The sequence below is a fragment of the Sorex fumeus genome, unplaced genomic scaffold, assembly GCF_029834395.1.
Source record: "Sorex fumeus unplaced genomic scaffold, SorFum_2.1 ptg000007l, whole genome shotgun sequence".
NCBI classification, from domain to species: domain Eukaryota; kingdom Metazoa; phylum Chordata; class Mammalia; order Eulipotyphla; family Soricidae; genus Sorex; species Sorex fumeus.
In genome coordinates this window covers 19,932,303-20,054,198 of record NW_026606064.1, presented here as the reverse complement: position 1 = coordinate 20,054,198, position 121,896 = coordinate 19,932,303, and the positions used below count along the sequence as shown (strand labels likewise).

The 121,896-nt window shown below is 43.9% G+C and overlaps 1 protein-coding gene across 2 annotated transcripts; it reads right to left on the bottom strand.

Moving 5' to 3' along the window:
- Positions 1–434: 434 nt before the first annotated feature.
- PAMR1 (peptidase domain containing associated with muscle regeneration 1) lies at positions 435–98,234 on the bottom strand. Of its 2 annotated transcripts, none has more exons than XM_056132706.1 (11): positions 98,000–98,234; positions 67,051–67,227; positions 59,105–59,233; positions 39,472–39,586; positions 32,376–32,593; positions 30,924–31,031; positions 12,158–12,370; positions 9,052–9,118; positions 4,826–5,058; positions 3,556–3,848; positions 435–1,459 (listed from the first exon to the last, which is right to left on the bottom strand). In XM_056132706.1, exons 2-11 carry the CDS (start codon positions 67,178–67,180, stop codon positions 923–925), a joined length of 2,043 nt encoding a protein of 680 aa, XP_055988681.1. In that variant the 5' UTR covers positions 67,181–67,227; positions 98,000–98,234; the 3' UTR covers positions 435–922. The 2 variants fall into 2 exon arrangements, with proteins under 2 accessions (XP_055988681.1, XP_055988675.1); XM_056132700.1 differs by having other exon boundaries at positions 98,005–98,234.
- Positions 98,235–121,896: the final 23,662 nt, after the last annotated feature.

The following is a 121,896-nucleotide window of genomic DNA, read 5'->3' as shown; positions in this document are numbered from 1 at the left end:
TATGACTGAAACTCAAACAAGAAAGCTTTGTAACTGTATCGCATGGTGACTCAATAAAAGATTTTTTTAGAAAATTGAAAAAAAGAAAGACTTCCAGAGACTGTAATTAGGGTTTTGGGGTGTGAGGTCTAGAACACAGAACCAGAGGGGATCCTACACAATATCTAGCCCCCAGGATTTTTGTCCTTTGGTGTCTTTTCTGGAATCCCCTATGTCTCTACTGCTCCAGCCCATGACCCAATAAACTCCAAAATGCTGGTACTGAAAAGATGTCATCATCCTTGTCATAGGAATTTTTGGGGAATTACACTTTGGGGATCTATGTTCACAGACTATCAGCAAACTCTCAGTCCAACGCAAGTAGCTTGGAGAAACAACAAGTAGGAATCCACACAGACACTCATTCTGGGGGTCAGAAACCAACCCTCGTTTTATTCAAATGTGTACAGGGTATGAGGAAGGCAAAGGACCACATTGTGGTGTAGCAGTGGACACGAAAGTCAAGGCCACAACCATGCCCCCTGTGGTGAGAGTGTGACTGAATCTCAGTCTGGCTGGTATCTTAGAAGAGCCCTCGTAAAGCCCAGTCTTCACGGTCAGTCTTTGTTCCATCGTATCTGACCGTGATGTTTGCACAGCCGCAAGGCCAGCGGGGAAGCACCAGGTGGCTTGAATAACCATTTTCCTTGGTTATTCACCCAGAGTTCTGTTTGGAAAGAAATTCAGTTCTTACATGCTCTCATGTCTTATACATGCTCTGAGGAGCCAGGGAAGCAGTGGATGACCAAAACAGATGAACTCTACTCCCCTCTGCTGAGTTTCCCCTGAGATCAGGCAGATTCATGGGTAAAATCACACCTCACCTCTGCCCTGCCACAGGAATCTCTGGATTTCCAAAGAAGCTTCTTAAAGGGCCCGAGGCTCATTTCATGTTTCTCTCTATCCAGTCTTTAAAGGGCAGCACTTTGGTGAAGGCTGTGGAGAGGCTGTGGCTGCACATTTTGTCATAGCTCCAGTTAACCAGCCCCACCAGATGCCAGCGAGGCTCAGGAGATGCCCTGCCTGGGAAAGACATAGCTGCAATGCCCCCTGTGTCTGCTGTGCAGATATTGGAAGGGGCACTGGGGTCTCGGCTGGCACAGAACATGTTGTCTGTGACACTCACTGGAATTCCACGGTCTTCATGCTGTTCCTCACACAGCAGCGAGTCCACCACCCTCACCATCCCCGAGCGCAGCGTGTCATTCTTGAAGGTGGGGCTGTTCACATCTGCCAGAACATTCCACCCAGCCACAGTGATGTGAGCCTCCTGGAAGGAAATGCTGAGGTCCCGAGGGGCAGCCAGGCAGATGGGCTGGACACGGGTGCTGATGCGAGCCTTGTCCAGAAGCTTCAGGATGGCAATGTTGGCATCCAGCAGAATGGGGTCATAGTTGGGGTGCAGAATGATCGCAGAAATCTACAAAAATCAGAAATGGTCATAGTGGGTGAGCAATCAAGTTCAAGGTGAACAAGAGCAGATAAACCCTGGGATTAAATTGTCAGGAGAAACTAAAGAGATGGCTACAATGAGGTAGAGATAGATTATCTGTTCATTGGATCCTAGAAAGCAATGCCTCTATGTTCAGAGACACAAACTGAAATGCCTACTGGAGCCTGCAGGTGGTGGTAAATGAGGGAAGAGGTCAGGTGAGGTTTTAGAGACTAAGACACTATTCTCATGAAAGTAGCAGTTGCCACTTCACTCCAGCCAAACCCTGCCATGCAGAAATCACTGTTGTAACTATCTCAGGGAACAGACTCTGGGTCTTATTTATGACCACCTGAGTCTTAAAGTTGGCAAATAATCAACTTATATCACTTTAAAAATCACTATCAAGGCTGGAGAGATAGTATGGGAGGTGAGCCTCTTGCCTTGCATGCTACCAATTCTGTTCGATCCCCAGCACTGCATATAGTCCCCCAAGAACAGCTAGGGGTCACTCTTGAGCACAAAGCCAGGAGAAGCCCCTGAGCATCACCAGGTATGGCTCTACCTAAATTAAATTTAAAAATTAAAGTCACTATCAAATAACATATCAAACTTAAATCTCTACAGGTGACTAGTCTATACCTTCTCATCAATTATACACTTTTCATTTACTTTTTTTGTTTATAAAGATAAACAAAAAATATTTATATTTTGATACTGGGGTCATACCTGGTGATGCTAAGATTTACTCCTGGCTCTGTGCTCAGGGATCACTCCTGGAAGTGCCCAGGAGACCACATGTGGTCTCAGAGATCAAACTCATATGCAAGGAAGCACTTTACCTGTTGCACGATTTATCCAACTCCTCATTTATTTTTATTTCCAATAATAACTATATCTAAAACGTTCCACAAAACTTTTTCACAGTATTTCCCAGCTGTCATAATTCTTACTGATCATTATTTGAGGATGATTTTAGGAGTATATATTTGAAGCATAGTGTAACATTTTATGAACATGTTTAGTACTTTTACAACTCTGGCATATTTCCTTAGGGCTTCTCTTACATTAGACTACTCACTATAAACTGGTCTGTCTTTCTCACTAAACTATGAAACCTTAAAGGGAAAAATCCAGCCCTTTTCTAGTATTATGTCTGTTCCCAGTGAATGTGATGCTATGTAATCTCAACAACTCATGTGGATAGCTATATGGTTGGCTAGTTGACTGGCTGGACAAATAATGGACGGATAGATGGATAGATGGATTGATGGATAAATGGATGAAAAGATTACAGATGGAGAAATGGGTAGATAGATAGGTAGATGGAGAGGTGCATGGAGAGATGGATGGTTGGATGGATGGATGGATGGACGTATGAATGAACAGATTATTGAATAGACAGATACATGAATAGATGAACAGATAGCTGAGTACATGAATCAAGGATAGAACGAAGGCAGCAGAGAAAGAAATAAAATTATATATTGATAGGAATAACTTGGAAAAGGGCTGAAGCGATAGCACAGAGGTAGGGCATTTGCCTTGTACGTGGCCAACCTGACCGACCCGGGTTCAATTCTCCCCTCTTGGAGAGCCTGGAAAGCTACCGAGAGTATCTCGCCCTCAAGGCAAAGCCTGGCAAGCTATCCGTGATGTATTTGATACGACAAACATAGTAACAGCAAGTCTCACAATGGAGACATTACTGGGCCTGTTAGAGCAAAATGATGAACAATGGGAGGATAGTGACAGTGACAATTTGGACAAAAACTCCCTATTATATCTCACAGCCTATTAAGGATAAAGCTCAAATTTTAAAAGATGAGTTATTAAATAATCATAATGACAGATGACATTTATTTCTATCTTTTTCCTAAAGCAACCAAAGGAAAGAAGGCTCAGAAATCATTCTAGATGCTTTCTTTCTGGTCTCTACTAATATAAATATTGGGTCTCTCGTACATGCCAGTCTGAGACACTTGCTTTAGTGCTAAGGTAACAGAAATGGCAACCACAACTCTCCTCATGCTTGGAGCTTCCTGAGACAAAGACCCACTTGGCAAGTTGCAGTTCTCTCTCACCCGTAAGCTCTGGATGGTCTTCTCATCCCGGTCATCGTCCCGGTAGAATTTTCCCAGGACGACTTTCAGGTCTGCTGTTTTGATCATGGTTACCTTCCCCAGCTCTGTTACACAGTGGGCAGCTACCACCACAGTGCGCTCATTCACCAGGGCACCACTACAAACCAGGAACCACGAGTCTTTGTGTAGACTGCCACCATGGATCCCACTGGCCCTCCTGTAGATGGCAGCCTGCCATGGCCAGTGCATTCCTGGAGTCTTGGTAGCGGTGATGTTCTCAGTTTTCCCACAGACTATGGAGAAAGCATCAGAAAAATTAACTCAGACTTTCTCATGGAGAGGGGAGTATCACCCAATTTTCATATACATGGAAAGTTGTGACCATAGTAACAACCATAGGCACCAAAACCTACTTTGCTTTTCCCTTCATTAGCTAGCTGATTATATAACTGAATGTTTGGCAATAAAGTCTAGTGTTAATACTGGAAGCTTCCAATTCTATGTACAAACTAACAACAGGACACTGGGCAAGTTACCTAATCTTTAAAAACCTCAGACATTTTGCCTGCAAAATGGAGATGGTAATAACAATTTTCTCACTGAGTCTTTGGTGAGATTGGATGAGATAATATATGTAAAAATATATAAGATTAAGATAATATAGCATATGTTATCATATATAATTATCATTAAAAGTATGACCACAATTCACCAAAATACTGTTCTCTTCTGACAGAGGGTGGAAAAGGTAGCTAATGTGCCAAGCCCTACTTCAAATGCTTCCATGAATTATCTCAGAAATCATCATTATGACCTGACAGGACAGGTAATTAAATACTTAATGACTGATTAATAACCATCAATAATTAATAACCATTAATAATCCAAGTGATGCATGAAATGAACATGCAATCTGGACTAAACAGCAACAAAGATGTCATCATTAGAAGTCCACTGGTGCCTTTTAGTCCTTCGCTACTTGGTGTCTCTTTTCCCCAAGAAAATACGACAGAATTCTTCACAAGGAAATATGCTCCTCCCCGCCAACCCCAAATACAGCTCCGATGCAATGACTTCATTTATCCTGGGTGGAAGCCAGAGGAAGGAAGTTCTAACTGGAATTTCAGATATCTCCAACGTAAGGAAAGCATTGGAGGACCATTTGGACAAGAAACTTTCCCCCCAAAAGACTTCCACAGGATGAGTGACTTTTCCTCAGTGGCCCTGGGAGATATTATTTCCTCCAGCCCAAGGACAAACTTTGACTCACTAGGGGTGCAGGATGGGGCACGCCCACTCCATTTCCCAGTCTTCAGACACGTCCTCCGGCTGCTGCCCAGGCGGCGATAGAAGGGCGAGAAGCACTCATACTGGAGCTGGGTGTGCAGATGTTGGTACCCAGGGGGCAGGTCTCCAAAGGGAAGGGCAGCCATCTTGGTAGGGTTGTCTTGCAGCTTCTGCTTGCTGAAGGCTGAGGAGTATAGCTGGTGTAATGGTGTCTCCCTGCAGGGGAGGGCCACAAGCCCACAGAGAGAGAGAGAAAGAGAGAGAGAGAAAGAGAGAGATAGAAAGAGAGAGGAGGAGAGATCGAGGAAGAGAGAGATAGAGAGGAAGAGAGAGATAGAGAGATTAGGGTTAATGAAACTCACCATAGCCCCCTTTAGTGTGTATGTCAACCTCCATGTAAATATTTGATTACAGAGTAAGAAGAAAAAATCTTTATCTCTCTCTGTCTCTCTCTGTCTCTGTCTCTATTTCTTTCTCCATCTCTCTCTCTTCTCTGCCTCTCTGTCTCTCTGTCTCTCTCTCTCTCACACACACACACACACACATAGACACAGACACAGACACAGACACACACACACACACACACACACACACACTGTCCCTGTACACAGAGCAAATTTCCTTGCACCCCCTCACTTTCCTCTCTTCCTCTCCTTTTCCAACTCTGGCATGACTCCATGCGCCACAGAAGCTTATCTGCAGGTATGTTTTACATGCACAGCACAAAGAATTAATTGTAAGATTAAACAGGAAAGGGAGCTAATTTGAATGAAAGAAATCCAAGCATCTTTTTTTCTCTTTAGCCATTATCATAATGGGGCAATATTAGAAATTGTCTCGAACTAAACTGTGTTGATACAGTAGCTTGATTTAGCAATTAGTAGATGTAATTAGTACACCTTGGAGAATATGACTTCTCTCAGGGCACACTGATCGAAGGAAATAAAAAGCATTGTATGTAAATGCAAGAAGCCTTTAAAATGAAGCCACAGCCCCCAGAGACCATTCAGGGATGGGGTGGGAAGAGGTGTGCACATTATATGGTCCGGGCTCAATTTATACTAGCACAGAACAATGGTTAACTGAAAAGTTACAATTCCCTTAAGAATCGTTGTTTTCATCTCTGTTTAATGAATGGGGGAAGGAAGTTTGCGGTGGTAAAGTGAGTGCTTAAGGGGCACACAGGAGCCTAAGATGGTACCAGTATAGCACTTAGCAGTCTTGGCTTTCCACAGAGCCTATTTGATACCATCTCATGAAATCTATTTCAGGGATCTAAAAAGTGCCTTGATCAGAATAAATATCACACCCACACTGATGGCATTCAGTACACCTTCAGCTCATGTTTTGAACCAGGTCTATAATTCCAAGAAAGTCTGTGTTTTTGTTGTTGTTGTTTCTTTCTTTCTTTCTTTCTTTCTTTCTTTCTTTCTTTCTTTCTTTCTTTCTTTTTTTGCTTTTTGGATCACACCCAACGATGTCCAAGGGTTACTCCTGGCTCTGCACTCAGGAATTACTCTTGGTGGTCCTCTGGGAACCATATGGGATGTTGAAAATTGAACCCAGGTGTGCCGTGTGCAAAGCGAACGCCCTATTCGCTGTGTTATTGCTCTGGTACTCTCTGACAAAGTTTAAATTTTCACATAAGCCCATCTGGTGGGCCTTGAAGGTCCATGCTTCCTTTTGAGGTTCCTGGGGGAGCCTGGCTGCTGGACATAGGCATAGCCCCACGCTAGCCACTTATCTTTCAGAAAGACACCTAATACCAAGTTCCAGGCTTGCCCTTGTTCTCTGCCCTCCTATTATTACTGCTTCAAAGATGGCACCAGGTGTTCAAGGTTAGTTCAAGGTCTCCTCGACAAGATGCCTCCTTGGGAAGAATAGGTCTGTCCCACTTCATAGAGAATTCAGTCTCCAGCAAGTGAGAAAGATTAGAAAAGGAAGCCAGCATTGGCCTCCATGGCCACAGGAAGTGTGTTTCCTGTAAAGGGAAGAACAGAAATGGAAGAAGAGAACCAGAGGAGGCCAAAAGACACAGGGGTGTACTGATTTAGGAACATTTCAGGCACTTGGTTAGGGACCCAGGGTTATTATGCCTAAACACAAAAGCCACTGTTAACAGGTACTGGTATGTGCAAAGTTTTGGGTGAAGATCTTGACACAGACTTCAAGGCCACAGCTAAGGATGAAGACCCAGAACATGAGGAAGACATAGAAACATCAGGCTTTGCTACTTCTACAATAGGACCTTGGGCAACACTTACCTTTTTTGTTTATCTATCTGTCATAAAATAGTAAAACAAAAACAAAAACAAAAACAAAGTGTTGATAATAAATTGATACCTATGTCAATTTATGTAGTGAAGACTAACCCATGTAAAACATTCAAAAGATCTACTGACACTCAGTCAACATCAACGCTGTGTTGAATCCTGACCAACAAGCTGAGACAGATGTGGGAGGTTTATTCCCATAGAGGAAATCAGGGGCCAGGGAGATATCTCAAAGGGATGGAGAGCAAACCTTGCACATGCAAGACCCCAAATCTGATTTCCCAAAATCATATGATGCCCCAAGTACAGCCAAGTGTGACCTTAGTATGCCTCTAAACACCACTGGGGTGCCCTCTTTAAAAAATAAGACAGTGGGGACTGGAGCAATAGTACAGAGGGTAGGCTGTTTGCCTTAAATGTGACCAACTTGGGTTCGATTCCCAGAATCTCATATGGTCCCCCAAGCACTGGCAGGAGTAATTCCTGAGTGCAAAGCCAGGAGTAACCCCTGTGCATCACCAGGTGTGACCCCCCCAAAAAAAGAAAGAGGTAAAGAAAGAAAGAAAGAAAGAAAAGAAAGAAAGAAAGAAAGAAGGAAAGAAAGAAAGAAAGAAAGAAAGAAAAAGATAGGAAACAGAAATCTCAGCAAACTTAGGAGCCTGTCCAAGTATCCTAACTACAACCCAATGAGAGCACCAAAGACAGCACTAAAGAGAGACTGAGCCAGGTCTGGAAACCCGATTTGCCAATCCAATTAATTCTTTAGTAAATATTTATTAGGTGCCTTTTACATGGCAGATTCTTTCTAAACACCGGACTGCAGCAACTGCAGCATGGACAGAACAGAAAACGTTCTTGCACTTGTAACTTTTACATTTGTCCACTGTGGGAGGAAGAGAGAGCAATGGAAGAAATCAATGACAAGAAAGCTCTGTGGGCAGCCAGGTGGAGAGGAATGCAGGATGGATAGGGAAGACCTCTGTGACAGAGAACGCAGAGGCATTCATGTGTCTGTCCACGTGGCTGGTCAGGACAGGTGGGGTGTTTCCTTCATTCATTCACTCATTGTCCTTTTTAGTTCATAGGAGCACTTGGTGAATTTGTTATCCAAGCATGGGGCTTCAGTTAATCTCTGAATAGCTGCAATTCTAGTTATGAAGCATGGGTTAGGTTATTTGGAAAGGGCCATTAGGGAAGGTCTCTCTGCAGGACAAAGATGAGTGGAGAATTGAAGGAATCCAGGCAGCGATGCCTCATTGGAAGGAGGGAGCTCTGAGTATCAAGGTTCTGGAGCAGAGATGCCTTTGAATGGGGTAGAGAGAAAGCAAGAAAGTCAGGTCATCAGGGACAAAGGGGGAGGGAGAAGGAGAGAAATGAAAAGAAAATGCCTATGAAATAAAGTGAGGAGAAGCCTGCTTGGAAATCAACCTGCATCTCCCCAGCAATTCCCCTGCATCATTGTCAGGAGAACTCTGGCTGCCTCAGATGTGAAGGGCTCATGTCCCTCCCGGGACTTTAACTCTAGTCCCTGAGCCTCTCCAGTCTGCCTCACTAGGTTACTTACCTCCAAGAGCATCTTTTGAGTCAGAACTAGCTGCATTGGTGAGGCCATCTCCTCAGCCAGCTCCCGAATAAGCCACATTGTACTCATTCCACTATTAAAATCAAGTTCCTGAAAGATCATCTTGCTTCCTACCATGCACCTACTTTCCCACGAGCCTGTGAAACCTGGACATGGTCCAACCATTGCTACCTCTTGGCGACAGCAGCTGGCTAATAAGGCTCCATCTACAGGCCCTGTTCTTTCATAGCCGGTCAGCCCCAAGTGTCCTGAAGCAACCCTAGCCTGCCTTTGGCCAAAGAAAAGGGAGAAAAGGGGCAGAGGCAGGGACCATTTTTCGTCATGGGGAACAGAATTCAAGTGTTTTGGCCTCACCTTGACTGAAGCTGCATTGGGAGAACTCTCCGTCGTACCAAATCGGAGATCTTCGGTTCTCTGCAGGCTGAAGAAGAAAAGGAACGCTGTACAGTCTGCCGGGCTCAGACACTCACACCCTTCCCTTTAGATTCATCACCAACAGCCCTGCCCAGATGCCATATCCCCTTTCCTAGGCTCTGGGAGATTGTCAGGTGAGCCACCTTTAAACAGTTCCTTTAGCAAAAGAGCATGCTGCCTTTCATGGTCACAGAAAGCCCACCAAAGAACACCTCAAAAGCTGCTCCACCTGGATGACTGGAACAATTACGGTAATGAATAGATGAGAATAATCTCTCCACAGAAATGGTATCAGCAGACATGGTCAACACAGAATAAAAGTCCAAGTGGAAGCTCTAGAACAAACCCCAGCCAGGGAGATTTTCACTGAAAACCTGTCAACCATCAGGACTTCTGAGGTAACAGAATCTTCCATGTCCTTTCTCTGCCCCAGGCTCTGGACGGTTATTGGCTGGTGACTCAAAGCCTACTTTCACTTTGCTGCAGTCTTTCTTCCCCAGTGAAAAGGACCCCTTCCCGTCTCACTTCCCAATTAAGCAGCCAAGATTCAGCTAATTAGCAACCTCAGGAACTTTGGTGGTATTAATTTGTAAGAGAAGAGTTGACAAAAATCTCTACGGATATATGTAACACCATTTCCATACTTAATAAATCCAGAAACAGAGTCTGTGCCCGGGCGGGACGTGTCGATGAAGGTCGCTTCTGGCTGAAGTCTAAAGTGATTTATTCCTTTCAGAAACCATTCTCTTTCATTCCTTTCCCCAGGATTCGGGTTGTTGACAAACACCCAGAAGGGAAAGTGAAGGGTTGAGGCAATTATCTGAATAATCTAGGCCAAGGGCACACTTTCTTCTCAGGAAATAGCCAGATAATTGTGACCTGCCTCCCCCCACTCCCCCACCAAATAGAGGGGCTGTGACCTAGAATAAGGATGTATAAATTCACTAAGAAACCAAATACCCCCACTACTGAAACATAGGTTTCAAGTTTTTCCTGTACTTAATTCCATTTTTCTGGTCCCATGTTACCTCTGTTTATTAATTTTTTTCTTTGGGGGCCACACCAGGCAGTGCTCTGTGCTTACTCCGGCTCTGTACTCAGGGATCACTCCTGGTAAAGCTCGGGGGACCATATGGGGAACTTGGGAAACAATCTGGGTCAAACATGTGCAAGGCAAGTGTCCTATCCACTGCATTATCTCTCCAGTCTCCAGATCACCTTTAAAATTTATTCCTCTACCCCTTATTTCTTAGGGCTGGAGTGATAGTCCAGCGGGTAAGGCGTTTGCCTTGTAAGCGGCCAATATGCCTGACCCGAGTTCAATTCCCCTGCCCCTCTCGGAGAGCCTGGCAAGCTACCGAGGGTATCTTGCCCGCATGGCAAAGCCTGACAATCTACCCGTGACATATTCAATATGCCAAACACAGTAACAACAAGTCTCACAATGGAGATGTTACTGGGCCCGCTCGAGCAAATTGATGAATAACGGGAGGACCCCCTATTTCTTACCCTGTCTCGTGTAGACTTTACTGATTGTTTTCTCCACCATACTTCCTGTCATCTCCTTTGTCTTCTTACTGGAACAGAGTCCCAACTCCTCTTCCTTCTACAAATTCCTCCCAACTCCTCAGACTGGCTGAGATTCTACCTACTTTTTTTATTTTTTGCTTTTTTGGGCCACACCTGGAGATGCACAGGGGTTACTCCTGGCTCTGCACTCAGGAATCACCCCTGGCAGTGCTCGGGGAACCATATGGGATGCTGGGAATCGAACCCGGGTTGGCTGCATACAAGGCAAACACCCTACCCACTGTGCTATTGCTCCAGCCCCCAGATTCTACCTACTTTTGCAGGGGTCCTTACTCAAGACAATAGTGGGACTCCTTGTTCTGAACTATTTCTCTCTTCTTCATTCAAAGAAAAGGCTCTTTGAATTTTTATCATCTTTCCTTTTTCTCTTTTTAATGTTTTATTGGAGTAGTGTTGCAGGCTTCAGGGGTACCACATTCTAATCGAATCTTCACATATACTGCATTGTGAATATATTGCATTTGATGCCACCAAAAGTCTAGCATCCATCCTCCACCATACTATTGATCCCCTTTATCCAATTTAGTCATACCTATATTTCAAACATTTTAAACCTCCTCATATGTAGGCTGGCAGAGATGATGTGTTTATTTTGCTCTTTTATTGCTTTCTGACACTACTTAATATTGCATATAGGGTTGATAAATGTAGCTATGTAAGTCATATAAATTGCTTCCATTGTTACTTGGGTTTGCATACATAAAACTTGGCCCTGTCTTCTTTCCAAAACTGTCCTGATACCAAAATTATGCTCCTTGTCAAAACAAGACATGACTAGGATCAGTGAGGTCCAGAAGAGAAGCAAATGCTTTTAATAATGTTTTTCAACTTAAGAGTCATATGTGGTTCCATGGGCGCTGGAGCAATAGTCCAGAGGGAAGGGCATTTGCCTTGCATGTGACTGACCAGTGTTCGATCCCTGGCATCCCATATGGTCCCCCAGCACTGCCAGGAGTTATTCCTGAGTGCAGAGCCAGGAGTAATCCCTGAACATTGCTGGGTATGACCCAAAAAGAAAAAAAAAGTCATATATGGTTCCAGTGAGAAGCCAACAGAGAAAGCTATTTTTTTTTTTTTATGTAGGAGTACTGCTATTTATTCAGCCACTGATTAGGCTGACTGAATTTGGCATGAACTCCACCTTACTTTTTTTCCCCCATTTTTTATAATTTTATTTATTGAATCACCATGAGAGCAGTTACAAAGCTTCCAGGTTTAAGTCTCAGTCATACAGTGAAACACCCGTACCTTCACCAGTGCCCATTCTCCACCACCAAAAACCCCAGTATACCCCCATCCCACACCCTCCCCCTACCTGTGGGGCAGATGATTTCCACATTACTCTCTCTCTACTTTGATCACATTATTTTTACAAGGGGTTCATGTAAGCATGGATGGAAGTGATCCCAAAATTCAGCACTTCTATTCCTCTAGACTTTTGAGATTAACAATTTACCTTTTATGCAAATAGGCTGTTTCCCTGACCATTCTCCATTCTGCTGGCAGATTCTCTTCTCATTGCCGCTAAGAACATACGAGTTGTTACAAAAGAAAGATAGTATGGTGCCAATTTTGGAGAAGCGCCCCTTGATAAGCCCAGGCCCTCCTGTTATTTTCTTGTACCCGTTGACTGGGCCCCCAGGGTCTGAGCAGTTTTTTTCTTCAAGGACTAAAAGAGAAAATAAAAGTGATTAAAAGACTGAAGCATTTCATTTCAGAATAAAATCTTTCCATGTTTCATGAATTTAAAATACAGTGATATGAAGTTTGCAAACAGTGAACTCAAAGGAATTGCCAAGAGAAAAATCATAATAGAAAATGCATGTCTTAGACATGTCTTCCCTTTGCTTTATGGATTTATTTTAAATATGAGTATATTATTATATCTCTGGGTATATTGGATGTTGCACTAACTCACATAACATTGTATTAATTTTTTTCTCAAACTTTAGGAATTGGGAGGTCTGGGTAAGTAAATATTTCACCTAGATGTTTTGATCAGTATACAAGACTTATTGTATTTTGGTATTGTATTATCTCTTTTTTCATTAAAGCTTGAAAAATTAAATTACACTATTCGGTATCCTATGGTATTATACCCAGAAAGCAGAACTGGTTAAAAACAAGAGTCTCTATAGAAAACAAATTTAGATTATGTTTCATTTTTGAGGTACAGAAGTGTTGAAAATTACAGTTGAAAAACACTAGAGGACAATATAAATTCTGAAGCACAACAAATTTCCCTTGGTGTCCAAATAGAACTTTCCATTTGAATCCTTAACAATATCTATTGCTTAAGTATTTCTACTTAAAGATTACTACTTAAAGTTAAAGATTAACTCATATTGTAAATTACTTCAGGTAGAAATGGCATTGCCAACTATCTGGGTACTGAGCACAATAGTCAACCTAGAAATATTCTATGATGCAAATAGCACATTTTCTCAAATACTATGGCATGATACTAAATATTACTTGCCTAAAGAAATGAAATAAGTTCCCTAAATAATTTAATCCTTAATTATTAAGTCTGAGAACCAATCACTCAATCAGTCTCCTGAGTGTTTTTTTCATCTCATTTCTTCTGAGGCTTATCCTTATGAAACAGTCCCTCTGCCACGCAATTGTGCATTTGACATGGCTTTTCTTCTCATAACTGTTTCCAGTACCTTAGGGACTTACTAGCTTGCCTCTAGGTAAGGTAGGAATCTCCATTCAGATTAAATTTCTAAAATATTTAAGGAGGAAAGGACCACGGTTAATAACACTGGTAGAATACCACTGCCCAGAACTGCCCACATGCTGAGTGCAAATATATTAGCATTGTCATTTAGGATCCCCATTCACAACAAAGTGTGTGATCTCTGGTGGACACATAACTAAAGCATGTACCAGCACTACCATAAAGTGTGTAACCCCCCACCCCTATCCCACAAGCACCATAATGAACATGTGTGACTTCCGCTTGATAATGAAAACAAAAACAAAGGGAAGGGATACAATTTTTTAAAAAAACATGTAAGAACTACAAAGCAATGAATTATTTCCCATGTGTCATTTGGCACGGCTGCCAATATTGGCTGAACGCCTGGTTTGTCCCCTCTCACTGCCCATAGGCCATGCGGCTAATGCTCTCAACAATGGTCTCTGTGTTTTGGGACCATGTACTCTGAGAAGTTCTCCCTGTGAGTGACTCTAAAACTCCATTTTAAGTGTTAAAAGGGGACTCTCACTAAATGAGCTTATGATACTGAGAGAGTGTAAGGAGAACAATGCACTTTCTGAAGCTTTAAGTGGACAGAGAAAGCCCTGGTCCTTATACTTCCAGGAACATGTGTATGATGTGGGTGGAGGAGACAGAGAAAGTCTACAGTAAGCCTGAGTTGAGATTTTCCTCCTTGGAGGTAAGTACTTCCGAGGTGCAGTAAGTGCCTCATGATATGCTATGGGTAGAACTCAAACATCCAAACATCTCATACTATTACAGTTGAGGGGTGTTCTCAAGTTTGGGTGAGTCAATGGTAACAAAGCCTTGGGATAATTCAGGTCCTAGTTTTCCTCAAGAAGGAGACTCACAGGGCTGGAGTGATAGCACAGCGGGTAGGGCGTTTGCCTTGCACGCAGCCAACATGGCCGAACACAGGTTCGATTCCCAGCACCCCATATGGTCCCCTGAGCACCGCCAGGAGCAATTCCTGAGTGCATGAGCTAGGAGTAACCCCTGAGCATCGCAGGGTGTGACCCAAAAAGAAAAAAAAAAAAGGAGACTCACAAAAGGAGAGAGAGAGGGAGAGGGAGAGAGAGAGTGAGAGAGAGAGAGGAGAGAGGCTGGGAAGGAGAAAGATAGAGGGAGGAAGAGAGGGAGGGAGGAAGAGAGAGAGGAAGAGAGGGAGGGAGGGAGAGAAGAAAAGTGTTTGCCATAGAGGCAGGCTGGAGGGAGGGAGTGGCAGGAGGGAAAATGGGTACATTGGTGGTGGGAAATGTACACTGGTGAAGGGACAGATGTTGGAACATTGTATGAACTGAAACCCAATCATGAACAACTTTGTAACTATCAGATGGTGTTTCAATTTTTAAAAAATTAAATTTACAAAATAAGTAAATAAATAAATAAAAGAAGACTCTAAAAGAAAACTTCAAGAGAAATCAGCTCAGGATACAGAAATAAATCTCCCTAAGGCTAAGGAACTCCTCCATATTTCTATTGTTCTTAAGCACACAGTCTTAAAAAATGTGAATATATACTACCAGGTTACACAGGTACCTCTCATGCATTTTTTTTATTCCCAAATGCCCGAAGATCTCTATTAAATCCATAAGGCACCTTCAATCTAATATCTTCAAGTGGTGAGCTCATTGTTTTAAAGTTATTGCTTAGGGAATTTCATCAGAATGATGCTTCCAAGATAGAGTTTAAGGATTTAAAACAACAATATAGACTAAAATTTAAGTGAAATATAGACAATGTCAACAGATTTATAAATGATCCAGAGAGTGTTGTTACCTGACAATGTTTAAAAATAATTCTACTGGGCAAGGAGAGAGCTCAAGTGGTAGAGCACATGCCTCGTATGTTCAAAGCTCTATGTTCAACTCTGGTGCCATAGCACCCTTGAACATTGCTGGATGTGGTCCTGGTGTTCCTCAAACAACTCTGGGCCCAAGCACTGACCCTTTTTTTTTTACTTTTTGGGTCACACCCGTTGATGCACAGGGGTCACTCCTGGCTTTGCACTCAGGAATTACTCATGGCAATGCTCAGGGGACCACATGGGATGCTGGGAATCGAACCCGGGTTGGCTGCGTGCAGGGCAAATGCCCTACCCGCTGTGATAAAACTCCAGCCCCAGCACTGACCTTTCAGGCCTGTACTGCCAGGTCAAGTAATACCATGGGACGGCCCTCTATATGCCCTAAGCACTACTGAAAGTGGCTCTTACATATTCTAAAAACACATCCCCCAAAAAAGTAAAATAAAAACACATCCCAATATATTCAAAGAAATAAAAGATTGTGAATTTCAGCTGAAAATAGAAAAATTTTAAAAATAACCAACAGGAAGCCACAGAGATACTTCTGGGATTAAGGTACTAGCCTTGCTTGTGATCAACCTTGGTTCAATACAAGCACTATGGGTAATCCCTGGCTGTGCGGAGCTCAAGAAGTACTATGTTCTCTGTCCCTGGCACTGACCTGCCAACCCTATTGACAAAGAATCAGTGGGAGAGGTCCCCAAGCTTCCTAGGTACCACCTGGAAGGCCCTCAAATATATAAAATAACCAACTGAGAATTCTTGAATTTACAAGTTGCAGTAAGAGAAGTTAAAAACTCATTGGATAAGTTCAATAGCAAGCAGATGAATTTTAGCAATGTTAATAAATTTAAAGGTAACTTAGAATAAAGCCCAGGACACAAAGAAGAGAAAATGTCCCAACCACAGGGACACTGGATTAAAGTTAACAAGTACATGTAAGTGGCATTTCAAAAGAAGAGAGAAGGGAATAAAAACAACATATAAAGAGAGAATAGCTGAAATGTTCCCAAACTGATAAAAGACATGAACCTCCAAATCCATGATATCCGAAGTCAGATAAAGATGATCAAAATCACAAATAAACAATGAAAACTGTTAAAAGCAACATGCATAGACATGACTTTGGTCTTGTCACAGTTTTACTTCTTCACAATGTGTTCAAGTTTTATAGCAATAGAATATAATACAAGCCTGCTTATTGTTATTTTTATTGCTGTGTCTGTTCTGATTATTTTTTAAAGTATTAGGCAAGACAGTTTCGTACTAAGCCTTCACATGTAACCTGGTATTAAGTCTTCCTTACATGTTTACATGTTCCCAGCTTATCTCTACCTTGTGCAAATCTCTTTATCATCTTTCATAATAATAGAGAAATTCGTGAAAAACTCAGATTTGAATTATTTGTCAGTAGACTCTGTTGGAAAACTAATGGCCTGTAGGATCAGACCAATATAAGTTCACAGAATCATTTCATGCCCCCATGTCCAGAATTTGCATAAAGCAGGGGCTCATTAATGAGAGGAAGAGATGATAAAGAAATACATTTTTTCAGGGCTGGAGCAATAGCACAGCAGGTAGGGTGTTTGCCTTGCACGTGGCCGACCTGAGTTCGATTCCCAGCATCCCATATGGTCCCCTGAGCACCACCAGGAGGAGTAATTTCTGAGTGCAGAGCCAGGAATAACCCCTGTGCATTGCCAGGTGTGACCCAAAAAGCAAAAAAAAAAAAACCAAAACAAAACATTTTTTTCTTAGTGAATGGGAGCCTGGGAAATTACTTAATTTCACCAAGCCTTAATATATATATATATGTGTGTGTGTATGTGTGTGTGTATAATATTATAATATAGGTTAATAATACTTTTCTGGATGGACTGATTTTGAGAAATAATTTAATCAATACAGTCTCATTTCTTGTTTGAATTTATAAGCACTGAACAGTCTTGAAAAATCAAATCCCCAAATGCATGCATCTTAAAGAAAAGCTCATAAGCTGATAAAAATATAACAAAAGCCCCCTTTTGGGGTTCCATTCTACTGTAAAGAAAGAGCTTACATTCTTTTCTGTTCTCTTGATAATTACCTGCCAGTATGTTGATTCAGTCTGGGGCGCCATGGTTTCTATACATTTGTCTCTCTTACTCCTGCACAATGGATTTTTAACAGTGCATTTTTATATCAAACAGCCACTAGGCATGGTTCTGTGTTCTCTCACATTTGCATTTACTTCCTGACTGTTCCAAAGCTGGACACTTTCCTATGAGGCTTTTGAAGAGAATTCTAAGACTTCCTCCAGCCATCCTTTTCTCTCCTGGTTTAGATATCCACCTGTAGGGTTCACAGACCATCTGCATCTTATCAGATCATCTCCCAGGGTTAGGTTTCAAAGCTACCAACCCCCTACGGTCTCTCTCTTTTTGTATTTCCCATTGAGCAGATTCTGATTCTTTTCTGTCTGATTTTTAAAGGGCTTTATGTTTCATTTATCCTCACTGAAATGGATGTTATCACACAAAACCAAGTGAGAATTTAAAATATCTGCACCTCTGACCTGGAAGGAGCATGAACTCATGCTTTGCTCAGTAAAATGTTCCACGATTAACCATAAATAGCACATTGCCCTGTCATTTTGGGGACTCATCCTGGGGACATAAACACATTAAGATCAGCACATCCTTGCATGCTTTTCTGCTAACAAATATCATTCTTGGGTGGGGTGGGGGAGGTGCACTTCTCTGGGATTCTGTTTCAAATAAACTTAAAAAAAAATTCTCTCTTCAAGCTTAATTTCCTTTCCCTCCTTTGATTGCTACTGTGTTCAGGGCCACACGGTAGTGCCACTGGGACCATACACAGCAATGGTGGGGCAATCTGGGGGTCAAATTCACAGCCCTAAGTCTGCAAGCAGGAGTGCTACCATGAGGCCCCGTTCTCAGGTCCCAGATTAATCTTCTTCAAAGATCTTTACTACCTTGTCTTTCTTACTCAAGGCATGTATGTGTGTGCTTGTATGTGTTTCTGTGGTTTCTCTGTGTGTGTTTGTGTGTGTGTGTGTGTGCGCATGCGTGCATGCATGGGGTGGGGGTGGTCTTACCAAGGAATCCATTCTTCGAAATAAATATGCTGGATTGTGATGGTTTCTGTAGTGAACACTTTGGGTACCAAATCCAGGAGCCCTGCATCCTATTACTTGCTCAGTTCCCTCGTGCTCTGAGAGCTGGCACCTGTGGCCTTCAGAGAATTATTCTTGGGCACCACATCTCAGCCATAAGACATGTAGACTTTTGTCCCCTGTGCCCACCCCAGAGTTGTCTGTAGTCTCTTCTTGATAGAGAAGGAAGGAAGAAAGCCCAACCCTGGTTCCTTCAGGGGCCATTAACACACGCTGGTATGCAGGGGATCAGGATGAGTCTGGTCCCATTGAAAACACTCTTGCTGGACTTCAATTTTCCTCTTTTGCTCCCATCACCCCAAATCCCTCACTGGATGACCCCCAAAACATTGCCTTCATCAAGTCACTAGAACCCAATGCTTGTCATTTTGCAATAAATAAACTCGTCAGTTTGCAGGGTGTCTAAACCTAGACAATCTTGCTGCTTCCTTAGGCCTGGATATCAGGGCTATTGATGCCCTCCAGACTATAATTCCCAGGAGATCACAGAACAGTGTGATCCTAGAAGTCACCATCCAGAATTCTCCCTGAGGGCTTTATGCTGTCTGTGCAAAGCCAGGGAACTTTTAAACAGCTCTGGGGCACACAGTCAGCAAGGAAAGAAATGGACTTTCTCAGTAGTCAAGACAGTGGGTCGTGGAGTTGGGTTTTAGTTACTTAAAGCAAATAATGTCATTTCTTTTGCTCTCCTATCTGACAGGTACATTAAAAGTCTCACTTGATGTAACTGAGATGACAATGCCAGGTCTATTAGAAATAGTCACAGTGGTGGAGAATTAAGAAGTACATGAGGATGATATAAAAACCTATTTAGAAAAAATGTATACTAATAATTCCACTTATTATGTTCCCCAGGTCAAATATGACACGGGTCTGTATTTTTTCCTAAATTTATTCTAAACACCAAGATTTAGAAAGTTGTTATTCCTGCTAAAAGCATCAACATTTGCTGAAGGATGATAGGCTAATAGTTAAACTCTCCAGAAAGGCACACATCCAGGAAGAGTTGCAGGAGCATGAGGTTGAAAATCAGTTTGGTCAGCATCCAAAGTCATCTCATAAGCATAATAAAATCTAACTACAGGGCTGGAGAAACTGTGCAGTGGTAGCACCCAGTCTTGCAGTTACAAAGCACTGGTTTGATCTCTAGGACCACAAAAAAAAAGAATAGAGAAAAGAAAAAGTCCAGATACCTTTATTTATCAGGGGACGAAGAAGGGTCTAGTTTTTAAAACAATGTTGTAAAAATAATTAACTATTTCTTTTTTGTTTGTTTTTAGATCACACTCAGCAGTGCTCAGGGCTTACTCCTGAGTCAAGAGTCAGGGATCACTCCTGACTAGGATCAGGAGACCATATGGAGTGCCGGGGCAAGGCAAGCACTCTACCACTGTACTACCTCACTGGTCCCTAAAAAAAAAAAAATCACATTTCTATCCTTTAAACAGATGACTAACTGAACTAACTAACTAACTAACTAAAAAATCTAAGGAGAATAATGTTTTACCAGCACCCATCTTTAAATGAAGAGAGGACTGGAGCTATAATAAAATGGATAGCATTTGTATATCCATGTGAACTTGTGTTTACTTGCATTTCCTGTACATTTTAGAACACACACACTGTCACTGTCACTGTCCTCCCGTTGTTCATTGATTTGCTAGAGTGGGCCCAGTAACACTGTAAGACTTGTTGTTACTGTGTTTGGCATATCGAATACATCACATGGAGTTTGCCAGGCTTTGCCCTGAGGGCAAGATACTCTTGGTAGCTTGCCGCGCTCTCCGAGAGGGGCGGAGGAATTGAACTCAGGTTGTGTGCAAGGCAAACGCCCTACTTGTTGTGCTCCAGCCCAACACACACACGCATACACACACACACACACACACACACACACACACACACACATTTAAACTAAACCCTTCTTCATCCCCTTATAGATAAAGGTATCTGGACTTTTTCTTTTCTCTATTGTTTTTTGTGGTGCGAGAGATCAAACCAGTGCTTTGTAACTGCACTCTGCTGTCCAGGAAACTCAGAATCTGAAACATTTGAGACTACTGCATCTTTACAAATGTTGAAGCTGAATTCTACTCACTCAACCCATCTATATATCTGTCTTCACTTACTCATATCCTGCTTCTAAATAATTTTGTTTCTTTTCATTACTTGTATTTACACCTTGATTTCAGTAGTGGTTTGATGTTATAGACAAAATTCACATAAATATAAGTCCTGTTGTCATATTTCGTATGAATGAATTATTCAATATAGCCAGACAGTGACCTGAGCAAACATCAGAGTCAGAATACTATCCTGTTTTTTAATAGGTGCTGGATTTCAAAGCTGTGAGATTATCTAAGAATTCCAGCAAAGAAAACAGATCCAAAGTCAACAAAATTCATTACCTCATTACCTAGACGTGGGAGGCGTTTCTGGAGAGGGGTGGATGGTGTTTGTATGAATCCTAGCAAACTCTTGGGATCCATCCATTCTCACTCATCAGCAAAGTCAAGGCAACTATTTGTGACAGAACTTAGGTTCTGTTCAGAAAAGGCATTAACTTTCATATTGGTGTTTAATTCATTCTGAAAATTTGCCTTTACAGGAGACCAATACTAAGAGGCAATAATTGGACGACTCTCATCTCTACCTCCCTTTTTTCTGTTCAGCTGATGCTTGAGTTTGGTGCCTCTGGACCAAACCAATGTCTTTTACTCCTCCAAAGGTCTTCCCCCAACCAGCAACCACAATAAGAAAACTTCGTTTCATCCCTTTCCAGCCAATGAATTGAATCCTTTGCTCTGACCAGCACCCCTCCCCTCCCAGTGAGTTCTCCAGCCCTCTCTGGTGTGAATGAGAGTATCCACGTTGAAATTATACTTGGATTGCACACACTGCTATTGATTCATCTGGCAGCAATTTGTAGACTGAGGCTTACAATTAGCTATTTGATCTTAATCAGTATTGTCCTTGGCCTTCGGTACACTGTGTCTTTCGGATACCACTTTTCCGGTGTTTGTGTGGCCTATTTAATTAGACAGTGCCTAAAACTGCCTGTGCCGAAGGAGACAGGTCAGCTTTGAAAAATCTTTAGAAAGCCCAGCTCATTTGACTTATGTACAAAATCAAGCTAGCCCTGCCACAGTGGCAGGGGGGAATGGGGGGATGGGGGGGATGGGGGGGAGGGATATTATCCTGGTGGTGGAAAATGGGCACTGGTGGAGGGATGGGTATTTGATCATGGTATGACCGAAATCCAAGCACAAAAATTTGTAAATCTACAACTGTACCTCATGGCGTTTCACTAATAATAATAATAATAAAAAAGATGTTTCATCTTCTGAATATGTAAAACCTGGGGCAATGGTGAGTTCTTAATTTGGCCCAAAGTTATGAAATGATTATCTTTACACTGAGTCTTCTGCTTGTTAGCTGTGTGAACAATAGTGTGGAGTTTAATGACTACGGAGTCATTTATATAATAAAAACATACTGTAGAATAGGAAACTCTGTTGGGGTCTCAGCAGCCAGCCTGAGACTTTGACCAAATCCCCTGCCCCTGAAAGCAAGAGCTGGCCCTGTTTCCAGGGTCCCAGGGGCTTGCTCCAGCACCCCACACACTTAGGCACTCTGGTTGAGGATGAGGGGCATAGTAGTTACCATCTGCCTGAGCTGACACACCCGGCTCTGAAAGCGGGAGATGTAAATCATTAACTAACATCTGTACTGAGCCTGACTAGGTAAATGTGATACACGTGGATTGCCCCCTGAAATGTATGTATATAAACCCCTGTGTGAGAGCTAATAAACGGATTGCTGATTGACCACCAAAAAAAAAAAAATCAAGCTAGCACATCCTCCTTTTGTAGAGTTGAAAGGAACTGGTAGATATTTAGCTAAACTCTGCCTAGCAGATCTGATTGCCCCAAATCTTAAGGTCCCTTTGGTATGATGGGGCAAGTGGGTAATAATAATAATGCTCAGTCACCGGTAAAATGATTCCCCTGTGGTATTAACACTCAACTTTTCCAAATGCAAGTAGTGTGAAAACTGGGGGGATTTTATCTATTTAGTCTTGGGTAGGAAGACAAGACCTTGCAGAAGAGTCTTGAGCTTTTGCATGGGGTAGAGCCTCAAGCGATTCTTAGTAATTTCAATACCACAGAGTATCATTCAGCCCTTCCTTATTCTCATTCCCATAGTCAACATCACCGAAGACCTTCCCAGGAGAAGAACCCAGAAACTGTGCAACTCTCTGTAGATCTGTGCAACAGATATTATCCTCTATGTCAGAAACCACTAAAAAAAGGCTAAAATTGAAAATTTCTCTTTCTGCAAAATAAAAGAAGGGCAATATACTGCCTAACCCATTCTTGTTGCTTCAGTGTCTGGTATCTAATAGAAAATATTAAGCGAGATGTATCTGTCAAGTGAATTGAGAATATTACCTACCCTATGGGGATGTTGTGACAATTGACGAAAGCAGATTCTGGCCTGTATTTGAGAGCAGAAAGAATGATAACTTGCTTTTTTGTATAGCATGCAATAATAAGAATGAATGCCCTGGGTTAAGTAAAAAGGAAGCTTTATCTTCTAAAGCAGGGTAAGGAGCTGGTAGAAACTGACTCACAAAACAGGAGCCTTTCAGGAAAAGTAGAACTGGGTGTGGGGGTGTCTATGGCCTCTGCCAAGGAGCTGGAGGTTCATCTAAGGATCTGTGATGCCAAAGATGTTTGCTTTCTTCAGGGGTTCATTATGCTTTGCTTCATGTTTTTCTACTCTGAATCCTCTTGATTTTCTATTCCCCAGGAAGGTAGCCTAAGGAGAATCAAAGTCGGGACTGGAGCAATAGCATGGCGGGTAGGGCATTTGCCTTGCATGTGGCCAACCTGGGTTCGATTCCCAACATCCCATATGGTCCCCTGAGCACTGCCAGGATTAATTTCTGAGTGCAGAGCCAGAAGTAACCCCTGAGCATTGCTGGGTGTGACCCAAAAAGAAAAAAATAAATAAAGAAGAATCAAAGTACAACCTCCTTCCTGCCTTAAGTCCAGTCTCAGTGACCTCATCTACCAAAGCAAAAACCAGGAGGATTGGCAAAGTGCAGGCAAGTAGAAGTAGATTCTTGGTCAAAAAGCAATGGTGCTGGCCCTTTCCACACTGGTGGGCACTCCAGCCCTCAATTCCTAGAGGTAGCTTGAGCAGGAAAGTTGATGATGGGGTATCCTCTGTCCTTTTATTATTTGGCTTGCATGCAGTCCATCACAAAAACAATTGTCAACTACAAAAATGCCATTCTTTTCTGCCAACTCCCAGGCATCCTTCTCTGAGTGAGGCATCCAAGTATGTTGATTATGCAGCACAAGTCCATGGAACCCAGCAGGGCTAAATAACTCAACCAATGGAGACTCAGATTCACCCTATAAGGAATGATGTAAAGGAAAAAGGAAACCACTCTTTCAAAATTCTAAATATAGTCAAATACCTTCGCAACTCTCAAGGGCAGCTTCTACTGTGACAGTTTTTGCCTTTCACATCTAAATCCAAATGAAAGCCATCTTTCAAAATATGCCCAGGGCTGTTAGGAATTCATTTTCACAGTGGGCAGTCTAGGGGGGAAGGGGGGCTGAAGTGTAAGGAGTGGGAGAAGTCAGGGGTCTGTTGGCTAAGGGTCATTGGGGGCTCCACCCTTCTGAATACTAGCTAACCATGTGCCAACAGGTGATAGCCCTGGATTCTTCAGGTCCATTTTCCATGGAACTCTTTCTTAAACATTCTCAAGTAAAATTGCTGATTTTCTTTTTGGGTCTTGTCTCTCTAATAAAATACATGAGTCCTCACCTACACCTGACCACCAGGGGATCCCATGCAGCCTCCCCAGGTTAAATGATATCTTTTTTGGGGGGGGGACCACACCCAGCAGTGCTTGCCTGAAGGTTCAGTGCTTGGAGCCTGATGGTGGTCCTCAAGGGAACATGTGGGACTGGGGATGGATGAGGTGCTGGGATAGAACTCAGGGACTCATATACATTCTACGTATGTGTTTTACCACCTTGAGCCCCAATACACTCAGTCTTTACATAAGTGAGTTTTGACAAAATCCCATGAGAAAAAGAGAGGCTAGAAGGATAATATGATGCTCTAGATGACATATTCTGAAGTTTCCAAATTCTGTTTTTCTAAATGAGGGCCAGGAGGACTAGTACACGGATGAAAGTTTGTCACAAGTGGGGAAAAAAGGGAAAGGGCAGCTAGAACAGAGAAGGGCACAATGACAATGACAGTTGGAAAATGATCATTCTGGACAAGAACTGAATGCTAAAAGTAGGTAAAGGGATATACATGATAACCTTACAGTACCTGTACCACAAACCATAACTACCAAAAGGGGAGAGAGAAAAAGAGAGAGACAGAGAGAGAGGAGAGAGAAGAGAGAGAGAAAGAGAGAGAAAGAGAGTCTCCCATAGAGGCATACTGGGGGAGGGGAGGTGGAAAGAGGAAAATTGGGGACATTGGTGATGGGAAATGTACAGTGGTGAAGGGATGGGTGTTGGAACATTGTATGACTGAAACCCAATCATGGGCAACTTGCAACTGTTTATCTCACAGTGATTTAATAATGATAAAAAAAATCTGGTTCTTCTGACATTCTTCCTCTTATCATTCCTAACTGCCCCTCTCTGGATTATCCTGACTTATCACCTTCAATGTGAGCATACCTTCTTCTGGGACCCAGGATTTCTCTATGATACTGAAAGGAATAATGTCTGTTGAAGTCAGATCTTTCTTGCCAGTCTGCAGGCTCAGTGCTAGCAGTACTTTATCTGGCACTGATTTGGGAAGAGTGGCCCATGCGGGAAGTACAGAAGGTCTGGAAAGCATTTTCTTACACCCTGGGATCCTGAGAGTTAGTCATATGATTAACACAAAGGTTAGTCATCATCTTTGCAACACTAGTGCTGTTGCCCTTGCTTCTTTGGGAGTCAGTGGGAAATCCCCTGTTTTTGTAAGACTTTTAGATGGTCATAACCTAGTTCAGTAGGAGAAATAATGATGGTACCAATGAGCTCTCTAAAACTTTATTTGGATCATCCTCATTTTAGCCCCACAACCCCCCCCCCCCAAGAAGGATTTGTTTTTTTTATTTTTCTGGGCTGGAGCAATAACACAGTGGGCAGGGCATTTGCCTTGCACATGACCGACCTGGGTTCAATCCCTCCATCCCTCTTGGAGAGCCTGGCAAGCTACCGATGGTGTATTCAATATGCCAAAAACAGTAACAAGTCTCACAATGGAGACATTACTGGTTGCCGCTTGAGCAAATCGATGAGCAATGGGACGACAGTGCCACAGGACTATTTTTTTTCTGGACATTCTCAGTAGAGAAACTGAGACTCATAGGAGGTAAATGACTATTTCAAGGTCATCTGGAGCATCAACTGCAGATTCAGAGTCAAACCAGGTCTGTCTTCCTGAGCTCAGAGTTCAGGAGCATGACCCCAGGGTACACCAAGGTTCAGGTCTGGGACAGGCATTTAGCACTGTGACAAACACAGGAACAATTCCATTCATTACAAGTTCTCCACGGAGAGTGCTCAGAACAATGTGTGTGGACCCCACCAATCTCGAACCCTTAGCTGATCAGTCAGTGAGGGGAGAGCCGAAGGCTGACCCTGGGGCTCCGCAAAGTCTCAGTGAAGCAACATTAACATTTCCAGAAAACACCCCCACTTATTCTTCTTTCTGAAAAAGGCGGCCACTCCTTTGAAGCTGGAGTATAAAGTGTGCTTCTCAGGCCGCCTCTTTTCTCCTTGGACCTTGGGACAGGCTCGCAGGAAACCTTCTGATGCTCCTGAACCCCAATGAACCCCGAGTCACCATTCTTCTCTAATTGGGGGAAACCGATTTGTTTTGTTCCAAAGCGCGTCAGAGTCTGCAGTGGGAGCATTGTGGCCCAAGATTCAGTCCATTTCAGCGTCCTTCATTAGAATGCAGGGGGGCAAACCCTGGCATCGTCAACTGGGCCAGAGGAACAAAGGCAACATGGAAATTGGAGCAGGCAATGACTCCCTCCATCTCCACTTTTTCAAAACAAGATTCCAACCATTTACTGGAGAACTTATTGTGTCCTTGTGTCCCATACAAAGAAACAGGAAACTTCAGAGGAAAAAAGGGGGCCCCTATTTCTTACATGGTGGCCCGGGGCAGTCGGGGTGGCTGGGGGGGTGTTGTCAGGAGGCTAGCCTGGCAAGCTGAGGAGGGGCCACTTCCTATTTTTTTTTTTGCTCTCAGAGGAGGTCACCTGCAAACGGGGGGCCGTCTTTCATCCTAGGGAGACAGCCCAGAGAGAGGCCAGGGGTAGGCTCCACTCTCTCCAAGAGAAAAAGACAAACCTGCCCCTCCATGTCTGAAGGGCAATCTCCCCTCAGATCCATGAAATGCCTCTGAGACGAAATCTGCTTCCAACTTGTCAAGAATAGACCTAGTTTCCGAATATCTGAATGGCAAGTCCCTGTTCTGAAGACTGGTGTTCATCACGGCTCATCTTGAGAAGTGGACAATCCTTCCACTACAAACCACTCTGGAACAAGTTCTCAAAATGCGCAGTCTGTGTATAACTGAACGAATGTTACGTACATTTGTACAATGAAATACTCAGCAATAGTGATTTCAAATGAGGTATTTCAACAGGCACTGACCTGAACAACAACAACAACAACAACAAAATCCAGGATGTGAACACTGAAATGAATACATATGAACTCATATGTATTCTCTAATCCACTTTTGTTTAAGACAAAATATTCTTATTTTTGCAAGACTGCCACTTGGCCTCATACCTCATTAATGTGAGGCCACTCTACATCACAGTTAAGTAACTATCAAAGCACTGATACCAGAAGCAGTATATCTCTCTCCAATAATGACAACCCACCTTACATCTGTACAACTTCCAGGTGGCCCTCTGGAAGAGGAACAGGGGCAAAATCTCCCAAAGCAGAGAACCGCTGGTTTAAAACTGGCATCTAGATAACTAGATTCTTACATAGAAGAATATCTGGAAGGTGTGAGCAGTGCTTTTGCTGGGAAGCAAAATCAATGTTCCTTTTAGATTTTATACGATTCTGTGCTGACTGTTTTCACAAGTCTGTGTTTCTCTTGTAATTAAGTAGAAAATTCATTTCTATTCTGCTCCTATGCACAGACATACTTACAGAAGAAAGAAAGTAGAGGGGAGCCGATCCCAAGAGATTAGGATAATCAGGATTCTCTGTGGAAAAGAATGACAGGCGAGCCTTCCTGGGGAAGGGAGATCCTCAAGAGGATTCCATAATGAGACACAATGGTATAAACAAAGTGCATCAATCAATCATCTGAAGTCTTGCCAAGCTATGTGGCAAGAACAATGCATTCAAGCCAAGGACCAGTGGCATAAAGGTGGGATCCTGGGCTCTGATTTGGAATTCAATAGGAAACCACTTTTATATTCTTTTTATTATTATTATGCTTGTTTGGTTTGATTTCTGGGTAGAATACTGAGAAGTTCGTTCTGGGTATAATACTGGACTCAATATATTCATAAATATTCTTGTTACAACGTTTGGACCAATTTCTTCTCTGCACCCTACCCCAAACCTCCTTACTACAATTCGACTACTGACATATTTGATATTTTACTTCTTTGTTTTGCCAAAGTTAATAATAGTCCTGATATTATGCAGTTAGTTCATAAAGAAACAAAACCAGCCTGCCTGCCTGCCTGCCTGCCTGCCTGCCTGCCTGCCTGCCTTCCTTCCTTCCTTCCTTCCTTCCTTCCTTCCTTCCTTCCTTCCTTCCTCTCTCCCTTCTTCTCTCCCTCCCTCCCTTCCTCCTTCCCTCCCTCCTTCTCTCCCTCCCTCTCTCCCTGCCTTCCTTCCTCTCCTCAAAAATATAAAACTCAGGACCTGGCACTAGTAAATACTCCAGTATCACTCTCTATACAGGTTTTTGACCCAAGGTAGAGCAACTTTTCCATTCTCTGCCTTACACCTAACACAGCAGACGTCAGCGAGGCTAAAAGCACAGAGCAGAGTATCATTTTGTAAGTAACTGGCATAGTCACACTCACCCCCTCTGCTGAGTCAAAGCCAAAGGACACATAGGGACCTACCACCAAAACTAAGGATCACATAGTTTCCAAGGAAACATCCGAAATGTTATTTTTTTTTAAAAAGCGTATGAAACTAGAATATTATTTGACTTGGCACCTTAGAGGCTGAAACAAACCCCTAGATGTGCTGCTGGGAGTGAGTGAGTGCTTGTTAAAGGTTTGGCTGGTGCTCTGTCCTTGAGTACTTTCACTGTTCCATGGATCCCTTTTCTCCCCACACCTACCCAAGTCAATGGTGCTTTACTTCTAATAACCTGTATCTTCAATCTTGTGGACTGTTAAAGTTGCCTGCATGGAAAGCCAGGTGTGAGTCCCAGTTGCCCCAGGTAGACCTTAGCCAATGGCAGGATACAGGAATGGAATCCCAACTGGCCTGTCTTAGAACCAGGTACACTCTGAGATGTACTGGCATCACAGTTCCCTTGCCACACCCTTACCAGCTTCTCCTGGGAGCAAGTCCCTAAGACACCACCTGCAAACACACTTATATCTCAGGAACTGCTACTGGGAGCCCTGCCTTGCTCCTTTTCTGTCTTTTCTTTGTTTCTCCCCAAATTTTAATTTCTTCTTCCACACGTATAGCATAGCGGTAGGACGTTTGCCTTGCACGCAGCCAACATGGCCGACCCGAGTTCGATTCCTCCACCCCTCTTGGAGAGCCCAGCAAGCTACCGAGAGTATCTCGCCCGCCCGGCAGAGCCTGGCAAGCTCCCCGCGACGTATTCGATATGCCAGACACAGTAATAACAAAGTCTCCAATGGAGACGTTACTGGGCCCGCTCCAGCAAATCGATGAACAACGGGAGGGCCTTTACCTTTACCTTTACAGGTATCACTGAGAGAGCTGATAGCTATAGTCCATGGTTCCTGGCAATGCCCCATACTCCTGTTAGAACACACACTGTACCCGAAATTTTGTTCCCAAAGTCCCTTGGTAGATAGTTTCTGCTCAGAGCTTTGAAGTTCCCCCCTCTGCCAATGGGTGTGGTTATGGGCAACTGCACAGCTGATCCTGATGTGGTGTTTGCAGATCTCTTGTCAAATACCTTTTTTCTCTGCCAGATAAGTGTTTTTTACTCAGCAGATTCTAGTTTCTCTGGCAAAGGTTTGAATCTAATATCAGAGAAGAGTCACGTCCTGCCTCGCAAGACCATCAATTCAAAACTTTTGCCTGCTTCGCAGTGGGTTATTTCTTTGATTTGTTTATTTGCTTGACCTGGGTTGTGGAGGGCTATTTGTGATTAGCTTTCAACTTTGATCTGCAAGAACTAGAGTAATTGGGTGTTTTAGGGGGATGGGCCTGGATAGGGTCCAGACAAGAAGAGTCAGTGGGGGAGCATGTGAGTTGTTGAAGTTTTAGGGAGGACTTTCCCAGAGAGTCATGTCTGAGGATGTCCATCATTGAAAAAATTTCTTTCCTCTCTGACTCCTATTCTGTACCACATGTTGAAATCTCAGCTCATCCCAGGCCTCCCCAAGAGTTAAAGAAGCCTGAAAGTTATCTCACCAACTCAGATCAGCTCCTTCAGAGAAAGACAAGTATTTCCAGAACCCAAATTCACAGTGTTCCTTCAATAAATGTTGCAGATACACCCAATGTGGTCCATATGTGCTATTCACACAATGATCATATAATTCATCATCCAACTCAGGATGCATCTATGCATGAGAAAGTGCCATTCATAATGATGCCCAGACAAAATGCTTACACTGACTCTGCCCCTAGGAAGCTAGAGCTCATGGTCACTTTGCCTATTTATGGTCCTCAGAGCAAGATTTTATTCATTTATCTTTTTGTTTGGTTGGTGGGCTTTGGGTTTGGGGGTACACTTAACAATGCTCAGGGATTATTCCTGGCAGTGCTCAGGGGAATGTATGTGGTTCCAGGGTTCTAACTAGAATCAGCCACAAGTGAGGCAAACACCTTTACCCTTGTGCTATGTGTCTGGGCCCCCCAATGCAGGATTTCAGATTGTACAACAATACACTGGAGTCTATGCATGAAGACCCTGGAGTATAACAACAAAATCTTGATCTTTAGATGGACAGCAGAGATTTAGACTCTGAATCACAAGAGACTTTATGATGGTGGATTCCTGTGTCGGTCTTATCTCAGAGTATTTGAGGTCACTGAAAGCATTTGAGGAGGTATTTTCAGCAGGCGAAGACTAACTAAAGCAATGGGCAGTTCCAGACATCCTGATTCAGATTGCCCTGAGACCCCTCACAGAGAGTGTTCCATTAGGCACTATCTTGGACAAACCATCCTAATACCAACAAACAACAGAGCAAAGGAGCCCCCTGACCTCCCTCCCCACCAGCCCTGCATGCCACTGAACACCCACTTGGGAGAGGCACTCACCACTTTCGCAGCGCTGCCCGGTGTAGCCTGCTAAGCAGGCACACCTGTAAGATCCAGTTTGGTCAAGGAGACAAGTGCCATCATGGAAGCATGGGGACGAAGAACAAGCTGCAAGAGATAAAGCAATTGCTATCAGCGCAGCCTGGCAGTGAGTCAACTTTCTCAGGAGTAGAGTCTGTCACCACCAAAGTCTTCTCAAAATGCCTGTAGTTGACCCTGGAGAGATAGTATGGGGTGAAGGTGCTTTGCAAACAGCCGATCCTAATTTGACCCCCAGCACTGTATGGTCTCAAAAGTAGTCTTTGAGCAGCACCAGGTGTGGCCCCAAATCTCCGCGTCTCCCACACCCAAATTTTACTTCTTTCAGTGAATTCTTTGTCACTGTCTCTGTCTTCCCATTGCTCATCGATTTGCTCGAGCAGGCTCAGTAACGTCTGCATTGTGAGACTTGTTACGGTGTTTGGCATATCAAATACCTCACGGGTAGCGTGCCAGGCTTTGCTGTGTGGGCGAGATACTCTCAGTATCTTGCCGGGCTCTCTCCGAGAGGGGCAGAGAAATTGAACCTGGGTCGGTCGGGTCGGCTGTGCGCAAGGCAAACGCCCTACTATTATGCCATCGCTCCAGCCCTCAGTGAATTCATGCTATTGATTTTTCATGAAGTCATTGGATATTTCTGAAGTCCCCAAAAGTAGGCTTTGTCAGGGCCTGAGAATGTAGAGCTGCCTGGACCCTGCAGCGCTGAGGAATCCTCAGAACACCTTGGCAGTTCCTAGGGCCTCCAGGGCTGCACCCAGTTTTCTTCCCTCTTCACCTGAGAGGACAACTGTGAGCCTGGTGGACAAGTGTGTCCACCCTCACAACTGTGTGACCTGCGACGAGTGACCCGCATCTTTGTAGTCCCATGTGGGGACAAGGGAAATACTTTCCATTCCAGTTCGATGGGCACATCTGAAATATCGCTTATATTTTTACAAATTTATTTATTTGGTTTTTTTTTTGCAGACTTAGAAACTTTCATGATTATGTTTCAGTCATACAATATTCGAGCATCCAATCCCTCCACCAGAGCCCATTCTCCACCACCAATGTTTCCAGTATTCCTCCCACCACCCCACCCTTTCCCACCCCCTGCCTCTGTGGGAGGCATATTCCCTCTTACTCTCTCTCTCTCTCTCAGGTGTTATGGTTTGCAATACAGTTACTAAGCAGCCATCATGTTCAGTCCATAGCCTGCTTTCAGCATGCATCTCCCATCCCAAGCGAGCGCTCCAACCATCACGAAATATCCCTTATTGTTTCCTCTTTCTTTCTTGCAGCACAGGTTGCCCCTGAGAACCCAGCCTGTGAAGTCTGGATCATAAGGCTGAGCTGGGAGAGAGAGTGAGTGTATTGAATTGAGAGCTTTACCTGGGGAACAAACAAAACAAGACCTTTCTCTTCACTCTTTACCTGTGATCTCCTCAAACACAGCGTGGAAGCCATCGAAGTTCTTGGAACCATCAGAATGGAAGAGGAGATGGAGGGAGGAGCTGCTGCTTCGGATGGGAGCCGGGCGCTCATTGCCACAGAAACGTTTGATGATCTGACTGTCACTGTTGTCCCCATCACGGACCTCGACATAGTCATATTGACACATGTAGTCAAACTCCAGACTCAGCATGACAAACCTGTGGGTGGAGGGGATGAGGGCAGGAAACAGGTGAGTCTGGGCCCCTACCAAGTTCATGGTCAAACAGCAAACCGGTCCTAGAATAGGGGGCCAATGGCCTCATGTCTTTGAGGATGACCCTGCAGGATTGCAGTCAGGGTTTCTTTGAATGGAGATATGTGTGTGAATGTGACTATGTGAATGTGTGTGTGAATATGTGTGTATGTGTGCGGGGTATCTGAGTATACATGGTGAATGTATGTGTAAGAGTGTGTGTAAGAATGTGTGTGTGAGTGTGTCTACACACTCAAATACATATGTTTGATTCAGAGAATCTATGCATGAGGGGGTGGAGAGATAGTACAGTGGGTAAGGTGCTTGCTTTTCATGTGGCCGACCCAGGGTCTATTCCCAACATCCCATTTGGTCCCCAGAATACTGCCAAGAGTGATCCCTGAGATCCAGGGGTATGCTCTGAGCATTATTAGACAAGACCCCAAAACATAAAAAGGGAAAAAAAGAGCTGCCTTTTCCTCTAGCATGTGTGGCTGGCCTCTAAGCCATGGAGCAAAATAAAGGGTGTTGGGAGGAACCTTCCAGGATGGGAGAAGCATGCTGAAAGTAGACTATAGACCAAACACGATTGCCACTCAGTGCCTCTTTTGCAAACCATAACACCCAAAAGGAGAGAGAGAGAACAAAGGGGAATGCCCTGCCACAGAGGCAGGGTGGGATTGGAGGAGTGGGGGTGGAAGGGATACTGGGATCCATGGTGGTGGGAAATAGGCTCTGGTGGAGGGATGGGTATTTGATCATTGTATAATTAAAACCCAAGCACAAAATTTGTAAGTCTACAACTGTACCTCATGGTGTCTCACTAATAAAAATTTTAAAAAATTGTAAGAAATCGTAAATAAAAACTATTAAGCACAAAAAAAGGGAAAAAAGAGAAACTATGCAAGAGTGAGTCCCTTCTCAGTCTGCATCTCTTGTCTACATCTGCTTGAATAGTCTCACAGTAACTTCTCTGCTCTCTAAAGACTGACCCTGTGTGCTCCATGATGTGTGCACATGTCTTTATTTCTCCTATTTATCTTTTTGGTGAGTCTGAGTGTGCAGGCATTTGGCTAGACTGGCAAGACCTTGAGGACAAAGAATAACTGTCTTCTTTCCCTTTCCATCTGCACAGAGCATGTAGCAGCAGCTGATGGAGAAAGATGGAGAGATGCTGAACAAGGACTCTGAGGAAATGACTGAGTGTCATTTGACCATTCAAGACTGGAAAAGGTTCATGCTGCAAGATCAAGTAAAAGCAACAAATCTCTCTACATCCTTCTTATTGATGGAAGTGGATGGAATACTGTAATTGTACAATAGTGGAACATTGTACAATGATAGAACACTGTAATTCTCTTCAGAGGAACAATAGCTTTCAGCCCAGATAAGAGATAAGGCAGCAAGCTGCCTATCAGAGCTTCAGAGTGTGAGAGAGGAAATCTGGAATTTGGAAATATTGGGATGTGTCAGAATAAATAGGCAGAAGCTCCAAAAACCTCAATTACACCAGATAAGGAAAGAGCCAAATGTGTTCTGCCTACATCCCTGGACAAGAAAAAAAAAGATCAAAGACATTTGTTCTCCTTGTTAATTGCTGCACTATTGATGATACCCAAAATCTGGGTATCATCCAAGAACAGATGACTGGATAAAGAAACAGCGATGTATTTGTACAGTGGAATACTACCCAGCAATAAAAAGATCAAATCAGTTGGCTGGAATTGGAAGGTACCATGCTGAGTAAAATCAGCCAGAAGGAGAGAGACAGGTACAGAGTTATCTGTCTCAAATGTGGATTATAAAAACCCATAGTAAGGAAACAACAAATGGCCCAAAGCAAGAATCTAAGACCTTGTCTATAGAATAGAGCTTAGCAGGGCAGTAAAACAGGGATGTGAGACAGGGGAGTGAGACAGGAATGGTTAATTGGGGGATGGGAGGTGGGGAAGGACACTGAGAAAATGGAGGAGGGAAATGGGTTCTGCAGAGCTAAGTGTTGAATGTTGTGGGCACAAAACTCTGCCCAGTATTCTAAAATGGTGGCTATCAAGGTGGCTGAAGTTCAGCTCAGATAGAGAAGGGAGCACCAAATAAAGGGTGTTGGGAAGATCCTCCCAGGATGGGAGATGCATGCTGAAAGTAGACTATAGACCGAACATGATTGCCACTCAATTTCTCTTTTGCAAACCACAGCACCCAAAAGGAGAGAGAGAACAAAGGGGAGTGCCCTGCCACAGAGGCCGGGTTGGATGGGTGGGGGGATAAGGGGTGGGAGGGATACCGGGATTAGTGGTGGTGGAGAATGGGCACTGGTGGTGGGGATGGGTACTCGATCATTGTATAACTGAAACCCAAACACAAAAATTTGTAAGTCTACAACTGTACCTCATGATGTTTCACTAATAAAAATTTTTTAAAAATATATTTTAAAAAAAGAAAAGAAGGCAATTTACCACTACATAAATGGGACTGGAAGGTATCATGCTGAGTGAAGTCAGCCAGAAGGATCTCTTTCTTGGGTGGGGGAAAAAGAAGCATAGTAACAGATAACTGATGTCCGAAGGCAACAACACCTGAGAACTGGTCTACCAAATTGAGTTCATCATGGCAGGGAGATGGTGCAGGGATTCAGGCTTTATGGATGATCCTAAGAAAATAGCGAATGGAAGCAGACATTCTGTGGAAGATGTGGGATTGGAACACTGTATCCATAAAACCCTACCATTAACAAAACTGTAAATCACGGTTAACTTTTTTTGTTTTGTTTTGGGGTCATAACTGACGATGCTCTGGGATTACTCCAGTCCCTACATTCGGGAATCACTCCTGGTGGAGCTCAGGTGACCATATGGGATGCCTGGGATTGAGAGACTTGAACTCAAAAACCTAGCATATGCCAGACCTGCACTTTACCATTTGCGCTAACTTCCTGGTACTTATTTACAAAAAACTTACACCAAAATCTTTAAGGGGCATGATCCCTATAAACCCTACTCTATGTATCATGGTCTAACATTTCAGAAGATGCCTGACTTCACATCCAAGGACACTATTTATTCCCTGTGACCTTAAGAAATCTACCTTCACAGGGCTTTGGGATGTTTGAGAAAGCACGAGGTCCAGGCCCCCGCCAGCAAAGACCCAGCCGGCTCTCTGTAACTGAAGGAACTACACCATTTATACAGACATTCCTGCAGCCATTCACTCCTTCAGCAACCATGGGCTGCAGACCTGGGCTAGGCCAGGCACTGTTCTAGGTTCTGAAAGCATGGCAGGAAGCCAAGCTAACCGTCTGCTTTCACCAAGTCAAAAATGGGTAGGGGGACTGGAGCGATAGTACAGTGGGTAGGGTGTTTGCCTTGCACGTGGCCAACCCAGGCTCAATTCTCAGCACTACATATGATCCTCTGAGCACGGCCAAGACAATTCCTGTGTGCAAAGTCAGGAATAATTCCTGTGCATTGCTGGATGTGACCCCAAAAGCCAAAAAAAAAATGGGTAGGAGTGATCATGAATAGGTTTGCAACACTGTATTTCATGGTGAGCCAAAGAAAATGGGTAGGCATAAAATTTTTTATAACAAATTATTAAATTTATTACTTAATAATATTTATAACATCCACTGTATCAGTGTGTCACTGTCATGCCGTTGTTCGAGTGGGTGCCAGTAACATCTCTGTTCGTCCCAGACCTGAGATTTTGGCAGCCTCTCCTTACTAGTCTTTCCCAATGATTGGAGGCTCTTTCAGGGTCAGGGGAATGAGACCCATTATATTTACTGGTTTTGGCATATCAAATGTGACTCGGGGAGCTTGCCAGGCTCTGCCCGTGTGGGTGGGATACTTTTGGTAGCTTTCCGGGCACTCTTAGAGGCATATATATATATATATATATATATATATTTTTTTTTTTTTTAACTCTATGATCTGTTGCCTACTTTCTGAACTCCATCAAACATGGTGTGGTAATTATGGGCAAGGGGTAGGAAGTGTCCCATGATGTGTCGCATGGTCCTGAAAGTGGCCTGGAGAATGGTGGCAGTTGGGTAGTGGAGGTCGGCTGCGGGGGCTGGATCCCTTGGGGTGGGAAGGGCTCTCGACCGCCTCTCTCTGGGGCGCCCTGAGTGGAAACAGCCTGGCGCAGAGTCCATTGGCATGATTATGGGGGCCTCTTTTTATACTCCAATCTGGGAGGTGCAGCCATGAGTTCTGGAGGGTGGTTGAAAAGGAGATTATCTGGTGCCTGCAAGGTGTGGCTTATGGGTGTGACCCCTGGGTCACCAGAGACTGCGGGAAGCAGGCAGAGGATCTCTGTTCCTGGTCCATGGAGTCCAGAGTCCAAGGTCACAAAGTTCCACATTACCTGGGTTCCCTGGGACTTCACTCCTGTGTGAAGCTCGGCCCGAGAATCTGGAAAGTGGCTTGGAGCATGGCGGTGGTTGGGTAGTGGATGTAGGCTGCCGGGGCTGGGTCCCTTGAGGCGGGGAGGGCTCTCACCCGCCCCCCTCTGGGGTGTCCAGAGTGGAAACAGCCTGGTGCGGAGTTCAAAATTCCAAAAGTTGGAATTTATAATATTATATTTAATTAATTAAGTCATAATGCTGCACACTGATGATCCTCAAAGGCATTTATTCAGAGGCTACTTAGCTCCAGGTCACTCCCAACAGTGCTCAGAGGTCCATATGGTGCCAGGGATGGAATTAAAGGTTCTTTCAAGTAAGGCATGTGCTGCAGCCCCCTGAGTTATATCCCTAACACAGTTTCATTTTTTTTTTATAAATTTTGGGGACACACCTAGAGATGTAGAAGGCTTACTCCTGGTTCTGTGCTCGGAGATTACTCCTAGTGGGGATTAGGGGCCATATGGAGTGCCAGGATTCTAATCCAGATGGGCTGCATGTAAGCCAAGTGCCTTACCTATTGTACTTCTCTTTGATCCCATATTTTTTCCCTTAAAAGGCTGTTCTCAGGGGTCTAAGGCTACTTCCCGCAGAGATCAGCCTAAGCACTGCCAGTGCTGACAAGAAGAAACTTGGATAAGAAGAAACTTGTTTTTCTCTAATGCTTGAAAATACATTGCTCTCCTAGAGGAGAGAGAGACATTTGAGGAGGCAGCTTGGCACATGGAGATAGCTGGATGCACTGATCTGTTCGGAAAATACTTATTGAAAGTCCATAGCCAAGAAGATTGAAGATTTCCATCACTATTACTGAGTAGAAAAATAAAAGGTTAAGTACTTCTAAGTATATCCTTAGAAATCCTGAGTGAGTGAGCCACTGAGAGGTGAAAGAGAACACTTGCCAGAATGAGAGATGAGAGGCAGCAAAGGAAGAAGCACTTTTTCAACACCTATCCCTGCTCTATATCTGGTAAAGTACTGATATAGGTAGGGAAGTATCATAAACTATTACAGATCCTAGAAGGCAGCAGTGAATAACTAATTCAACAAACAGGAATCGCTTGTGCAATTTATTGGACTATGGCATAAGTAAAACTTTTTTTTATTATGGACTCCAAATCTCTATTAAAAAAAAAACTGTTTCTTTTCATGCAAGTGAGGGAATTGGCTTATTTGTCAGTAGAGTAGATGTTTTTTTCTAACAGAAAGAAATTTGACAAGCATAACCCCCAGTCTAGAGTGTAAATTATACTTTTTACAACCCTTCCATAAATCTCAGTCCACCACATACCCCTTGCTTCACCCTGGTGTGTTTTACTGCCCTTTGCAGATAGTTCATCGTTTATAAATTGAAGATTTGTGGCAACCTTGAGTTAAGCAAGTTTATTAGTGCCTTCCCCCCCCCAGCCCCCCCAACCATGCATGCTCACTTCCTGTTTCTGTGTTACGGAAGTGGAAGCCTTATGCTTTTAGGCATCAGGTTGTTGCACACTTGATTATGGTATCATATAAATGTCACTTTTATATATACTGAGAACCCAAAAACTCTGTGAGTCTGTATTGCGACATTTGCTTTATTATGGTCTAGAACCAAAGCCACAATCTCTCTGAAGTATGTCAATCCTGGGTGTCTCTGAAGACTTGGTAGAAATGGGTAAACTGCTCTCTATATTTTGTATTGTTGGCACTATTCTTGGGTCAAATCTATATCTGGTAAAGTACTGATATAGGTGGGAGATGTGTGCTGAAAGTAGATAAAGGACCAAACATGACGGTCTCATTTTCTGTATTGCAAAACCATAATACTCATAAGTAGAGAGAAAGAGGGGAATTGTCTGTCATTGAGGGAGGGGGAGGGGGAGGCCAATTGGGGGAGGGATACTGACAACATTGGTAGTGGAAACTGTATACTGTTGGGGCTGGAATAATAGCATAGCAGGTATGGCATTTGCCTTGCACGTGGCCGACCCAGGTTCGATTCCCAGCATCCCATATGGTCCCCCGAGCACCACCAGGAGTAATTCCTGAGTGCATGAGCCAGGAGTAACCTCTGTGCATAGTCGGGTGTGACCCAAAAAGCCAAAACAATAACAAAAAAAAAAACTGTACACTGTTGGAAGGATGGGTGTTCGATCTTTCTATGACTGAAACTCAAACATGAAAGTTTTGTAACTGTAGCTCATAGAGATTCAATCAAAAAAAATTACCCGAATCCTGTTGCTCTCTTGAATGGTAATGAAAGTACATTTAACTGGCTGCACCTTTTACAAGATCTTTCTATGGAATCAATGAGAAGTTAAAAAAAAAAAAAGCAGGGGTCCAAAACACATTTTCTGTTTTTAAAAACAAGGTGATAATGTTTAGTTCTTGGCATCAAGACTCAGTCTCACTGCTGTTTCCTTATAACTCTGACTTCCTAATCCTGACCCCCAGCCCCTTACCTTAACTGGATGATGAATCCAGGCTTGGCATGGATGGTCCATTCACAGTGAGCATTGAGGGGATAGCTTTCCAACAAAATCTGACCCTTTGGGGCTCGCAGAACCTGGCCACATCCTGAGAAGAAAAGAGAAGATTAAGGCCGGGAAGTTGAATCAACAGGAAAGAGATAGTAGAAGGTCTCCAAGAGCTTTTGAAATCAACAGGACAGAGAAGGAAATGAATATTTCTCAAATACCTAGCTATGAGCTAAAAAAAACTTGCACAGATGAATGCATTTAATCCTTGGGAAGGGAAGTGGTAATATCCCAGTTCTCCAGCTAGGAAGATGAAAAAAAACAGAAAGTTAAATAATCTGTCCAGTTTGTAAGTGAAAGAGCAGAGTTTGAAACCTCACTGCATCTGATTATCAGTGGAAACCACCGTCTTACCCAGCCCCTCCGGGGCTGCCATTCACCTGCCTGCTGCCTCGCTCTGAAGAGGCTCCGCTCCACAAAGCAATATCCTTGTCTGGAGTCTTTATTTGCATAAAGTCCTTCCATCTGTGTTCCCTGCACATCCTCTACCCCGCGAATATAACCCTGAAGCAACCCTTGCTGACCTTTTCTCAACCAGAAAATGCATGCATTCATTTATTCTCCGGGCAATTAAGCTATAAATCTCTCTGGTGTGTGTTCTGCATGTACAATGTAGATCAGCATATATCTGTCTTCCAAATAGCTGGATTGGATTAATGGTTTTCCATTTTTCTTCTATCTCCAAATCCTCTGATTTCAGCATTGGTGATATAGTGGTGAACATAGCTGCCTTTCAACCGATTTCAAACTCTTTAAGAAGACCATCAATTAAAAAATATAGATTAAGAGGGCTTCCCAGTGGAAGTCAAAGCTTAGTTTATATGGCCCCCAAGTTTTCTTCAAAGAATCACTAAGACTGAAAAGTCACTAGACTGGGTCACTGTTCAGTTGTATTTTCCAGTGTTACTAGAATCATATAAGATGCACCCTGGATTTACAAAAGAGTTTAGGAGAAATGATTTTGTAGGGGAAGAATAACTGGGTTGTATAAATTATCTGAATTGTACAAATACGGGATATTTTTATGAAAGGTGGCAAACTGCCATCTGTGGGACAAATCCAGCTGTGTGCCTATTTTTATAAAGAAAAATTATATTGGAACAGGCCATACCCGTTCTTCTCTGCATTATCTACAATGTTTTCGACCTATAATGGCAGAATTGAATTTTTGCAGTAAGAGACAATGGAACCCACAAAAGTATGAAACTATTGAGTATCTTCCCCTTTACAGGAGAAGCAGTATCATTGCTTCTTATGAAAATCCAGCCTGACAACAGACACTTTGGATTTGCATTCATATTCAATACCCGCCTAAGCCCCCAAGGACAGAACCCCACTGCTAAGTGGACAGTGCTCCTCTGCATACTGATGAGAGCACTATCGCTCACATTGTGTTTAGCAAGCTGGGAGGTCTGAGACTGAAAAATCATTGACTGGTGGCAGTGGGGACCTCCTCACTGGGTCCTAACTGCTGCTCTGTTGGGACTCTCATCTGCCATTTCCTACGGGCCTCTGCTCCAGGCTCTGCCTCCTCTCTCTCTCTCTCTCTCTCTCTCTCTCTCTCTCTCTCTCTCTCTCATTTCATTGTCATGCCCTCCATTATTGCTTCCTTTCATCCCCCCTAGACCTCCACCATTTGATGCCCCACCGGCAGCCAAAGCCACCTTTGATGTAAAGAATTCAGATCATGTGACTCCTCTGCTTTTGTAAGTGGTGGTAGGGTGGCACTGGGACCACTTTCTGAGGTGCTGGGAGCCACCATGGGGGTCATACGGTTCCAGGGATCGAACCCAGGACCTCAGACTTGGGTTACATCCTGTCCCCACATTTGTCTCTAGGTTCAACCCTTCAGAATCTAAGGCTGTACATTAGATAGCTAGGGCGTGTGACGATTACAAGTCACTAACTGTAAAGCAGCAATTGAAAATCCTTGGCTTGGCCCTGAGGTTCAGCATAATATTCCATGACTGTGTGGATGAAGGCACATCATTATCTCTTGGAACCCTGGGAAACCTGCATCAAGTAGGAATAAAAGCAGCATCTGAGATATATATATATATATATATATATATATATATATATATATATATATCTTGGGGAAGCATAAATCAGATGATGCCTGAAAAATTAGTCAATGCTCACCATTGGAGATGATGGTGAACAAAAATTTGAACTTGTGTCTGTCTAGTTCCAGTCCCGCGTCTCAGCTGGGACCTTAAACTTATTTGGGGGGTTTTCCTTATCCCACCCCATTTCATCTCCCACTCCATTTTGAAGCAGTGGGGATTTTTTTCTCCCCCCTTATTTTCTCAGAGAGCTCTGGCAAAGCTTTACCACTACCCCCTCCTGGAGGTGCACGTTTCTCCTTCCTGCTCACATCACACTCCTCACGCCCCCATCTGCCCATCTGCTGCAGGGCGACGGAAGTGATACGCTGGGTGTGAGAAACCAAAAAAGAAATCTTCCTGCACAGCCTCCGCCCCTTGAGACTGGCAACTTCCCAGCCTGCAAGGTGTTAAATCCCAGCTTCCTTAGCAAACCTCCTGCTGCAGGAACCCCAAGTTAGAACCAGCTCCCAAGCCTGCCAGCCTGCTCGCGTCTCTGTTCTTCTTCCGGAAGCTGGAATCCCAGTGCGACTGTGGTGGACGGTGAGGGACCTCTCCACTCAGGTTTCCTTGGCAAGACCCTTGATGCTTTGGTTGACTCTAGTACAGAACTCCCACTCCCACCAGGGGGGGCTCACACCCCTGCACGGCTAGCCCTCTGGTTTCCATAGGCGCTGACTGCCTTTCCCCCCACCCTCCTAGCAAGAAGGTTGCCATCCAAGCTGGAAACTTCTTGTTTCTTCATGATGCTGGGCCTTCTGACTCCGGAGGGGAGGGCAGAGTTGGCCCCCGGGCTGGAGGATGACTTCCAACCAACCAGTGACAAAGAGGTCACTTCTCAGAAATGCACTTGGAGGAAGAGGTATTGGCCAGAGCCATGAGGAGGAAGGAGCCCAGCTTCCCCCCACACCAAGGCACTCCTTCAGTTCCCTCTCCCGCCTGGACTCCGGGACCTGAGAGCAGGCAGACTCACTGCACCTCTCTGTTCCGGCAGAACAGTGAACACAGCCCAGTGTCCCCGCCAAGGAAGTGCTGCAGGCCAACCAAGCAGGTGGTCCTGAATGTGAAAGGCAGAGCAGGCAGAGTGCCCAAGAAAACGTGCTCAGACTCTCTGATGGGGTCCGGCTACTGCAGGGGAATGGGTGTGTGTGTGTGTGTGTGTGTGTGTGTGTAGGAGATGAGAAGGACATTTGCCAGTGAAATGTGAAACCAGACTGCCCCCTGGACTCTCAAATCACAAGACTTTCCCCAATACTCCCAGTGCTATAAGCCCAACGCTAAAGAGCGATCCGGAGAGATCCTGCTCCCATGGAGCTGAATGGAAATCTTCATTAGTATCCAAGCCAGTAGGAGAACTGGTGAGGTTCTCCCCAGAAAAAATCACCTCCATCATTTGGACAAAATCCTTCCTCTCTCCAGTATTGAGGGCTGGAAGCTGTGTGTGTGTGTGTGTGTGTGTGTGTGTGTGTGTGTGTGTGTGTGTGTTAAGACAGAGACACAGCATACTTCTGAAAAGTACTTGGATCAAGATCTTTCTTGATTTTATTTCTTATATCTTTCCTGAGTAGGAAATGGGAACAATCTATTAAAAACAAAACAAAACAAAAAAAACATTCACCTAGTACCAGAGTATAGGGAGAAGAAGCAAAGGAGAAGAGTGGAGGAGAGGGAGAGAAGAGATATTTGAGAAGCAATGCGGGGCAGGAGTCAAGGGGATTCAGATACATCGGTGATATTAAAGAATGATGAAGCTAAATTTCCAAATCACAGAGTCAAAAACATTGAAATCATGAGACTCAAAGTTTAACAACCAGGGGCTGGAGCTATAGCACAGCGGGTAGTGCATTTGCCTTGCACGCGGCCGACCCAGATTCGATTCCCAACATCCCATATGATCCCCTGAGCACCGTCAGGAGTAACTCCTGAGTGCAGAGCCAGGAGTAACCCCAGTGCATCGCCGGGTGTGACCCAAAAAAGCAAAAAAAAAAAACCCAAAGTTTAACAATCAAACTTCAAAAGGTGTCTGTCAAGATGCCAGGCTGGGGAGTGTGGGGGGTGGTTGGGGGGGACTATGGGAGGAAACCTGGGAACACAGGTGGCGGTAAGTTGTCGCTGGTGGTGGAACAGCGCTATAACATGGTATGTCTAAAACCCAACTATGAATAACTTTGTAAATCATGGTGCTTTAAAAAAATAATTTTTTTAAAAACACATTCAGACACAGGTGCATCTGTATCTTCTGGCTTTTTTCAAAGAGAAATCAGGAGGCAGAAGACTCGCAGCACGGGATCAGTAGCAAGTGAAATGAGACCTGGGGCTTCATCCCCAAGTTGTGGAACTCCAGCCAAAAGTTTTCTGGCTGTTTGAATCGGAGGTCTCTTCAATTGGAAGTGAGGCATTAAAGCAGATCCTACTACTATGTTGGTTTCCTTTTCTTTTTAAGGATCAAATGAGATCAATCTGTGGAAAGCACATAGCACAGTGCCTGGTATGTCACGGTCACAGTCCTCCCGTTGTTCATCGATTTGCTCGAGTGGACCCAGTAATGTCTCCATCGTGAGACTTGTTGTTACTGTGTTTGGCATATCGAATACATCACGGGTAGCTTGCCAGGCTCTGCTGTGCAGGCGAGATACTCTTGGTAGTTTGCGGGCTCTCCAAGAGGGGCGGAGGAATCGAACTCGGGTCGGCCATGTTGGCTGCTTGTAAGGCAAATGCCCTACCGCTGTGCTATCGCTCCAGCCCACAGTGCCTGGTACATAAAATTTTTTCCCCATTTTTTATAATTTTATTTATTGAATCACCATGAAAGCAGTTAAAAGCTTTTGGGTCTAAGTCTCGGTCATACAATGAAACACCCATACCTTCACCAGTGCCCATTCTCCACCACCAAAAACCCTAGTATACCCCCATCCCACACCCTCCCTCCACCTGTGGGGCAGATGATTTCCACATTACTCTCTCTCTACTTTGATCACATTCAATATTTCGACACCAGACCCACCATTATTATTTGAGATTTTACCCCAACACTCATATGCTGAAAGGGCAACAATAGACAATTTGTGTTCTATTGCTGGTTATGAATATCATATAATGTCGCGTGGCTGCAGTAGGGCCAAGTGATTTTGCAATTTTGAAAGTTTAACACTTAAATCTGGAGGGATTTCTGCCAAAAGCCACCGGGTTTCGAGATTTGCTCCTGAGTCTCTGGGATCATGGCTGTTGAGCTGCTTGATCAGAAGCCAGAGAGGCCATTCATGGGCGATGACTTGTGGTCACGTTGGGGTGGGGAGGATAGGCCCAGCTCCACCCCACCCCATCCCGCGAAGCCCAACAAGTTTCGTCACTGCGAGCCCAAGCTTGACTGTCCAATGGCCTCTGGAGGATGGAGGCCACTGAGCCGCCAGGGGGAAACAGATGGAGGGACAGCACCCTTTCCCCCCTGGGGTGGCCCGGCGACAGTAACCTACTGCAGGGTCTGGACACATTTCTGCCAAAAGCTGCTGGGTTTCAAGATTTGTTTCTGAGTCTCTGGGATCAAGGCCATTGAGCAGCTTGATCAGGAGCCAGAGAGGCCATTAGTGGGCGATGACTTGGGGTCTCACTGGGGACCGGAGGACAGGCCCGGCTCCCCCCACCCCATCCCATGAAGCCCAACAAGTTTCATCACTGTGGGACCAAGCCTGACTGTCCAATGGCCTCTGGAGGATGATGGCCACCGAACCGCCAAGAGGGAGCAGGTGGAGTGACAAGACCCTTTCCTCCCTGGGGTGGCCCGGCGACAGTAACGTACTGTGGGGTCCGGATGCATTTTTGCCAAAAGCCACTGGGTTTTGAGATTTGTTTCTGAGTCTCTGGGATCATGGCCGTTAAGCAGCTGGATCAGGAGCCAGAGAGGCCGTTCGTGGGCGATGACTTGGGGTCTCGTTGGGGTGGGGAGGACAAACCCGGCTCCACTCCCGTCTCGTGAGGCCCTGTTGTCTCGTCACTGGGGGCCCAAACCTAACTATCCAGTGGCCTCTGGAGGATGGCGGCCACCAGGACGCCAGGAGGAACAGGTCAAGGCACAAAACCTATTACCACCTGGGTTGGTCCAGCACCGGTAACCTACTGCAGGGACCGGACGCGTTTCTACCTAAAGCTGCTGGTTTCCAAGATTCATTTCTGAGTCTCTGGGATCATGGCCATTAAGCAGTTCAATCAGGAACCAGAGAGGCCTTGCCTCCAATTATATAGCTGAGCCGGAGGTGGTTTGTGGGTGTGTCTCCCACATACCTAACTTTTGGCTGTTTACTTTCTTGGTTAACTTTGCCCCAAGTTTTTGGGGTCTGGCCAAAGGCACAGCAGCAATTTTGGGGTATCTGGAAGTCTGAAGGCGCCATGAGGCTGCTGATGCACTCGCCTCACAGGTACAGACTGACCTGCTGGCGGCACCAATGGTACATAAAATTTTATGATACATAACAACTAGTTTTGTGTGCATCTCTATTAGTCTTGCTTGGATCAAAGACAGCATTTGGGCACAGGATCCACAGAGGCAATTCCTAATTCTGACCTAGTGTTCTTGGACTCATAGAGTACCAGGGTTAGAACCCTGAACACATGGGTCCCAGGACAGTGATGGCAGAAAAAGGACAGACCCAAATGGCAAACAAGGATCTTTTCTATCTTGTTCATACCTCTGCAGTCATCAAGTAGCTGCTCAATTCACAGTTAGCTGAATGATTATGTCAAGTTAAACCAAACAATCCCAGAGCAAGCAAATCACCACTGAAGCCTCTTCCCCTTATAGAAAATGGACTGTCCATTCTGAAGAAAATGATGTTCCAATAAGAATGGCATCAGCCACTGTGCTACAGAAAGTCTTTTCTCCCCCCCCCCCCCCCCAAATTACCAGGGTTGTCATAATCCAACATCCAGATGATCCTGCCAGTCTAACTTAAAATCCAACAGGGTCTGAGGTAGAATAGCACAAAGAATTTGGATAAGTGGATATTTTTAGTCTTTTCCCTCTGGGCTTCAGTTTAGTTCATTTCTATTGTTAGATTTAACTTCCGTGACCCTTTTCTTCTGTTGTGGCTAATTATCTTTTAATTCTCTCCTTAATACACACATATTGTAATTTCAGAAAGTTTTATTTGGCTTAACAAGGTTTTAGTCCATAATATTGGTTCTCACGCCCTGTACTCTATGGCTTAAGTGTATTGTAGGCCGTGCCATCTGGGTTTGTGTGAGTCTACAGAGTTAGAGAGCTAAGGCATGGGTGGAGGATGGAAAAAGATAGGGAAAAGGGATGCAGATCCCTAGGGTTTGCACCCAATGCCCTGCAGAGCGTGCACCAATGTCAAATTTACAATGAGCAGCAAATTCCACTCAGTCTTGATGTCACCCTGCAGTCTCTCTCCCTTTGTTACATACCTGGGGAATGAATGCAGGTAAGCCTTAGGTAACCACTGTTTCTTTTGTTCTGTTTTGTGTTTGAGCCACACACGGCAGTGCTCAGTGCTTACTCCTGGCTCTACATTCAGGGATCACACTGGGTGGTGCTCAAGAGACCAGATGGGATCAGACTGGGGTCTGTCACCATGCAAGGCAAGAGCCCTACCTGCTGTAATATCTCTTTAGCTCGTTCTTACTGAGCACATTACACAACCATTATAATGATTGTGTAATTCTTTAGCAAATAAAAAACCATGTCCACTTTTCAAAAACCACATCCACTTGTGCCATGACAGTTTATAGTTACCACAATAACCCATGAAAGCATAGGTCCTGTGAAAGGAACCGAAGACCCCAGCTATTTGGGAGGAGAGTGAAAGGGAATAGAGAAGATGAGAAGCCTAAAATCACAGAAAGAGGTGAGACTCGGACAGAATTGGTGTTCCCTTTTGGACCCTCACTCTGTTTGCATGTGGGAGACTATGCTATTTTTCTCTTTTCCCTAAATAAGCACTTGACTTTATCCTCAGCTGGGTGCATGCTTCCCTTATTTGCCTCCTCCACCTTTTTAGATGAATGCTGGCTCTAAATATTACATGCTCTCTATACAGTTCATTTTGGAGAGGCACAGGATTGGAAACCACAGGGATGGAAAGGACTGTGCATGCTGGAGTCCTGGTCTTCCTCACACTGTAATCCAGATAGCAAAGCATTCATTGATATCAATGATACACTTCTCAGCACCTAATTGCATCTCTAAGTATAACTCAGTTATAACTCAGTTCTGGGATTTCCTTTTACTGTTTTGAAATACTTTGCAAACCTAAACTTTCTCATTTCTTTATCCATTATATTTATCTTTCCTACAGATTCTTTAACATATTTAATTTAAAGTTATTGAAAACTTCTCGGGACAGAGGGATACTATAGGAGTTTAGATGTAGCTGACTCTGGTTTGGCTACTGGAATTACAAAGACTGATGAGTATAGCCAGGAGCAGACTTGGAGAACCTCAAACACACTGGGGTGGCCTGGGTAATCTGTGGCACCACAGAGATTTGTTTTGTTTTGTTTTGTTTTTTAGTTTTTGGGCCACACCTAGAAGTTTTCAAATCTTACTCCTGACTCTATGCTCAGGGATCATTCTAGCCAGATCAGGGACCATACAGGGTTCCAGGGATCAAAACGGGGCTGGCCACTTGGAAGGCAAGCACCTTATCCACTGATATTTCTCAGATTCACTTTTTCTCCCCTTGACTGAAAGTCATAGTCCCTTGTGTGTTCACAGTAGGAGGTAATTATTTTTCTTTTGATTGATAATATCCTATGCTTCAGTACAGGTAGGTAAATGGCTGGTCAGTTAGATCTAAGCAGGAATTAATCTCAATTTGAGATTGGACAGATACTATAACCTTTGGCATCTTGAAATTCAAACATCTGGAAATATGTCCTTAATTTGCAATAATCCCTCTCCATGACTTCAAGCTTGGAGCATTGTGAGTCTCTGAGACCACAGGTTGTGAATGTTATAAGTCTACGAAGCTGGTAAACCACAACATCCCAAGATTTTCTTTTTTTAAAAAAAATGGGCTAGAGCGATAGCACAGCAGTTGGGCATATGCCTTACAAGCGGCCAGCATGGCCGACCCGAGTTCAATTCCTCTGCCCCTCTCGGAGAGCCAGGCAAGCTACTGAGAGTATTTCGCCCGCATGGCAGAGCCTGGCAAGCTACCCGTGATGTATTCAATATGCCAAACACAGTAACAACAAGTCTCATGATGGAGACGTTACTGGGCCTGCTCGAGCAAATCGATGAACAACGGGAGGACCGTGACCGTGAAAAAAAATTATTTATTTTTAATTTTTTAATGAATCACCATGAGGTACATTACAGACTTACAAACTTTCGTGCTTACATTTCAGTGATTCAATGATCGAGTGCCCATCCCTCCACCACTGCCCATTCTCCACCACCAATGTTCCCAGTATCCCTCCCACCACCATCACCCTCCCCACACACACACATAAACCCCAAGATTTTCTGTATATTTTTAGCTTACACATCAGTGTACTCCCTGGCACAGCCTTTGCTTCCTCAGTTATGTTATTTATCTGTATACAGAGTGGAAAGGCTTGTCTTTGGCCTCCTGCGTTAAGTACAACAGGACAAAGGGGCAAAGACAACAGAACACACACATTGGCCTACAGAACTGAGTTTACCAGATGGCATGGGGCTTGGAGGCAGGGAATAGTACCTGGGGACATTGGTGGAGAGAAGTGGATATGCAGTTGTTGGGTGTGCTGTTGGAACCTTGCATGAATGAAACGCTATCATTCACATATTGTAAATCATGGTGCCTCAATAAAAATGGGAAAAAAAGCAAGTAAACAAAAGTGCAACAGGCCAGAACACAAGGTCAGGCATCGTTGGCTCCTCATCTGTTTCTGCAGGTCCTTCTTTCACAGTTTTACCTACCCCGTTTTCCATCCAGTTTATGGGCCCTGTCCCCACCCTAGAAGACTGCCATGGGTAGGATTCTGCTTCTAGAATATCTGGTTCACCGGGCACTGAATCCCTCTGGAGTTCAGATTCTTTTTATGTTCACAGACATTTGATGATTTTATAGAAAATGAAATATTTTTCCATGGTTTATCTAGTGATGTCTTTCTTAGAGCTGGAAGAAGGTCTTTTTCATGTCCTTCCACAATCGGCCAGACACTGAGCCAGAATTGATGAGTTCTTTGACAACATAAAAATCATCTGTAAAGGTTCAAACATTAATCCCCAGGGAGTTGAAGAGCTTCAGGATATAAAATAGAAGATGTCATTTACCACACAATATTTGCCCGGGGAAGATTATGTCCCCGTGTCCAGTGTATATTCTCTGTCCTTAGAGGGTTCTTTTTTTATAATTTTCCTTCTCTGCCTCTACACTGAATTCCTTACCCTCCAGCCCACAGAAATAAAAAAAAAAAAGAAAAGAAAAAAAGTGTTTGTATCAAGATTCTGGTTTATTCCTATGAATTGCTCCCTTCGTTTACTGAGCACTGACTAGCACCCCAGCCTCATGTTAAGGATCTATACACTGTACTATTTTCAGGGGGAGGCACACCCAAGAGTGCTCAGGGGTTACACCTGACTCTGCACTCAGGAATTATTCCTGGTGGACTCAGGGAACCACAGGGGATACAGAGGATGAAACCTAGGTTGGCCACGTATGAGGGAAATAACTCCAGTCTAATGCTGTACTTTTAAAATCTTACATAAATTTTCTGAGGAGTGACTATTATTATTCCCCTTCATAAGTGAGGGCATTAAGATTTATAAAGATTGAGTAACTTTGCCCAAATTCGTGAGAGAGAAAGCGATTAAAATTCAGGTTCTACTGGTTCCAAGTCCATCTAACACTGTTCCAAATTTGGACCCAGTGGGGCATTTTTCCTTCCCTGGAAGTGTGAAGATGGAAAAGTTAAAGGGAAGATGAGTCAGGTTTCAGAGCTGCCATCTTGGTGACAATAAAGTTCACTAGGATGAGAGGCTGGAGAAATAGCACAGCGGGTAGGGTGTTTGCCTTGCACACATCAGACCCGAGTTCGATTCCGAGCATCCCATATGGTCCCCTGAGCATTGCCAGGAGTAATTCCTGAGTGCAGAGTCAGGAGTAACCCCTATGCAATGCCGGGTGTGACATAAAAAGCAAAAAAAAAACCAAAACAAAACAAAACAAAAAAACAACTGTTCACTAGGATGGTTTTATAAGTCAGCAATGCCCAATGTTGTGTGCACTCTTTGTTCTTCTGTCTCTGTCTCCTTATGTCTCTCTGCCTCTCTCTCTTTCTCTCTCTCTCTCTCTCACACACACACACACACACACACACACACACACACACACACCACACTTTCTCACTCATTCTGTTATAGCTCAAGGATTAGCCTGAGAAATCACCATCCTCTCTAACATTCCAGGCCCACGAGTATTTATTTAGGGGCATAGCCAGTTCCTTTGTCTCTATCCAGAACATGACTAGAATGATGTACATGACTAGGACAGCAGACGGCGTGTGTTTATGCCCCACCATCTCTCCCTCATAAATCCTCTTTCCCCTGGGTGGTTTGCTTCCCTCACTTTCCTACATCCTCTCAATCCTTCAGAGTCTGAAAGGTTAGGATCCCTGCCACACTAACTGGCTAGAATGTTGTGGTTCTTGGGTCTTTTCATTGTTCATCTCAGGTGGTGACGAAGGCCTTTGTCTGAGTGCCAAGTTAAATACACTCTGCTCTGGAGTCAGCAGAATGTTCCTGTTTAAGAACCTGGCCTTCCAGTTTTAGCAACTTCAAGAGGAAACCTTGGTTTTAACTTATTATATAAGCACCATGTACAGTCAGTGTGCAGACACAGTTCCCAAATCCTATTCCCCACAAAAGGAGACAGGATTTATGGACAATTGGTTATTGTCATGATCTGTACATAAGCTCGAAAGGCGAACCAAAAACATTTCCATGGGACCAGAAAGCAAAGAATTACTTTAGGCATGCTAGAGTGCATCTGGCTTAAAAGTCTTCACTGGTCAATTCTGGAATAATTTGAACATCAAAAGGAAAAAATGATGATAATATCAAGACACACACGCACACGCGTGCACACACGCACACACACACACACACACACAAAGTTTTACGTATGAGTCTTTCAATGTTCTAAAGAGAAAGCCAAAGCTGGGAAAGTAATAATTAGAAAATTCAGAACAAAGGTATGTGAACATACTAGTCTTTCAATTCTCTTTATAGAGGTGAAAATTCTCAAAATAAAAATAAAAAGGAAGGAAAAACTCAGCTCCTTTGCCTGGAGATTCAAAGTTTACTAATCCCATCTTTCCTTGGTAGGAAAATGTAAATAAACTATTCTCTTGGACTTGGGGAGTTCATATTTCTCACAGAGGGTAATCTGAAGCCTGTCTGAAGTAATACCTCATCTCAATGGTTACAAATTAAGTGACCACGCAATGGATTTTAAAGCTTCATGAGTAAACACTAAGGATCACAAATACTGTCAGTGAAAGTGAGCAGATGTTGGTGCTCCCACATCTTCTCAGTGCTAAGTGCTTTCTAACTCGAAGATAAAATAACCCAAAACCCTTTTGCACTTATCTTTCCTTTCAAGGTTCTATATTATACTAAAAAACAAAATTTAAAGGCCAGAGATCTAACAAGATCCAAGCAGGGAGCACTTTTCCCTCCGAATTAAATGGTTTGACTGGATCACTTGAGTGCCATCTACTGGGAAGATGCTGGTACTGCCATGGACCATCAGCACTGCTCGAGCTGTCAATGGGACACTGTAGTCCACGGGGCAGCATAGGAACACTGGGCAGGAATCAACAAGGAGAGAGATGAATTCTGTTCTATAAATTCTGTTCTATTTACTGCAAATATGAGGTGAAGGTGACAGAAACCTGATAACATCCAATTGATGTCTCTTTTCATTCAAGCCCTGATTCATGAAAAGGTTGTCACCTCACTGAGGACTCATTGTTTTCCCTGGTCACCTGCCCAGTGCACCCTGTGAATTATCACATAAAGGCCCATGGCTGTGGTAGGAGGATCTAAGAATAAACAAAATTGAATCAAACAAGTGTAATTGAACCAACCCAGGATTAGATAGAAATTTGACATTATTTGACTCGATAGTCCCGACTACAGTCTTTCTAAATCACAAGCTCCAAGAGAAGAGCCACTATTACTATCTGTCTTGCTCATCATTGTATATCCAGCATGTAGGACACAGGTTCAAGAAAAAAAAATTTTTTTTGAATGAATAGGTTGATGGGTGAAGGAGGACATGAGCTTTTGGCTCTTGGTCTCTGCGGGCCTAGTCATGATGACTGGTTTGCCGGAACCATTTCTGCTGTTCAATATAACTCTTAATCTAAAACAGATACTATCTATATATCTAGTATTTATGTATCTACCATCTAGTCTAAGCAATAAGATTCTAAATACAATCTTACACTAATTAATTCCATGATTTAACCAATAGGGAAAATTTGGAAAAGCCCATAGACAGAATCTTGTGATAAACGCCATACTCTTTCTTATTGATACTTGCTTTATTGAACTCATTAATCAGCAAATATCCTTTCCCTTTCCACCCCATCTCCTCAATAAGCCAATTGACTCATGCAAGGTGTTTAGAGTATTATTTAAAAATTGACCCCTTCTGGGGCTGGAGTGATAGCACAGCGGGTAGGGCATTTGCCTTGCACGCGGCTGACCCAGGTTTGATTCCCAGCATCCCATATAGTCCCCTGAGCACCGCCAGGGATAGTTCCTGAGTGCAGAGCCAGGAGTGACCCCTGTGTATCGCCGGGTGTGACCCAAAAAGCAAAACAAAATAAAAATAAAAATTGACCTCTTCTGGGGATGGGCCAATAGCAGAGCAGAGCGGGTAGGGCGTTTGCCTTACACACGGCCGACCCGGCTTCGATTCCCAGCATACCATATGGTCCCCCAAGCACCGCCAGGAGTAATTCCTGAGTGCATGAGCCAGGAGTAACTCCTGTGTAATGCCGGGTGTGACCCCCCCCCAAAAAAAAGCGAAAAAAAATTGACCCTTTCTTTCTTGGAGAGTGTATACTCTTCCTGTTGACTTATTTCAGGCTTCTCCATGTGAATGAGTGTCATATGAACAGAGGTCTTCCATGTGTCTGTGAATCTGCCTTGGTTCCTTGCAGTTTTCCAAGTCCATTCTGAGAAGAGCATAACCCCAAGTAGCTGCTGCCTCTTTGGCCTGAGCCCTAAAGCCTGGAGTTCAGTTCAGGCCTGAACAGTTAAACTCGGTTGAACCCAGTCAACCCACAGACTCTTGATTAAAAAAAAAAATAAACACCTGTCATTTTGAGATTGTTTGTTACACTGCAATCACTGTGTAATAAAGATAAGCACCTTATCAGAACTGTCCTTGAACACTGAAACTCAGATATTTTATCATCTGACTACAGCGACCATTTTATTGATACTATTTCATTAACACAAAGCATACTTTTCCACCTCATTGAGACGTCATTTTGCTATTATCTCCCCAACAGGATCTTTCTGGTTTCCTGTCATACCCAACCCACACAGTCATGTCTTAATCTATCCCGGATCAAACAAATGACTAGTTTAATTCACCTCTTCTACTGCACTGCTAAAGAACAGTGTCCTAACCATCCTGACTACATCACTTCCAGAAGAGTTCCAGTTTCAACTGTATCCTTGGTTTTGCTGGGACATGCTTTACTGTACCATGAGCTAGTATGTTCCCTTATTCCTTGTGTGACTGTCCCAAACTACTAGTACTCTCATGCTACATCCTCACCTCTATTCTATTCTATTCTCAGCAGAGGTCTTGTAAGCACTCTTCAAAAATAATATGAATGTTATAGGGGAAACTCCCCAATGGAGTTGGATGGGGCTATGGTTAAGAACAGAGATAGAATAGGCACATGGAAAAAATGCTCAAAATACTAATTATCATAGAAACTATACTGATATGTCATCTCGCACCAGTGAGAAGAGGCTACATGAAAAAAAAACCCTCAGAAACAACAGCTGTTGGTGAGGATAAAAAGGAACATTCTTTTAGAGTTGGTGAGAATATAAACTGGTTGAGGTGTTAGGAGATGTCAAAAAAAAATTCAAAGTAGAACTACACATCTCTAGCAACTTCTTTCATAGGTATCTATTAAAAGAATGCAAAAACACTAAACCAGAAACATAAAAGTATACTAATATCTATTGCAGTTATTCTATTTACAACAATTGTCAAAATAATCCAAGTATTTCAAGAGAGATGGCCAGATAAAAATGATGTAGCACATGCACACAATGGAATGCTACTCAGATTTTTTTTTAAAAAAAGATGAAATCTTTCCATTTGCCATAATACGAATGGAACTAAAGATGTCATGCTAAGCAAAATAAGTGAGAAGGAGAAAAGCAAAGGCCGAATAATCTCACTCATAAGTAGAATATAAAGAGACAGGGCAAAGGAATAAACAATGGCCAATGAAAGCAAACCCAAAGACACAGACAACAGAACAGAAGTTACTTATGGTGACTCTAGAATTCGTGAGACTGCACCTCATCATACATCCTTTGCCACTCACTCACACACACTAAGAAATGAGAATTCTCCCATAGCCAAAGAGGAGAGAACCAAAATCATCAGCAAGAGAAAAATATATGCCCTGTACAAATGAACATTTTTCCCCTTTTCTTTTGCTTCCAGAGGCCACACCCAGTGATGTTAGGAGAACTGGGGGTCGTTTCCTATGACACTCCTCTGGAACCTAGCTCACCAGCTGCACTAAGCAGTGTGGGAGATGTCTTATAAAGTCAGGAATTGAACTTGGGGTCTCGCACATGTCAGGCATATGTTCTACCATTACAGATGTCACTTCAACCCCTCTACCTATTCTTCCTGAGCTTTTATTATAAGTATCTTTATCTCTGGCCCTCTGGTCCACTCAGCAATTAAATATATATATATATATATATATATATATATATATATATAAAATAAGTGATAGATGGTTGACCTTGAGTCAACAGGTGATTAAGGGTGCTGGATCAAAGACCAAGGATAACTTTTGACTCTCCAAAACCTAACAATTTAGGAACCTGCTGTTGGCCAGAAGTCTTATCAATACCATAACATATTTTGATTATATATATATATTCTCTTTCAATAAAAGTCAGCCAGAGAAAATAAAATGGTATTAAGAAAATCATAACAGAAAATATACTTACAATACTGCAACACATTATAAGATACTTCCTACCAATTTATGACTCTCGGAGAGCCCCGCAAGCTACCGAGAGTATCCCGCCCACATGGGCAGAGCCTGGCAAACTCCCCATGGTGTATTTGATATGCCAAAGACAGTAACAACAATAGGTCTCATTCCCCTGACCCCGAAAGAGCCTCCAATCATTGGGAAAAGACAAGTAAGAAGAGGCTGCTAAAATCTCAGGGCTGGGAGGAATAGAGATGTTACTGGTGCCAGCTCAAGTAAATTGAAGATCAATGGGATGACAGTGATACAGTGATACAGTGATACTGTATTTATCAGTACAACACATTTATGTCATCTCTGTATAAGCTGAATTATCTCTGTACTTACATCAACGGTGTCTCCTAGGATATAAAAAACTATAGCTACTAATGATATTGCTAATAAATGATATCAAAAGTGAAAAGGTAATGTAAAAATATGTATTTTATTTACAGGTATGATAATCTATACAATGATCATATTTATGGGAAAATATGCATATTAATAGACCCACCTAGTTCAAACCCACATTGTCCAAGGGCAACTATATTTTTTGCATTATTCAAGGTTTTGCTATGAGCCGGGCAGTATGCTGAGTGTCTCTCAGGCATGATCCCATTGTCAAAGTAGCCCTCTGAGGCTGGCGACATTCTTCCTTCCCATTTTAAAGAATAGGAAAATGAGACTGAGACTGAGACTAAAAGGCTAATTGACTTGTCCATGGTCACAATGCCAGTGACAGAGCAAGCCATTACTAACCCTGATCTTTGTCATTCCGGAGCTTAAGAACAGCTGTCAGCTGAACAGCTGTCAAAGGCAGACCTGAGTTAAATCTATCAGGGAACCCACTAGAATATAATCTCTGATGGGATAAATTAAGTTTTCTAGAAACCATCAAAATAAGGTATGGAAGCTCTAAACCTTTGTAAGTGACCTATACATCAGATAGCATAACTCTCAGCTTCACCATGAAGCACCAACATGCTCCTCTGCTGGGTGACCTGGGTCCCTCCTCCACAGACCACACAGTTCACCTGCTTTGCCCTGGACTCTTGAAACACAGGTCATTTTGCTAAGGGTAGATCAGGGAGACTAGTTCTATAAACTGACCAGATCTGTGGTCCAAGTAAAAAAAAAGTTCAGATTTTAAGACCATCCTGGGGCAGGAGCAATAGCACAGCGGGTAGGGCATTTGCCTTGCATGTGGCCAGCCTGGGTTCGATTCCCAGCATCCCATATGGTCCTCCAGACACTGATCACGATCACAATCATCCTGTTGTTTGTCGATTGCCTCAAGCAGGCCCCAGTAATGTCTCCTTCGTCCTAGCCCTGTGAAATGCTCTTTCAGGGTTATGCGAATGAGACCCATCATTGTTACTGGTATTTGGCATATTGAGTATGCCACGGGGAGTTTGCCTGACTCTGCCATGTGGGCAGGATACATTTGGTAGCCTGCCAGGTTGTCCAAAGTAAGAACGAGATAATAAGATGTCTGGGAGCTGAGTTTTATAGTCTCTGGTGTTGGCCGTTGATGGGATTACCTGGTGCCAGGGGCAGTTGGTGGGTGTGACGCCTGCCTACTGGAAGATGGGGATCTGGGTGGAGGATGCTCAGCCCCAATCCGAGCAGGCTTGGAGATCTCAGCCCCAGGACCCTCCAGGCACCACCAGGAGTAATTCCTGAGTGCAGAGCCAGGAGTAACCCCTGTACATCGCTGAGTGTGCCCCAAAATGAAAAGAAAAGACCATTCTGACTACTTTTGATTCATATAGGGGCATGTCAAATAGGCTTAAAAGAACATAATTTTCATATAAAGATTCCTTTGGGTGGGTGGAGGGAGCTTGGACCAGCAGTGCTCAGGGCTTACTCCTGGTTCTGTACTCAAAGATCATTCCTGGTGGGCTCAGAGGACCATATGGAATGCTGGGGTTTGAACTCAGGTCAGCCACGTGCAAGGCAAATGTCCTACCTGCTGTACTGTCACTCCTGTCCCCACACAAAGACTCTTGGAGGGACAATGCAGCAGGGAGTCTTTTATTTTTCCTTTTTTTAACTTGAATCACTGTGAGATAAAGTTACAGACTTTCATGTTCGAGTTTCAATCAAACAATGATCAAACACCCATCCCTCCCCTAGTGCTCTTTCTCCATTACCAATGTCCCCAGTATATCTCCCCTTTCCAACCCTTTCCCTACCTCCATGGCAGATAATTTCTCCCATACTCTCTCTCTCTCTTTCTCTCTTTCTCTCTCTCTACTTTTTGAGCATTATGGTTTGCAACACAGATACTGAGAGGTTATTACATTTGGTCCTTGATCTATTTTCAGCACACATCTCCCATCTTGAACGATTCCTCCAACCATCATTATCTTAGTGATCCTTTCTCTATTCCAGCTGTCTTCTCCCCAGCTCATAAGACAGGCTTCCAACTATGGGGCAATATTCCTGGCCCTTATGTCTACTGTCCTTGGGTATCAGTCTCATAGTATGTTATTTTATATTCTGCAGATGAGTGGAGTGCAGAGGGGAGTCTTAAGATGAGCATTCTACTCCAATTTCATAGAAATCTTGAGACTCATAGAGGAACCCTAAGACAGATTAAGAAATTCTTGGAAGATCAAATAAAATCCAGAAAGAATCCTTTCCGGGACAAGGGATTATGCTGACAATTTGATGTGGATTTCAAGAATTTAACTTAGGGTTCAAGAAGTTCATCCTGAGAAATTCAAAGGCACGACAGACTTAGCCTTTCTGAAGCCTCATCCACAATGTGTAATGCTAATAATGTGCAACCTTGGTTTGTGCAGGCTGTGTGCAACAGACCTTGGCTTCATCTAGGAGAAAGGGAAAGATCTCGGAGCAGGCATAAACCTCCTGTGGCCAATTCCAAACAGATATCAAAATCCACATCCAGCAGATGGAAACACATCTTGGCTCTTTTAGAGTCTTACTCAGAAACCCCTCTAGGGGGCAAGAGATAATATAGTACGTAGGTAGGGTGCTTGCCTTCACATTGCCAACAGGGGTTCAATCTGGGTCTCCAGAGCCCACTAGGAGTTTCCCTGAGCACAGAAACTCCTTTAGTAACAAGCTTTCCTGAATTCCAATTCCAGTAAGCTAAACCTGATTTGACTGCAAACGGAGTCATTGCAACCGAACAGCTGTTGGATGAAGCTATTTCAGGGGTTACTCACGCATGCAGTCTCCTCCGTACCAGCCGGCCCGGCACTCGGCGCAGTAGATCCCCTTCACATAGAAATCGTCCAGCGTGCCCCCCCATGAGCCATTCCGGCAGCTCTTGCAGTTCTCAAAGATGGTACAACCTGCAACATTTCCAAAAAGGGGGAGAGTTAAATACTTGCAGGTTCAATGGACTGCCTAAAATAATCCACCATCATCACAGATCCTTCTCTTAATGGAGGGAACCCACTCCTTGAAAGGTATAGAGATAATGTTCAGGAAAGAATATCTTTCTCCTAGGAAAATTGTTTTAATAACACCAAACATCAGCCAAGCGGCACAAATGATGGCCGACTTTGACCGTGAATGTGGAAAGGTAGGACTATAGCTGAATCTTACAAAGACAATGTTTATGAGAAACAGCCTCGTTCCTGATGCCCCATTCGCTCTCAACAGAACGACCATCTCCGAATGCAACAGCTATGTGTACCTAGGTCGAGAAGTCAACATGACAAATGACCTGGCACCCGAGCTGCGCAGGAGGAAGAGAGTGGCTTGGAACGTCTTCAAGAACATCGAAGAAATAACTAAGAAGACAAAGAACCTCCGGCTCCGGGCACATCTCTTTGATTCCACTGTTCTTCCTGCATTAACATATGCCTCAGAGACATGGACCCTACGCAAACAGGATGAGAACGCTATTCAGGTCTCCTAAAGAAGAATTGAAAGAGCTATGCTTGGAATATCACGTTTCACTCAAATGAGAGAAAGAATCCGGAGTTCTGACATCCGTCCACGATCAAGAATCAGGGACGCTGTCTCATTTGCCAAGGTGTCGAAAATCAGATGGGCTGGTCACGTAATGAGATTTAAAGACGACCGTTGGACTAGAGCTGTTACTGATTGGATTCCACGGGATGTCAAGAGACCGCGTGGCCGCCCACCTACCAGATGGTCAGACTTCTTCGTCAAGATCATGAACGATCGGTTTGAGGCTCTTCATGTTCCCAGAGCGAACAGATGCCATTGGGCTACACTAGCACGCGACAGGGACAAATGGAGACGTTACTGGCGCCTGCTCGAGCAAATCACCGACTAACGGGAAGTTAAGTGATTAAGTGATTAAGGAAAATGCAAGTCACCAGAATTCAGATAGTGTCATTTTAAGCGTGATCCAAAGCATCTTCATAGTGAGTTACACCCCCCTGTGCTCAGCGCTTACTCCTGTCTCAGTGTTCAGGGAATAATCCTGACAGTGCTCAGGGGACCATATGCGGTGATGAGGATCAAATCAGTGTCAGCAGCATGCAAAGCAAGTGCCTTAATCCAGTGGCTGATGTTTAAAAGGAACATAAAGTAATAGTGAAAGACTGACTGTCAGTACAGTGCATTTTTCTACTTTTATTTGTATGTTTATGGTAGAATATTCATAAATTCAGACAAGTGAAAATAATAAAATTAGTACCTAAAATCCCAGTAATCACAATCATGATCATCCTGTTGTTCGTCGATTGCCTTGAGCAGGCGACCCAGTAACATCTCCTTCGTCCTAGCTCCGAGATTTTAAAAAGTGCCATATACAAGGCTCTTTCAGGGTTAGGAGAATGAGACCCATCATTGTTACTGGTTTTTGGCACGTTGAATACGCCACAGACTCTGTGTTTTACAGACTCTGCCACGTGGGCAGGTTACATTCGATAGCCTTTATCACTACCAAAAGAAAAAAAAGTTAAATCTCAGCAGGAGTTTTTGTTTGTTTGGTTTTGGGGCCACACTGGCCGTGGTCAGTATTTACTCCTGATTCTGTGTTCAGGGATTAAGTCTTGGGACCCATATATGGTGTTGTGGTTTAACTAGGGTCAACTGTTAATTCCTTTACTATCTCTCCACCCCCCCAAAACTCCAACATCAACTGATAATACTTTTCTCTATATGCACACACTATTTTCTATTTTTTTTATTCTTTAAATTAAGCTTATAACATACACTATACATTTTGTTTTGGTAATGTATTTTTCCATTTAAAAATAGCAAATATCTTCTCATTCCACTACCTTTTTTTTGTTGTTTTGAGGCCTTACAGGACAGTGCTCAGGGGTTATGCCCAGTGCTCAATGCAGTATTCAGGAGTTATTCCTGGTGGTGCTCAGGGGACCACGTGGTACTGGGAATCAAACATGGACCTCACATATATCAATCCTTTGAACTATTTCCCCAGCTAAGTATTTTTATTCTATATATATGTCACGACTACAAGCGGGTAGGGCATTTGCCTTGCACGCAGCCAACATGGCCAACCCAAGTTCGATTCTTCCGCCCCTCTCAGAGAGCCCGGCAAGCAACCAAGAGTATCTCGTCCGCAAGGCAAAGCCTGGCAAGTTACCCATATTCGATATGCCAAACACAGTAGCAAGAAATCTCACAATGGAGACGTTACTGGGCCCGCTCAAGAAAATCGATGAACAATGGGAGGACAGTGATAGTGCTGTATGCTTAATGGCCCACCCTGGAAGGTATCAGGCTAATTCCACTCTTAAGCTACATCAGTGACGGTCTAGCAATTCCTAGACAGGGTTATTCTAAACTGGGTTTCTTGCGGGATGAGGGATGGTGAAGACAGGCAGAGAGCATTCAAGCTTATCTATTCAAGTGGAGAGCTAAATTCCATTACTGTCATTGTCCTTGATCAAATTGTTTAAACCCTCTGTGTCTCAATCAATATACTCATCTGGAATACGAGTTTAAAAAATGGTACATACTTCATGGAGTTGTTGTCACAGTCAAATGAACACATGTAAGGAGCCCAGCACATAGTAAGTACTCCATAATATTATTGTGATTCTGCATTTCCATACCTTTATTTGTCTTATTCCGACCATGGCATATAGCATGGTCAATTTTAACTTCCTATTACCTGTTTCCTCTAATAGACTAAAGCCAGGGATGGCATGTGGTTTAGCAATATGTCCTTAGCACCTGCTACAGTGCATATGGTGCATAATCTCCATTAGATATTACTGGAGTGAATAAACAGATTGAATGGATGACTAAATTGATAATCCAGATTTCTGAATCTCTTGGGATAGCCAGCATTTCTCAGCTGAGAGCACGCTTCTGTGATTTGGGTTGAAATCAGGTTTATTGCTGTCTGTAGCTATACATGCTATCTATAGAATATACAGGGTGATTTCCATAGGAGAGAGCCTTATAGCTCCCCCACTTTTGCAAACCACAAGTACCAACCTGGTGATTAGGATGAGCAAAGTTATGTTAAAGAGACTCTAAGCACTCTCAGAATTGCCAGAGTACAAGACTTAAGTGACAAGCCTAGAATCACAGATGAACACTATTTAGAGGAGATAACTCAGTGGCCAGGGGCTCCTTCCTTGCATGCACTGGCAGGAAGCACCATCAGTTGTAGCCCTAAACTTGATGTTCCTGAACATCATGGGGATTAGTATCCTGGTGGTGTCCAGCACAGCATCCCTGGCGCTGGTCCTTAGCTCTAAACCATCTGGCCTAGTTGGTGAGTATCACTGAGAGTGGTCCCCAGACCCCTCTGAGTATTTCTTGGGATCCCTCCTAATGTACATAGTTGGTCCGGTGAGACCCTGGTGCCACCAGACATTATGGCAGTTACCATTGGCATCCCAGCCACTGTATCCCCAGACACTGGCCCTATGCTATACTGTCTCTGGCAGAGAGGATTGCTCTCAGTCATGGTGTTAGAAAAGGCATTCTAAACCCATGCTGAGGCCCCAGTCTCCTGGATGAATTGGGCAGAATTCATAATGACTTATAGTCTGTGGCAAAGCTTTCAGCAGATCTGCCTGCTGGATGGCCAAATGCAGAGAGAATTTGGCAGAGGCTAGCAAATTGATGCGCACAACTCCCTTTGACCCAGCAAAGGCACCTAATGCCTAAGGCTATTTACTCTAGCATTATTTGTATTATTTATAACAGCCCAAGGCGGAAAACAACCCAAATTCTCAGAACATAGTAGTTCACACAGCTAGATGCAAGTGTAAAAATACATTAGAGGGGCTGGAGCGATAGCACAGCGGGTAGGGCATTTGCCTTGCACGCAGCCAACCCGGGTTCGATTCCCAGCATCACATATGGTCCTCTGAGCACCACCAGGAGTAATTCCTGAGTGCAGAGGCAGGAATAACCCCTGTGCATCACTGGGTGTGACTCAAAAATAAAAAAAACTAAAGCAATGATTACCTCCAACTGTCTGTGAGTGAACTCCAGTATATAGTATATAGTTAAGAGAAAAAGGAAAGCAGTAAACAATATTTATATATGATGTACTTTATGTTAACAGGGGAAAGATGCATAAAAGAATATACTCATGTACATATTTGCTTGTATTATCTAACACAGAAAATAGGTGGAAACAATAAACTTTTCTATCACAAATCACAAATCACAAATCATCCTGTTAATCGTCGATTGCCTCGAGCAGGCCCCAGTAACGTCTCCTTCATCCTAGCCCTGAGATTATATTCAAGGCTCTTTAGAAGAATGAGACCCATCATTGTTACTGGTATTTGGCATATTGGGTATGCCACGGGGAGTTTACCAGACTCTGCCGTGTGGGCAGGCTACATTCGGTAGCCTGCCAGTTTGTCCCAAGTAGGAATGAGATAATAAGATGTCATAATAGGATGTCGCGCGGCCGCGAAACTTTTCTATATATCATATATATGCTCTTTTCCCTACAGAGAAAAGAACAATACAAACTGGCATAAAAACACTGTATTGTGATTGGATACATAGTGGGGATAAACTCTAAAGTTAATAATCACAAAGTTATCTTAACTTCATTTGGTGGACTTATTAGTGGAAACCGACAATGCTATTTTGTACAATTATATTATGTTATCATGGATGATAAAATAAATAAGTGATTGGCTTAATATTTTTAGTAAACAGGAACTTCACCGTGAGAAAAGACAGACACAAAATCTAAAAGTAAACAACCTTAGACATTACTTGCTACTTAAAGTTACATAAACTTGTTACTTCTCAAGGAATGCCTCAGGCAGCTAGTTTGGGGCCTCCAGTTCAGAGTTTCTTAGAGAAATGGCCGGCCCTCACACCGAAAGCAGAAAATGAACAAGAAGTACCCAAATTATCCTGTTATCTGAGAAATCAAGAAAACCTTCAAAAACGAGTATGGCAGTGTCAGAAGAACACAGAAGGACATGAAGGGATTTTGAGCATCCTAAAGTCGAATGATGGGAACACTGAAATGAATAAGGACTAGAGTGAATTAAATCAGGTAAGTATGTCAAATGACACCATGACGCATACAGAGACTTCTTTGATTGCCAGTATGGATTGACTAAGACTTCAGCCTACCGGTTTGAAATTTTGTTTAGAAAATAAAGTCTTATCCAGCCTTGTGTTTGGGTAGTCAAATGGTTAGTGTGAGGCAGCTCTTCACCACTTCTATCCAAGCCTGACTCTAGGAGGCGCTGTGGGCTGACTCTTGCGTGATATAATAGAAAGCACAGAGCCCTGACAGCACATGCCTCCATGCCAAAGTCCCATCCTCACCCTAACATTAACCAGTAGTCCGGAGGGGGGTTGGCATCTGAGCCATTCCTTGCGGTGCTCAGGAGCTATTCTTTTCTGCAGGAGAGCCGTGCTTGGGAGAATATGCAATGCTTCAGGGATTGACCTGGGCCTCCTGCAGGCAAAGAACATATTCCAGAGTGGTGAGCTATTTTTGCAGCCCCACTAGACTTTTGAAAATAATTAAGTCATCCAAAGACATCCACTTAACTGCCAAGGATCCGAGGTCTTTGCTTAGCAATCAGAATTTTCCGAGATAATGGAGGCATTAGCCAGTTCTTTCCTCACAAACCAAGCATCAAGGAATTGGGGCACTGGGTTTCTTTTCTGGATCAAATGTGCAATACTGAGATCATCCCTATTTTGAAACTCAGCATTATTCTCTTCCAAGAAGGAAGCTTTGATGTACCATATTTACAGCTGAGCCCTGTTTTCTTTCCTCTCACTTTCAACAAAATAATGTTCTTGATAATGTACACTATCCTCCGTGACTGGCTGATCACATTGGAAACCATGTGTTGTTTGTTAGTTCTTTGTTTGGGGGGCCATGCCCAGCTGTACTTTGGGCACTGTACTCAGGGATCACTCCTGGAATGCTCAGGGGAACATATGTGATGCCAAGATAGAATCTGGCAAGGCAAACACCTTACTAGCTGTACTCTCTGGTTCCATGTTGGAAATCAGATTCATGCTGAAACCCCCTGCTCACACAAGTCTCTACCCTGCAAACACTAGAATGAAAAAGCACAATCACTGTCCTTCCATGGGGGTGGAGGGTTTGAAGGAAGGTAGGTTCGAAGACAAAGACAAATAACTAGGCACAATACCTAGGAAGCTTTCACATTACCCTAAGCTGCTCCACATTACTGCGACCACTGAACATTAATCTCCCAAATTTTCAACTCAAGGTCACAGAATCATCCTTGAGTTCTTCTCTTCCTTCTTCATCCGACTAACCCCAAGTCCCATCAACCCCCACTCTGATAGTTCTCAAATACCTCTGCCCTAGCTCTCTTTAACCACAGGACTTCTAAGTTCACTGAAGTCTTGATTATCCATTCAGTCCTAGTTTTACCTAGCCTCTAGTCTTTTCTTCATGCTAAAACCTGCTATAAATTCAGTTATCTTTTTCTTGCCATAGACCTTAGCACATACTGTCCTCTATACCTGAATTTTTCTACCAGATTCCCTGCACCCTTTCCATTTTGCTGCTTCTTTCTCTCACATTTTTACCTTTTCTACTAAGCTATCACTAGCACAGCGGTAGGGCGTTTGCCTTACACGCAGCCAACATGGCCAACCCAAGTTTGATTCCTCCGCCCCTCTCAGAGAGCCTGGCAAGCTACTGAGAATATTTCGCCCGCACGGCAGAGCCTGGCAAGCTACCTGTGATGTAGTCGATATGCCAAACACAGTAACAACAAGTCTCATGATGGAGACGTTACTGGGCCCGCTCAAGCAAATCGATGAACAACGGGAGGACTGTGACTGTGACTGTGACCTTCCCTCTACCAACCCCCACCCACCCATGCTCCTATGTATCTTGGGTTTGCTGCTGTCTCCTACCTCTTACCATGTGTTGTACTGTATTGTACCTCATGCATTGTGTTGATTCCTTCATCAGTTTCACTGGATTTCCAGCTCTTGAAATGCAGCAAGTGTGCGTGTGTGTGTGTGTCCGTGTGTGTGTCTGTGTGTGTGTGTGTGTGTAAAAATCACTATATTCTCACTCAGCACCTGACAGGTAGGAGTCACTCATTCTGTGTCAAAAGAGCAAATGAGTAACACAAGTACCAACTCCTCCAGTTCCTTTGTCCACCAATAGATAAGGCCAAACCGTTTTTTTTTTTTTTGCTTTTTGGGTCACACCCGGCAATGCTCAGGGGTTACTCCTGGCTGATACACTCAGGAATTACTCCTAGGGGTGCTCAGGGGACCATATGGGATGCTAGGAATTGAACCCGGGTCGGCCATGTTGGCTGCGTGCAAGGCAAACACCCTACCCGCTGTGCTATTGCTCCAGTCCCCAAGGCCGAACCATTTTTTAAAAAAATTTTATTAGTGAGACACCATGAGGTACAGTTGTAGACTTACAAATTTTTGTGCTTGGGTTTCAATTATACAATGATCAAATACCCATCCTTCCACCAGTGCCCATTTCCCACCACCACGGATCCCAGTATCCCTCCCACCTCCCATCCCCCCCATCCCACCCTGCCTCTGTGGTAGGGCATTCCCTTTTGGGCCGAACCATTTTAAATAGTAATAACATTACAGTTGCTTGAGGACAAACTTCCAGAATCCATATATTCAGCCTATTCCTATTCTCCACTCAGAAAATGTCAGGTCAACCTGAGAGCTCCACGTTCACACTCACCTGGGTGAATCAGGCAGGAATCACACTCATTCTCCTCATTCCTGCAGCAAGGGATGGTATAGCCCACCACCTCCTTCTTTCCGGGGCAGACGCATTCAATCTGGTCATATTCACAACACTCCCGGCACATGATGTTCCACTCAGCTCCAGGGCAGCCTTCATTAATGACTGTGTACTCTGAAAGGGAAGCAGACAGGTGAGATGCAGGTACTAGAAGGAAAGAGTAAGACTCACATGATGAACTCTACAACTAAGAAGCAAAGTCACCGTTAAAAAGGAGAGAGAGAACAAAAGGGAATGCCCTGCCACAGAGGCAGGGTAGGATGGGGGGGGATGGGAGGGAGGGATACTGGGATCTGTGGCAGTGGAAAATGGGCACTGGTGGAGGGATGGGTACTTGATCATTGTATAATTGAAACCCAAGCACAAAAATTTGTAAGTCTACAACTGTACCTCATGGTGTTTCACTAATAAAAATTAAAAAAATGTGTTGTCCTGCCTGTGAGGCTGGAGAAGAGAACATGAATTTCTCTGAGACAATGTGTCTAAAGTGGCGTGGCCTTCCTTGAAGGGGGTCCAAAACCACTCACCACAAAACAGATAAAAACTTGTTTGAATTAATGTTTAATAGGGCAAAGTCTCCTCCAAGGGGTGCTCAAGGAACTTGGTGCCACACCCAGTGATTCTCTGCCAGTTGGGTTAGATGGTTCAAAGCTAGGGCCTGAGAATGTGGCATAGCTCAGGCACTGCTGTGCCAGAAAACAACAGGGTGGTTGGGGACCTCCAGGATCACACTTAGTATGACTCAGGGACATCCAGGTTTATACTGACAATTCTCAGAAGGCCGTGTGGTACCAGAGATGAAACAAGGGTTGGGTCTATGCTTTGCACATGCCTTAACCCTGAACTATTTCCCAGTCCCTTTACTTTTACTTAATAAAAGAAAAAACATGCTGTACCAATATACCATCTAAGTAGATGGATACACAAGACACATTTAATTTATAAACAAGTATGCATTGCTTGGGTACTTATGCTCATTTCTATGTTTCATTTGTTTTGGGGCCACACTTAAAAGAGTTCAGGGCTTTTTCTTGGCTCTGTACTCAGGGATCACTCCTGGGGAAGCTTCAAGAACCATATGGGGTGCCTGGGAGTGAACCTGGGTCCGGCACATATAAATCATGCACCTTACCACGGTGTTATCTATCCAACCATTGAATCATTTCTATTTTTATGGATTACACATGTCTACTCCTTTCAGCTATAGAGCTTGTGCATTGCAGAGTTCCAGGAGAAAGTTTTCAACTCCTTGACTGTACCATGCAGCCTGGACATTTGAGTCATCAAAATACTCGGAACTCACTTTCAGAACAGGGTCACTCAAGTGCCAGACCAAGTGCCAAGAGGAGAGATCATGTCATTTCCTCCAAACTTAGCTCCTCAATTTTGCAGCATGCTATTTTTATGCTATCTTCAAAGCTAAAACCAACAGAGATTTTTTAAAAAGTATCTTAATTAGTATGTTTGGGAGAATTTCAACGTTTTACAAGGGTGAAGTCATTGGCAGAACTTCATTCAGTCCCCAAATACAACAGAGGGTTCTTTCCCATGAGAAAACAATTATTCCTTTCTGAGGAGGTTCTTTCTGCTTTTCTTTTTTCTTTACTTTTTTTCCCTTTACGCACCTTAAACAAATGAGAAAGAAAATCGTCTGACAAAACAGATAAGAGGAATCAGTCAGAAGTTACCCAGAGGACACAAACTAAGTAAGAAAACTAGCTTTGATTTTCCTTTTTTTAATCCACTCTCTATTTCCAAAACCCTTTGCACAAAGATGACAAGGAAGCAGAACTAGGTCAGATAGCTGAGAAAGAAAGTGAATCTGGCCTCATTCAAACCCCCATTAGGGATCCCCAACATGCTTTGGGATTCTAACAGGAATCTACCCTAGTCTCTGGGACAGCTTTTAACTACTTGAATCTCATGGTTTTCTATTTTTCTCCCCTAAATGTGGAAGTCTGACACAGAATTGTAGTGCCACTTAAAGGAACTTTCCCCTCTGTTCTTAGCCCAAGAACATTCTAGTATTCTAGGTTCCAAGAACATTATAGTATTGTAGGAAAAAAAAATACACTGAGAAAATAAGAGACTATTCATGAAATTTAGTGAATTTTTTTCTACAAATATTGAGAGAATCAACCAAGAGTCTCACGCTGTTACCTGGCATAGGTCATGGTGGGTTTGGTTTTACCATACTCTGTGGACCCTCCAGGACAGATATAAAGGACGTGTTTAAGTGACCTCTCTGAAATTAACTCAATGAAGTAGTAAGTAGTAAAATCTAGATGATAACATATTATTCAAAGGAGAGGAAAGCAGAAGAAAACCTAGATCTTGGATTTGGTTATAGATTCTTAACTATGACATCTTGAATTTGGTCATAACTATGACATGCAAAGCATGAGCAACAACAATCACAACAACAACAAAAGATACACTGGGTTTTAGAGTAGTAGAAAATGAAAGCAAAAAACTTTCATGAATCAAAGGGTGTTGAGAAGAGAGCACCAAGTAAAGGGTGTTGTGAGGACCCTCCCAGGGTGGGAGAAGCATGCTAAAAGTAGTCTATAGACCAAACATGATTGCCACTCAATGCCTCTCTTGCAAAACACAGTAACCAAAAGAAGAGAGAGAGAACAAGGGGGAATACCCTGCCACAGAGGCAGGGTGGGACGGGGGGTGGGGTGGGGGGTGGGGGGATGCTGGAACCCATGGTGGTGGATGATGGGCACTGGTGGAGGGATGGGTACTTGATCATTGTATGGCTGAAACCCAAGCACAAAATTTGTAAGTCTATAACTGTACCTCAAGGTGTTTCACTAATAAAAAAAGGGGAAAAAAAAGAAAGTGAAAAAACAACCTACAAGCTGGAAGAAAATATTCACACATCTTCTATCTGAATAGTGAATTTAAAAATTTTCTGAATAGGCAGAATATAAAATGAATTCCTCCAACTTAACCACATAAAAACAAAAATGTTCATTAGATTCTTATTTAAAAAATGGACAAATTACACAACTTTGCCTATCCCCAAAGAAGATATCACCATATCACCATATCACTGTCAGTCTATTGATCATCAATTTACTCAAACAGGCCGCCAGTAACATCTCCATTCGTCGCAGCCCTGAGATTTTAGCAGCCTCTCCTTACTCATCTTTCCCAACGACCATATTGGAGGCTCTTTCAGGGTCAGGAGAATGAGACCCGTTATTGTTACTGTTTTTGGCATATTGAATACGCCACGGGTAGCTTGCCAGGCTCTGCCATGTGGGCGGGATACTCTCAGTAGCTTGCCGGGCTGTCCGAGAGGGGACTAAATAGTATTTAAGCAGTATATATTTATTGAGCCAGGCAAGCTACTGAGAGTGTCTCGCCTGCACGGCAAAGCTTGGCAAGCTCCCTGTGACATATTCGATATGCCAAACACAGTAACAAGTCTCACAATGTTACTGGGCCCGCTCGAGCAAATCGATGAACAACGGAAGGACAGTGCAGTGCAGTGTAGTGCAGTAATATATTTTATATACATAAAATATATAGTATATATATTTTTTCATTTAGTATTATATATATTCAATGACATTAGTAATTCCCCTGAAAGAAGATATACAAATGTCTATTATGTTTATGAGAAAATATCCAGTTTCATACATGTCATTGAAATGCCCATCATGATTAGCTATAATGAGATACCATGAGAACATTCCACTCCACATGGGATGATGATAATGTGAATAGAAAAAATAATAAAAGAAAAGAAAAAAATAAAAACTTTTGATAAGGGGAGAGAAAACTGAGAACCTCTGCACACTGCTGGTGGGAGTGTAAAAAGTTATAGCTGCTATGGAAACCAGTAGTTTGGTAATTCTTTCCGAATACAAACATCAAATTAGCATATGACTCAATGATTTTACTTCCAGGTATAGAATCCAAAAATTGAAAACAGGGACTCAAGTGGATACCAGTATGCCGGTGTTCATTGCAGTTTTCATTATTCACAATAGTCAAAACATGGAAATAACCCAAGTGCCCATCAAGAGAACAGTGAATAAACAAATGTGGCATATGCATACAATATTTATAATGCAGAACATTATTCATCCTCCAAAAGAAATTGAAGTGCTAACACATATTACAATGTGGGTAAGCCCTGAAGTCCTTATGCTAAGTAAACGAAGCCAGACACAAAAGGACAAATAATGTCCTGAAAATTTTTTTGCAAATTGATTGTGGTTGCACAGCAATGATAATAGCACTAATGTCGCTGAATTTCATCCTTAAAATGGCTAATATAGTGACTAATGTGCTTATATGCATTTTGCCATCTTTAACATTGTTAAAAAGAGTGAAAGAGAAATGAAAACTCAGGCTTTGGAATCTAGAAGACCGAGATGTGGAATGTCACCTTTGCTACTTACTGAGCATGTGACCTGTCTAAACTTCTATTACCTAACCAGTGCATGCATATGTAAACATACAGATTATGCTTTCAGAGGATGTAGCTGGGACTAAAGTCCTGCCTGCCATTTTTCTTTCTCATTTCATTAAAACTAGAGGGAAGAACAAGACACCCGCATCCATGTCATGTTTTGTTCTCTAACTTGTAGTGCTCTTTTAATCTTGGCAGAAGGACATAGCCATATTCTAAAAAACTAACTGGATCAATGACCATTCTCCTTTATGCTATCTATATTTTGGGGGGTTATGCCTGCCAGCTCTTTCTGAAGCCCCTCATGGCCTCTTTTATAACAAAAAATATAGTGCCTATAGTGGCTGCATGAGGCACAGGATCATAATAGAGAACAAAGATAAAAAGATGGTTTCTATGTGTGATATTTCTATAGTCACATTCAAAATCAATACACGTAAGTCAGTCTGATGATCTGGTTTTAATTCCTTTTTAATGAAGCAAAGTATGGTTAGTCCCAGCACTAATTTTTGAGGGGTAAAGCAGAATCCAGAGTTCAAGAATACCCAAGGAATCCTTAAGTCAGCCCCCGCTGGGAAACCAAGCAAATCCTTTGAACCCACAGGTGGCCATGGGACTGGAATGCTGCTCAGATGGAGCAGTCTGGGCAAAGCTAGGTCAGTCATCCTGTCTCAAATTGTTGCTCTGGTGCACAGGCTCTTGCAGATAATATCCATGAAACACTACTTGAATGAAAAGGTTGACTAAGTGGTTATCGTTGTTTCTTAATCAAACAACAGAAAATCAATTTTGTTATATTTTGAGGCCACATCTCTGGGCGCTCAGGGCTTACTCCTGGCACTGTGATCAAGGATCACTCCTGGTGACATTTGGAGGACAATTTGTGGTTCTGGAATCAAACTCAGGTCAACCGTACCTAAGACAAGTGCCCTACCCACTATACTATTCTGCCTGAAAATAAATTGCTTAACTAAAACCAACTCCATTAACTAAAATGCTATTTCCCTACTAGCCATTTCTTTGGAATAAGCCCACAAATACCCTTCCATTGCCCTTAAGGTCTTTGAGAACCCCTCCCTTCTACTCTTCCATCTTTTTTGGTTTATTTTGGACATTTTCCCCCAAATTTTAGCAGTTTCTCAAGGTCACCAAGTTCCACCTTGCCTCAGTGACTTCATGTTGGTTTTCCCATGGCTGTTGTCTCACATTTTAGGTCTTAGTGTGAAGGATTCCAGTTTAGGGCTGCTCATTGGCTTTCTCATCAGAAGTACTTCCTCTGCCCACCCCACCATGGACATCTCTAACAGCACCTATTTATTTTTGTTTGTTTGTTTGTTTAGCACTTGTCATAGTTAACACTGATTTTAAGGATCCATTGAACTTGTCTGTCCCTCTCCCTGGAGTGATCAGGGTGAGTAAGAGCTATACTTAACTTGTTGACAGATGTCATAGAAGAGCCTGGCACCAAGAAACATTCTGTAAAGGTTTGTTGAGTGAATGTGGACTCACCTGTAGAACTACTCTCCACTCAATACTCAAATATTTCCATTCAGTGAGTCCAACTGTGAGCTATAAGTCAGACGAGGAATTGCCCAATCATTGGCCAACATCTGAGCTGATAACTTTCTCTTTCATAGGTCAGAGTCTACAACTGTTGGATCCCTGACTTGCATTTAAAATTTCGGGTTCCAGACTAGTTATAGGTTCTCTCCATTCTCTAAACAACAGATACACCTGCTAGGCGATGCATGTATTCTTCCCTCTGCTCACCCAGGGCAAGTACTATCTCTTTATAGGTTTTCTAAGAATTTTAAGTACTAAAATCTTCAAGGTGTGTGTGTGTGTGTGTGTGTGTGTTTGTGTGTGTGTGTGTGTAGAGGGGGATGAGAAGCACCGACAGAATGAAAGCCATTAGCATTATTTATGAGACTCTATACTCCAACCTGTGCTCAACTCCAGCAGGGGGCAGTACTTGCTTGGCCCTAAGTACCAGGCCAGTCTACTAATGACCCAGCTATAAAATAATGTGGCCCACCTTTTTATCCAGAAATTTATTCAGTAAAATAAATTGGCATTTATCTTTATTTCCATGAGAAAGATCAACTCTGCCTTCACAGGTCAATATATAGTAACTTTCTAGGTAAGGTGCGAAGCACTATATCATCTTATCCAAGGGAATGAACTCAGGGAAAACCATTCACATTCTTTTTTTTTTTAATTTTTTAATTTTTTTATTATTAGTGAAACACCATGAGGTACAGTTGTAGATTTACAAATTTTTGTGCTTGGATCTCGGTCATACCACGATCAAATACCCATCCCTCCACCAGTGCCCATTTTCCACCACCAGGATAATATCCCTCCCCCCCATCCCCCCATCCTCCCCTGCCACTGTGGCAGGGCATTCCCTTTTGTTATCTCTCTCCTTTTGGGTGTTGTGATCAGCAAAAGAGGCATTGAGTGGCGAACATGTTCAGTCCAGTCTACTTTCAATCTGCATCTCCCCTCCTGGGAGGATCCTCCAAACACCCTCCATTTGGTGTTCCCTTTTCTGTCTGAATTGTCCTTTCCCCTAGATTACCCGGCTGGCCTCTAAGCTATGGAGTAATTCTCCTGGTGTTGATCTCAGCTATTCTTGGGTATTAATCTCATATTTTGTTATTTTATATCCCCCAGATGAATGCAATCTTTCTATGTCTATCCCTCTCTTTCTGACTCATTTCGCTTAGCATGATACTTTCCATATTGTACCACTTGTATGTAAAGTTCATGACTTCATCTTTTCTAAGAGCTACATAGTACTCCATTGTGTAGATGTACCAAAGTTTCTTTAACCAGTCATCTGTTCTTGGGCACTCAGGTCTCTTCCAAAAACCATTCACATTCTATCTGCCCAAAGAAACCTGGTTTCTTTCCAAAGTAAGTCTTGTTTATGGTAGACAGAATAATCCCAATCCCCACCTCCCCAGTCCCCCAAAAGGCATCCACATCTTAATCCTTGGAACTGATGAAAATGTTCCCCTGAGTGATTAAGGATCTTGATCTGGCATGAGTATATTGCATTGATCAGGCAGGTTTATGGTCACCACAAGGACTATTAAGAGGGGGAAGCAGTGGGGCTGGAGCAATAGCACAGCGGGTAGGGCGTTTGCCTTGCACGCAGCCAACATGGCCGACACAGGTTCGATTCCCAGTGTCCCATATGGTCCCCTGAGCACCGCCAGGAGTGATTCCTGAGTGCATGAGCCAGGAGTAACCCCCGAGCATCGTGGGTGTGACCCAAAAAGCAAAAAAAAAAAAAAAAGAGAGGGAAGCAGTGGGCAAGAGTAAGAAAAGCAACAGAGAGTGAATCAATAAGCTCTGAAGATGAAGAAAGGGACTACAAGCCAAGGCAACCTCTGGAAACTGCACAGAGAAATAGATTCTCACCTACAGCACCCAGAAGGAATGCAGGACGGAAGATCTCTCCTTTGAATTTAACCTGATAAAACTCATTTCAGACTTGTAATGTCCCAAACTGTAAGAAAATCAGTAAAAAGGGAACAGAATGATGGTATAGCAGGTAGAGAATTTGCCTTGCATGCGGTCCATCCAGGTTTGATCTCTATCATCCCATATGGTACCCCAAGCCCTGCCAGGAGTGATCCCTGAGAGCAGAGCCAGGAGTAATTCCTGAGAACCTGCAGTTGTAGGCCTCAAATCAAGAAAGTATGAAAGAAAGAGAGGAAGGGAGGGGGAGGGGGAGAGAGAGTGAAAGAGAGCAAGAGCAAGCTGGAGAGAGAGAGAGAGAGAGAGAGAGAGAGAGAGAGAGAGAGAGAGAGAGAAGAGGGAGAGGGAGAGAGGGAAGGGAGAGGGAGAGACAGGGAGGGAAGGGAGGAAGGAAGGAAGGAAGGAAGGAAGGAAGGAAGGAAGGAAGGAAGGAAGGAAGGAAGGAAGGGAGGGAGGGAGGGAGGGAGGAGAGGGGAGGAGAGGAAACGTGAACTGTTTTAGGTGACTGTGCAGTAAGCTAGTAAAACATTCTCAGACTATCTTTGCCAAAAAATAGAAAAGGATAGCCATAATATTTCATTTGACATTCTGTTCCTCAGTTTCCTTTCTGAGCCTAGAACCACGGGTATGGGTGAATATATGTGTGAACTGATGAATTCCTTGTTTCATTCCACAACAATTAACTAAGTGTCCACTCCACCTAGCTAGAAGGTTAGATGCAGGAAAATACAGACACCAGCACAGGTTTCCCAGAAGGGTAGTGGATGAGTATAAATGTCCCTTTAAACACACAATCAATAACAAATTAGAAAAATTTAGAATGCCATGAGAATGAATGAAAACACGTTAGGACCAAATCAACAGAACTCAAGGAGTAGGAAAGAAGAAAATAAAATCTCTCTCTCTCTCTCTCTCTCTCTCTCTCTCTCTCTCTCTCTCTCTCTAACACACACACACACACACACACACACACACACCATCTATTTGCAGAGATTAGATCTTAGTACCAAGCAGTGATTCTGATTTCATCCTGTAGCCTCTGATCTGAGTAAGTCACCACATTTCTTTCTCCCCCAGCTAGACAGAAGTATCCCAAAATACATAGGTGTAAAAATCCAGATCTATGAGAACTATTTGAAGCTGGCCAGCTGAAGGGATTTAAAAGTAAAATAAGCAGACTGTAATTTCCTGAAGTTTTTTTTTTCTGCATTTATTTGAACTACATTTGCAGAAAGCCTATATTGGTCATCTGGTTTTAGCTATATAGAATTTTTTTTCAGAATATTTCACTGTGACATTAAAGACCAGTTTCAGAAGATAAAATTTAGAGAAACACCAAATATCAATAAAAATCACTAAAGTTGGGCCAGAGTGATAGTACAGTGGTTAGGGTTTTTGCCTTGCACATGGTCAAGTTAGGTTCAATCCCTGGTATTCCATATGGTCTCCTGAGCACAGCCAGGAGTAATTCCTGAGTGTAGAGGCAAGAATAACTTCTGAGTATTGCTGACGTGATCGCAAAAGCCAAATAAATAAATAAATTTTTTTAAAAAAAGGAAATCACTAAAGGTTTTATATATGAAGGCTAGCATCCTTTCAATATGCTTTTATAATGCTTTTATATTATGTATACAACTTAATATTTAAAATAACAGTGAGATAGGTAACATTTTTTTCTAAAGTTGAAATCATCTAGTCTAATCCCTTAACTTTAATCTGAAGGATAAGTGAGAAAAAAAACATAAAGATTTTTAATTTTTAAATTTATTTTTATTTTATGTTATTTATTTATTTATTTATTTATTTGTTTTCTATCGAATCACCATGAAATACACAGTTGAAAAGCTGTTCATGGTAGGGCTTCAGTCATAAAATATTCCAACACCCATCCCTCCACCAGTGCACATTTCTCACCATCAATGTCCCCAGTTTTTCTCCCATCACCTTCCTCCTCCCCGCCTGTTTCTATGGCAGGCACTTTCCTTCTCTCTCTCTCTCTCTCTCTCTCTCTCTCTCTCTCTCTCTCTCTCTCTCTCTTCCTTTGGGTTGGCAATACAGATACTGAGAGGTTATCATATTTGTTCCTTTACCTATTTTCAGCACACAGTTTTTACCCAGAGTGATGATTTCCAACTATGTTTATCATAGTGGTCCCTTCTCTTTCCCAAATGCCTTAAGGAAGCTTTTTAGAGAAAGAATTCTGGGGGCAAATTCCTCAGAATTCCAGATCTAGGGCAGGGATGAGCAAATTCTCTGCTTCTATGGAAACATATCAGCACAGCTACCAACCTGGAGGATAGAACAAAACTGCCAGTGAGTTTTAACTAGATGCTGCTTTCCTGGAAATAAGTGAAAATGAAGCATAAAGAATCCACAGAGCACTTACCTGAGGCAAATTGAGGCACAGACCTGGATTACAAAAGCAAAATTGAATTTATAGAGTTTGGTGTACCAGGCACATTCACTTGATCATTTGATCACTTGACTTCCTGTTAATCGTTGATTTGCTCGAGCGGGCGCCAGTAACATCTCATTTGTCCTTGTCCTGTGCTAGTGTAGCCCAATGACGTCTGTTCATTCTAGGAACACGAAGAGCCTCAAACCCATCGTTCATCGTCTTGATGAAGAAGTCTGACCATCTGGTAGGTGGGCGGCCTATGCGGTCTTTTGACATCCCTTGGAATCCAGTCAGTAACGGCTCTAGTCCAGCGGTCGTCTCTAAATCTCATTACGTGACCAGCCCATCTGATTTTTGATGCCTTGGCAAACGAGACAGCGTCCCTGATTTTGGATCATCGACAGAGGACGGAACTCCGGATTCTTTCTCTCATTTGAGTGAAACATGGTCCTCCAAGCATAGCTCTTTCAATTCCTCTTTCTCATCCTGTTTACTTAGGGCCCAGGTCTCTGAGGCATATGTTAATGCAGGAAGAACAGGAATCAAAGAGATGTGCCCGGAGCCGGAGGTTCTTCCTCCTCTTAGCTATTTCTTCAACGTTCTTGAAGGCGTTCCAAGCCGCTCTCTTCCTCCTGCGCAGCTCGGGTGCCAGGTCATTTGTCATGTTGACTTCTCGACCTAGGTACACATAGCTGTTGCATTCGGAGATGGTTGTTCCGTTGAGAGCAAATGGGGCATCAGGAACGAGGCTGTTTCTCATAAACATTGTCTTCGTAAGATTCAGCTGTAGTCCTACCTTTCCACACTCACGGTCAAAGTCGGCCAGCATTTGTGCTGCTTGGCTAATGTTTGGTGTTATTAAAATAATGTCATCAGCAAAGTGGAGGTGGTGTAGTTGCCGACCATCTATCTTCACTCCCATTCCTTCCCATTCCAGTTGTCGCATGATGTTCTCAAGGATGGCACTGAAGAGTTTCGGTGAAATGGTATCACCCTGCCGAACCCCTCTCTTGACATCAATGATTACTTCTTTGTAGAATGGTGAGATCCTGGTAATGAATCCATTCAAACTAATACATCAGAATCCTCCATGAGCAGGCACATTCATTCACTACAGACTCTTCCACAGTATAAAACATCTCTCTTTATTTTTAACTTCTTTACTAAACACTACACATTTCAATATAAAATATTCCTTATAAGAGTTTGGGGCGATAGCACAGCGGTAGGGCATTTGCCTTGCGTGCAGCCAGCCCAGCTGAGCCGGGTTCGATTCCTCCGCCCCTCTTGGAGAGCCTGGCAAGCTACCGAGAGTATCTCGCCCACGCGGCAAAACCTGGCAAGCTACCCGTGACATTTTCGATATGCCAAACACAGTAACAACAAGTTTCACAATAGAGACATTACTGGGCCCGCTCGAGCAAATTGATGAACAGTGGACAGGACATAAAAGTTTCAAGAAATAAAAATTATCATAAGTAGAAGTATTAAAAAGTATTCAAAGTCATTCAAAAATTAAAAAGAAAACATGGATGAAGAAAATAGCACGTGAGTAAGAGATCAGGATCCTGGTTCGATCCTTAGCACCATCTGCCACATCACCACCCCCCAGCATGGCTGAGGTAGCTCTGAAGGCCTCAGACCACTGCTGGATGTGGCCCTGGTAGTTTCTGATACTACAAGATTTAAGTAGCACCAAATCTTTAGGCCTTCACATTGATTCGCCAGCCCAACTGCCCAAGTATCACTGGAAGGAACCCCTGAGACCTGCTTGGGAGGGTATCCCCAATATTTAAAATCAATATACACAGCTGAAAGGAATAATGGAATCATGCAATTCACAGCAACATGGGTGAAACTGGGAGACATCATGTTGAATGAAGTAAATCAGAAGAAAAAGGATGAACACGGGGCAATTTCACTTATATGTGGTATTTAGAATAACTGAATGAGGGAATGTAAAGTTTTAAAGGGGGCGGGGTAAACCTTGGCCAGATGAACGCTGGCCCCGGACTATAGGGAGAAGAAGGAAAGAAAGAGTGTAGGGGAGGGGGAGAGAAACAGACGAGAAGCAACAAGGGCCAGGACAGGATAGTCAAGGAAAAAGGTGGTGTTAAGGAAAGACAGAACCAAATATACAGACCACAGAGTCAACAGCACTACAATCAAGAGACCCAAACTTTAACAACCAAACTTAGAAAGACGCCTGTCAGGGGCTGGAGCGATAGCACAGCAGGTAGGGCGTTTACCTTGCACGCAGCCAACGCAGGTTTGATTCCCAGCATCCCATAGGGTCCCCGAGCACTGCCAGGAGTAATTCCTGAGTGAAGGGGCAGGAGTAACCCCTGTGCATTGCCGGGTGTGACTCAAAAAGGCAAAAAAAAAAAAGAAGAAGAAGAAAGATGCCTGTCAGGGGAGCAGGCCAGGGGTAAGGGGTGGAGGGTGAGGGATGAGAAGAAGGATACTGGAGGGAACCTGTGAACATTGTTGGAAGGAAGTCGACACCGATGATGGGATCAATGCTGAAATATTCTAAAAAAGTATGTAAAAAATAAAAATATATAAATATATATACAAAATTTAAAGCATATTCTAAAAGACTAAAACTCAACTCTGATAACTTTGTAAATCATGGTGCTTTAATAAAACAATAAAAATCTATTAGAACCAATACAAAAAGAAACCAGTGATTTTATTCTTTTTTTTTTCTTTCCTTTTGGGTCACACCCATCCATGTACAGGGGTTACTCCTGGCTCTGCACTCAGGAATTACTTCTGGCAGTGCTCGGGGGACCATATGCATATGGGATGCTGGGAATCAAACCTGGGTTGGCCGTGTGCAAGGCAAACGCCCTACCCGCTGTGCTATCATTCTAGTCCCAGTGATTTTATTCTTTTTTTTTTATTATATGGTCATTTTATCATACCTTATTTTTATTTATTTATTTATTTATTTATTGAATCACTGTGGGAAAGGTTACAAAGCTTTCAGGTTTATGTCTCAGTCATGCAAATATCAAACACATTTCCCTTTACCAATACTTATTTTTTACCCCGAAGAACCCCAATAAAACCCCACCCCCCACCCCTCCCCGTCCCTGTGAGGCAGATGAATTCTAGTTAACACTCTATCTGCTTTGATTAGATTCATTGTTTCAATAAGATTCACCACTATTATTTAGAGTTTACCCCCCCCCCCCCAATCAGACATGCTGAAAAAGCATTGTGAAGTGATTTGCTTTCTACAGCTGGGTTCAAGAATTAAATGTTGGTTTTGGATTTCTGCTATTTTACCTATTGACCCTGGAAGTATTTCTACTGAAAGTCAGATAGTTAAGAAATTGGTTTCTGTGTTCTGGAGTCGTGGCCGTGCTGGAGAGCCGCTCGCGGGGGGCAACTGGTGGCTTCGGTAGGGCGTGAAGGGCGGAGCGAAACGCCCCCCTTCCCATGAGGTTTTAGTCACCCCCACACTCCCAGCTCATACCTGCTGTCCACAAGGCTCCCATGTGGCCGCCATCTTTCTTTCCAGAGAGGAGAGGGCGAATGGGGCAACACCCTTTCCCCTCCGGCAGACTTGATGGGCTGGATCAACGCATAGTCCGTTCACTTTTCTGCTCCAAGCTGCTGGGTTCTGCATTAAGTCCTTGTGCTTCTGGGGCCATGGCCGTGCTGGAGAGCCGCTCGCGGGGGGGTGACTGGTGACCTCGGTAGGGCGTGAAGGACGGACCGGAACGCCCCCCGACCCATGAGGTTTTAGTCGCCCCCACTCCCCCGGCTCATACCTGCTGTCCACAAGGCCCCCATGTGGCCGCCATCTTTCTTTCCAGAGGGAGGAGGGCGGAAGGGAGCAACACCCTTTCCCCTCTGGGCAGAAATGATTGCCTGGATTAACGCATAGTCCTTTCACTTTTCTGCTCCAAGCTGCTGGGTTCTGCATTAGGTCATTGTGCTTCTGGGGCTGTGGCCGTGCTGGAGAGCCGCTCGTGGGGGGCAACTGGTGACCTCGGTAGGGCGTGAAGGACGGACCGGAACGCCCCCCTTCCCATGAGGTTTTAGTCGCCCCCACACCCCCGGCTCATACCTGCTGTCCACAAGGCTCCCATGTGGCCACCATCTTTCTTTCCAGAGAGGAGAGGGCGAATGGGGCAACACCCTTTCCCCTCCGGCAGACTTGATGGCCTGGATCAATGCATAGTCCTTTCACTTTTCTGCTCCAAGCTGCTGGGTTCTGCATTAAGTCCTTGTGCTTCTGGGGCCGTGGCTGTGCTGGAGAGCCGCTCGCGGGGGGCAACTGTTGACCTCGGTAGGGCGTGAAGGACGGACCGGAATGCCCCCCTTCCCATGAGGTTTTAGTCGCCCCCACACCCCCGGCTCATACCTGCTGTCCACAAGGCTCCCATGTGGCCGCCATCTTTCTTTCCAGAGGGAGGAGGGCGGAAGGGAGCAACACCCTTTCCCCTCTGGGCAGAAATGATTGCCTGGATTAACGCATAGTCCTTTCACTTTTCTGCTCCAAGCTGCTGGGTTCTGCATTAAGCCCTTGTGCTTCTGGGGCCGTGGCTGTGCTGGAGAGCCGCTTGTGGGGGGCAACTGGTGACCTCGGTAGGGCGTGAAGGACGGACAGGAACGCCCCCCTTCCCATGAGGTTTTAGTTGCCCCCACACTCCCGGCTCATACCTGTTGTCCACAAGGCTCCCATGTGGCCGCCATCTTTCTTTCCAGAGAGGAGAGGGCGAATTGTGATTTTATTCTTAACTGATAAATTTGCTTTACAATTTGAAATTCATAGTCCGCAAAGGATTCAGCACCATCGACCATATTTACACAATAACCAAGCGCATTGAGGTTTCTTGGGAATTCAAGATGCCGCTCTGTCTAACGTTCATTGATTTAAAGAAGGCCTTTGATTCTGTTGAGACGGAAGAGGTCATTGAAGCCCTAGCCAATCAGGGCATTCAAGCCCAATACATCAAGATCCTCCATGAGCTGTATTGCGGATTCACTACCAGGATCTCACCATTCTACAAAGAAGTAATCATCCATGTCAAGAGAGGTGTTCGGCAGGGAGATACCATTTCACCAAAACTCTTTAGTGCCACCCTCGAGAATATCATGCGATGACTGGAATGGGAAGGAATGGGAGTGAAGATAGATGGTCGGTAACTACACCACCTCCGCTTTGCAGATGACACTGTTTTAATAACACCAAACATTAGCCAAGCAGCACAAATGCTGGCCGACTTCGACCATGAGTGTGGAAAGACCGGACTAAAGCTGAATCTTACGAAGACAATGTTTATGAGAAACAGCCTCGTCCCTGATGCTCCATTCGCTCTCAATGGAACGACCATCTCCGAATGCAACAGTCATGTGTACCTAGGTCGAGAAGTCAACATGACAAACGACCTGGCACCTGAGCTGCGCAGGAGGAAAAGAGCGGCTTGGAACGCCTTCAAGAGCATCGAAGAAATAGCTAAGAGGAGGAAGAACCTCCGGCTCCGGGCACATCTCTTTGATTCCACTGTTCTTCCTGCATTAACATACGCCTCAGAGACCTGGGCCCTATGCAAACAGGATGAGAACGTTATTCGAGTTTCCCAAAGAGAAATTGAAAGAGCTATGCTTGGAATATCATGTTTCACTCAAATGAGAGAAAGAATCCGGAGTTCCGACCTCCGTGGATGATCCAGAATCAGGTACGTTGTCTCGTTTGCCAAGGCATCAAAAATCAGATGGGCTGGTCACGTAATGAGATTTAGAGACAACTGCTGGACTAGAGCTGTTACCGACTGGATTCCACGGGATGTCAAAAGACCGCATGGCCACCCACCTACCAGATGGTCAGACTTCTTCATCAAGATGATGAATGATGGGTTTGAGGCTCTTCGTGTTCCTAGAACGAACAGACACCATTGGGCTACACTAGCACAGGACAGGGACAAATGGAGACGTTACTGGCACCTGCTTGAGCAAATCTACGATTAACGGGAAGTCAAGTGATCAAGTGATCAATGCCTAAATAAAACATCCTCTTTTTTAAAAAGAAGGAAAAGGACCTCATTCTCTTTTTTTTTTCTTACAGTGGATAGATATCCATCCACATACAGGTATTGAGAGATTTGTACAATTTTTAACTCTTAAAAATGTTTTATAGCTCATAACACGTTGCGTTGTTTCAGAGATTGTGTTTCCCCACCCCCATCCTCCACCATGATATCAACTCATGGAGTTGCTCTCTTAACACGGAGTAGTCCTCAAAAGGGATTTTAAATCCCCCATATAATAATCCTCAGTGTGAAAATGTTCCATCTGCCCCTTTGTTTCTAATTAGAGTGAACAACTAACAAGAGAATCAGGGAAATCTTGGACGCCAAAGCTTTGTCCAAGCCCTTCCACGGATTCTATGTGTAAGACCAATATCCTGTACTTACTTATCAGAAATGGCAACACACTTCCATTGGATCAACTCTGGTTCTCCCAGATTTCACTCTGGAAATGTAAGACACAGCCTTTTAGTGAGACTACCAAGGCAACACTGACAACAATGTGGACCTGTATGCCCTGATTTAGCTTCTTATATACAAACGAAATAATGAGAGAAGACAGGAAAAAATGTGAGTCACAACATTGTTATTCATCCCTGCATCTGCCTATCTGTTGGCTTGATGAGACTCCAAAATTGATCTGTTGCTGCTATGGCCAAGAGGAAGAATACTTAATCCCTAGAGCAGAGCCCTAAATTCAGAATAGCAGGAGGGTCAACTGTGTCCCCTTAGGCAGTCTCCACTTGCTAGGTTTTCAAACTAAGTATTAAGGAAACATATAGGCACGGCGGCTAAGCTCAATCTGAAAAAGCTCCAAGGATTCTTGATGAAAATAAGGATCAGCCTGTTTGATGTATGGTAGAAACATCACATGTCACACTAAAGCATGCCCAGGTTAAGACCACTTCAGTAGATGTGTTCACTCCTCCTCAATGTTGGAATCTGCCTTTGTGTCCATCAAACACCCCATTTCCCTCTCATCTAATCACGTTCAATTACAGTGTATGCATTTTATAACCCTTCCAAAACCAGAGGGAGGAAATAAGACACAAATCAGAGAGACAGACAATTGGATCGTTTGAACTCCTCTCTCATTCTCACTCACTTCTCTAGCCCTATGTGTGCTCTCAAAACTCCTGCACACTGATGTATCACCAGCACTCTTGTGGGACCAGTGATAACAGCCAATACCAGGCAGAAATGCCTGAATCAGGGGGGATGGGATGCTGACTGAGGTCCTTGGTAACAGCATCCTTCTGAACCTCCTAGAGTCATTCCATTACTGAGATATTCAGTCCCAACCTAGCTGGATTCTCAACCTCAGTAACCTGGGGTTTCCTCTTCTTGTGATCTTTTTGTTAATGGAACTCTAATAGCTAGAGCACTAAATCTTTTATCAGCACCCACATGTGAGTATCACTTGTATCACTTATCATCCTGTTGCTCATTGATTTGCTTGAGCTCGAGTAACATCTCCATTCGTCCCAATCATGTGCTAGTGTAGCCCAATGGCATCTGCTTGCTCCAGGAAGAGCAAGCAAATGAAGAGCCTCAAACCATTCATTCAGGGTCTTGACAAAGAAGTCCAACTATCTCGTAGGTGAGTGGCCAGGTGTTCATTTGACATCCCGTGGAATCCAGTTGGTAACAGCTCTAGTCCTGTGTTTGTCTCCAAATCGCATTACATGTCTGGCAGATCTGATTTTTGCTCTGTCATTCCCACATGTAAGTATCAGGAGTAATCAAACTATCACTGGATTTCCTAGAAATCTGGTGTGCAAAAATTCATACCTTAGAGTCTGCACATGAGAGAAAGAGAGAATAAGAGAGAGAGAGAGAGAGAGAGAGAGAGAGCTGAAGAGAGGGAAGGGGAAGCAAAGTGGAAGATCTCAGAGTCCTTGGCATATACTAGCCTACTGAATTCTCACAATTACCTTCTAACTTGTCTCGATGTGTCTTTGCTTGCCCATTTTTACTGTGTAGAAGCTTGTATTCTCTCCCTCGAACATGTACTTTTCTATCTTTCCCTCTTTACATCTTTCTAAATAAGTTTCAATAGTCTACCTTGCTTCACCCACCAAAGAATCAGAATACAGCCTTTGTAGAGTGAACACACTTGGGAATCAGACCAACCAACTTTGCGTGCTGAATCAACAGTCCTTTGATGCTGTTGGACTAGACACCTTAACACAGCACTTCCCCTCAAAGGCTCAAAGGGGTGGATGTCTACTGTTAGGAAGAAGGCAATGGACACTAAGGGCTTTGAAAGAAATGAAATACTCATCAAAACATTACATTTTTCTCTGTGGAATAAAAATTATCACACGTGTGGCTAAAACACAGCTGGATAAGAAAGGTGAAGGGGGAAGGGAGGTGAGTAATAATTTCTTCCCCCAGATGCCCACACGTTCATAGCACTTTTGAGTAATGTGCTTGTATCTCCAGGAATTCTGGGTTTATTCCCCTTGCTTCTAGATCTATTTCTTTCTCTAATACCCCTTCTTCTAACACCCTTTTAAATAGAACACACCTCACTTCTTCCTGCATCTCATTAGAAATAGAAATTCTTTGTGCATAATAGAAGTGAACAAAACCTAAACTCCAGCCTCTTGGAAGAGCTTCCAGTTGCCATTATCTTCAACAACTGTGGGGCTAGCAGTCCTTGAAGGACAGCTGCTGCTTCTGGGTTATTTGAAACATTGGAATATGAACTAAGTGGATATTATTTTTAACTGGGATTAACTACTGAAAAATAATTGAATAATGTATTTTAAAGTACTTGGCAATTGAACTAGGCAAATATTATATCAATCAAAATATTACAGTGGCTAATTAAAAGCAATGAAACATAAACCATACTCTAAAATGCGCTTTGGATTTCCCAGACTAAAGGATTCTAAGAACAATCCTTGTAGACCCCTAATCTTGCCACTTTCACAGTCTTCCTTCTAAGTGTGTATCAAGACTACATAGACATCTTGGTCAGTCACATCTACCTATATAACACAAGTTTCCAAAGTTAATTATTGCTCACTAGTTATTGTCTTTATATCCAAGTTCATGGGTGCCAGAAAGAAGCCAGATTTTCTCTCAACCAAAGGCAGATGGCCAATAGCAGATGTCAGTTGCAAGGGTATATTTGGAAAGAGTGATGCATTCGCAATGGTATGTCCAATGGTTCATTAAGCCCTAAGCTGGCAGCAGCTTCAGGCAGACTAGCCCTCATGATCATTACCTCCCCCAAGTCTGCAAGCTACAACAAGATGAAGGGGCATTTCATTTGCTGAAGCATCCTGGCTAGTTCCATTCTTGTTTCACAATAAAGGGTCATAACCCATATTGCATGTGTGGGATGCAACAGTTTTCACCCACAGAGACCCATTCTGCATGACACCATTCATCAGCTCCTGTAAGAAACTACCACCAGCTCATGCTGGAAAGCATGAATCAACTTAGGTAAGTATAAGGAAGCTATTTCTCCTAAGGCTGGAAAGTATGTGCATGATAAAAGCTAAGGGAGAAAAAGAAGGTCTCTAAGAGAGAAATGTATGGATATTAGGATCTTAATCTTCTGATACAGAATCACTGATGAATAGGCTAGGGATTAAGGACTGAAGTGAAATAGGAAACAAGAGGATATGTATTTTCCTTTCAACCTACTATAGATACTATACCCAGTGTTTCCTCTTCCCAATTTCTTATGAGATGTATCGTGTGAATAACCATAGAAAGGAGAGTTTAATTCCCTGAATGCTCTCTTTGTGAAAGTTATTATACTAAGAATTTTGATTATCTTCTTTAACATCTTCAACCATCCTTTAAGACCCTACTATCCTCAGTCTTTAAGTTGAAGGGTGGTAAAGCCATATAAAAGTAACTTCCCCCCACCAAAAAAAGCTATCATTGATATCTGAGATTCAAACTGTATTCCATACTCACATTATACATGCATACTAAAACGTACACATAAAAAACACCTGTATCTACACATGTATTTTTCTGGGTCCAGATGTATTCAAATTTGACTCCCACACAAACCCAGCTCTGAAAAACAGAAATCTTGAATACACTCCTATCAAGATATATCAAAAATAAAGTCCCATCAATAAGGCCAGTGAGGACTGAATCTTTATTAAGATGGTCACTGGTCACTCAAGCTTATTTAGGCAGGATGCCCTTTAAAGTAACCAGCTGATAAGATTCCTCATGACTGGCCACTATAGTCATTCCATTAGAACAAGTCTAGGCAGGAAAAGAAGGCTATTGATGCTTGTTGTAGGGTTGTAGGAGAAAGCATGTCTTTCCTACAGAAGAATAAGAACAATATTTATCAGAGACAAGATTGAAACAGTGGCCAGAAACAGCAAACAAGGGATTGAGGAACAGTTTCAAGCTCTTGTGCTGTCTCTATGTGATACAGTCCCAGTGTAAACAACCTAGGTCACTTCTGGGTTGGGCCAATTTGGAACAAAGAGAATGGGCTACACAAAAAGAGACGAACATATGGGAATGTTCCAAGGAACGGGAGATAAGCTGTGTGCTTGGTATGAGTGGAAGAAGGCAGGGAAAGGGTGACTGGTGATAAACTCAACCTGGGACTGAACTTGGAATCTCCTTATGTTTGAAGGGGACACAGCATGACTGTCATCCAGGGTAAAGTCTATGAGGGAGTCAAGCCACAGTTCTTATCACTCTGCAGAATAGCCAATTGCCACGGGGACTCAATAACTCAGTCATCACATTTATGTTCCAGTCTGTCAAATGGTCGCAGACCAACCACGTAACTTGATGCAGCCTGAACACTGAGTTTTCTCGGTGAACCGTGCAGGTCAGTGCTGGTGACTACTTTGCTCCCAGTGACACAAACGTGTAATCATCTCTTTCCACATCTCAGCCAGTGCTAAGCCAGAGAGGTGTCAGACTTCCTGCCTGAACCGCAGCACAAGTCTAAGGACAAAGCCATGTTCTGCAGACTTTCAAATTCCCTTCTTCCAATAACCTCAAGTGAGACTTTCTTCCATGTTTTATTCATTACGGGCAGGAGACCAGAGCGTTTCAGACTATACTTCATGGAGTACGAATTCCACTGGAGGGTTTAACGTATTATGTAAAAAAAAATAAGGTTCTGTTCTCCAACAACTCAGTAAAATGCTAACAACAGCTTGACTGCTGCTGAGCCCATAAGAGCCACCATGCATCATCTCCACATTCCACAGTCTTAATTCATTAGAATACTGCAGGTTTCTGTTCATTCAGAAAAAAACAGTTTTGTTTTTCTGGTTGATTTTTGTGGTGCCAGAGATTGACCCCGGGCCTGACACATGTGAAGTAAGTGCTCTGCTACCAAGCTACATGTTTTTATTTTCAGGGAACCTCTCCCAGGCTGAGTTACAACTCAATGAAACTTATAAAAAGTTTCTTTAGAATAAGATTGATTTATCCTGTTAGTTACAGCAACTAGGATCATGCCTAGCAGCTTCTAGGTGCTTGCTAAAGCTTTTTTTTTTTTTTTAAATTGAATCAGTTACAAAGTAACTGAGAAATAGTTACAAATCTTTCATGTTTGAGGTTTCAGTCTACCATGATCGAACACCCATCCCTCCACATTTCCACCACCAATTACCCCAGTATCCAACCCACATTCCCAACCCTCCCCCTGCCTCTATGACAGATAATTGCCCCCATACTCTCTACTTTTGGGCGTTATGGTCTCAATATAGATACCGAGAGGTTGTCACATTTGGTCCCTTATCTACTTTCAGCACCCATCCCGAACGATTCCTCCACCCATCATTGACTTAGTGATCCCTTCTACATTCCAACTGCCTTCTCCCCCAGCTCATGAGGCAGGCTTCCAACAATGGAGCAATATTCCTGGCCCTTGTGTCTACTGTCCTTGGGTGTCAGTCTCATATTACGTTATTTTATATTCCACAAATGAGTGTGGTCATTCTATGCCTGTCCCCCTCTTTCTGACTCATTTTACTTAGCATGATAGTCTCCATGATCATCCACTTATAAGCAAATTTCATGACTTCATCTTTCCTAACAGCTGCATAGTATTCCATTGTGTAGATGTACCAAAGTTTCTTTAACCAGTCATCTATTCTCAGGCACTTGGGCTGTTTCCAGATTCTGGCTGTTGTGAACAGCGCTGCACTGAACATACAGGTGGAGATGTCATTTCTACTGTGCTTTTTTTGCACCCTCAGGATATAGTTCCAGAAGTGGTATTGTTAGGTCACATGGAAGCTCAATTTCTAGTTTTTTAAGGAATGCCCATATTGTTTTCCAAAATAGCTGGACCAGTCGGTATTCCCACAACAATGAAAGAGGGTCCCTTTCTTCCCATATGCATGCCAGCACTGGTTGTTCTTGTTCTTTTTTGATGTATGGCAGTCTTTGTGGTGTGAGATGATATCTCATTGTTGTTTTGATTTGCATCTCCCCAATGATTAGTGATGTAGAGCATTTTTTCATGTGCCTTTTGGACATTTGTATTTGTTTTGACGAAGCTTCTGTTCATTTCTTTTCCCCATTTTTTGATGGGGTTGGAGGATTTTTTCTTGTACTACTAGTATCACTAAAGCTTTTTGAATAAAATCAAAGACGACAAACCTTAGAGTCACATATGATTCTATAGGTACAAGGTAATTCATGACAGAGAATGATGTTAAAAGTGTCTACTTTAGGATTCTCTCTTTCGTAGTACAGGGAATATACTGGGTCGATGAATAGAGAGGAGTTTGATTGGTTGCAATTATATCACATTTCCATCAAGACTTGGGTCACTCACTTGTTCTCTTCTGCCAAAGGGCTGACCAGGGAAGCCAGACATGCACAGAAGAAAGGCTAAGCACTTTCTTGAAGCAGGCCATCAGTCATCCACTGATGGGCACAAAACCAAATAAAGAAATCTGACCACAAGGCTTCCTTTCATCAGCCCAGCCCTCCCTTCTGCTTGCATCTAGGTGAGCCATGAGAATTCTGGGGGGAAAAGGAGATGGTAATAGAAGCCATAACTCAAGCCACTTGATCTAAAGCATCTCAGCTCTTCTCCACCATCATAGTTGAATCTGCATTGAAATCTAGTGACTGGGGTATGTATGTTCGGGGAGGGAGGGGGGTAATTGATCACACTCATAGGAATCCTCTGAAGTATATAGGCACAAAACTGGGTTTATAGAACCAGGACTTCTTCAGAGTCCTCAAATGATCAGGCCAACATCTCCTCTTACCTAGTGGCTTTGCATTAAACTGACTGGAAATTTTTCTTCACTTATAATGTCATGATCTGAGGACAGTTTGAACATTCCACGTGAGCTAAAGTGACCTGAAGGAGTTTCTGGCTCTGCCCAAGCAGTAACGATCCTGCTTTTCTAATCATCAAGCCAGCCCAGACTTCCCCATACCCAGATGCTGACTGCCAAACCACTAAGTCAGCCCTTGACAACCTCAGGGAGGACAGGGAGAAAGAGGTCCACGTAGTAGGCAGAGAAGCTCCCGCAATTCCAGGAGAAAAAGGGACACAGAAATGAGCCTCTTCATTTGTTGCTCACCCAAGGGGGTGCTTTCTCTTCACTACTTGACCTATGACCCAGAACACAAGAGTCTGGGAGAGAACAGATCCCCACTGAGATCAGCAGGAATTACTTAAAACCCCTCTTGGTTCTCATGGAAGGGGATAAATCTCCATCCCCTGCAATTGCCATCAACTCTGTCAGGCCACAGAAGAAGGAAAAAATGTTTCGCCTTATTCATTCCAGGCCTGCTGCTCCCATTCCATAGCCCAGGAGTCTGATGATCTTGACAGAAGAAATCCATAAAGAAGCAGGTCTCGCCAGCATTAGGGCCAGGCTTAAAATTAGGTCTCGCTCTTAATTGTGTCAACAGACACATGATTTGGATTATAGAAGCTGACATGGAGACAAAGAAATTCCCACTTTCTACATCTACTCAGAGAACGTTACATGATCCCATAGACAATCATCCCAGAGACTGGTCGGCTGTTGGGGTATGCTTAGAAACTCTGCTTCCTTTAGGAAATAGCTCCTTGTTAAGCTTCGAGTGGTCTGGAGCCAGTGAAGTCTGCGGCTTTTGATATCTTTCTCCCCTCTTCTACATCCACTATACCTCCAAGATAGGACCAGAGACATTCTCGGCATGTGGAATGACCAATGGGAAACCAAATTATTTAAGGGAATTAAATAATTCCCTTCCTTTTGTTGTTGTTATTATTATTATAATTGTTGCTGCTGCTGTTGTTGCTCTTAATACTATAGTTGGATGAACCTGGGGTGTGATGCTGGGTTGCAGAGCTTATACACCCCTTCATCGTAGTGTTTGTTGGGGATTGCATCCTTTCATTGGGGTGTTGGTGCTCATTTCTGTTGTAACACACATTTGATTGAGCCCTTGCAACTTGGTTGGATCACATAGTTGGCTGTAGTGTACCAGAGCTTGCACACACACTTTAATTGTGTGCCAGAGAACACAAATGCTTCAGGGATTGCATTCACCAGCTGGGTAACCACTGGGGATCAAACTCAGGACAGCATACCTGTTTACTCTATATCTAAGCTACATCCCTGAACCACAACCCAGGCTCTTACTGATTCAGTCACATTCCAACCTACAGCACATCAAGCTGGATTTGCAGCTTCCTTGGGGCAGAGCTATGTAGGGTTTCAGGGAGCATTTGATGGGGTGAGACTGGTTCAAAATACATACTTTCAGGTATAAACATTGTGCAAGAGCTGTACCTCTCTCTACTTTGGTCCCTTCATGTATGAACTAAGGGTCATAGCATGACTCCTTACTTTTAGGCCTGTGGTAAGGAAGGAAAAGCACCTGCATAGTATCGAGTATCTACCACAAAATCCATCCAGTGATTTAGGGTGAGATCCACCTACTTATGACCAGCTGAGAGTATCTTCAAAGAAGCTCCAATCGTTAGAGTTTACTTCAAGGGAAAGAATTTGAGGTACAACTGCTACCTCCTCTCTCTACCCACCGGAGTCTATATCTATCTCACAGATAAATGCAACCTAGGAAGATGAGACAAGGAGAAAATTCCCTAAAACAATGAATCAAGGCATTTTGGATAAAGTCTGACTGTTTTCCTTCCATGGTTTTGTTCTCATGACTAAGGGCTTTTTCTTTTTTCCTACATCTCTTGCTTTCTCTCCATCATACACAGAATGCTTTGATTCAAATCTCGAAGTGACTGACACACACAATTCCTTATGTACCTAGTTCAGCCTCTAAGGGAAAGAGTATAGAGATTCTGGGAAAAAGTTAAGAATAGCACTCCCATGTGACCCTGCAATTCCACTACTTGGCATTTACCCCAAACACACAAAAACATTCAATAGAAAAGATGTGTGCACTTCTATGTTCATTGAAGCACTTAGTATGATCTCCAAGACATGGAAGCAATCCAAATATTGAATGGGTAAGTAAACTGTGATGCCTATACATAGTGGAATACTATGTGACTGTAAGAAAAGATGACAATAAACCCTTGGATTACAAAACTGATCAAGAGACAGAGCAGGGGGCAGAAATAGGAATGAAGACCTCTAGAGGTAACATAGACAGGGGTGAGGGCTGTGGGCATGCTGGCGGTAGTGAGGGTGCTGTAACTCTGCATATAAAAGCCATGCATGCAACACTTGTGTAACCATGTCATCTAAAGTAGAAGTTAAAACAAGCAGAATTCTTCCACCATGAAACAGGACTGGAGAGACTTTCTGTCCTGCTGGCTCTGGCTCCTCGACCTTCAGAAACCAGAAAATTGCCTTTCGCTCCCTGTTCTAAGGCATCAAGAGAGGGAACTGGGCAACTTTGTGCAGATGAGGGTGACATGCTCCCTTCTATGTAGGAAGGGAGTACAGCCTTAGTCTATTCATCACTGAAATGGCACTTTCCCCAAGTAACACCTCCCCACCCATCCCAAATCAATTGTACTTTCTGGAGTTGTCTTGGGGACATAGGAGTTTCCTCTGTCATGGAGATTGGTACCCACAGTGAACCAGATGGAAATAATTTGCTGACATAGAGCCCATCTGTCTGTCCCCCAGACACCATTATCTCTGCCATTTGTCTAGCCATTGTAACTCAGATGTGGGTAACAGCGAGTCAAACCCAGAGGCCCAGTCAGCAGTTACCAATCTCCCACCCTTTCTAAGACTACTGGACATAGGAGAGAGACTCCATGCTCTAGGTCACCTCTGTCACTGGGAAACACGCCCAAAGAATCTCTGCCCCCAGATAACTGACTCAGTCTAGACCTCAGCTTCCACCCAAGGTCCTCTTCAACGGCATTTGTAGAAACAAAGCATTTTTAAAGAGGTGCAGGTCACAGAGGGAGGTGAGATTATATTTCACAAAACAAATATGCAACTATAGCTATGTTCCTGCTTTTAAACATTCCATCATCCCTGCAGAACTGGATTCTCTGCGTTTCTCAGGTACTCAGCACCCAGTCTTTTCTCCTTCATAGTCCCTCTCTGCAAAGGAGGGGGAAATGCAAATGCCTCTTCGGACCAGACAAGCAGGGAACATTCCTGTGGGTTGAGAAGTGGGCTCTCAGGCCATGGAACAGACCCAGCCTGGCTCCCAGCACTCAAATTCAAAACACTGATGAACTCTGTGTCCTCACTGCTCCTGTGGCTTTGGACCCCAAGGCTGCAAACTTGCAAACCTTCAGCCCTCCAGCCCTCTTTGCCACAGCCCACAAAAGGAGAGCAATGGTGCTACCAAAAGGGGTGCTAGCAAGGATGTCTTGCTACCCTATAGTCACAGACCAATTAGAGAAGATTGGTGACCTAGTATACACAGATACAGCTCCTCAAAAAATTAAGCATTGGCTCCAGCCATTCCTCTTCTGGTATGTACACAGGAAGAAGCAAAAACAAGGGCTGGGACGGGTGAGAGGGGTGAGTTCAAGTCAGCTAGGTCCCACATGAGCTTGAGTGCAGGAATTAGTCAGACTTCTACTGAATATTCTCCCTGAATATTCTTTTATTATAATCGATTGTTATTACAAGACATAAATATTATTTACCATTTCAGTCACTTTTCAAGCATACAGTTCAATGGTTTGTGCACCAATCACCATGATCCATGTCCAGAATCATTCCTTCCTCCATTCTGCAACTCTTTTTTATTTATTTATTTATTTATTTATTTATTTATTTATTTGCTTTTTGGGTCACACCCAGCGATGCACAGGGGTTACTCCTGGCTCTGCACTCAGGAATTACCCCCTGGCGGTGCTCAGGGGACCATATGGGATGCTGGGAATCAAACCTGGGTTGGTTGCGTGCAAGGCAAACACCCTACCCGCTGTGCTATTGCTCCAGCCCCCATTCTGCAACTCTAAGCAATATAACTCCCCTTCATTGCCCCCAACCCCAGTCACTGAGTACCAAAGCTTTGCCTTATTTTCCTTAACCACCCCCAGTGCCTAATAGAAGCGGGAATATGCAAAATTTATACTTTTTTTTGTGTGTCTGCTTGTTTCTCTTAGCCTAATAACTTTATAGTCCATCCATGTTGTAGCATGTGTGAAAATGTTATTTCTTTTCCTGCTATCACCCAGATGCTGGAGGGGTGTGTGTGTGTGTGTGTGTGTGTGTGTGTGTGTGTGTGTGTGTAGTAGAATTCAGGACTTTGCAGCAGTGATGCAGTGATGCAGGTGTCTTACACTTGAGCCATATCCTGCCCCCAGAAGTCATTCCTTTTTGAGACTGAGTGCTTCTTCACTGCATGTAGTATATTACATTTCATTTTTTCCACAGAGGTACAATTTGGGTTTTTACCCTTTGGCTGTTGGGAATAATGCTGCTATGAACAGTTGTACATTGGACATATACCAGTACATATACCAGTCTCAGCCCTTGTTTTTGCTTCTTCCTGTGTTCGTACCAGAAGAGGAATGGCTGAATCCAATGTTTAATTTTTTTTGAGGAACTGTATCTGTGTTTACTACGGCAGGTCACCAGTCTTCTCTAAACTTTACCTAGAAAATAGGGAACTTGACAGTCCCTGTCTTCCCAAGGTGGCCTAAGGGAGAACATGTGCAAAGCATTGGCTCAAAGACTGAACACATCCCAGGTAACCATAATTGTTTATTCTTATTGTCCACTGAAACTCCTGTGCTTAAACCAAATGGTCTCAAAAGTCACTCCCAAACTCCACAGGGCATGTCACCATTAAATTCTATTTCTATTGGAGAAGAAAGGGGCTCTCCAAATAGCTTGCAGGAAAGTATCCTCTGCAGGAGCTCCAGAAAACCCATCTCTGGCAGGAAGGCCCTAGTGTCAGAGTCCTCTGCTTGGAACTGGCCAACATGTCACATTATAAGCCCACGTCTCCTTTCTCTCCCCTTCTCCTTGGCTTGCTTTCTACACTCCCTTCCTCAGCTGACTGCTCTGGGTTGGTGACAATCTGTGTTTCAAATCATTTCCCCTAGTCGCCTTCTTGTTCCTTCCCCCAACAAGCTCAGGTCTGCTGGAAGTCACACTTGTGAAGTTATCCGTATTAAGACTTCATTCCCCTGGGGCCCATATCTTCAATGAGTTTTTCTTCATAGCAGCGGCTCTGTCAGCAGGACTCTGCCTGTGGGGTGGAGTCCTGGAGTCGGGTTTCTCCCGCACAGGCTGTTTATGTTGTTATCACTTGGCTTCCTGTTCGGGTTCTTGTTTTCCAACACATGTCCTTGTCTTCCAACACATGTCCCGTGTGGATGAGTAACAGTGGCCCGTGCCACCTGGTGGGTGTTCCCTTGTCATCAACTACTCTTGACAAAAGGCAAAAAGGAAAAAATAAAAAAAAAAGAAGAAGAAGCACTTGGAGAAATGAAAGCTTGCAAACTTTTCTCCATGCAACCAGCTCCCAGATTCCAGCCGGGAGTGGACTCGTGAGAGAAATATTTTCCTTTACTCTTTGTCCTCTGTCTATTCAGTCCATGCCAATGCTCAAACCTGAAATCGCCTCTTTGCTGGGTGTGAGAAGCTGCTCTCCAGTTCAGTCAGAAGCTTGGCTGTCCCCAAACCACTCAGAGCTCCCTACAGCTTTGCCTGAGCAACAGGCACACAGGATTCTCAGGGCAGGAATCAAGGGCTTTTGCAGACTCTGGGCAAGGAACATGGGGTAGTAGAGCTGGGTTTGGTTGTTTATGGGCTGGTGCCCTCACCCCTGGGCTGGAATAACAGAAGCAGAAGCTGGGGGAGACCAGTTCTGGGAGCACTTGCTGGAAACAGTCTTGTCTGTGTGGGTGGGTTAGGGATGCCCATGGACAAGTCAGGCCCACAAGGCTGAGAGGGAGCTTGGAGAAGTCTTGTCCTCGTATCCCAGGGGGGACACATTGCCTCTCTGAATTCTCAGGGCTCCTTTTTCCTTCAAGATTGTCTTTGGGCTACCCCCCAAGAAGCAAAATTCCTTGAAACTCTCTAGCAAGACTGTAAATCAAGAGAGATTTCAGCTCTTTGCTCATCATGAAGGGGTATGCCTAAGGGTCCAGCTCCCCTTCTCTCCCAGCCCAACCCTACACATAGTGGTCAGTGAATTGTGGCAGCAACAGAGTATCCAGACAGAGCAAGGGTGACAGGTCACAGGCATAGGAGGGACTAGCTAAGGGTGGCACCCTGCCTCCCTGAGCAAAGCTGCTTTGTTCTGTGGGATCTGTGCGCCTCGGTTTGTGCCCTCTCACCAAGGCTCACCACACCTGCACAGCTGTGCCCAGGAAGACCCGGATTCCTGCCTACCAGCCCCTCCTCCTGCCCACTGCTGGGCAAAGGTTCCCAAGAGCACGGCTGACCTGCGGGTGAGTGTCAGCAAATACTATGTGAGAAATACAGAAGCCAGATCCCTTTCTAAACAAACACAGCGCGTTTCCAGAAACAACTTGAGACTTCCCCCCCCCCGCCCCCCCCCCCCCCACCCCCGGTATTTCTTCTCCATTCATTCCCAGGAAGAGCGTGCACACGTTTTCTGAGCAAAGTTCCTCTGCCGAGGGGCGGGGGGTTGGGGGGGGGTGCGGAGGGGGGGGTGGTTGAGGAGGGAGATTCCGCAAAATCCACAATCCAGCCCGAGCTGAGCAAGCCACCAGCTCTGCTCCTTGTAACCGTTGCCTCTCATCCCTTCGTTCCTAGAGGGCTCTGCCAGGAAAACTCGACTCTTGAACGTCAGCGTGGGGTAGCTCAGACCCAAACGGACGTTTATGCTTTTAAAAAGCAAAAATTTTAAAGCCAATACAACCGGAGTCGGTGTCTTCTGCCTGGTGCATTCCAGTCTCAACATGTGGGGGTGACAAAACGGGACCCCATTTTCAGGCAGGGTGGCAGGCTCTGTCAGATCCCAGCCAAACCCCACAGGACGGTGCCCTGCAGAACCATCCTCCTCCCCAGCACCACCTTTGGAGTCCCCAAACCTGCTCCCTGCCAGACCCTGTAAAGAAAGCACCCCCCGCCCCCACGCTCCTGGGTAGGGGCTGCGGGGTGCCCCAATACTACTCACAGTACCTCTCGGCAGGGACGAGATGAGAAGGAGCTGCAGGAAAGTGAGCCCCAGCTGTGCGCACCAGCCCAGCTCCATGGCGCGCGCGCCGCGGTGCCGAGTGGCCGCGGGACGGGACTGGAGCCGGGGCGGGAGCGACCGAGGGAGTTCGGGGCCGGCGCCTCTTACTGGGACCTCCCCAAACCCCAGCTGAGCAGGGGCTCGGGTTTCAGCGCGCTGGGCTCTCCCGGCCGCATCCCGGGAACCACCTTCAGGGCAGCGACGTCAGCCAAACCTCTCCTCTCCGTTAACCCTTGCGCAGGGAGGTGTGGTCGAAGGCGGGAGGCGCGGGGCCGAGGCTGGACGCGACCCTGCGGGCGCTGGGGTCAGCCCAGGTCAGACGGGCTGAGGGGTTGGCCAGGCTGGATGAGTAGGGGGGCGCTACAGGAGAGTCCCTGAGGATGGACCAGATGGGAGGCAGAGGTAGGCGGGGTTATGGGACAGAGAAGGTGAGACTGAAGCGCCTTCCAGTCCAGCCCCGCAAATGTCTCACACTCCCCCACCCCTCAAATGTCTCACACCCCCAGTTCCCCAACCAAGGAGCCGGTTGGATGCTTGCATGGAACCTGATTCCAGGAGTGGCTATAGTGGCAGAGGGTGCTGGGGAGGGCAGGAGAACCTTACCCTCTCTCTCTCTCTCTCTTGTGGAGTTGGGTTCCCCAAGCTCTCCTTCTTCCTGAGCTGTTCCTTCCGAAACTCAACCAGATCATCAACTTTTTGCTATTTTAGGTCTTTTCCCTTTACCTCCCACCCTCCCTCCAACTTAGAAGGACCCTGTGAAGTTAGGAAAGCAAAAGTGGGCTGGTAGTTTGGAGGATGAGACGAAACCCCCTCCAGGAGAAGTCACTTCCTTTCAGCTTTGACTGGGTGGAGGCTGTAGCCACACCTACAGCGGAATCTGTTCTGTTCTATGGAGCTCTTCTCATTCCACTGCTGACCTTTTCCCTCCCCCATCTTCCACGCATGCGAATAAGGAGGATGTATGTTCATTGTATGTACCTCCATGGAGCACATTCACCTTTGCCCTTCATAAATCTGCTTGGTGTTTTTTTCTTTTTCCTGAAAAGCTACTACATCATGCTAGGTCCAGGCTTATCCTGTCAAACAGGAGATATGTATATTCAGAACAAAAATCAACACAAGTGACAGTATGTGAGATCTGAATATGACAGGGGACTGTAAAAGTGTGATGGAGGTCTCTAAACTTCATGTGGTAGTTATTAGCCATTCTGGCAGTTGACGGGGAGTAGATGTCAGACCCAAAGCAAAATCCCAGGAAGGTCAGTTTCTCTGGTATCCATATGGAGAGGTGGGGGTTCCCAGGGTCAACACGAAGAGAGTAACTGGGAAAGAACATAGAGAGAGGTCATTCTATGGCCCTTACTGCTTGGTGCTAGATGCTGAGACATCAAGCTTCCCAATTTGTTGTTTTCTTGCCAGCAAGGCCCTTTTCTACAAAGTTGTCCCTGCACTTTTGCAGGGAGGAGAGTGGGGAAAAAAAAAACTCCCCTTTGCACTTCTAAACTTCTTCATACTTCCCATGGTACCCAATCCAGTGAATTCAGCAGGAGCACTAATTCCAGCATACATGCCAGGCAGAGTATTAGGCTCAGGGAATGCAAAGTACCAAAGACACTGACTCCAAGGGTAGGGGAGGTCTGTCCAGAGGGAAAGACAGCAAGCAACCTCTTGAAAGGAGGATGAAGGATGCTTTACAAAATGATAGCTAATTTTTAAAAATCTTTTTTGTCCCTGTCTTCTTAATACATGTATCATTATTTTTTTCTGCACACACACACACACACACCATCATCTTCATTTAGAAATCAAGATGGAGTCACTGAGCTTTCATTTGTTCAAACAAGGTGACTCAGAGAGTAGGTGGTAGAGCCAGGGTATGAAGCTACCCAGGGGGACTCAGAGGTTAAACAGGGTACTAGCAAGGTGGCTATACCACTTCTTAGGAGACTTTTATGCAGAATTTTATATCATCTGCTTGTCATGGTGTATAGTTGTGGCACTGCCTATAGAGATAGGTAGGGTTATGGGACCAGCAAGACTCAAAGATTCAATGACTTGTTCGAGATCACTACTGGAAGTGGCAGAGCAATACCCACACTCAGATCTGACTCCAGAAAGCTGTAGAACTAGGTCATGCTAGGTCCAGGGTTATGCTGTCAGACAGGAGATATGTATGCACTAGCACTATCCTCCCGTTGTTCATCAATTTGCTCGAGTGGGCCCAGTAATGTCTCCATTGTGAGACTTGTTGTTACTATGTTTGGCATATCGAATACGTCATGGGGAGCTTGCCAGGCTTTGCCGTGCATGCGAGATACTCTCAGTAGCTTGCCGGGCTCTCCAAGAGGGGTGGAAGAATCCAACCCTGCTTGGCCAGGCCAGCAGTGCTCAAGGCAAATGCCCTACCGCTGTGGCTGGAGCCATAGTACAGTGGGTAGGACGTTTACCTTGTACGCAGCCAACATGGAGATATGTATATTCAGAACAAAAATCAACACGAGTGACAGTATGTGTGATCTGAAGATGACAGGGGGCTGTAAAAGTGTGATGGAGGTCTCTAAACTTCATTTGGTAGTTATTAGGCATTCTGGCAGTTTACAGGGAGTAGATGTCAGACCCAAAGCAAAATCCCAAGAAGGACAGTTTCTCTGGTATCCATATGGAGAGGTGGGGGATCCCAGGGTCAACACAAAGAGAGTAACTGGGGAAGACCAAACACCACAAAATTCCCTTCCTAGGTGGCATATAGATGACATAAAGGCAAAAAATAATTTTTGGACTGTGTATCAATCAATCAAGGGAATGGGTGTGGGCAAATCACAACAAAGTGGACAATTGTGGAATATGTGGTCCTGAATTGATGAAGAATATACACATGTAAATTTCCAGTGATACATACCTAAACTCAAAATGTTATAACGTTACTGCAACAACAACAAAAAATAAGTTCATTATATAAAAAATATATATCAATGAAATCCTGGAGTAAGGAGTAAGCAACAGAAAGGGGAAATGTTACTGTCACTGTCCTCCCATTGTTCATCGATTTGCTCGAGCGGGCCCAGTAACGTCTTCATTTTGAGACTTGTTGTTACTGTGCTTGGCATATCGAATACGTCACGGATAGCTTGCCAGGCTTTGCTGTGTGGGCGAGATACTCTCGGTAGCTTGCTGGGCTCTCCAAGAGGGGTAGAGGAATCGAACCCTGCTCGGCCGGGCTGGCTGTGCGCAAGGCAAATGCCCTACTGCTGTGCTATCGCTCCAGCCCAAAGGGGAAACGATGAAAGGAAAATGGGGATACAGAATCCCCAAAGCTCAGGACATACTGGGGGCAGGAACCCTGACAGAGGTGTTCACTCTGGGTATTTTTCCAATACAAGTTTACTCTCTGGATCTCTAATTTCTTATCTATAATATGGGAATAATAACTAAATAATAACTTATATAGACTGTTAGGAGAATTTAATAGAATTACATATCAAAGGCCCTTAAAACCAGTTCATCCCAAATGATCAATAAATGTTTTTCATTTTGGTATATCTTTTGGAGACTGACTCCAAGAAAATCCCAGAGGTCTTCTTCCTCAACCTCAATAGCTCTATTCAGGTAAAATTTGATTAAAACAAGAACGTAAATGGCTTCTAAGGGAGGGTAAGGGAAGGTCTGGGGAGACCTTACTGGCAAAAAAATTCTAGCCTTGCAAGAGTGAGACCAAGAGCTTTTGATCTCCAGTGTCGAATGCATATGCTGAGCACAATCTGACAGCTCTGCTGTTTGGAATGCCCTTCATGACAACAGAGTTGTGAGCTCTGCGCACCATAGCTAGGTGTATGTGAGCACTTTGACTAGTATGTATAACCCCAGTGTCTAAATAGGAATATGCAAGAGCACCACAACCAAGAGAATATATGCCCCGTCAAGCACCTCAGTGGGATAACAAATGTAGGATAACATTGGTTTGTGCTTTCTCCTCTGCTACAAGGAACTTAGGTTTATTGGGTTACACCCATCACAGTGCTCCTGAGACACTCTTATTTCTCTGTGTTTATCTTTAACTTCTCCTCTGTGCTCTCTTTCCTTATCTGTTAATCACATATATCCCCAAATCAGGCCCTGTAACTTGTAAGGTCAGATCCTTCTAAGGACTCTGGGTTTTGTATTTGTAAGTGATATATTGCTTTTCTCTTTCCCTTATGTCCTTTGTATAGTTTACTTTAGAGCAATGTCCTTTCTCTATAGACACAGGAAGACAGTTAATGCTATTCTTTTATAACGTGGGAGTTAATTGACTCCAGATAATATTTACTCCTGGGTATCTGTCATATTTACTCGACCTAAGCCTCAGTTGCCCTTTAGTTCCTAACACCCCAAAAGCAGACAACAGCCCCGAAAAAGGGACTATATGTACCCAGGGTAAGCTGTAAGCTACCCTGGCATCAAAATTGGACAGGTTAAGTACCATAAAACTTATAATAAGCTAAATCACAGTCATAGACAAATTTTGTAATGATCCAAAGAGAAGTGACTTAGACAAGGACCCTAGCCTGAGCACTATGGTCTGAGATCTTTGGGGCTGGAGTGATAGCACAGCGGGTAGGGTGTTTGCCTTGCATGCTGCCAACCCCTGGGTTCGATTCCCAGCATCCCATATAGTCCCCTGCGCACTGCCAGGAGTGATTTCCTGAGTGCAAAGCCAGGAGTAACCCCTGAGCATTGCCAGGTGTGACCCAAAAAGCAAAAAAAAAAGATGTCCCCAGCAGAGCTACTAGAAGATGAATATATGTCTTACTGTGTACATACCAAATGACTAGAAAGATTATTAAGAAGTAAGCAAATCACAGGGGGCTGGAGTGATAGCACAGCGGTAGGGTGTTTTCCTTGCACACAGCCTGACCCGGGTTCGATCCCCAGCAAACCATATGGTCCCCTGAGCACGGCCAGGAGTAATTCCTGAGTGCATGAACCAGGAGTAACCCCTGAGCATCACCGGGTGTGACCCAAAAAGCAAAAAGCAAAAAAAAAAAAAGTTAGCAAATCGAAGATGATTGTTTATGGACTAAGGAAAGGAGAAGTATGTCCTTATATTAAAAACATGCCTTTGAGCGGATCTCCTAGCAGGAGGAGATCTTTGTCTTAGAAGAGCTTCCCTGAAGGAATGTAAATGTAATGCAATGTAAATGTAATGTAAATGTAAAGCTTCCCTTTACATATGTTGATTGTGTTACCTCACCTAGGTGTAGTTGCTACCCCCCCACACCCTCACCCCATGCTTGGAGAGGCTGTGTGCAGGGAGAGTAGCATGAGGGAAAGTAGGAGATAGGAAAGAGGGGTAGGGTGAGACTGGAATGCGGCACTCAGTGAGAATGGAATATACGGCGGGACTGAGATTGGAATAAATGGCAACTGATCACCAACCAGCCTGTCGCCCTGTCCCTCCTTTATGCATTTATTGGCAGCTACAGCAGTCAAGGTGGGGAAATGGCTCCTGGCCACCAAATGCATGTGGCAGGAGAGAGCTTCGAAGCCTTTTATTTATTTTGTGATTACACAAGCAGGCACCACTATGCACATATGTAAGCCCTGATTGGTCACCACAAGCAAGCATGTTCGCAGCTCCTGGTCACTGCAATAACAAAGAGAAGGAAGGAGGGGAAGGTCCTGGATCAAGCCTGAGCATCATCACATACGGGCCCCAAACCAAACAAGTAAGCATAAATTTTTAAAACACAAAAGAAACGATCAGTGCATGGTGAAATAGCTAAGAGAAACCTATCTAAGGGGCAGAGGGTAGAAGTTAGAAGAAGAGATCTTAGATGCAGGTCAAACAGCCAAGTTTTCTGATGAGCAGAGCCAGGGTGAGATCCATTCCCAAATCACCAGGTACCAGTGCCTCTCTGGAATTTTTTCTTTCTTTTTTTTTTCTTTTTGGGTCACACCTGGCGATGCATAGGGGTTACTCCTGGCTCACGCACTCAGGAGTTACTCCTGGCAGTGCTTGGGGGACCATATGGGATGCTGGGAATTGAAACCTGGGTCGGCCACGTACAAGGCAAATGCCCTACCCGCTGTGCTATGGCTCCAGCCCCCTAGAATTTTTTCTTAACACCAGCTAACAGTTTTCCTTCTTTTTTTCATTCTTCTCCCCCAGGTCCATCCAACACAACCTTCCTGAGTCACCCTCTCAGCCTCACCCCTACAGCCACTATACACCTTAGGGAGAGACTGGCGAGCAGTTACTCAGAATGAGCCTGCTGCTTGCTCTCTGCTTCTCCAGACTTCAGGGACTGGCACGGGACTCATGTGTCTTCCCAAAGTACCCAAAGGAAGATTTGGATCCTATTGGTTTGTTGTCACAAATATGAATTACAAGATTCCTTGGGCTAGGAGGCCTAGAAAGGAATGCTCAGAAAGGATGGTCCACTTCTCCAAGGAACTGTAAGGAGCAACCAGATACTGTTGAACTCAATAACAAGCCTGAGCAGGCAAAGGAAGAGAGATGGTAAGTCCACAATACACAAAAGGACAGTGGTTTGCCTGAGGCGGTACAGCCTTATACACATTTATATTTTTCTATAGGATTTAGCTTCTCATTCAATTGTGGTCAACTCAATTGTTCATACTGACAGAGTTTAGTTTTGTTCCACTGTTCTTAACCTGGATTCCATGCTGTCCTTTGGGGGTGAGATTTTAGTGGTCCTTTAGATCTTTTGAAATAATCGGCAATATTTTACATGCATTTGTGGAGAGTGGTTAGAAAGAACCCTTCCGCAAAGTCTCAAAAGATCTGCAAAGTCATAACATTTTTTTTTCTTATTTAGAGTCATTAATCTTCCTAAGCTGAACTAGGAAATTTTACCAAATGTTTGTTAGATTTGGGAAAAGAAGTTTCATGTATATAATTCTTGAGTCTAGGTGATAAACAGTCCAATAAAATTGGAAGACCCTTCCACCTCTTCCCACTACTTAAAAAAAATTCTCTCTCTCTCTTTCTCTCTCTCTCTCTCTCTCTCTCTCTCTCTCTCTCTCTCTCTCTCTCTCAGTACCAGGGACTGAACTCAAGACTTCACACTTTGAGCAATCTTCCAGCCCTTCTAGCTCTGTCTTAAGAACAATTGCTCTGATCACACTGCCTTGTGTTAAATCTAGCCTAACTACATACTATCCATAACATTTGGCAGAATATTTCAGCTGTGACACCCTTTGTTTCCTTATCTGTTAAGCAGGAAGAATAATGGTACCTGCCCCTGTGTAGCTAGAGTGAAGAGGGCAGAGAAATGCCCCAATTACACTTAGCACTCAGTGAACATTAGCTATTTTTTATAGTGGTTACTGCTCCCTTCTTCCCTTCCTTACAAGGCACACTGCTAGGAGAAATAAATCACTTGAAAAGCTATAGTTTGAAAAGGTAAAGTGGCATGCAGGGCAGCAGAAAATGATATCTGGCATTAAGTATATCTACTTACCATCAGCACTCAGAAATCAACGGTAAGAATCAGTAGGTAGAGACAGGCTACCCTATTAATTATAAGTTTTAATATCACTGTTTTAATATCACGGCCGCGCGACATCTTATTACCTCATTCCTACTTTGGACAAACTTGCAGGCTATCCGAATGTAGCCTGCCCACAGGGCAGAGTCTGGCAAACTCCCCGTGGCCTACCAAATATGCCAAATACCAGTAACAATGATGGGTCTCATTCTCCTAAAGAGCCGTGAATATAATCTCAGGGCTAGGATGAAAGAGACGTTACTGGGGCCTGCTCGAGGCAATCGACGATTAACAGGATGATGAAATGAAAAAAAATGAAAAAAATATCACTGTAGCACTATCCTCCCATTGTTCATCGATTTGCTCGAGAGAGCCCCAGTAACATCTCCATTGTGAGATTTGTTGTTACTGTTTTTGGCATATTGAATACACCACAGGGAGCTGGCCAGGCTCTGCCGTGCAGGCAGATACTGTCAGTAGCTTGCCAGGCTCTCTGAGAGGGACAGAGGAATCAAACCCAGGTTGGCCGTGTGCAAGGCAAATGTCCTACCAGCTGTGCTATCGCTCCAGCCCAATTTTCACATGAAAACATAGGAAACTAATAAAATGTGTACCTTTTTACAGTGCTTCCAAGGAGATTAGCTGCCTATGAATACACAGAAATAAAAACAGCAGAGAAAGTGTGTCCTGTGTGTGCCAACAGTTTCCTGGTCTTCAAGGAGTAACTTTCACAGATCAGCAGCTGAGCAACAACCAAACGGTGGGAAGGCCAGATGTAGGCAAGCTGAGGCAGAACTGATCCGCAGACCTGTGAGAGGCATCCCAGACTGTGGGCAATTAAGCTTGGTTTTCATCAGCTGTCCAAAACATGAAGCTCAAATCAACCAGAGCCAGCAATAGCAAAGAGTGGTTCTGTGGCACAGACACGGGGCGCGTCCCCCAGAGTCTGCCCCGCCATGTCTCCAGCCCTAATGAATCCCGGCTGTTCACCTACCATCCAGCAATAATGTTTGTCTCAAGTCTGGTTCAGCTCTGTTCCCTCTTCCACTGGGAGCCAGGCAAGGGGGTAGGTGCCTCTGCGGTTCTTTCTCTGTGCACATTCTTCTTGCCCAGTGTCATTCTTCGTGCAAATTGCTGAAAGCCCGCGAAGCTTCAATCCTTTCTCGACAGTGTGCTTCTTAGACACTTTGGAAAAATGGTCTTGACTTCCATGTGTATATTTAAGCTCCTGTTTTTGAAAAAAAAAAAAAAACAGTTAACTGCTCTGCTCGAAAACTGCAATGTTCTACAAAGAAGACTGGCAAATAAATTGACTACCATCCAAGTGGTTAGCTCAGAAATTACTGTGGAAGAGTCATGGTGGGAAGGGAATGAAGAACAAATTCCAGGGAAGGCTGCAGGTGCCACAACTGGGGATTGAAAGTGGTCAACAGATGACAAGTATGGATCGGGACTCAACAACCCAATGGCTGTGTGAACTTGGGCAAGTTCATTGACCCTTTGCAGCCTGAGTTTCCTCATTTGTTTGACGAAAGTCATAGTTATTTAACAATTTTAGCAAGAAGATTCAAATGAATCTGACATAATATAAAATATATCCAGTAGGGACAGGGAGATAGTTATAGGGGTAAAGGCATGTATGCAGCCAATTTAAATTTACTCCCTGGTACCATATATCTCCTAAACATCATCAAGGTGGCTGTGGTGGTCCCTGATACCGTGGGGCCTAAGCAGCCCCACATTCTCAGGCTCAAGTATTGAGCCACAGACCAAGTTAGTTGGATATCCCCAATCCTTCTGAACACCACGTGGGAGGCTTCCTCCCACTGAAAAGAAAGGAATCTGGTAGATAAATTACTGTGACAACTGTAAAGGTAAAGGCCCTCCCGTTGATCGTCGATTTGCTCGAGCGGGCCCAGTAACGTCTCCATTGGAGACTTTGTTGTTACTGTGTCTGGCATATCCAATACTCTCGGTAGCTTGCCGGGCTCTCCGAGATGACAACTGTAACTAGGTAAATACTAGCGTTTCGAAAAAGTTCTCCCTTCAGATATTTAGCTGTAACTAAATTAGTGCCATTTTCCTCCCAGGTCTGTAGCCCTGTCCTCCCGTTGTTCATTGATTTGCACAAGCGGGCACCAGTAACACCTCACAACCAATTGTGAGACTTGTCATTACTGTTTTGGGCATATCGAATACATCACGGGTAGCTTGCCAGGCTTTGCCGTGCAGGCAAGATACTCTTGGTAGTTTGCCAGGCTCTTTGAGAGGGGCAGAGGAATCCAAGCTGGGTTGATCACGTGCAAGGCAAATGCCCTACCTACTGTGCTCCCCCAGGTCTGGTATTGTAAATTCCCATCTTGATTGGAAACAAATGCATGTCTAAGAACAATGTTGCTCTGTACACATATGTGCTAATGGAAGTCTAGGGTAGAGTCTTTTTGATTGACAACAAATTGGAAAGTATCTCCTGAGAGGAGCCTATCCAGGTATTAATGAAAACGTTATTCTAATCCTTGTTGAAGAAGGTAAAGAGAGTTGGAAGAGAGCTTGGGGGTCAGGGGTGCATGCATGAACCTAAGTCCTATCGCCAGCACATGTCTCCCCAAATATACCTATTGCTCTGGAGTATCTTTCAGCCCCCTAGATGTAGCCCCGTTGGCCCCCATCATTACTCTACCCAAGTAGTACCACATCTTCATGTTCATGCCCACACACTAAGCTGTCTGGCCCACTCCATCAAGGAGTAGCATGGCATGTGGGTTCACCCTGAACATTATTTTTTTGAACCACCGTGAGATACAGTTACAAAGCTTTCAAATTTGAGATTCAGTCATACAATGATCAAACACCCGTCCTTCCACCAGTGCAAACCTTCCACCACCAATGCCCCCATGATCCCCCACCCCCAACCTTCACCCTGCCTCTCTGGTAAACAAATGCTCAGATATTCTCTCTCTATTTTGGGGCATTATATTTTTTCTCAAATTTTCGCACCACCATTCAAGCCTGCCTTCCAGGGGCAGATGCTAGACCACTTATTTTCTATTGCTCATTTTGAATATCATGAAAGGTTGAGTGGCCGCATAAACGGCTGCATGCTTCTGAAATTCTAAGATGATAAATGGATGGGTTCCAGAGACCTCTCTTTTGGGGGTTATTCCATTTTGATTTCAATTGGGAGTTTCTGGGCCTGGGCTGTTGGTGCGCCAAGATGGCACCTGCTGGTGGATTAAGGGCATGACTTCTGGCATCAGGAGCAGGAGGGGAGCAGGGCTGAGACTGCCTGGTTCCATTGCCAGTAAAGTTTGGGGATTTAGTCCTGAAACCCACATACCGAAGCCTTGCTTGTGTAAGCTCATGGTCACTGGGGTTTCATCTGGAGAAGGCGGGGAGACTGCACCTGCTCTGTCTGGGGTGCCCCAATGAAATTGGCTCAGTCTGCAGCCTGGAGGAATCTCCAGTGATGTGGTGCCCTCTGGGAGTCGTCTTTGCTGTATGTGAACACTGTTTGAAAGTCCTCTAAACCCCCACAAAAGTAGGTAAGGAAGGTTTTATTCAAGGGACTAGCATAATGGGGGATTTGCAATAGGAAGTGCGATTGAATTCAACTTTTTTTTTTTTGCTCTTTGGGTCACACCTGGCTATGCACAGGGGTTACTCCTGGCTCATGCACTCAGGAATTACTGCTGGTGGTGCTCAAGAGACCATATGGGATGCTGGGAATCAAACTGGGGTTGGCCACATGCAAGGCAAACACTCTACCTGCTGTGCTATTGCTCCAGCCCCTGAATTCAACTTTTAAACATAAGTTAAAGGGGGGGATTTTATGCTAGCAAATCGTCCCTTTAACTACTAGGAGAAAATGATCAGGGTAAGGGAAGGATTCTGACAAAATTTCATTGATGAAATTTAGGGGAAAGTTGTAGGGAAGGGGAGTTTTATCAAATGTCAAGAGTGATTAGATATCCATGATGGGGGGTTCTCACTAAACAGACTTAACTAGATTCTTGCTCTCAAAGACAAAGTCCAAGGATGGGACCTAGTTCACGGTGGGAGGTGGGTGGGGTAAGACTTAGAGAAGCCTTACTACAGTTAAGGAGAGTCTGGCAAAGGATCTTGAACTCCCCAGAGGGACCGTGCATGGAATGGTTCAATCACATTGTTAGTGAAGATCACATTATTCACTAGGATTAAAAAATATAACATCTTCTAGGTAAGAAATTAAAGGAGAAAACAGCAATACCGACTAGGTAAACAAAATGATCATTCAACCCAGGCATGAGGCTCAGTGGTAGAACATCTGCTTGCCAGTCAGATCCCGTGCATTCCCCCAAATGTTGAGTGCCATTCTGGCAACACAGCTATAGAGCTCCTTGGTGCCAAAGCAAGTGTGTGACCCCTGGTGCAAGTGTGTGTCAACCAACAAAAGGGAAGAGGAGAAGAAAAAGAAATAATTATAAAATAAATAAAAGTCATGATTCATGAATGGACACAATTTCTTGCATGCCAGAGAACATTTCATGCCCTCAGAATGTAGCTGTGAACAAAACTCAAATGGTTCCTCACTCTGCAGATTTATAGACAAGGTAACCAAATCCAGATTTATAAACCAGGTAGAATCCCCGGGTGAGTGAAGACATAACTTTCCGGAAGCTTGTTCGCGACAGGGCAGCAATCTTATGATTGAAGCAGTGACATTGAACTTGCTACCTAAAGAAAGAGGAAAGGAAGAGAAACAGGAGGAGAGGGACACGAAGTAAGTCCAGAATGCTGTTCCCTCCACTGCCCACGCAGGAAGGACTTAAAAAAAAAAACCCAAAAACAAACACTATCCTCCCATTGTTCATCGAATTGCTCAAGCGGGGCCCAGTAACATCTCCATTTTAAGACTTGTTGTTACCGTCTTTGGCATATGGAATATGTCACGGGTAGCTTGTCAGGCTTTGCCGTGCGGGTGAGATACTCTTGGTAGCTTGCCGGACTCTCTGAGAGGGGCGGAGGAATTGAACCCGGCTCACCGGGCTGGCTGCTCACAAGGCAAATGCCCTACCGCTGTGCTATCACTCCAACTAAAGCAATTGTTTTTGCATCAAGGTGACAGTAATAAAGTTTCTGCTGGGGGATTGTGGGGGAAGGGGGCTCGGAGTTGGGGTCCAGCATTAAGCATGGGAGTGGTTTGGCAGAAGGAGGGAGAGTCTAGCCTGGCTGAGAGGTGAGGCCTGGGTGAGACCTGGAAAGGGAAGATGACAGACAGAGCTGATGCTCACAGGAGGAGGCAAGGAAACCAGTACCAAGACAAAAAGGGCCACTTCCTTTTAGCCTGGAGCCCTCCTCCCACTGCTCCCCCAAGCAGGAGTCCCAGGCTTTCTGGCAGTCAGTGAATCTCCACCACCTGCTGATACATGCCCTCTCTTTGATCAGAGACCTTTCTAGCCTGGCCCCTGAGCCTTATTTTTGAATCTTGCTCAATCACAGTTGGGCTGGAGCAATAGCACAGGGTAGGGTGTTTGCCTTGCACGCGGCTTAACCAGGTTCGATTCCTCCGCCCCTCTTGGAGAGCCCGGCAAGCTACCGAGAGTATACTGCCCACACGGCAAAGCCTGGCAAGCTCCCCATGATGTATTCAATATGCCAAACCCACTAACAATGGAGATGTTACTGGACTCACTCGAGTAAATTGATGAACAACGGGAGGACAGAGCTACAGTGCTACAGTGCTCAGTCACTGTGTATACAGAATGGGGAAGAGGACAGGAGAAAAGAAACAAAAGCTGGGGAGAGGGAATGAGAGGCGGCAGAAAGAACAGCAGAGGAAGGAGGAGTGAGACATGGAGAGAAAGAGCAGGCATGGGCCATAAATTCTTTCCAGTGGTTCTGAGGAACCACTTCTACCCAACTCACCAGCCCTTTCGGATCCTCTGCAGAACAGCCTCCAGCCATCTGTCTGCAGGTGGGTTTCTCACCTGACTGGTCAGGCTGCTGGCCTCTTGAAATCGGCCATGATTTATGGGCCCCTCTGGGCTCCTGGCCAGACAGCTACCCCTCCCCCATCACACCCTCACTGACCTCCAGTTGCCCTCTGTCTTCCACGTGATGCAACAGGTGGACCTGAATTTCTAATGAATGCAGGCACCTGGGTCTCCGTGACACCTTGCTGGGGTGATGGAGAACAGCCCCAGGCCATACCCTGGAGGAAGAACACCACAGAGGAAACCTGAGAGACAGACTTCTTGGAGGCATGAAATATCACCCAATGTGTGGTCCCTTTGGGTTTCATTAGCTGTTTACCTTTCTCTGGCTGCATTCCACTGGTCACCTGCCTGAAAACACAATTGGAAAGAATCCATAAATGAGATCAGAATTTCCAGTGAAATATGATGAGGGGAGAGGGGGGAACAGGCCAATCACAGGTAAATGAGCCTAGGAGAGCAGAGGGACCCTCATGAAGAACCTAGTGTCAATGCAGCCTTGGTCCAGCCTGAATTATGGATGTCTGGAGGCTCTGAGAGGTCTAGATGAGGGAGAGGAGGTAAAGCAGGTTTGCAGAGCTCCAGTGAGTCACATATGGACTTGGATTTATAGGAAGCGATCCTGCCAGATCTCTGCAACATCTAATTCCTTTGGAGAGTAGCAGACTTGCCCTGAATACAATTCTGTTGCAGCTCATCGAAACTCAAAATTGAAAGTTTAAGGCCCATGGTTAAAGCAGTAGTGCTGAGGAAAAGACTTTATTATCCCATTTATGCTGCTCACCTTCGTACTGCTAGGCAAAGAGTCACCCCTTCAATTTGAAGGGACCATGGTTTGAAAATGCCCCCCACAAAGTCAGGTGCCCCCTCCCAAGAGCTAATAGATCCTGCAGCAGCTTCTGTTTGCTGACTAAGGGGAAGTTTCTTTCCTGCTAAAAATCCTTTATGTCTTAATAAGTCAGAGAGGGACAGACATAGAAAGATTGCACTCATTTGTGGAATATAAAGTAACAGAATGGGAGACTAACACCCACGGTAGTAGAGATAAGGACCAGGAGGTCTGCTCCACGGTTTGGAAACTGGCCTCACATGCTGGAGAAAAAGGCAGCTCAGATAGAGAAGGGAATACCAAGTAAAGGATGTTGGGAGGACCCACTCAGGTTGAAAGATGCATGCTGAAAGTAGACTATAGACCGAACACGATGGCTACTCAATACCTCTATTGCAAACCACAACACCCAAAAGGAGAGAGAACAAAAGGGAATGCCCTGTCCCTGAGGCGGGGTGGGGTGGTGGGGGTTGGGGTAGAGGTGGTGGGAGGGATACTGGGAACATTGATGGAGGAGAATGGGCACTGGTGGAGGGATGGGTAAATGATCATTGTATGACTGTAATGCAAACACAAAAGTTCGTGTTTGTAACTGTACCTCACGGTGATTCACTAATAAAACATAAATCTGACATGTCTTATTTTAGAGCCAAATCAAAGAATGTATCTCTTTTTTCAATACCCAACAAAGACCATAGCAAAAGTAACTTCTGTTTCCTTCAATCCAAACCATAATATGTGGGCTGGCAGCATTGGCATTGTTTGGGATCTGATTAGACATACAGAAGCCCAGGTCCCTGTCATGGCTATATCTGAATAGCCATGCCAGAAGTTTAGTTTTGGGTCTCAGTGGCTGGCGGTTGGCATGAAAGTTGGCAGCAGTTAGGTTGGCCATGGTATGCAGCATTCCTGGCTGTATGCTGTGTGCCTTCCCTCTCTTTTCCCACAGCCATCCATCATCACAGGCCAGCATGGCTAATGCCAAGCACTTGGCTAATGTCACCTGGCTGAGCTATTTTGATCTGAGTAGTTATTCAAAGCCTTTTCCATGGGGAATAGTTTCCTATCCACCATGAATATATTTTCTGGTCATGTTTGGTGCTCATTCTCAACCTCCCATTACTGACTTAACCTTACCCTAGACCTCCTTGTCTCTCATCTTTCATTCATTTACTTTTCAGGCTTTTGCAAGGCCTGTGCTACTGCCCATGAGTCTCATTTGAAGCCACATCTTTCCACCCAAGGCAAATGATGAGGAAAACCATTCAAAGTTCTGCCCAGCAGAATGATTGTCCCATAGCTGTTGCTCAAATTTACTCCTGAATGAGTACTCAGATGGGATCATTTTACTTCCACTGCTTTAGTGGCATTCTCTTTTGTCTCTTGTACATTTTAGCTGGTACTTTACCCCATCCTTCCTTTTCAAGGGTAGCTTCTATCTTGAAAGCTGTGTGTATCATGTCTCTGTACACTTTAATGGTCTAACAATAAATACCAGCATTCATGAACAATCTATGCTACATTTTATGGATTGAGATTTTGAATCTCCATCAAAAGATGTTTGTATCTCTTTAGGTCAGTTGGATTAGGATGTTTATGGTTGTGGTCGAAGGATAGAGTTAAACAGTTCTGGAATCAACCTATCTATGGACTCAGTGCTACACAAGAGAATAAAGGTCTTTATTTTTTTTTAACTTGTTTTTTTGGGGGGTCACACCCAGCAATGCACAGGGGTTACTCCTGGTTCATGCAATCAGTAATTACTTCCGGCGGTGCTCGGGGGACCATATGGGATTCTGGGAATCGAACCCGGGTCAGGCCACGTGCAAGGCAAATGCCCTACCCACTGTGCTATCACTCCAGTCCCTAAAGGTCTTTATTTAAGCCTGGACAGGCATGGACTTTGTCATCATGAACTGCTGAAAGTCTCATTCTATTGACATTTCTTTGGTTGACCCTCTAAGTTCCGGCTAGCTAGCAGTTTTCCTTGACAGCAGATATTCCTAGATCTAGATAAATATAGCTTCTGCTGGAATGATAGCACAGCAGGTAGGGCATTTGCCTTGCATGCGGCCGACCCGGGTTTGATTCCTCTGTCCCTCTTGGAGAGCCTGGCAAGCTACCGAGAGTATCCCGCCCGCATGCTCCCAGTGGCATATTCGATATGCCAAAAACAGCAACAACAAGTCTCACAATGGAGAAGTTACTGGTGCCCACTCAAGCAAATCAGTGTTACAGTGCTAACCCAGGTCACCCCATTTTAAAGCATTTTTGTATCAGTAAGTTATTTCTGCGAAACACATAACAGCATAAGAAAAGCCATTAATTATCAAACTTGGAGTGTGGAAGCAGCCTAGCTGGAAGCTTCTGGCTAGGAGATTCTCTTGAAGTTGCCAACTTGCTGTCTCAGGCTGTGGTCATGGACAGGCTAGTGAATCTGCTTCCAAGTTCATTCATGAGACTATCTCAGGAGGCTGTTATTTTCATTTTGTGAGATTCTCCTTGGGCTTCTTATTTAACATGATCACTGGTCTCTCCCAAGAGTGCTGATCTGTTTTAGAGAAGGAATGGGGGCTCCCCCCATCATGTACCTACCAAGAGCCACATGGCATCCAATGGGAACCACATAACTGTGCTCTCCCTGCCATCCTACACTCAGAAGCACTGATGCCTCCCTTCTACCTGCAGTAAGCACCTCCCCACTCCTCTCCATCCCCCAAACAAGGTGCAGTCAGTGAGTCAAGGCTTCAGCACTAGTCTGCTACAACCACGGGCCCTGCTGGATTTTGACTGCCCAAGAATAAATCTACTCACGGTGACCAAAGCTTGCTGATTCTCTCACCTCCTTATTACATGCCATGGAGCACCCTACCAAGAGGTCTGCTTGCCTCTTTGTATCAGCCCGCCCTGCCACATCTCAGAAGTCTTAAGGAAATTTCTATATTACAGGAAGCAAGTTTTCCCCAAGCCCCCTTAGCTTCAAGACACATGGAAGCTAGAACTCAGATCTTGTAAGCTGCCTGACCTTTGATAGATGTGCCTTTCTCTCTGGGTTCACCTTCCTCCGCTGTAAAGCGAAGAGCTGGACCAGTATATAGCCTTTCAGGTTTCTCTTAACTCTAACTTCAGTGGCTGTTCAAGAGCAATCTGAGTTTTTCAAATCTTTCTGATCTGTGAGTAGAAAAGATCACTTATTACAGTATTCTCACACAGCACTGGCTCTTCCTTCCACAGGATCCCAGAGAGGATATTAGCTCCCTCCCCTTTCACTCCCATGAGATCTCAATCTCTTGTATCATGGCATCCCTGGAGGGGTTCACAAACCATCCATTACCAGAAACAAAATAAGAGGAATGGGTTTGCTTCTTTTCCCAGCTATTCAGTTGTGTTAGCTGCATCTGACAGTGCCTGAGAGCTCACAACCTGGGCCTTCCAGCCCTTGCTAATACTAGTTCAATGCCAGTGTCCATGCAGGAGTGACCACTACCGTTATTCCTACAGCTGCCAACTCTCCTGATGCCAATAAGCTCCCTATCATTCCTAAGTGAGATCCCCCCTCCTTTGCTCATCCCTCAGAGACAACCCAGACCTTTAAAGGCCACGTGTGTGCCTTCAGGATCACAGGGTACATTAATACAGATAACCAATTCTTTCCTTAGGAGCTTCCCCTCTGTGGAACTCAGACACACGTTTTTGGACTTCATGGAGGCTTTTATTCCCTTTAGTTTCCCAGTCAGGGATGGTAGAGTCTTAAAGAAAATTACCTCCAACACGGGGTTAGAGCAATTGTACAGGGGATAGGGCATTTATCTTGTACATGGCTGACCCTGGTTCAATCCCCAGCATCTCATATGGTCCCTGAGTACCACCAGTGGCAGTTCCTGAGTGCAGAGCCAGGATTAACCCTTGAGTATCACCAGGTCTGACCAAAAAAGCAAACAGAGAGAGAGAGAGAGAGAGAGAGAGAGAGAGAGAGAGAGAGAAAAGAAAATTATCTTCAACAAATATGTTTAAATTCCATCTTAGACAAAATGAGACATCTACATACACGTGTGTCTATGTCTACATTTTCCATTTACATTATCCTAGCAAATAAATCAAAAGGGTGTGTGTGTGTGTGTGTGTGTGTGTGTGTGTGTGTGTGTGTAAACAAGTTGATCCCCAGCACACCATATGGTCCTCCAAGCACCGTTAGGAATAATTCCTGAGTGCAGAGCCAAGAGTAACCCTTGAGTATCACTGGGTGTGCCTCCCCCACCCCCCAAAAGAGAGAAGACTGAGATTTTTTTCCAAGTGGCTTATTCAATATGCCAAACCACGATATTAGGTAAAATTTGAAATTTTCTTCTCCAACTATTTCCTTCTAATGTATTCCAGAAGCAGAACTTGATCTTATTGTGACAAATAATGTGGCAAGTGACTTTTAAGACTCTGTACTTAGTGACAAGTAAGACTCAAGTAGATAAAGGAATAAAATATCATACAGGAGATAAAGTGCTTGTGATTGATGTAGAGGAACTGGAAGAAAAACTACAAACTTAATGTTTGGTCTGGAAAATCATCATGGTCCTAACCTCAGACAAATGGAAAGACCCTAAGAGGCACAATAACAGCTATTTCCTCCCCTAATCATAGGAGTTAAAAGTCAGCATGAAGAATATGGGCACAGGATTCTGATTGAAGAAATCTGGAATATAGCCCGCCTTTGAAATCTATGTTGCCTCCTGGTAACCCAAAGAGTACAAATCAGGCAATATACTTCTTCAAGCATCAATTAGCCTATTGTTAATTACACATTAATTAATGTTCCATGGACATAAATGGGTTAAATAATTAAGCAATGGCTCAATTTTTACCAAATGCAGCACATGAGACCAGATGCCAGACCTAATCTGAGGGATGAGAGTAGGTCTCTGAGAGTTTAACTTTAAAGGATGAAGAGGAGTTACAATGATGGTAGAGTGACACATTGGTGTTTCCTACGTGGTGAGCAATATTTTGCAAAGGAAGGCTGGGAAGTCCTAGTATATGTGAAGAACTGAAAATGATGTGTAAAACCTGGGTCCTGAACAGCAACAATGAAGAAAGGCCAGTGAGGTAAGTGGGTCCCAGTGGACCATGTCAGGGATTCTGGGCCTTCAGGCTTGGGTAGCAGCCAGTGTTAGCAAGGTTCCAGTGGCAGCCTTCCCCTTCCAGGATGTGTTTGGTCAGTATGGTCAGTAGCACACGAGACAAATGATGGTATAACACCATATGATTAACTGTGAAAATCTTTGCTCTCTCTTGGATGACTCACTCTATATGAAGATATGTCATGAGGAAGCCTGAGGAGAAACTCTCATCACCAGTGACAGAAGCCTCTTGCGATTGGTCATGTAAGGCAGCTTGGAAGCAAATTCTCCAGTTCAACCAAGCCTTTGGATGCTAGTTGCGGCCCAACTAACAACCTCAAGAGAGTTCCAGAATCGAAAATTCAGTCACTCCCAGATCTCCAAGTCTCAGAAACTGTGAGATAGCAGGTTTATCATTTTAAGATGCTACCTTATGGGGTCATTTGTTATGAAGCAATAGATAAGTATTGTGTGAGAGTAGAAATAAAATTAGATGTGCTCATTGTGAGGCTTTAATAAGTTATTTAACCAATCTGGGCATCAGTTCCTTTTCCTACCTATAAAATAAGAGACTACACTGGGTAGTTGACAATAGCACAGGTAAGGATTTAAAGATTGTCAAGGCGGCCATAAGCCCCAAAGGCAGACCAGTGGCCAGACATAAAACTCAGAGCAATTCAGTACTGAAAGATCTGCAGTGGGGTGATGGTAATAGGAAGTACCATACACTGACCATTAAATTTAGGGCAGGCTCTGTGCATGAATAACTCTCTGTAATCCTCCCAGCTAGTTGAAAGTAGGTACTAGGTTCCACTTATTTTACAGAAGAGAAAATGAGGTGCATAGATGTCCTTTGCAATCACATCCCTCAGTGCACCCTTCTGTGCACATGAAAAGTTATGAAAAAGTTGTTTTAGTCTAGAAGCAATTACTCTTTTTAAAAAAAAATTAAATCACCCATGGGATACAGTTAAAAAACTTTCATGTTTGAGTTTCAATCATACAGTGATCAAACCCCCATCCCTCCACCAGTGCACATCTTCCACCACCAAAGTCCCCAGTATACGTCCCCTTTCCAACTCTCTCCCTGCCTCCATGGCAGAAAATTTCCCCCATACTCTTTCTCTACTTTTGGGGAAAGCAATTACTCTTAGAGGCAAAGAAAAATAGTTTTGTTCTTCTGTTTCCTCTGGTTTATTCCCCACACCATCTCCATTACTATCCCAGTCACGTAATTCCTTTAAAAATAACCCTTTCTGCTTCCTGGCCACAAATGTTAAATTTCCAATCCCACTTGATTTAGAAATTTGGGGATGGAGCCCTGATTGCCAGGAGAGTTGGATGGTAGTGGAAGAAGTGAAAATAGCAACCACATAAGAGCTCGCACACCATCTATTTCCCAGCCCTGCCCTGAAGTAAAGCCGCTGCACGTTTCCCCAGACACAGTAGAATTTGGGGTCTTTATTCCCAGGTCTGGAAACACATCAACCTGTGGCTTCCATCCCAGAGTTGATGACAATCCTCTTGGCTCTCATCATTTGTTTTTGACGCAAGTACTACTAAGGATTTCTTTATTTTTCATTTTTTAAATATCATTTTTCAGTGAGGATAAATCAACGGTAAGAGCATGTTATGAAAACTAACTTGGCAAGCCAGGTTTCCTGGAGAGGAACAGACGTTTTGCTTTATTTTCCATTATCTCAGTGTAAACCAAATAGATTTATCCTTTAAAGATGTTCTTGTAAGGTCATCAGGATCTCAGTGATTTAAACCATGGCCTTTGGCCGACTCAAGTCCAGAGCATGAGCTAATCACTTCTGGAATTTGCAAAGAAGAAAGTTAAAAAAATAATAATAAACTGGACCAGAAATGAGGGTTTTAACATTATCTCAGTACAAGGAAGTTTTCCCTTTCCACAGAAGCCTCCTGGGTACCCTCCAAAGGCGGTGTGCTTCTAGGCCTCTTTTACCGTCCTTTTGTTCTGTTAACTATCAGTGAGGTTGTCTGGGATGATCAGGGTCTTTTCTTCATCCCTCTCCAGGCAGGATCAGACCTTTCTAAGCACAATAGTTTCATTCTGGAATGTTAGCTAAGCAACCCTACACCACGTATTTAACCCATCTGAGCTTCTGTTTCCTCATCTGTAGAACCATAATCAGAACCCATTTGAAGACATAATTGCATTTGCAAAAATTAAATGAGGCGATTTATATAAAACGATTAGCAGGTTGGCAGGTATATCCCAACCAGAGTCACTCAGTAGAGAAGCAGCATGGTGATCAAGTTTAAGAGCTGCCAGAGGCGGAAATGCTGCTTGTGAATCTTGGCATTATCAATACTAGCTCTGGGTAAATTCCATTATCTCTCCAAGACACAGTTTCTCATCTACCCAAAAAGGGTAGTTAGTGGTGGTGTGTGGCTACCTCCTTACAGGATTGTTAAGAAGGTGTGAAGCAATAGAGCTTGAAACATAAAAAAAGGATAAAAAGTAAATGGTAGTTACTACCTCTGAGACAGAAAATGTGGACAGTGACAATCATAACTATTATTATTAATATTATTATTCTTACCCACCATGTATTATTTAGAGTTTTTTAAGAATTATAAGCAAAGTGAATCATCTGATAAGCTTATTTTCAAAAATAAAAATGTAGGCATGCAATGATATTAAGGATGACTTTGAAATTATTGACAGAATCCAAAAATAAGTTGAATAGGGGCTGGAGCAATAATATAGTGGGTAGGGCATTTGCCTTGCCGACCCGGGTTTGGTTCCAAGCATCCCATATGGACCCCCGAGCAATGCCAGGAGTAATTCCTGAGTGCAAAGCCAGGAGTAACCCCTGTGCTTAACCGGGTGTAATTCAAAAAGTAAAAAAATAAAAATAAGTTGAATGGCCAAGATTTGCAAGGAACCAAGAAGCAGGAGTCAGAAGAAGAACCAAAGAAAGACACAGGATCAATGATGAAATCCTTAAGATGTTAGCACAGCGGTAGGGCATTTGACTTGCATGCAGCTGGCCCAGCCGACCCGTGTTTGATTTCTCCGCCCCTCTTGGAGAGCCCGGCAAGCTACCGAGAGTATCTTGCCTGCACGGCAAAGCCTGGTAAGCTCCCTGTGATGTATTCGATATGCCAAACACAGTAACAAGTCTCACAATGGAGAGGTTACTGGGCCCACTCGAGCAAATCGATGAACAATGGGAGGACAGTGCTACAGTGCTACAGGGATGAATCAACTCCACCATATCTGCATCACTCTGCAAAGCACTATGTACAGCATACACACTGTGATATCCCAACGAAGACCACATGCAGTGGTGAAGGGTAGTTATCCGAAGGAAAATCGAGATGTATACAAAGATAGGGGGCTGGGCTACTGGGCAAGCAGAGTCAATTTATGTGAACTACAATTATAAACACTCCTACCACTATTCCTACCAATACTGATATTCATCATAATGACAGTTGCAGTCATTTCCACTGATATTATAAGTCATTCAAGAAAGGAAAATGCTATTCAAAACCACAGCCAATGATGTTCTACACCAGCTCAATGATACTGTGGTTCCTAAATATTCTGATGAATATTTAGTCTGACTTTTGTTTTTCTTTTGAAACTTTAGGGTTTCCTGAAAACTGCACTTTTCTTTAGGAAAAATAGCTTTCCCGAGATAAAACAAAAACCATCATCTCTTGGCTGCTTATTTAAATCCTGGCACTACACTAAGCACGGACATCTTTTATTTCACTAACTGTATTGCCAGGTTTATTCAGTGGAGATGATTAACCATCATTAAATAAAGTTTAATGGAAACAATAAAATTTAATGTTGAATTTATGATTTTTATAATTATTAATAATTAATATCAAGCTATGAGTTTTTAATTTTGTAATAAAGCTTCTTTAAAATAGTGGATGGCCATTCAGTTCTTCAGGACATGCAGTGAAATCCTAGATACTTCTGCTCAGAGCCGCCTGTGTGGTTGCAGTTCTGGCTCTCCTCAGTGCCTGCACTTTGCACAGTCTGCCCTTGTGATGGATTTGTGGTAAAACTGAAGGAACAGATGCTGTGGGAGACAACTCATGTTTATTAAGTTATGAATTATTTGAATTCTGAATTAATTCAATACATAGGACATTCAGGTGAGTCATAGCAACTACAAATCCTTTGAGGTAATGCACAACTTCTTCAATGAAGTCAACTCATAACCTGAACTTTTGCTAGACTCTTTAGTGTAATTCATCGAAATCTTACAGTTGTTTTTTTGCCCTCAAGGATTAGAATTCCACAGTGACTGTTGTGAAGGCCCAGGTTTCTCCCATCTGCTATTCTCTGTGACTCTATCAGGAATTCAGTCTCTGCTCTTCAGAGCTCTACTGCCTATAGCTCTGCGTCTCACATCTTTTGAGAGACACACACTGTACTACTCAT

Coding starts and splice junctions, on each gene's coding strand:
- PAMR1 (XM_056132700.1), bottom strand. CDS start 98,077: ATGGAGCTGGGCTGGTGCGCACAGCTGGGGCTCACTTTCCTGCAGCTC. Junction 67,228..98,004: donor CATCTCGTCCCTGCCGAGAG/GTACTGTGAGTA, acceptor CTTCCCTTTCAG/AGTACACAGTCATTAATGAA. Junction 31,032..32,375: donor TGTGTTTGAGGAGATCACAG/GTAAAGAGTGAA, acceptor TATCTCTTGCAG/CTTGTTCTTCGTCCCCATGC.